Source organism: Anabrus simplex, chromosome 9 (genome assembly GCF_040414725.1).
Source record: "Anabrus simplex isolate iqAnaSimp1 chromosome 9, ASM4041472v1, whole genome shotgun sequence".
Classification (NCBI taxonomy): Eukaryota; Metazoa; Arthropoda; class Insecta; order Orthoptera; family Tettigoniidae; genus Anabrus; species Anabrus simplex.
Window position 1 is genome coordinate 7,081,634 of NC_090273.1, and position 137,120 is coordinate 7,218,753.

General features: G+C 39.0%; 1 protein-coding gene across 1 annotated transcript; it reads left to right on the forward strand.

Annotated features, from left to right (window-relative positions):
• Positions 1 to 1,975: 1,975 nt before the first annotated feature.
• Tbp (TATA binding protein) lies at positions 1,976 to 100,410 on the forward strand. The gene is made up of 6 exons (XM_067153937.2): positions 1,976 to 2,627; positions 18,308 to 18,432; positions 58,788 to 59,031; positions 79,685 to 79,788; positions 96,455 to 96,549; positions 99,956 to 100,410. The coding sequence occupies exons 1-6, from the start codon at positions 2,409 to 2,411 to the stop codon at positions 100,030 to 100,032; spliced, it is 864 nt and encodes a 287-aa protein (XP_067010038.1). The 5' UTR covers positions 1,976 to 2,408; the 3' UTR covers positions 100,033 to 100,410.
• The last annotated feature ends 36,710 nt before the right edge of the window (positions 100,411 to 137,120 follow it).

The following is a 137,120-nucleotide window of genomic DNA, read 5'->3' on the forward strand; positions in this document are numbered from 1 at the left end:
TGATTTAAAAAAATTGTATCAGATGCAGTCAAATGAAACTGTGAAGCCGGTTCATTTTTCTTACATGCAAAAACATCAAACCGTCTAAGTTTAAGAAAATGAATCTGCGGCGCGAGAAATAGATTTTCGCGGCTGAAGTATTAACAGCCCTAGTATATTTAAAAGACCATTCGTATACAGTAATGCACGATTTCTATGCAGATACCACTGCCAAATACATGTTATCGATAAAAAGTTGCTATTTGCTTTACGCCGCACCGACACAAGTAGGTCTTATGGCGACGATGGGATAGGAAAATCCTAGGAATGGGAAGGAAGCGGCCGTGGCCTTAATTAAAGTACAGCTCCAGCATTTTCCTGGTTTGAAAATGAGAAACCACGGAAAACCAGGGATTTTTCACTTGATATGTGTAAAAGCAATTATTATGTTCCATTTGTGACAAATTTTATAGTGATATTTGGGTGATACCTTTGCGCATCATACCCTTCTGTTGCTTCTATGAGTTACTATTTAGTGCCTGTGTTGCGTGATTTTACTAACTTCAGTTGTCCTGAAATAGGACATTCATAGTTATTGAGTGAAGTTATTTGCGAGTGTCCTATTCCTGTATTCTTAAATAACATTGCCACATAAATAAAATAGATCTTTTAAAGATTTGAATGTGAGAACGCGAAACACTTAAACAGAAAAGTGTGTGAAATTATTTATTTTGTACAGTATTTACTACCTACCGTTAACATTATTTTGTACGGTTTTCCGCTGCAGAGGGGTGCGTTCTTCACTGAATTTCTTTATTAAGGTGCAAGGTGTGATTCAAATATGTTTATTGAGTGATTGACTATATATATAAACAGAAATATACAAAACACTTAACGTGTGCTGTAATGAACAATCGTGTTTCAATGCCAGCGAAGCAGCTCTCGGTGGTAAAAATGAGAGCTAGGTCCATATCTCTCATATTGCTGTACCGTATTGGGGAGGCGTATGTTACGCAGTCATAGTAGTGGGCAATGATCACAGAGTACTGTAAGCTCATTATTTTCCCCCAAAAAAGAAGCAGTAGAAGAAGACAGATTCTGTACTATGCTCGTGACTGAGAGCACCTTCTTATTATACTGTATAGGTGCAGATCAAAGAGTGTCAGCGATAATGTCAAATATGTCCTTTATCAACTTGAAAGTTCGGGTGTTTATTTAATATCGATAAAAGGATATTCCGCAAATCAAGGAAATGGCAAAGCTGATCTTGCTGCTAAAGAAGCTAGTAATTCCTCCTCTGAGCCGCTTACGGGAGCTACCCCTCTTCCAGATTATTATTCTCTTATTAAAGATGCCGCTTTTCAATCTTTTCAGGAAATGTAGCAACGCTCTGCACGTACGAAATGTCAATTCTATTACCAGCTACAGCCATATATTCCACAGAAACCTTGGTATCTTAAAGGTTCATATACACGGCGGCATATTACTAACATTATACGTTTACGGTTCAATCATGCTCTCACTCCTCTATATAAATATCGTTTTAATATTACTAATCTCCCTCACTGTATGTGGAAATCCAGAAGGCGATTGTAATCATTTTCTTTTCATGGTACAGTTACACATCCCTTTACCAACAAGTGCTTCTTGTTTATTATTCGAACCTTCTTCCAACTTCTTCAAAGTTATAAACCAGTTCCTTAATGACGTTAATGACTGTAAATTAATTTTGTAAATGATCTTCATTTTTTTCACAACGTTTTCGCACTCCTACGTTCCATTGTCATATGAACACAACATCTGTTCAATTTGGTACATATTTTTCGGTCATAACGTGTGTACAGCATAGTGTTTTTTTTGTGAATAAGTGCTTCGTTATTATTGTGTTTTTAATGTGGAGTCTTCTTATAAAAAACAGTAAAGTTGTACTCCTGATTCGTGACTGGGTAACATTAAGAGGACCCAACCCTCCCCAACCCCATCAACAACAACAACAACACCAGGGAGAAGAAGAAGAAGATTCAGCGATCAGTACAACTTTTAGAATACCCCGAACTCAAGAAATGGTTGAAGATTAGTACAATTTTGTATGGTGATTTTATATGAAGTGTAATGTAGTGCTGTGGGATTGCGATAATGGGGTTAGTGTGAATGTGAAGCAAATACAGTGAAGTGATCGCGATTGTTGTTTTTAAAGTGTCTTCTAGGTGCAGTTGTATCTAAGAAGTTGATAGCTTCATTTTTTCATTTCAAATAGCAGATTTTGAGGACTCAAGGTTTGGTAAACTTAATTTTGTAACACAGGTGATTCTTTATTCTGACAGCATATACATGGCACTGTTTCTGTGATGTTAATGGACTGATTTTTGGAACTTTAAATTATCATTGAATTTATGAACATCGTCGTTCGTTCGTAAAAAACTGACAAAATGGATCAGATGTTACCTAGCCCTGGGTTTAGTATACCCAGTATAGGAACACCACTTCACCAGCCTGAAGAAGACCAACAAATTCTTCCACATGCTCAACAACAGCAGCAGCAAGGCACATCCCTACAGTTGCCAATGCTGGCGACTCCACAAAAGACCATGCCACACTATGCTCCGGGGTTCACAACACCTCAGAGTTTGATGCAACCCCAGACCCCGGTGAGTAGTAATATATTTGGTGGTTTCAGGGGTGGGGGACGGGACGCAATGTTCGCCAGCTGAAACGTAATAAATTATTATTTCTGTTCTATAAAGGGGTATTGTGTAAATTTTAATTTATTTACATTTGGTTTAAAATTGAGTAGGACCTAGTTTTACATTTTATTACTCCCTGAACAAGTCGTAAATTGCTCCTAACCAAACTCTACTCTAACCCCGCCACCAGCAGTACTTTCCAATAAACCAAATTCTAACTAGTCACTAATAGTAATTTTGTCACATGGAAATGTATGATGAACAGCTTAGGAAAGATGTAGGATATAATGGTTCTTTTGGAATTGGCCCAGGATGGGGAGGTGTGGAGAACTGTATCAAACCAGATCTGCCAGGCAGTTCCTTAATGTTCATGGTATCTCCCTACAAATGACATAATTGGGTGTAAAATTTCTATCGGAGACAGTAGGAACTGCCTTGCTGCCAATGGGAATACAGAAAATGAATACATCTTGGAGATTGATATAGTGTACGTTTTAATTTTTTCTTATCAGTAACAATACATCTAGGGGTGGGTTGGTGGGTCTTTGGCAAGCATAAAGGAAGGATATCTCCTCTCAACTATTTCAAGTATTGTTTCACATCAATTTTGCATAATTTTCACCTTCGTAAAGATGTGAACTGCTGTGCTGAGTGGCTCAGAGGGCTGAGGTGCGTTGGCCTTCTGACCCCAACTGGCCAGGTTTGATCCTAGCTCAGTCTGATGGTATTTGAAGGTGTTCAAATACGTTAGCCTCATGTCGGTAGATTTACTGGCATGTGAAAGGCCTGAGGGACTAAATTCCGGCAGCTCGGCGTTTCAGAAAACCGTAAAATTAGTTACTGTGACGTAAATCCAAATATTATTATCATTTTCATATTTTTATTATTATTATTATTATTATTATTATTATTATTAAGATGTGAACTACCTAGTAAAGACGTAACCTTCTGGCCCATTGAGGAAAGAAATGGATAACTATCTCGCCCTACATCGTGGCTAGTATGTCTCATTTTGGCACTGCTACTAGTTTTTGCATTTTCCCCATAACCCCATAACTTATGGTGGTGCTATTTGAGAATCCAATCACCGGCTGGCCAATAGAGTTATTCCTATTATCTGCGTACTTTTTAGCGATAGATTTGAGTACGCTTTTGAGGAGGAAGGAGGGAGCTGTCACGGTTCCGGTAGTACTGCCTACTGAATGGAAATGAAATCTGAATTGAATCGATAATATGATCGATCAATATCAATTTTCTAAACCCTTGTTATCTTAAGCCAACAACTGTGTCACACATTATATAACATTTCTCGATGTGAATCTTATTCCTAGAGTGAATTCTATAGTTTGGCTTTGCTGTGTAAATAACAACAGTACTAGTACGTAAAGTGTACGCCAGATGTCGCAAAGCGATGCATAAGCGATTCATAGTTTGTGTTTCAAAGGTTGCCAGTACAAATCTCGAAGATTGCCAAGGTCGACTGATTCAACACTAGGGTGTAAATCTATCGCTAAAAAGTGTGCAGGCAATACTTAAATATAAGAATTAAAACGACTGTAAATATGCTGGAACTGACCTAAGCCGATCATTGGTCTTACCAAACGAGACCAATGGCTTTATCTAAGTATACTTATGCTGTTGTCCAGAGAGTACTAGAGGCCTAATTACACAATTTGAGTGTGAACATCGTAGATAGGAAGCAGAAAAACATCGGAGACATAAACAATGCCAGGCTGAAAAACAGCCTCCACTCTCTATATGGTGCAACCGATGTGGTCGTATGTTTCATGCCAGGATTAGTCTCCTTAGCCTTCAAACACCTGGACCCCTAAATTCAAGGATTGGAAGAATCACAGAATAAATATGAGTACTTGGATATGAGCATCAGCCGATGATGACCAAATAAAGGCCTGTAGGCCACTTTGAAGCTCTAACCTGGCGGGTTTATATTCCCAGACCGTCTTTGCTTCTTGTGTGATGAATGATCTTGTCACTGTATCGTGGGGGCTTTGTTTGTTATCAACATATAGGCCTAATTCAACTTTTGTTCACTCTCAAACATAGAATGCCCTGCTGAGCGATATTTGGCAGTTCTGTTTACTGAATTCTGTTGTCTCAGCCACACTATGTTGAATTTCTAACCTATCTTATGGGTACACACAATCAGATGAGTAGAATTAGGTATATTGGACATGTACTGAGTTGTGATCCCCATTATAATCAGGTGGCTACAACTATCCAGTCCACCAGTGATCCCTAACCTACTAAGGTTAAAAGTTTCTCTTGAGGACTACTAATTTTAGTTGGCCTAAGTAAGATTGGCATTGTGATAAGCAACAGGTAAGGATGAAGTAGACAAGTTTTTTGAGGGACTGAGTGTAAAAATAGGACTACTTCAGGATGTTGGAAGAGAATTGCAGGGGCAAGACAAATGGAAACAGTGTATTTTATTGAGCAAAAGTGGTAAACAGGTGTTCTTTTTCTTTTTTTTTCTTTTTTTCTTTTTTTTACACGTAGTCTCTACTACGTTCAATACGAGTCCTCCAGCATATAGATTCTTCTAAAAAGTTCATTAGTTGTTTGTGCAATCTTTAAATCATTAGCATAAAGGAGGCATTTGGAATATAGGCTATAATTGATTTGGTTAAATCTTTGATAAATGGCAAAATAATAATGGTCCCAGATTATAACCTTGTGGTACCCTCCTATACCTGTTTGTGTTGTGCCAGTAATCATTCTCACTACTTTCATGTAAGGATAGTTTTATCTAAGAACCCACTTCTTTCTTACAGAATACCAATGGACACAACTGCGAGCTCACTGCATTGTTAGCTTTGCTACACCTTGATTCAAATTTGCTGTTTAACAAAGTTGGTCTAAATACAGAAAGATGTAAAGATAGTTTAATCTAATAACTCTCTTCCTTCGTATGGAATACCAGTGATTGCAACTGCAAACTCACTCCAGTAACTGTCACACCTCACTTACCATACTACGTAGGAGGATCAAATGTCAGGACAGGAATACAAAATTGGCACAGGTGGACCAATTCTAGTATTCTCCCAGAAGGGCAGTATTGTATCAAGATGATATTTTTAGATTATACATTAACTAGTAACTTAGCCTGCAGTAGACAATATTGAGAAATTGCAAGCAGATAGGTAGTAATCCATATATATGATGATCGGTGATTCAGCTAAGTTGTCCACCTCAAATATCTTCTGATCCATTAAATATATAGACATTCTATTTTCAAATCCTGTAAATTGTATTAAAGGGCTCATGAAATACTGTCCTATGCTTCTTGATCACATACGTAATTACCGAGAAACCGGTAGCAACTTTGTGTTTTTAAATGGGACTGTCAAAATTTCATCCAGTAGAACAATTAAAGAGTCAAGCAACAAATTCAGTAATGTGCTTATTTTGCAAATCAGACGAGTACCGTGCTTTCAGAGATATTAAAAGGTTGCAAATGTGTACGCATTAGACAGCAAGAAAGAGATGCGCCACTTGCTTTGATATTGGGCGCATAGTTCTCGTGCTTGACTCGTGACTTGTTGATAAACACACATACCTGGCCATTATCTCGAGGGGGCCGGAGAAAAAAGCAGTATGATGGAGGCCTACAGCATTTCAGAGTTAGAAAGCTTTTGTTTCATTGCCGTTGGATCAGAAAAAGACCAGATAACACAGTAATTTAAGTACTTTCTCATGAGACATAAGTTAGTACACGAGATGAAATCTGTCACTTCAAAATTCAATGAATGACATGGTCTTTGGAAAGAATGGATGCAATTTCAACATAGCCCAGTAGTGCACGTTTCTCGGGTTTACATTGCCATGGTTACTGAATGTGGCTTCATTGGTGAAAAGAACTCACTGGAGGAATTGTCTATTGTCTCGTACTTGCACAAAAAAAGACCGAGAGAATTCCACCCTCCTTTCATAATGCATACCTGCCAACTTTCCTGATTAAGGCGGGAGACTCCGGATTTTCGGCATTTTTTCCCACCTCCTGATTATTCTATTATTTCTTCCGATTTTAGCTTATTTTTTGGTGAACTTCAAACATTTGTTTTCAAATCCTGCCATTCAGCATTGTACGCCAGTGGCCAAAAGTCCTTCGCACATTGGCCACTTTCAAATGAAACTTCGATGTTTACTAATATGAGAGATGTGCGATGTTTATTGAAACCTGTATATCGGACGCATAAATAGATTGTAAATCTCTTGTTCTTGCGTGCTATGTTCGTGTTCGTTCACATCAGTCTATTCGATTCTAGAGACTAGTCGCTAGATTTGGAATCTGTTTTAGTAATGTAATGACAGAATTTCAAGGATAGTGACTGTTGACTTTTCTAGAGATTTTAGGAGTCATCTGGAGACAATCCTGGCGAATTTTAATTTATTCCTTGATAAAAATAACATTGCGCTTCACATAATAGTGTGGGCGTGTGATGCAATATATTAATCTGTGCATTTGCTAAGTAATGGCATCTAAGTGCATGAAATGGTGTATGGCTTTTAGTGCCGGGAGTGTCTGAGGACATGTTCGGCTCGCCAGATGCGGGTCTTTCGATTTGACACCCGTAGGCGATCTGCGCGTCATGATGAGGATGAAATGATGATGAAGACTACACATACATCCAGCCTATGTGCCAGAGAAATTAACCAATGGTGGTTAAAATTCCCGACCCTGCCGGGAATCGAACCTGGGACTCCTGTGACCAAAGGCCAGCACGCTAACCATTTAGCTGTGGAGCCGATCTAAAGTGCATGACTGATCCACACGTGTGGAGCATGAGTTCATAATATTTTCGGAAGGCTTATCAGAGACCGATCATCTCACTCGCATACTTCCTGTGAGGGAATAGAGATATGTAATTTTTAGCCTTGTAGTCTCTTCTAGCAACAGTCCGGTTTTCAGACGATAAGTGTTATTATATATACCATAATACTGTATTGCGCAAGACATGTAGATTAAGCAGTTTTGACCACTTGTATCTCCTGATTTTTCTTGATTTTCATATCAGAATCTCCTGATTTTTGGTTTTGTAAAGTTGGCAGGTGTGATAATGCTGGTGAAATGATACGTGGTACAGGTGGTACTTGTACCGTTGCAAAATACTAACGACACTTGGCTGGATTATTCCTGTGCTCTACGAAATGCCCCTTGTTATCGTCTGTGGATTGTGCACAACTGCCACAAGAACGTCTATTGTTGTTGATTGTCCTGTTGCTCGTTTGTTTTCTGTTTCTCTTATAAGGCATCCGGTTTCCATCAGATAACAATTTTTGACACAATCTCCGAAAGGTAGTTCTTGATGGACGCTGTTGTAACGGATACCTCTCCACGTATAATGTTGCCGCTGGCGTTGCATTTCTTTTACAATCACCATAAATAAGAAGCCTGTCCAATTCTTCCTCGTTGCTGAAGTATACATTTCCCTCCACTTCAGCAGTAGTCTACTCAGAACATAATCATACAAAGGTGGCACATGTGGAATGCAGTCTCTTATGTCCGTAAGCATTTTCCCCACTCCGCTTGGTCCTGTATCCTAGCGGAAATATCTGAAACCACCTTACTGCATATCTTAAGTAATAAGTACTGTACTCTGGCGAACCTGAGAAAATTGAATTAATTTACACTTTAAAATATAAAATGAAACAAAACTCACCCATTTAGTTTCTTGTGAAGATCTCTTCTAATTTTATTTTTACGAGTCTGGTGGACCATCAGACATTTTGACTGTGCACAGTACCATCACAATATGCTACGTATGGAATACATGTTTATCAAGAAAGCGGAAGTCGTGCAGGACGACAGTACACTGGACATCACAGCTTTCTGTCTAATACCCACACATACTAAGTAAGTACTCATGTGATTGCAAACTAGCTCATCACTGTATTTGTCGCTCGATTCTTAATTTTCTATTGGGTGAAATTAGTATAGTCCCATTAAAAAAATGTTGCTACCAGTTTCTCGGTAATTACCTATGTGATCGAGAGGAATAGGACATTATTTTATGAGCGCCATAATAGAGTGTAAGAATTTGAAAACAGAGGGCCGGTTGCAGAAACAGTCTTTAGACGATGTGTACGGTTAACAATGCCTAAGTATGGCTGCCGCATTGCAGAGACGTTATTTTATCACTTAGACATTGCTTAAAACCGATGTTCAACCGGCCATGTTTAAGCACTGTCGAGAGCTTTGTTTAACCTCAAATGAGGGGAGCAAATCACAATCAGAGGTTATGTACCATGAAACATGTAATTTGTATTATCATGTTGAGATGATTCCGGGAAGTAGAAGAGATGAGTCTAGACATCTCTTTAGTTTCTTTTCATTACTAGGTCTTGTCTCTCTAGCTGGACTGCAGTACACGTTTGTGATCACTGGAATGTGCTTCCTCATCAGTGCACCATCAGTACGTGTGAGAAGTGTTTGGGACTGCACCTCTATGCCCTTTACTAGAACTAAATCTATTGCGCTTCCTCCGTTGTGGCAGATGTATGTTTGCATTTTCTGGTCATTCACTAAAGTATTCCAGAACTAAATCTCTTTTTCTGCTTGACCTGTTTGGTTATTTAACTCTGGTATTGTTTAGGTGCAGAGGAATTCAATCTCTGACATAGGCCTACCACCAATTATTGTGTCCTCGTGTCCGGCTCCATGGCTAAATGGTTAGCGTGCTGGTCTTTGGTCACAGGGGTCCCGGGTTCGATTCCCGGCAGGGTCGGGAGTTTTAACCATGATTGGTTAATTTCCCTGGCACGGGGGCTGGGTGTATGTGTTGTCTTCATCACCATTTCATCCTCATCACGACGCGCAGGTCGCCTACATTAGTCTAATCAAAAGACCTGCACCTGGCGAGCCGAACCTGCCCTGGGATCTCCTGGCACTAAAAGCCATATGCCATTTCATTTCATTGTCTCCTCGTTTTTGTCCCTTGTGGCAATAAGCCTGGTACTGAAGTCAGAACTTGTCCAAAAACCCAGGAGCCTTTGAGCATTCTGTGCAATTTGTTTTGACAGCGGTGACTAAAAATGTTCCACTTGCCCTTATCCTTGTTTCGTTAGGTGTGGTTGGCGTAGAACCGCTTTGTGCATGAGCATCATTGTTGCATGAACTATAAGGAGTAACTTGCTTTCTTGTGTATCGTCCATTGTTATACTGATTAACCTATAACAGTCTTATTCTACTGCCTTTATTGACCCACAGTCAATGCAGGAATTAAATTATTTCTCTTAATGCTGTTATGCCATGTTCGTGATGTGCTACACAATTACTAACGGAATATGAAAAATCAGTGGTGCGGTCCCTCGACGAGTGAACCCAGCACTCGCCTCAGTCCTGCATAGCCAAGTGCGCCAATTCAAACGTGCAAAATTTAACGCTTTCTGCAGGTTGCATAAATTAATTTGTACAAGAAATGTTTTGGCTGTTGTTTTATTCGTTTAACCTGTTTGCGCAAAATTTACATAAGATCTGCGATTCCCCGGTTCATGCCCTTCCCTTGTCAGTGATAGAGTGTAGGAGACCTAGAATATTAAGGTTAGACTCTGTTTTTAATGATTTAGTCCAGGAGTGGTTGCTTGGAAAAATAACGAAGGAAGAAAGTGGAATAAGTTTCACATGTGACCCGCCAGCGCAGTATAAGCACCACTACACTAACGGTCAGCAACAAATGCACCGGCCGGTACCACCTTTAAGCCAGTGGGAAAAGGGACAAGGAAAATGAAAGTCAGAAATACTAACCACAAAGGTAGAAACAAACACAAAACATGAACTTACCAATTAATAGGCCCCATAAATCCCAGAGGACATGGAGAAAATTTACTTGTTTCAGCGTTGAATTACTCAAGACTATGAAAGAAAACTCAACTTTCAACCAAATCAAAAGTTTTAATTCAAGAAAGAGGAAAGTTAAACATGAAAAACTGAAATGGTCATCGTCCTATAAAGGAAAACAACAAACAAATTAAGTAGAAATATTGTAATTAATAAATTATGATAAATTTAAAACTAATGACACGGGCCCGTCTTTCTTGACTTATTTAAATAAATGACAAGAAAATAAAATGTTGTAACCTTGGGATCAATCATTAATAAACAACCTTTCAGTGAGCATTTGCAAGAGCATTGAATTCCAGCCCAACAAAATGAACTTCAGGAACTCAAATCTTTTCCAAGTTAAGGAAAACACAGAGGAAAAGCAGAAGATATATTAATATGAGAGATTGAAAAGGATTGGGAAATACTTCACAGGAACAAAAGTTTAAAACCAGGAATAAATTACACAACCAACCCGCGAAAACCAACAGGGCCACACACCCACATCAGAAAAACAGTTATTGCCATGGCAACAAAATACATACACTAGAAACAAGCTAAACAACCAATCACGGAGTAAGACCGCAACAAATGTCAAAAACATGAATAAAACAAATGAAAATCAAACCCACCCAAAGCATTAAATTACCAGAAAAATAAAATATAAGGTGAGTTTAAAAGACAAAATAAATTAAAGCAAACTAGAATTTTGATGCCCATGCGGAACCTCACGTAGTGTTCAAGCCACGTAGGCGAAACCATTAGTTATAAATTACACACTCAAGTATAGCCTATTCATGGGTGAATAATGATAACTATAAAATTAACACATTTCCTTTTACGAACACTGACAATGTCTATTGATTTGCTATACTTCTGTGATAAATTTTACATCCACATCTTCACTCCTTTTAAAATATTATCAAACATTCAATAACCACCGCATAGAGAGAGTAGGTTCTGAAACACAATAATTCACTCAATTTTTCATGAAGTACTTTCCCAGACAAATTTTAGTTTTATGATCACTGAAGTTAAGCTTTATGTTGTTTGAAGGACTTACTTGTATGGATCCAATAGTCAGCAGGAATAGGTCAGATCGTAGTATACTCACAGATGTATTCATCTCCCCGGTCACAATAATAAAAGGGAATAATTCCATATGAGTAGGACGATGCCAACTAGAAAAATCAAGAAATGAAAAAGGGTTTTAAAACCCATGACTCAAGACTCTCATCCTGGGTCTATACTTCAACCAGACACTAGCATTTTGGGAGACCACATCACACGTCCGCACACCATGGTTTCCACAGATGAAGTCCTTTCATATCACGGCCGACCTTAGCTCCCAAACGAAGTTGCCGCGACTGATTGGTCGAAGAGCAGTAGGAGGGGCGACCCGAGTAGATTGGTAAACGCAAGATTGCAGCACACTGCAGAGACCGTAGGAAAAGGCCGGTTCAATTAATAAATGTATGTATGAAGCCTAAAGAAGTTCGCGTTTAGTCCGCAGACAGAAATATAATTAACATGAGATTAGCAATTCCAAGATCACTTATAGTACGGGAGAAACCACATATATTAATAAAGTAAATGAAAAGAATTTCCACGGCAAGATAGCCAGTTCTAAACTGTTTTTGGGAAGGGGCACAAATGCGTTATTCCACAACAGCCTCCCCCCCACCGAAGCTCCCACCATATTCACCAATACAGTCACTCACTTAGGTTAGTGGTCAAGAAACAATCTAAATTTGAAATGATGTCCACATTAGATAATGACCACTAATACTGACTTCGTTTACACATAACTTCAGTGTGCCAAACCAGAGTCATTTCAACGTTATATTCATTTCTTAATTTCATAATAATTGCGGCTTAAATTTTTAAGTTACCAGTCACTTTTAACTCATCATCCACGAAAGAAACATAGGTTAATTCACACTTGTTTTAAAGGAATTCCATTCGTTGAATGTTTAAGACAGATAGTTTTAACTGACTTCATACCCTTTTTGGCGTCATGCCTCTAATTAAGATTTGTTACCTACTACATTTCACCCTTAGAAAGAATATAAAGTTAAATTCTTAATTACAGATCAGAAAATATGTTTTCTTTAGATTACCAAGAAATGCATTATCTCACCTTCTTTGACATCTTAATTGGCCAAACAGGCAACCAAAGGATAAAAGAGAAAACCAAGCACAGAAAAGGGGCAAAAATATAAAAGGAAAGGGAGAGAGACAAGCTCAGTGATATCTTACTAAAAGAATCACAAGATCCACAATAAATCACACATAACTTAAACTCGTAGAAGACGGACTCCAGACTAAATCGTACCATTGGCCGAACAAAAGAAAACGGGAACACTGCACCATACCAGATATGAGAACTTATATCAATAGAATTAAAGTAACAGTAGAACTCAAAATTACAATAACTAATACAGAAATTAAATAAAATATCGCACAGGATTAGTTACAAGATAAGGAAAAGGACATCAAGAACTGATGTAAGGCAGTACCAGTTAGCCAATAGTCGAAAGCAAAGACACACCACGTCGTTAACATATAATCACCAAAAATCCACATTAAACACTAAATAATACGACTTCAAGCAGTACATAACATAAACGTACTCAGTCATGTGCTCAGGACGTTTCATGTGTATGACCTTCAGTCAAATGAAAAATGGTACAGAATTGTACATATTAAGAGAACTCAAATTTCACACCAATAAATTACAGATTAACTAGGCAAGGATCGAAAAAGAATATGTTGCATATCAATAACAGCTTACACGATCCAAACAAGAAAATCAAGGTGTGATAGTTAAAATTCCTTTAAAAAATAATCTATGGAGCAGGACTAAAATCAATGAGCTAACAACTAATGTCTAAACCCATTAATTACAGAACCAAAATCCTTTAATTAATTTCCAATTAATCTGTTTCAACACCACTTATACATTCCATACATAACCTAACTAAACAAGAAATAAGATCAGATATACTTACATCAACAAAATAGGAAAATGACCAAAATCCATGGGTTATGGGGAATAATTACTCAAGACAAGATGAATATTGGTAGCTGCAGTTGGAGACCTCAAGATCTTTCAGATGGTGGGTACGCATATAGTTTGTCATCACAACAGAGCAATTGACATCAAGCCAAATAATTCTAGGATAGAAAACAATAAACTCACGGTATCGTAACAACATTACCAGACTCAGGACTAGAACCATACCTTCTAGCTTTAAAAGGAGATGCCATAGGAAAAACAGGATAGAAAGTGGTTAACAGGAAACTCAGGAGGGTGGACCAATCTGAAGTCACATAACCCACCAATTTCACGTAATTATTAACAGTATACATTCCACAACAGCACATCCAATTAAACAGAGAAAGGCGATAGAATACATCTCAAACCAGATAACCAACGGAATTGGGAGCAATGACTTAACACAGCATAACCCACCGGTTGTCCCACGGGACCTCGGTGTTATTCGGTCTAGAAACAAGTGATATCCTCATCACCCTGTCACTTCACGGCTAAACAGGTACCTCCTATCCCCAGATAAAATATAAGTGGTAGGTAATGTGGGAAGGACGATAGAAAATGCTCAAAGGACCATCAAGAAGGAAGGAACACAACCAAGAGACCCCATAATCAATCGGCTGGGCGACTTCAGTACCGTTTGGGAATCACTAAATAATCCCATACTTATCTAGCAAATCACAGAACGGCAAGATAACAATAGAAGCAGAAACTAAAGGATCCACTGAGGAAAAGGACCAATAGGTTGGCAGGTTAATCTTAAAGGAACTTTACAGCACACACAGTCAAATACATGATGACGTCGGTTCAGCAAGTTATGTAGAGAATGAGAATAGACCAGAGCACACAAGAACCAACAAATTATATATGAGAAGACAAGGTTATTCCCAAAGAGTTGTAGATCCATGCAAATCTACTGGGACGCAGAGGTAAGTTAAAGGCAACACATTGCCCATACCGAAGTGCCATAACCACATCATTAACACAACACAATAACATCAACACAACCATAATGACTACCAAGAAACACGTGTCAGCCCATAAGGGATTAAAGGATTTCTCTATCCTCAACAGCATGCCAAGCAGCCGTCATGCCACCCCAGAATATAACCCCGAAAAGAAACTCACGTTACCATAACAACATTACCAAACACAGGATCAGAACCATACCTTCTAGCTTTAAAAGGAGATGCCCTCCTCAAGTTAAGGATCCTTTTTGAACAACGCAACACCACAATAACGAGTAGATAAGGTAGGAATACACGGAAGCCACAACTCAAATTGAACAACACAATACAAGAATAATTCAAGAATGTAGAGACAAGAAAACAGGTACATAATGTTTTTAGTAGAGCGCAGAACTAATACCACATGAGACCGAAGAATACAACAAGGAATAACCCCGTTAACGTTTACCAGAAGGAATATCAAGATCAAAATCTTAAAAGATAGATAGGGCAATAATTTACGCACCTGAAAATCTACAAGGCAGGTACTACGAGTTATAGATCACTCACCAAACGGATGTTCCACAACCAGGTGACAGGAATAATTTAAAGGAGGGCACCAGAGCAATTGGAAACAGAGAAGCAAGTGCCACCAGTAGTCAGAGAAGGAAAGCAGTAAAGACGTCAAGTCCATGCCCAAGCCAAACAGCCAACCACCTCAACACTGATAGACAGAGCTCAACAATAACCAACAGCCACGCAAAAAAAACTTAACAAATAGAATCTATCACCGAGTACTGCTTAATAACTAGCAGACCCACCCAAATTATGAAAAAAATTTAAAAACATTACACGGTTCTTGCAATGAACACCTAACAGTACCACAGCCAATACAGATGCCAATTACACCACAGAAATAGACTTGAATCACCAGAGATAGAACACTAGAATTAATCAGAAATTGGTATAAGTTACAACACCCTAACAATTTTCACTTACATGAATAATAATGAAACAGAACTAGAATTTACATAAAATTTTCTAAAATTGCTGCAGTGCAAAGGTTATTATAACATGTCAGCCCATAATTCAATTTATGATCAACTTTAGTAATCTTGAATGATCAGGTTTTAATAATTTTAGGACGAACTGAATGTGCATGCAAACCATACCAATCAAGCAATGAGTTGTTAACGGCTAAATAAATAGATACTTACAGCGTTAGTGAAAGGGCACATGCCCACCACAAATGACTAACTCATTTTTAAAGGACAGTGGCCACAGTAAGCAAAGGTAGTAAGCTACTACACAAACATATCAAGATTTACACGAGATATGAATGCTGAAAATTTGGTTCAGAAAATCTTAAGATGTGCCAGTCGAATCTGACACAGTAAGGAAACTGCCACATGGTTTCACACACTACTAAACCACAATGTTCGAACTGAAAAGGATCCCAAGCTCGGGAAACAGAACCCAAAACACCAAGGCTAAAAATACTATACATGGAAACATTCACCAAATCAAATCCATACCCATCAACAATATAAAGATATAATTAAATAAATTTTGCTCATTGAAATGTAGTCCCCATCCACAGACTCAAACCACAGACAGCATGAGTTATCAAGAAGCCCCTAAGAAAGGAAAAGGAATATACATTAACGCTATTTTAACTGGGAAAGATGAACTCACCTAATTCTCTTAGCGATGGGATCACTCACCAGCACCGATACTGGAGACAGAAACTGTATTACAGTACAGGGACCTTTGTTAATGGCCTTATTAATGGGATAAGACTTGACAAAAACTTGATCACCAACTTTCAACCTAGTTGACTTTTTACCCTTGTTATACTTATCCCTTCCCCTCTCGTACGATACAGACAAATTCTTCCTGGCTTCATCCCAAATTTTCTGAACATCATTGGGTTTAGACAGATCGGGAAGAAGATCATCAATACTAAATACGTTGGACATAGTAGAATACAGGGTATAACAGAACATGAGGGACATAGGGGTTTTAACATGTGATTCATGTGAGGCAGAGTTAAACGCATGAGCTAACCAGTGTAGGCAAGAGTCCCACTTGGAATTATTATTATGATGATACGCGATCAGGGCAGACTTCAGGTTCCTATTCATTCTCTCGGCGTAAGATGGGTTTGGATAGAATGGAACGGTTGTAACATGGGAGATGCACAACTCAAACAGATATTTCTTAAACGAATGGCTAGTGAATGTACTGGCATTGTCAGAAACCAGAAACTTCGGAGGACCAAAGGATGCAAAAATAGAATTCAAACAGTTGATAGAAGTTTGAAAAGTAGTAGATCTAGTGGCAATAATCCAGCAAAACCGAGAGAACACATCAATACACACAAAAATATGAGTGTTTCCCGAGGTAGAACTAGGGCGAGGGCCCACAAAATCAATGAATAACCTTCCCATAGGACGAGAGGCTTGTGAAGATGGTAATAAACCAACACGGTTGTTCAGGTTAGGTTTACTAATTGCACAAGATTTAACCGTAGTTCGGACGTCGTCGTCCATCTTTTTCCAAATGAAGAACTGTCTGATTTTCTGTCTTGTTTTGAATGTACGCAAATGACCGCCAATAAGACAACAGTGATAGTATTTAAATATGTCTGGTATGAGTACCTGAGGAACAACAATTTTGAAATTATGGTCACCCCGACCTTTACAACAAAGAACATCCTTAACTGGGGAGTAAGGTTTTACTACAATTCTGTCGATGATTTCTTTCAACTCTGGGTATGATTTCTGATGATCTCCAAAATCATGGTATAACAAAGGCAGATCCGAAAGGATGGCACTAACGCCAACAACATTAGCTTCATTAAGTTTTTCTACACCAGATTTTACATCAGGACCGAAGTCACTATCATACATTCTACTCAAATTTTCAGCGATGATATTCTCTGAACCTCTGATATATTTAACCTGGAAACTAAAAGCTGAAATTCAAAGTGCCCATCTAGTAATTCTGCCAGTTCTTTTGGGTCAATTCAATACCCATGAGAGAGCCTGATTATCAGTTTCAAGGTCGAAATTTACTTCTCAAGGGCAAACAGTACGGCAAGACATTCCAACTCGTAGATAGAGTACTTACTCTCTAGATTGGTGAGGATCCTAGATACATAGGCTACCAGTCTACGACCGTCTTCATACTCTTGTAAGGGCACACCAGCAATAGCTTTTCCAGAGACATCAATTTGCACGATGAAACGCTTATTGAAATCAGATATGGCCAACACAGCAGCATTGAATAGAGCGAGTTTCAGTGTTTCAAAGGCTTCTTGCTGGGGTGGACCCCAGGAGAACTTGACGTCCTTACGTCTCAGATAGTTATTAGGGGGTTGACATTCTCTGATAGGCTGGGTTCTAGTATGATCAGCAGAGGTGCCATCGGACGACACAGCATGCCCAAGAAAGGTCATACTTGCCTCTTAGACAGGCAGGGGATACCGTGGGTGTATTCTTTGTCTGTGTCCTTCACCCATAGGGGGTTGTGTGTTTGGTCTGGTCCGCGAGAGCTATTTTATTTCGCTCAAGTCTGCAGACAAGCCGGTTACGACCCCGCTATCCACTACGTGGGAGTATTACCTCTCCCCCTGGTACGACAGCGTAGTAGGTTCATGGGACAGGTTAAAAACAAGAGGTGCTGTAGTAGGAAAGACCTCAGTGCTAGCTGTGAAAGTGCTTATTTAATTCAGAGAGGCTTGAACACTGAAGTTTGTATGAATATGTTTATATTTATTTATACATTTCTTTCTTTGCAGCAAATGTCTCCAATGGTTGCTCCATCCAGTCAGATCGCCCCTGCGCCTGCGAGCATGGGACCAGCTACCCCAATGACACCAATGACTCCTTCGTCTGCAGACCCTGGCATTGTTCCGCAATTGCAGTATGTATTTATAGGACTGAAATCATGTAGATATGAACACATTTTTATGTTCTTCAGCCAGTAAGATGCAGAATCACTTAGGAGTTAATCAGAGTGGAGCTGGAAGGACGTGGCACCCGAATGTGCCTGAAGTGAGCTAAGCCAGTTAGGAAGAAGAATGGGGGGTTATTCAAGACTGAAAGAGAGTGTGTGTGAAACTTGGCCTTGTACTACCGTTAACCCCTCAGCGCCGACCTCTATACGTGGTATAGACACTCTTTTCTTCCGTAGCCGCCGACCTCTATACGTGGTATAGACCCATACATGGTTTTGCATTTACGGCTATAGCGCGAAGAGTTTTGGAGTTATGGATATGCAAGTTGTTTTGTTTCCTAGAAGACATTTTGAGGTTTATCAGTGTTGTAAATAAGAATTGAAAATCGTTAACATGTAGTTGTCTTTGCAAGGATAATTATTTGTCAAATAAGTCTGAGCACTGATCTCTGCTTTTTTAAAAGTCTGTTTGCTTCATTATTTCCCACGGAATAAAACAAAGAAATGATGATCTGAGAAGTTGGTCTTTCCGCGCGATGTTCTTTGCTCTAATTTTACATTAAGAGAGCGGTTTATTTATTATATTTGTCTTTATTTCTAGGCTTGTAATATTTTCGTAACTCTCCGCGAGCGCTTTGTGTAGGCATCAGTTAGTGCTGCTTTCTGTGATACGATGCGAGAACCAGTTGTTCATGGTATATATCTTGTTTGAAAGACGATGTCTCTATCTTTTATCTGAAATATGTATCGAGTTGGTTTGTTATTCCCTTCATTCAGTTTCGTCCTGCTGCTTTCGGACTCGCTGCAGCTTCATCAGTCCGTGTGACGCGCCGCGCTCAATGGCTAGCACCAGTCGTGGTTTGACTGACAGTAACGTGCTTAAAATATTGTATAATTCAGATGAAAGTTTAGTTGAAAGTAGTATTGACAGTATTAGCAGCAGTGATAATGAAATAGATGATGTGGCTGTGACGGATGCAGTGGTAAATGATGAGAGTGACGATGAGGAAGAACCAGTACTTGGAAATTTCGTGTAGAAGAATATAGATAATTATACAGGTCAAAGGGAAGTTTTCAAGAGTGAATTCTGATTCCTAAATTCTCGAATAATATTCAGACAAGTCACAGGGACAAACATTGAGCAGTTATCTTATCGGGTTCAGCTGATGGAAGGTTTGTTTACAAAATACGCTCGCTCGGGCGGGGAACGAAATATTCAAGGCCGGCGTGCATCAGATAATACAGTTCCAAGGTTGCAGGAAAGACATTTGATCAGGAAATCAGCACCCAAGAGTGAGAAATCCAAACCTCAGAGACGTTGTATTGTGTGTTCAAAACACGGCGAAAAGAAGATGTCGGTGTACTGCTGCCAGGAGTGTGACTTGGCTCTCTGTCTCGAAGAGTGCTTCGAACTCTATCACACGAAACTAAATTACTAAGGAAATGTGAAACAATTATGTAATTATCTGCACGTACATAGTTCTATCATAAAGAATTCCAAATTTCGTGAATATCGGGCTATTCTTATGTATGTAGTAACGTTTTAAGTGAATCAATGTATTTCAGTCGCGCGTAGTTGAAATCTCATCCGGCCGCGGGGTAGGAAGCTCTTTAAATGGCTGCGACGCTGAGGGGTTAAACGAACATAGGCTTGGTGTTATTGCTTCACTTGAACGTTTAACTAAACTTCTTTCTTCATACTCCAGGAGACACTATAAATCTTTAAATATAAAATAAGAGTTTTGTCTGTACATTGCTTAGAATTTGAAAAGAATGGTATTTCTGTATCGGTCATGTCCATAGTAACAAGGAAATGCACTTTTTACTTTTCCGTAATTTCTGTCTGTTTGTGTGTATGTATGTACACACATTACGAGAAAACGGCTGAAGAGAATTTAATGAAAATCAGTATGTGAAGTCCAGGGATGAGCCACTACAATCTAGGCTATAAATCATTTTACTCATGCTGAGTGAAATGGTAGTTCAGGGGAAGGCCGTGAGCTTGCACCCGGGAGATAGTAGGTTCGAATCTCACTATCGGCAGGCCTGAAGATGGTTTTCTGTGGTTTCCCATTTGCACACCAGGCAAATGCTGGGGCTGTACCTTAATTAAGGCCACAGCCTCTTCCTTCCAACTTCTAGGCCTTTCCTATCCCATTGTCGCCATAAGACCTATCTGTGTGGAAAATTCTAAATTCCCATGGATATATATATAAGACCTGATATATAAGACCTATCTGTGTCGGTGCGACGTAAAGCCCCTAGCAAAAAAAAAATTCTCAAATATTTATATTATTGGTGGTCCTATCGATAAATACTACATAACTAAAGTTATATAGAATTAAATTTCCAATAATTTATGTCATACATTGTTACCGTACCGGCTTTGATAACACAGATATTCATGAATTTGTATTTTTGTTGCCAACTCCATATCAACGCCGAGCCACGAGAAAATGGGTTAACAGAATTTAATGCAAGTCACTATATAGAGTAGGGGAATAAGAAAATACAGTCTAAGTTATAAACAGTTTTATTCGCCTCGGATGAAATTATAGTTTATGGGAAGGAGCTTAAAATTTATTTTTTAAATACCTATGTTATTGGTCATATCGAAAAGTACTACATAACAAAAGTTATAGAGAATACAATTTCTGACCATTTATGTTTTATTCAATTTTACCGTACCGACTATGATAAGAGTGGTATTTCAGAGTAGGAAGAAAACTAAATGTACGTGAAGGCCTACAATATTGAAAGCGCATAACATTGATCAACAGTAACATTACATTGACCATTGTTTGTAGTGATGGGAAGCGATTTGCAAACCTGCTACTAAATCACTGCTAATAATAATATAAAGTATTACTCTATTTTATTCTGTATTCAACATTTTTCCATCGTTTACAGCAATTTTTGTTGGTCCCCTCAGATTTCCTATGCTCACGATATACTTGAAGTCCTCATATTTTATGTTTGCTACATTTTATGCTTCCCACCATTTATGCCACATCAGACTCTTTGAAAAGGGGAAAAATAGAAGTAAAATGGCATTCGTAACTGACCTAGAATGCTTCGAGTAATCACGGCGTGATGTCCAAATCAAACTACCATGGTCTAACTCTCAGCATGGAACTCCCTCTTTGCCCCCTGCGGCTAGACATGCACGTGCATTCTTTGAGAAGCTACATCATTGTTTAGTTGTGAAGTTATCAAGAGATTCAGTGTTCTTCTTGCTTGAGTTTATTCCCAGGTTATTGTTTCCTTTTGTCCTTGCAGTTGTTAAAAGTTATTGTTTCGAATTTGTCACATTTAGTTATTGTTATAGGAATAGTGTGTCATATTGTTTATGTTTGTACATATTTGTTCATCGTGCTTTGTTGTTGCTTTATTGTTGATGTTTGCTTTTCTAGCAAATACTGAAGGAAAAGAAGGAAGGAAAGGGAAACTTTCACTGTAGAAGAACAGGTACAAATCTTGGGGAAAATGTTGAATTCGTTTCTTGGAGCACATATTGCACTAGCATACGAGTTGTAGCTTTCTGTATCCCACTCCAGTTCCACTTCCTCAACAGCCGCTCCTCCTACCCCTCCGAACTTCCCCTCCGCAGCCACAAGCAGCAACTTCAGACAAACACGGACAGTGCTCGACGTGCTGCCGAATAGCACACATCAAGTGACAACATCTACAGTAAGTACATGCACACCCCTTCCAACTTCAAAACAAACTTGGCAGACGCAATATTTCTTACACTTCATTTCTATTTACAGATACAAAATATGTCCTACAACACAAAGTGAAGAAAGGAGCTTTCATGCTAACCAAAACACAAAAATATGTTGAAATCAAGTATTATAATACATATTGACATTTGACAAAATCAAATAACATATAAACTAAAGGAAGCACGTGGGTAAAACAACAACTTATTTACATTTATATACCGTATTTTATGGTCAATTCAGTCTTAGCATAAACTATAAGCTTTGTGTATATATCGACGAAGTCCCGCACTAAACACCGGACAACTGCCTGATTTCAACATAATTGTTCATATTACTTCAAGAAACTCTTACCATTATACCACCAGTAGACGAACACGGCTGATCATATAACATAGTCGCATATACAACACGCCACAAGAATTAATCTGTACTTCAAAATGTTTTATTCATCTAGCCATAAGTTTCAATGTGCAACAGTGGACACTTCACAATTCAAGAATATTGTACATTCAACATATATCACCTGTGCACATAATAGTATTGCAAAGTTTTAACTCTCATACCGATTAACGTAGACGAAGATGAGATGAAAAACATTTGCAAATTGATAACGTTTTTATCCATACTATGCAACACCTTTATAATTTATGAAAAACGTATTTTAACGTACATCATTCATGTATATATAGTAATATCAAGTTTTTAATTATTATACCAGTTATTGTAGACGATTATTTAAACTAGAACAATTGTAATGACTATGTTTTCACCCATATCATGTGACATTCTTATTGTGATGTTTTAATTGTATGTTATGATTGTCAGCTGAAGATGACCTTCACAAGGTCAAAACCGGTATTGTAGAACAATAATATATAAATATATGTATTGATTAGGTGGAAGCTTCAAAACTTCATATTTGTAACCTTTAACATGACGGGAAGTGGAGATAACACTAAAGAGCCTGAGGTCAATTCAGACATGATGAAAACAGCAGGTCCGAATGGGATACACGGAATGCTCTCAGTTATTTGGGAACGGCAGTAGCAGATGGAGTGCTGGAAAAGACTACGCCAGTTTATGTACAGCGTCAAGGGTACCAGGTAGACTCGACAGCACGGTGACGTTATGAGCAGTTACTACTTCCACATATTACTTGAGAATGGTTGGACATAGAGGCACCGGATTGATGGCATTGTTATTAAACTCCCATATTGCGTATTTAGCAATGAATAACAAAATATGTGTTTTTGTGTTGTGTTCTCCTTTAATCCTTACACTGCTACGTCCGAGATGATTCATGCGCGGTAGTACATCACGTCCTTGCTGCGCCCGAGATATCTCGTCGGCACCTTCAGCTACATTTATGAAAATAAAATAGGTATTTATGTTGACAATTAGGCTTCAGTGAGAATTGATGGTAGAATGAGTTCTTGGTTCAGGATACTTACAGGGGTTAGACAAGGCTGTAATCTTTCACCTTTGCTGTTTGTAGTTTACATGGATCATCTGCTGAAAGGTATAAAATGGCAGGGAGGGATTCAATTAGGTGGAAATGTAATAAGCATCTGGCCTATGCTGACGACTTGGTCTTAATGGCAGATTGTGCCAAAAGCCTGCAGTGTAATATCTTGGAACTTGAAAATAGGTGCAATGAGTATGGTATGAAAATTAGCCTCTCGAAGACTAAATTGATGTCAGTAGGTAAGAAATTCAACAGAATTGAATGTCAGATTGGTGATACAAAGCTCGAACAGGTCGATAATTTTAAGTATTTAGGTTGTGTGTTCTCCCAGGATGGTAATATAGTAAGTGAGATTGAATCAAGGTGTCGTAAAGCTAATGCAGTGAGCTCACAATTGCGATCAACAGTATTTTGTAAGAAGGAAGTCAGCTTCCAGACGAAACTATCTTTACATCGGTCTGTTTTCAGACCAACTTTGCTTTACGGGAGCGAAAGCTGGGTGGACTCAGGATATCTTATTCATAAGTTAGAAGTAACAGACATGAAAGTAGCAAGAATGATTGCTGGTACAAACAGGTGGGAACAATGGCAGGATGGTACTCGGAATGAGGAGATAAAGGCTAATTTAGGAATGAACTCGATGGATGAAGCTGTACACATAAACCGGCTTCGGTGGTGGGGTCATGTGAGGCAAATGGAGGAGGATAGGTTACCTAGGAGAATAATGGACTCCGTTGTGGAGGGTAAGAGGAGTAGAGGTAGACCAAGACAACGATGGTTAGACTCGGTTTCTAACGATTTAAAGATAAGAGGTGTAGAACTAAATGAGGCCACAACACTAGTTGCAAATCGATGATTGTGGCGACGTTTAGTAAATTCACAGAGGCTTGCAGACTGAACGCTGAAAGGCATAACAGTCTATAATGATAATGTATGTAAGTATGTATGTATGTATGTATGTATGTATGTATGTATGTATGTATGTATGTATGTATGTATGTATGTATGTATGTACTTTTAGAGTTTCCTTTGGTTTTCATACTTGAGTGGCAACAAGTTACATCTTTCAGGAACATAGTGGACCATCAGTCAAAATGCAACTGCATTTTATTTCTATCTGTAGTTAAATGAATTAATGCACTCAGCTCAGAATGCAACCTAGATGGGTAGTCCTGCAATGTACTAATGTCCAGGGCTTTGAAAAATTGCTTCAAGTAGCAGACGCCATGTGCTTTTGGTTTTCAAATTTATGGAAGCTGTGAAAACCATTGAATCAGAAGATAAGTACTCGGGCATCAGTGACTGAATATCGAAAATTTTATATGGTAGTGTATTCTTTTCTCTAATAGAAACTCTGATTTTCTCTGTCTTTAATTTTTGTGCAAAGAATTACAAAATGAAAAGTATTCTGGTATTCTTTTGCCAGTTCTGGTGAAATTTCTTATTATTTTTGACACCGAGCTCGATAGCTGTAATCGCTTTGCGGCCAGTATCCAGTATTCGGGAGATAGTAGGTTCGAACCCCACTGTCGGCAGCCCTGAAAATGGTTTTCCGTGGTTTCCCATTTTCACACCAGGCAAATGCTGGGGCTGTACCTTAATTAAGGCCACGGCCGCTTCCTTCCCACTCCTAGCCCTTCCCTGTCCCATCGTCGCCATAAGGCCTATCTGTGTCGGAGCGACGTAAAGCAACTAGCAAAAAAAAAATTTTTGATAAATTTTCATAAATTTTTAAACATATTGAGCCATTCGCTTGGTCCTGTGGCATCTTTCTCTTTCCTTGCCCCACAGTTGGGCAACAAATTTTCTTGAACCGTCATTTTCTTTTTGCAATCACGTTGGGCGAAAATTCTTCTTGATCCGATCTAGCAATCGGGTGAACGAATAACTTATTTATGGCGAATGGACATCTATGCTCTCCACTATACTAGCTACACACCGGCGTACAAGAAAATCTCCAGCTAGCTTCGCTATACAACTCAGGGATAAAGATTATAAAGTTAAAAAAAAATATTTTTAACGTGAATTCGACTGGGAACCGCAGCTCTTGTTTTCCAGTACACCTGCATATCCGTCTGATCATTAAATGTAATTATAATCAACTTTCAAGTTCAACTATTCATCATCCTCCAAGAAATCAACTTAAAATTAGTCTTCTATAATTTAAATAGCAATAATAATAATAATAATAATAATTTAAGTTCTTAAAATACTAGCTTTATTTATAACCATCTAGTAACTCAGGATGAATTAATAAATTATCTAAACATTCATTTGCATACATCGTAATCTCACTCAGAAAGATAAAGAAAATTTCTTGTTTTGAAGCTTAATTATTATCATATTTAAAAGAAAAATGTTGAAAATGTTGAAGAAAAATATTTTTAAAAATGGTGAATGTCAGACGTTATGAATGTCAGAAATGCTTCTTTAATATTCAAAATCTATTCATTGCTTCAGATTATTCACTTCTTTTCATTAATAACGTACTCAGAATAAGTAATGTTCCACATGCGTAGCTTCCAATGGCTACGTATTATATCAATAAATAAACAAAATGATATATATGCTAATTGCAATTGAATATATTCAAAATATTTTCTGATAAACATGTAGGAATTCTCTAACATAGCCTCGTCACTTTTGTAAATAGGTTATATATTTATCAAGGTCGTATCTTTTTAAAATTCTATCATATTGTCGCGAAATTTCAAGGAATACCATAGGTGACATTTCTTAATTCGCTAATGGCAGTAATTTAAGACTATGAAGACACTATCATCAATGATCTATTGTTTCGACTTAAATCAGTTAAAATACTATGCAATATGGGAAATTCTCCTTGAAAATACCATCATCATACCATAATATCAGTTATTTGGAAGTAATCTTTTGATGATCGTACACCGCTATTACCCTGTAAATTCAGTAATCAAATATCACCACATGTATGTTACGTCAACCCACACTATACGTCACTCCATAATACACGTCGCTATCGTGACAAATATAACTTGAATTGGAATTGCGTTGCAAAAATTACCATTAATTAACCTTAAATAAAAATCTTTCCTCATATTTTGTCTTATATACCATAATTCCACAACAAGTATATCAACAAATACATATCAATCATAACCTTCACATCTCTTACCTCATATTTCCGTCGTGTTCGTTTTCGCCACACATATAAATATCAATTAATCCTTTCTAAGCAACACATAACTCATAAAATTTCATATCTTAACCAAATGACGCTTTATGGGTCACTAATTACCATACATATAAATGATGCACTTTTGTTGTCAAAGAAAGAATATATCAGGCCTATATTTACTTACATTTGGTGATAGGTTGGTGTCGAATCCGTCCTCAATAACCTACAATTCAATCTGTTTCTGTTGCACATTTCAACTATATCAGGCCACATTGTGCATGGTATAATTCTTTGGAAATAAGTCGAAAAATTGTTATCAAAGCTCTTCATTAGCGAACATAATCTTCCCTAAATATGAATGTTATTATATGTAATTGAGGACTACCTAAATCCATCATTAAAAACATTATGAGTTATTTCGCAATGACACTGCACATTGAAATTATCTCTTGAAGATACCTATATCGATCTTTCTTTCATAATAACATAAATATTAACTAACTATACATTAGGATAGATATGAATAAATTTTAAATTAATATCATGGGACTTAGTTTATTCTGCTGCACGCGTTACTGGACTGGGACGAGTGTTATCTCGTTCTTCTGTGGGACATCCATCTCTGGGTTATGGCTGCGTCATGTCCGGGTTGTGGTCACAAGTCTCGGGTTCGCAGGAATAGCCGGCTGGTTTCCGTCAGATGCCAATCCCATCCTCAGCTTAGTTGGCCATTACGATGTTCTCGAATAAATGCATCGTAAACATAATTAAAGATATTATTAGTTTCATAATTCTATTATCTACTGAATTTTCTTGAATCTTATTTATGCTAGGCAAGGTAGACTATAACACCGTAGACGTCAGTATTCCAGATTGAATGACTAAAAAAAAAAATGCTTTAAATATCTCCTTGTTTAACGTGAATATACTTCACATTAGCGTTATCCAATTTCAGTTCTAATTAATCCTTGATAATTTTCGATTCAGTCCTAGTCTACCGTCAGCTATTCTTTTCTTTGTCCTTTTAGATATTGCGCTTAATAATCTTGTTAAGTATACGGAGATTAGCGTTATGTTTCTATATTACTACTCGTTTCTTCAATAATTCAAGAAATCTTCTTTCCAAAACAAGCTCCTTTCCTTGCGTGTTAATTCCCTCATATAACTTCGTCTTGATACTCAATGTAATATTCGATTGTTCTCCTTGCTGGTTTTAACAATTTAAGAGTTCTGCATTTTTCTTAATCACGGCCATTTGGATTCCGATGGTCTATACATTTTTACTTCTCGTTCATGGCCTATTTGATTCCATATGTCTGTACTTTCTCACAACATATTCACGGCCTATTTAATTCCATAAGTCTGTACTTTCTCACAAGATATTCACGGCCAATTTAATTCCATATGTCTGTACTTTATAATTCGTATTTCTCTACTGCAAAACTCTTTACATTTTATCCCTATTTACGGCACAAATGACGATTTTAACACCTCATTTCGACATAATCAGGGCAATGAAATGGTACAATATTTTTAAAAAGTTCAGCATGGAGCGTTCTGATAGTCGCTAAATATGTCAGCAGTGAAAAGGTTAAGGAGCGCTCAGACCTTGGTGAAAATATTGGTCTTCTGCCACACCTGTTCTTCCTTTGAGGGACTATTTCCTCACCAAAATCAGTTTTCTTCTTTACACGGCTTATGGGTGATTCAGATAAACCCAATCTTCGAGAAATCTCCAGATTCAAATACATGTTGGTGGCAATCAGCGCTTTTACTTCCACAATCTTTCGAGGCGTCAGATCACTTTCTCTACCCATTGTTTTTCGTAGCGTATCTAAAAATCTGTCAGTAATTAGAATTATTAGAGGCTACAGATTGTAAATAAACCAGGAAACCAACAATACTAGATGTTAATAATGCTGTTCTCTAGACTGCAGCTGGTACATGTTCCTCTTTGATCAGCACTCACAAGAATGATACTGCACAACAAATGAGCAGTAGTAGCTGTTTTATAATATTCAACCCAGTGAGTCAGTTTACAAAAACAGATCCCAGAAACAAATGAATTGTTAAAATATCAGGTGCGTCTAATAATATGGTGAGGGACCGTAGGCTGTAAAAATGTACTTTCTTTTGTGTGCCCGGATGTTGAGAATCCGTTCTTATAATATTGCAAATTACTGTTGCTTGTCTATAAATGTCGTAAGTGAATGACTTGACTTCAGATTTAAGGGTAAGGGTAACGAATTCAAGTGGTGAAGCAAAGTATTTATCTCATCTGGAAAATAATGCCTTGGAGGGTATTAATAATTTTAGTGTACGAGGGGGGGATCAAATATAAATGGGATTTTATTTTACATTTAAATTCATTTATTGAAAAACACAAGGCAATTACAATTTAGTTTTCCACATAGTTTCCTGCTTTGGAAATGCATTTGTCCCAGCGTATGGGCAGCTTTTCGATGCCTCATTGTAAAAAGGAACAGGGTTGTGTCATAATATATAAGTAATAATAATAATAACGTAAATGTTTCCACCTTTTCAATACAATATATTCACAAAATTACAAAATTATACGGTACTAGTTTCGACCCATCTAGGGGTCATCATCAGCCGTATTGGAGCAAAGATCATTTGTGGCGAAATCCTAAGACAATATTATTTTAAAGAATAACAAGTGAAATGAGATGTTATGGTAATAGTTAATAATACAAGGAATATACATACTAAGAGGTTTTTAACAAAGAATAAAGTATAAATGGGGTGTTGTAAAAATTATAATCATGGAAATCAGTAAGTTCTTGTATTGAAATGAAATATGGCTTAGGAAGAGGGCTTAAGGTGGGGCTGAAGGGTGCGGGAGAAAGTGTAATTGTCTTGGAAAAGTACCTTTGATTAAATTTAGGATTGAGTTTAGGTTGGCTGCATTATTGTTTCTGAGGAAAGTGATAAATAGATCGAAGAGTATGTTGGGTTTCTCTGAGATTTCATTGAGATTGTGACTGGCATTAAAGTATTGGTCTAGGTGTATGTAGTAATTTTCCATTATGTTCAGTAAAGGGCCCTTGTTTGCTAATACGAGGATGTCCATGTCTTGTTCAATATTGGTGAAATTATGGTTATAATCTTGCATGTGTTGGCCGATGGCTGAAAACTTGTTGTATTTTATTGCGTTAGTGTGCTCGTGGTATCTGATAATGAAGTTTCTCCCGGTTTGCCCGATGTAGGTTTTTTTACAGGTGGTACATTTGATCCTATAAACTCCTGATTTTAAAAAACTGCTGGTCTTGTTGATGTGTGAAGTATTGTATAAAACATTCATGTTCTTATTGTTGGTTTTGAAGGCTATTTTAACGCCTTGTTTCTTAAAGATGTTGGTTAACTTGTAGATATCATTGTTGAACGTGAAGGTGGAAAATGTTAGAGGTTTGGTTATTTCTTTTTTGAGGGTAGTTTTTGGGCGATGTTTGTGTTTATTGATTATCCTTTCTATAAAATGATTGCTGAAGCCGTTGAATTTTGCGATTCCGCGGATTGTGTTGAGTTCGTTTTTTAGATCTTTATTGGACATAGGTATGCTGAAGGCTCGGTGAACTAGGCTGTTGTATGTGGCTCGTTTGTGGGACTGGGGGTGCACTGAATCTTGGCGAATGGTGGAGGCTGTTTGAGTGGGTTTTCTGAAAATTTTATAACTGAAAGAATCTGAGTTTCTAGTGATGGTTAAATCTAGAAACTACCCTCAAAAAAGAAATAACCAAACCTCTAACATTTTCCCTTAGCGAGCACCTACACTCTAATATGAATGTATCCCCAAAATTTCATTTGTTTATGTCCAGTAGTTTGGCTCTGTGATGATTAATCGGTCAGTCAGGACATGTTTTCTTCTTCTTCTTCTAAATCTTCTTCTAGAACCGCATAGGATCCCTTTGGTCAGTCCATCGTTCAGGTATCTTTGAAGGGATTGTTCGGGCTTTGCGGTCCCTACTTCAGACGCTGCAATCTTCGTGCGCTTTCCTCGGTTGAAAATATGCGTGTTGTTGGTTTGTTTCGTGTAAGGGTAAAGCAGAGGTTTGTATTCTTGAGTTTTGTATTCAATTTTATCTTATTTATGGTGTCTTCTGTTGTAAGGCCTAATTTCTTCAGATCCTCTCTTCTCTGATCCATTTACATCCCGTTGTGGTATTTTTTGAGACGAGATTGTGTTGTTCTAGTTGTTTCAGAAATCTTGAATCTTGCATCCTCATAATATGTTCAAATAATCCCAGTCTCCCCTTACACATAGTATCTGTAATGGGTTCTAGCTCCTTGTACACGACTTTGTTAGGTATTATCCACCACTGTCCATCTTTCTGGTATTTTTTGCTGATGCAGGTTCTTCCAATCCTCCTTTCAATTTTCTGAAGTTTGTCAGTCTTTGATTGTTTATTCAAGTGAAAAAGGGTTTCTGTTGCATATGTAGCTTCCGGTTTTATAACTGTGTTGTTGTGTTTTGTTTTTGCATTGATCCCATGTTAATTTTTTTGCTTTAGCTAATCTATTTGTTCTTGTTCGGATTGGGATTTTTCATTTAGGTTGTGTGTTATTACTTCTCCAAGATATTTAAATTGAGTCACTATTTTGATTTTATTACCATTTATGGTAACTTCTTTTAGTTGTGTTGGTTTTTGGGGCTTAATTTGTGTTTTTTCAAATTATATTTTGAGGCCAGTTTTATTTGCAATGTTTTGAAGTTCTTATATCTGGGCTTTTGCTTCTTTCATGTCCACTGCTAATAATGCTAAATCGTCGGCGAAACCCAGGCAATTTGTTTTGATTTTTCAGCCAATCCTTATTTTTGGGGGACATTTCCTAAACCATTCCCTCATTACAATTTCTAGATCACAGTTAAATAATAGTGGTGAGAGTCAATCTCCCTGCCGTAGTCCAGTTTTAATTTCAAATGACTCTGATGTTTCACCCCAATACTTCACTTTTGATTTGGTGTTAGTGACAGCCAATTTTATCATGTTTATTCATTTGGGGTGTAGTCCAAGGTGTCTTAAAATTTTAAACAGAGATTCTCTATAGATGCTTTCTTAATATCTACAAATGTTTTCACCATATCTCTGTTTCTTCTCCTGTTATAGTCCATTATCAACTTAAGACTCATGATCTGATCAGGACAGCTCCTCCAGGGTCTGAAACCTCCTTGATATTCTCCTAGTTCTTTCTCAAGTTGTAAACTTATCGTATTAAGGATGATTATTGAAAATATTTTTTATGTTATGCCTAGGAGTGAGATTCCCCTGTAGTTTTTAGGGTCGGTTTAGTCTCCTTTATTGTGCAGTGGGTGAATGAGGGCTGTTGTCCAGTGTTCTGGCAGTTCTTCTTTAATCCAGATAGAGACACATTGATGGAGGGCAACTTTTGTTGATCTTCCTGCATATTTCCAGATTTCCGCAAAGGTCTGATCTTCTCCTGGCGCTATGTAGTTTTTTAATTTCGTTAGTGCTTGGTAGACTTCTTTTATTATGGTGGGAATTGATGTTTTCTGGTGTTGTTTTTATTGGGGTATTGGTGTCCAAATGAAGGAGTTCTGTAGGTTCCTCACTATTTAGAAGCTTAGGCAGAATTTCTGCATTGTCTTTATTGTTATGAGCCAGCTTACCATTTTCATCCTTCATCAGTAGGGTCGGGGGTTCATATTTTTGGAGCTGTTTTCTGAAGTTTTTGTAGTAGTCCTTTGATTGAGTTTTAATTGCAGTGTGTCCTTAAGATGCCGTCTTCTTAAGACTTGGGTAGTTTCTTTTCTCTGTTTTACTACATTTTGATAGGATATTTCTGATTTTTGGGACTGATGTAATAGCCATGCCTGATTTCTTTTCTCCTCTGTTCATCACATTCACTGTTCCACCATTAGTGTTTTTTTACGTGGTTTAATTGGAGCCAGGTCTTCTGCAATTTGTTTAAGGTTGTGTACTAAATCTTTAAAGTTTATCTGTAATTTTTATTTTTTCAGTTGCTTTTTGGTAATTTTTATTGTTGATTAGCTGAGTAGGATCTATTTTTCTTTTAGTTTCAGGGGCTTGCTTTTGTAGTCTCCTCTCGGGAGTTAGCTTAATTTTTTTTATTTTAACTACGTAGTGATCTGAACCTGTGTCTATTCCTCGGGGGACTTTGACGTTATAGATCTCTTTGTGGTGGCATTTGTCCATGCAGATGTGATCCAATTGTCGTTTTTCTTTAGTGTAGTCAGGGTGTTTCCATGTTTTGAGTTTTTGAGGTTTTCTCTTAAAACATGTAGATTTTGAGATTAAATTATGGTTTCTAAACAGGTCAACTAATTTCTCTCCATTTTTATTTGTTTTCTTGTTTGCTGGCCATTTTCCGATGATGTCACGGTATTTTCTTTCTCTGCCTAGTTGAGCGTTGAAGTCGCCTATTAATTTTACATGTTTGTGGATGTTATCTATGGGCTGGTCCAATAGGTCCCAAAATTCTTCTGTTTCCTCATGGTCTTTTGAGGAGTTGTTTTTATCATTAGTGGGAGCATGGGCATTTATTATAGTATAGATTTTATTTACCTTTATGTTGAGCGTTGAGAGTCGTGGAGACTGATTTGAATTCTTGAAAATCCTGTTCCAAATTGTGGGACATTCTTCATCACCCTCTTCCTGGGTATACCTTTATAAATTCTGTGCCCTTGATATTCCAAGGCATCCTGATCAGTGTTACTTATTTCTTGTAATCCCATGATAAGAATTTTGTGTTGGTCCATTATGTCGGTGATCACTTTTAGTTTACTGGTTTGCATGAGTGAGTTTATATTGTGTGTAGAGAAGTTGGTTATCTGCTTTGGTTTGATTTTTGACTTTGTCTTGTTCATGTATGTGGTACTGGGGGTATTTCCATGCCTCCGACTTCACGGTATCTTTTAAGCGGCAGCCCACCGTATCCGAATGCTGTCTTCTCTGAACTCTTGGTTCAGCCGGTGGAGTATTTCTTAAAAGACCTTCCATGGTTGACTGTCAAGGTGTCACCTTTGTGGGACTAGGTCCCGAATTACAACTCTGGATGTGATCCAGTGAGGTGATAATGAGGCCGCTCCTCTGGAGTAGAGTGATAAATAAGTTACAAGATTGTGAGCAACTGCAACGTGACCTCGAAAATGTTGTGAGATGGACAGCAGGCAATGGTATGTTGATAAACGGGGTTAAAAGTCAGGTTGTGAGTTTCACAAGTAGGAAAAGTCCTCTGAGTTTTAATTATTGCGTTGATGGGGTGAAAGTTCCTTTTGGGGATCATTCTAAGTATCTAGGTGTTAATATAAGGAAAGATCTTCATTGGGGTAATCACATAAATGGGATTGTAAATAAAGGGTACAGATCTCTGCACATGGTTATGAGGGTGTTTATTATTATTATTATTATTATTATTATTATTATTATTATTATTATTATTATTATTATTATTATTATTATTATTATTATTGATGTCTTTATTTGTGGCAAAGTTAGGGCTCTTGGCCCTCTCTTACACTTAACCACATTATGCGGCTTAATACTGAATCCAAACTTAATATTCAAACTTAACACAGTGTATATAATATAATAGTAATATAGCTTAATAAACTCTAAAACTAAAAGATTACATCCTAAGTCTAAATTTAGAAAAATAAATTCAATATTAAATACTCTAGGTGGAAATCATAAAATATAACAGTAATTTATGTAAACTTTTGGGAACTATTTACTCCAGACATTCACTCTCACATTCACACATAACTACATGATATAGCCTACGTATTCAAGAGGAAATCTTTAGACTGTCTTTTGAAGGTAATTAATGAGGAACAATTTCTAATTTCAGGGGGTAAAGCATTCCATATTCTAGCGCCCGACACAAGGAAAGAATTACTGAAGGCAGATGTATGATGTGGAGGTATTGCAATTGTTGACCCAGATCGCGTGTCACGGTCATGAAAGGAGGATAGAAAACGGAAATTACTGGAGAGATATTCAGGTATATTTTCAGTCAAGAGTTGATAGATAAGGGTTGATACATGGTGATTCCTCTGCTGCTCTACTTTTAACCAAGAAAGTTGTGCATAAAAAGGGGATACATGCGAGGCAAAATTCCGTGAAAAAATAAATCTAATGCAGGAGTTTAAAGCTCTCTGCAATTTCCTATTTTGTTCACTGGTAGCATCCAGCAACACAACATCACAATAGTTAAAAATTGGAAGTATCAATGTTTGAACCAGTTTTATTTTTAAGTTGAGAGGTAATACGGTCTGGTGAATCTTAAGGGGATGAAGTGATGAGTGAACTTTCCTGCATACGTTAGTGACATGCTCATCCCAGTTTAAAGTTTCATTTATAGTGACTCCAAGGCTTTTTACTGATTTACAGAATGGGATAGCAACGCCATTTAGTTGAATGACTGGAATTTGTAGACTGTGTAGATGGGCAAGCAGTTTTCTCTGGCCTAGTATAATAGCTTGTGTTTTCGTTGGGTTGATGGAGAGAGAATTCTCAGCTGCATAACAGCTGATCTGTTCTAAGTTTCGGTTCATATTTTCAATAGCTGCATTTATGTCATTCACTTTCGTGTGACAGTAAATTTGAAGGTCGTCGGCATAGAGATGGTAGTTGCAGTTTTTCAACTTAGAAGAGATGTCATTCAAATATAAAATAAACAACAGGGGGCCGAGTATAGAACCTTGTGGCACACCATTAACTTTGTACTTCCACTCCGTTCTCTTATCATTCATGACAACACACTGTCGTCGGTTATGGAGGTAGGAAGCGAACAATTTGAGAGCAGCGTGGCTAAAATGGAAGGAATGCAATTTCGCTATTAATATGTCCGTGCTGATAGTGTCAAAAGCACTGCTGAAGTCTAGGAGAATGAGCACGGTCACTTTGCGTTCGTCCATTGCTTTTCTTACGTCATCCGTAACTTTTAGAAGAGCAGTAGATGTACTATGTCCTTTTTTAAATCCAGATTGCAGGTGATCAAGTAACGAATGATGCATCAAATATTGGAGCAGTTGTTCATGCATGAGTTTTTCTAAGACTTTCGAAAGTGAAGAAAGTATACAGACAGGTCGATAGTCAGATGGAGAATTTGCTAGAGATTTTTTTGGTACTGGGAAAATTAAAGCATCCTTCCAAACAGTTGGGAAGTAGCCTTCCAAAAGACATGAGTTACATATGTGGGTTAAAATTGGCAGTACTCACATCTATCAAGGTAACGACGAAGGATATCGGGATGTCGTCCACTCCGATTGCTTGCGATTTGATTGATGTTAGTTTTCTTCTTACATCGTTTTCATTTACGTTACGAAATTTGAACAAAGGCCGTTGTGGTAATGGAGTAGATTGAAGAGAATTTATTGTTGTTTGTATAATATGAGGGTGGGTATTAACTATTTCTCTAGTAAAGTGGGCATTTAATTCATCTGGATTTATGTCATGCGTATTGGAGTTTGTAGTTTGCCTCCCAATACCTACGGATCTGAGTTGTTTCCAGGTACTTTTTGTGTTTAAGTTACTGGCTAATTGTTGGAAGTACGCATATTTTTTGTTTCTGATTATTTGTTTAACTTTATTTCTAAGCACACGGTACTTTTCAAAATCTTTAGTTGATAATGTCTGCTTGTAACATCTGTGTAGTGCATCTCGTTCAGCCATTGCGGACTTAATGTCATTTGTTAACCATGGAGCAGCTTTGCGAGTCACCCTAGCAGTACGTTTAGGTACGTGTTTGTTATACAATCCCAACAATAATGTGTTAAACCTCTTTACTTTTTCGTCATTGTCAGTCAAGTGCAGTATTTCGTCCCACGGGCAGAGATTAGCATCTTGTATCAATTGTTGAGGATTTAAATTTTTCATGTCTCTATAGGTTATCCACTTCGGCTTTGTTTTGGGAACTTTCAAAGAATAAGCTAAATATATGAGATCGTGGTATGAAATACCAGGTACAGAAGTTTGTCCGTGTTTTAGTATTTTCTGAGGATTATTTGTGATAAGTAAATCTATTAGTGTGTGTGAGGATCCGTTAGCCGTGTGCACGTGGTGAGTGGGGTTAAGTGGCAACACTGACATGTTACAAGAGGTAAATATGTTCTGTAAATGATTTGCTTCAACGGAGTCTATTAACAGGTTTGTGTTAAAGTCGCCAAATATGAGTACATGTTCGTAGATAGGTAGGAGTCTTAGTAAATTTTCTTCGAAGTCTGTGAAGTTTCCTGCTTTTGGTGGTTTGTAAACAACTCCAATCAGTACTTTAGTCTTATCAACAGATAGTTCTACAAACATATATTCAGTTAAGGTATCGGTAGATAATGTCGAAGTTTGTATAATCTTCTCCGTTAAATTATTTTTGTAGTATAGTGCTACTCCTCCTCCACGACGCTTCGGTCTATTGTGAAAAACTGCATTAAATCCTTCTATATTTACCGAGTTCAGAGGGACCGGGTCCTTCATCCAACTCTCACTAATTGCTACAACATTTACCATGCTTCCTTCAAAAATAGCTTTCAGCTCAGTGTGATGGGCAATTATAGACTGAGCATTGACATGGGCACACAGTAATGAGCGGGGAAAGGACGAGAATTCTCTCTCCAGGTGACTGCGGGCGGGGTGAGAGGGGGTCAGGGAAAGAGAAGGGTGGGAGGGTTCATTATCAAGGTGAAGGTTGTTTACCCTGCCCAGGGAGAAAGCTACGTTATTACCTGTGTTAGCCATAATCAAAAATAAACAGAGGGCAACTTACCATGGTTTCCTCTTGCCTACGTAAGCCACTTGAATCATTTAAACATTCACTCACACTAAACTTATAATAAAACCACTTATAATTAAATCGTAAATCCATGAGTCATGTACTCTACTAATCACCTAGCCCTGAAATAACAGCATTTAGTTCCGCTGTAGTGGTCACAGTGAATTTGTTTTTGTTTTTGCCTTGAACTACTATTCTTCCTTCCTGGGTCCAAACGTTACGCACTCCGAGCTGGTCTCGGGCTTGATTTAACAGATGTTTTCTAGAAGCAGTCAGTGACTCCGTAACCAATAGTTTGGTGCCTTTGAAGAGCTTCTTAGCGCGCCAGACACGATCGCGAACATGAAACCGGATGAATTTGACTATAATCGGCCTGTTTCCCGAGGTCACGACTTCCGCAGCTGATCTGTGTAGAGGTCCCAATCTATGACAGCGATCGATGTCATCCATCGATAATTCCACTTGTAGGTAAGACTTTACTGTCTCTATCACTTTGGCATAGACATTCTCAGCCGGTTCTTCTTTCACCCCGCGTATGAGTAGACAGTTCCGTCTACTGTATTGTTCGGCTTCGTCAGCCCTGGCTTCGTGCTGGTCAAGACGCTGTTGGACAACTAGAAACTCCTCCTTTACACAAGAAATTTCCGCCGAGATGTACTGGCGAAAGTCTTTGAACTCGGAACAGAGGGAAGACAGATTTTCATCGGCGCGGTCGTTAGTGTTGGCAGCCCTGCTGGCACTGGCTAATGTCAACTGTTCCAAGCGAGCTTGGAACTCATCCATCCGTTTAACAAACTTTATTTCAAAGTCCGACACACGCTTATTTACACTTTTTACGGACATGTTTTTGCTAGAACTAGACGTCAGTTGTCTGGTGTAATTACTGACACACACTCACCGGACCTGTCTGCTAATAATCTTGCTAATTCAGGCTGGTAACACAGAGCTCTCCTACACAACACACACAGCACGCGCCATTTTACTGGGGCATTGGGTTGTAGTAAGGATGTAAAGGAGAGTGCATATAAGTCTCTGGTAAGACCCCAACTAGAGTATGGTTCCATTGTATGGGACCCTCACCAGGATTACCTGATTCAAGAACTGGAAAAAATCCAAAGAAAAGCAGCTTGATTTGTTCTGGGTGATTTCCGACAAAAGAGTAGCGTTACAAAAATGTTGCAATATTTGAGTTGGGAAGAATTGAGAGAAAGAAGAAGAGCTGCTCGACTAAGTGGTATGTTAATTTTAAGATTATTAAAATTTTATTAGTCAACCTATTTCAATACAAATGATATTTTCAAAGTTAGGACTTACATCCTATTAAACTAAGGTCTAAAGGGACATGTTTCGCCCTTTAAAAGGGCATCATCAGCCTTTTTACACTCATGCTAAAGAAAAAAATCAGGATCCTGATTGTCGATATAAGAAAAAAATAAAAATGAGAATAAAAATTAGAATGAATATTATACAATATGTGCAATCATGAGTTCTTAAATGACAATTGACAATATTAAAATATCATTTAAAATGTTTGCGAAGAAATGGGAGTTGGTACGATAATTACATCAACAATCTTAAAATGATCTTATAAAACTGAACAAACTAGGCCCTTAACCTAATAAATAATAAGAAAGTCTAAGGCTAAAGTTGCCGTATCAAGGTTTATAACATGTAAGTGGTATGTTCCGAGCTGTCAGCGTAGAGATGGCATGGAATGACATTAGTAGACGATTAAGTTTGAATGGCGTTTATAAAAGTAGGAAAGATCACAATATGAAGATAAAGTTGGAATTCAAGAGGACAAACTGGGGCAAATATTCATTTATAGGAAGGGGAGTTAGGGATTGGAATAACTTACCAAGGGAGATGTTCAATAAATTTCCAATTTCTTTGAAATCATTTAGGAAAAGGCTAGGAAAGCAACAGATAGGGAATCTGCCACCTGGGCGACTGCCTTAAATGCAGATCAGTATTGATTGATTGATTGATTGATTGATTGACGCCTTGTGCAGCCGCCCCTAACCTGGAGAACAGACGCTGCATAATGGATTCCAGTGGCATTACCTACACTGTGGGGACCATTCACCTGAAGCCGTTGGCCCCATTAGGGAGTCCCAACACTCACCATTGGCAGTTTTAAAGCTGGGTGCCAGACCAGCAAACCCTCCTCCTTTCTTATTCCGGACTTGGGACAGGACAATGGCGGAACATGTTATTTTATATGTATCTCTTACTATATATAAAAATGGATGTATGTGTATGTGTAAATGACACATCTCCTCCTAAACCACTGGAGTAATTTAATCAAATTTTGAACACTTATTATTTGTTATCTGGAGACGAGCACTGTGGGGGTAAGCCACCTGTATCCCCCTTAGGGGTGGGGAGTCCGGGGCATAGGTATAAAAGTAATCGAAAATAGTTTTGACATCCATAGTTTTCGGGGTCACTGAGGTAAATAGTGACACTCCGAATTTTTTATAAGTCCTAGTTCAGCCCCCTTTGTTATGGGTGAGGGGGGAGTGAGTTATAAAAATAATCGAAAATAGTGTCGAATCCACAATTTTTGGGCCCGCTGAGATGAATAGTCACACTCCGAATTTGTTAAAGTCAAAGTTCAGCCCTCTTTGGTGTGGGGGCTAGGGGTGTGTGTGTGAGAGAGATATACAAATAATTGAAAATAGTGCCAAATCCATAGTTTTCAAGGTCACTGAGGTAAATAGTGACATACTGAATTTTTTAAAAGTCCAAGTTCAGTCCTCTTTATTGGGGGGGGGGGGGGCAGGGGGGAGTGAGTTATAAAAATAATTGAAAATAGTGTTGAATGCATCGTTTTCGGGATCGCTGAGATGAATAGTGACACTCTGGAATTTTTTAAAGTCCAAGTTCATCCTCCCTTTGGATGGTGGCGAGGGGGGAAGTGAGATGCAAAAACAATCGAAAATAGTGTCGAATCCATAGTTTTCTGGGTCGCTCATGTGAATAGTAACACTCTGAATTTTTATAAGTTCAGCTCCCTTTGCGGTGGGGGTCGAAGGGGGAGTGAGATAATACAAATATTCGAAAAAAGTGTCGAATCCATAGTTTTCAGGGTCACTGAGATGAATAGTGTCACTCCAGAATTTTTTTTAAAAGTCCAAGTTCATCCCCCCTTTGCATTGGGGGCAAGGGGAATGAGATGTAAAAATAATCGAATATAGCATCATATCCATACTTTTCTTGGTCGCTGAGATGAATAGTAACTTTCTGAAATGTTTAAAGTCAAAGTTCTGCCCCTTCTTGCGTGGGAGGCGAGGGGCGAATGAGATATAAAAATAATCGAGAATAGTGTCGAATCCATAGTTTTTGGGGTCTCTGAGATGAACAGTACCACTCCAGATTCTTTCAAGTCCAAGTTCAGCCAGCTTTTTGGCAGGGGTCGAGAGGGGGGGAGTGACGTATAAAAGTTCAGGCCCCTTTGGCATAGGGGGTAAAGAAAAAAAAAAAAAGAAAAAAAAAAAAAGAGATCCAAATGATGGAGTTATGAATGTATGTGTGGATTTTCCAGCATAGCTGTCAATTAAATTTGGTTCAAGTATTACTTACTATCTGTGAAAAATGTTGTTGGGTCAAGACACCCCTGGAACCCCCAAGGGAGAAGGTGAAATATAAATAGAGCTAAAAACGACCAATATTAGTGTCAAATCCAAAGTTTTGAGGACTACTGGACCGATTTATACCAAACTTGGTACACATATGACTTACTATCAGAAGACTAACTGCATGGGAGTAAGACACCGCTGGCATCTTTATTGGTTGGGAGTGAGGGATGAGAAAAAAGAGTAATAAAAAATAGTGTCAAATCCATAGATTTTGGGCTTGCCGAGATGATAGTGACACTCCGGATTTTTAAAGTCCGAGTGGGTGAGTAAAGGTGAAAAGGAATATTTCCAAAATGACCGAGATAATGAACGTATGTGTGTACGTTTCAGCATAGCTCTCTATCAATATTGATATAAATATAACTTACTATCTGGAAAAAAATATTGTATGGGTACTATCTGGAAAAAAATATTGTGGGGGTGAGAGACCCCTAGCCCCCTAGGGTGGGGGGTAAAATTTAAAAATAATCGAAAACGACCGATATTTTAGTCGAGTGCATAGTTTTTGGGGTCGCTGAAATGAATTGTGACACTCTGGATGCTGGTTAAGTCCTACTTCAGCCACAGTTAGATTGGGGGTTGAGAGCGGGTGAAAATGAATGAAAAAATGACCGAGATTATGGATGTATATGAGTATGTTCCAGAATAGCTCTCAATGAAACTTGGTACACATATGACCATCGGGAGAAGAAAAAAACCTGTGGAGATGAAATATCCCAAGCCACGCGAAGTTTGGGAAATGAGAGGGGCTGACATGTAACAATAATGGAAAATAATCTATATTAATGTCGTGCGACTCCTTGGCTGATTGGTCAGCCTAGCGACCTTCGGTTCAGTAAGTCCTGGGTTTGATCCCCGGTTGGGTAGGGGATTTCAATCACTTCCGATTAATTTTTCTGGCTCGGAGACTGGGTGCTTATGTTTGTCCCAACACGTCTTCATATTCAGACAACATAATATACTACCAATCACGACAAGAACATGCAATAGTGATTAATGATTATGTTCCTCCAGGAAAGGCATCCGGTCGTAAAACAGGGCCAAAGCCACGCGTACAACGCAGTTTGTTGCCTCAGACCCACTTGGTGGGAAAAGTGGTAGAAGAACCTATATTAATGTCGAATCCATTGTTTATGTATCGCTGAGATGAATTGTTACGCTCTGGATACCGTTAAAGTTCAGCCTCCATTCAGACTGGGTGCTGAGATGGGCTTAAAAGTAAATAGTCTAAAATAACCGAGATTTGTGTTGATTCCACTGCTTTTGGGGTCGGAAGGATGATTGGTGGCAGTCCCGGTGTCAGTTGAAATCGTGTACATCGTATCTACAGTGCGACGGGTAAATATATCACTTATATTTTTGACAGGGTCAAATACTTTCCAGACAATTCGAGCTTCCATAACGATAAAGTTCTACTTGAAAATTAAATAAACTAAAACTTGAAATCAAACACATTTCTATAAATCTAAAACTACATAATAGACCATAAAATATCAATCACCATTTCAAAAAGGAATTCTATACAAATTTACTCCACACATAACTAACTGGTAATAAAAATATTAATGGTAAACATTCAAAAAATATCCGGGCAACGCCGGGTACTACAGCTAGTATATATAACTTAGGTAATGAAGCTTATATTCCCAGGCTCAGATTGTAAATTTCATTTTCAGGTACAAATGTTGTAAGAATGACAAAAGGTAGCACATTTCAATGTTGATTATTAAGATGATGAAGGTAGAATATGAACAATGATCAGCAAGATGAACTTTACAGACATTACAAAGTCCATTATTTTGAACCTTAATATAATAATAATTTCACTTCTCTTCCAATATTTTCTCCCTATGTTAATAAATACTAGTGGTTAAGATTAACTTGAGCCTTATTTATGACTTGTTATTATAGTAATAAGATCTGTTAGATGTGTTAGAATCGGGCTGAGTGGCTCAGACGGTTAAGGCGCTGGCCTTCTAACCCCAACTTGGCAGGTTCGATCCTGGCTCAGTCCGGTGGTATTTGAAGGTGCTCAAACACGACAGCCCCGTGTTGGTAGATTTACTGGCACGTAAAAGAACTCCTGCGGGACTAAATTCCGGCACCTCGGCGTCTCCGAAGATCTTAAAAATGTAGTTAGTGGGACGTAAAACAAATAACATTATTATTATTAGATGTGTTAGAGTTAAGATAATAAATTAAGAGGTAATCAGCATTAATGTTTCGAATGGAGACGTCCATTGGGTTGACCGGCAAGTAATATTACTCCACAAATCTATGTCTTCTTCGGATCCAATGTAAAAAAAAAAATCACTTAACCGACAACCCTGAGAAGCTGGACAGGATTTACTTTTATGCTCACCATCCTGGACGCAGGAAGGGCGTAATACCAAAGAAGAAATAAAAGAAAAAACATTTGGGTTAGGGATTGGGTAGGAAGAAGAGATACAAAAGGAATCCATCAAAAAATCTGTAGAGATAACTTGAATGAATGAATGAATGAATGAATGAATGAATGAATACACTTCTCTCCCAGTCACTGATGATCGACTGCGGAGAGCGTGTTAGGTTATTGTAATATAAAACATTACATGTAGTTAGATGTGAACGTACAACAAACAAACAAGGAAACAAAAACAAGAAACAAAAAAACAAATATATTCCACTTCGTTAAAAATTAGGTAATGTTAGTTCATGTTGCATACTCCATACATATTCTACGAGTAAAAGATAGCCCGACCTAACTGATGATTTAAAAGAACACGGATGAAAAGTTTTCAGGGCAATTTCTAGGTAAAAATAGCTGGGGCTTGGTATAGGAGGATAGGTTCTATCTACAATGAGTGAAGATTTCTTTTAAAAGTTAATTTATTCAAACTTATTGGCAAGTTGAAATTTATATCACCTTGGTGCAGTGAATCACCATCTCCTGAATCACCTTCCTGAATGGTTCTCTAGGCAAACTCGTATTCCCAGGACCTCTTGTCACCATGGAATTGGACTTGTACTCCCAAGTCCGTTCACCAGCATGGAGTCGAATCCGTACATCGAACCTGAAGGTGGCGATCTCGATGTGGGGGGTTTAACTTTATATGTCCACAGTCGTACTTTAACATCGATGTGGGCACACAACACGAAGTTTGAAGTATGCCAAAACTTCACTTGACACTTGCAGATAGAAAATGTTGAATGTCACTTTAAAAGTTGAAATGCGGGTAGGATTGATTTAAGAAATAAAAGAATAGAACTCGTTCATGGATATTTGCCACTGAAAATGATGAAACTAAATATCGTTCACTTGTAGTGCACTAAGAGCCTTCGTGGCACGCCGGCCTCTCACTGCTGGGTTCCGTGGTTCAAATCCCGGTCACTGCATGTTAGATTTGTGCTGGACAAAGCGGAGGTGGGACAGGTTTTTCTCCGGGTACTCCGGTTTTCCCTGTCATACATAATTCCAGCAATACTCTCCAGTATCATTTCATTTCATCTGTCATTCATGAATCATTGCCCCAGAGGAGTGTGACAGGCTTCGGCAGCCGGCACAATTCTTGTCCTCGCTGTTAGATGGGGCTTCATTGATTCATTCATTCCATTCTTGACCCAGTCGAATGACTGGAAACAGACAGTAGATTTTCATTTTCATATAGATTATCTATCTCAATTAATCTTGGAGGTCTGCTGGGAGCTGATTAATTGCAAATTCGGTCTCTGCTATTGTGGAGATGATATTGTTTTCATTAGAAATATTCCAGTTGTGTTTAGGTCCTTTGCTTAAAATATTGGCTTTAGTATCATTTTTGTTATTCTAGTAATTTTATATTTCATTTTCCAAGGCTAAAGAAGGTCCAATAAAGCCTAAACATGTACCTTTAATGAGTTTTTACTTAAGGGATCTGGGAAATATGAAAAATTTATATTTTTGGTTTTATATTAAAACAAAGGAGAGTTTCCCATTTAATTTGAGATATAAATCTGTAGTGCAGTAAAATAATTTTTGAAATGAACATTGCAGCTGGTGATTGGACATGGTGCAGCATATGTATGACAGATATAATTTTAAATTTGTCGCTTCTGCAAGAATCACAGTGTACATGCAAGCACGACATAAACAGTCAAGACTGCCCCACACCGAGGAGACGGAGTGTGTGCCCGTTTCAATCACAACAGTCTACCTGCAGCAATGCGTTAAGCATGGAGGTGGGGTGTACCATGCTTTGTTTATACTGGGACACCATTTCTGTGGTCGCGTGTACATGCCTGTTCATACAGATACATGTGTGGAGTGTGGTGACTAACCTGTTTGATTTGCGAGAGAAGAATATAGCAGTTCATTTGTTTGTTTACATGTTTGACTTGGTCCTGTCTTCTGAGATATCACATCAATATGAGAAGAAATACTGGTAAATTGTTTAAAAAACGTAAAAACGTTGGAAAAACGAAGTCTAGATTAATTCCTAGTGCTGAAACGCTCACTTTTTCACGTGAAACCACGAGAGGGACAATCAGTGGAGATCACAGGACAAACAGTTTCTTCTTTGGCAAAGAAACCAGGTGATCTTGATAAGACATACAAAACTGAACTAGGAAAGTGTGACAACATGAATTATCAAACTCTTATCAGAAGTGTTGAAACAAATAGTTTTGTGCAAACAATGTTTTAGGTTTGGAATGACTTGGCCATACGGAGCAAGAATGCACTAGAATGTAATGCTGTTCTTTAAACTCTAATTCCCAAGAGTTAACTTTTTTCAAATTCAGTGCACTTTTTCTCTGAAACAACTGAAGGTAGAAACACCCTCTCATAAACAGCATGACTGTGGACGCTTTAGTGTGGGCTTTTTTCCATATGTTGATTTACAGAAGAAATTATATGTTAAAAAGTGCACAGCATTTATACAAAAAGTTGAGAGTTTCAAAAAAAAAAAATTTCAGAAAATAATAAAGAAACTCAGAAACCATTGTGTTAAAGTCTGCGTAGATATCTAGTTTAAAATGTGTAAAAATATGACACTTCTAAGAGTTAGTAAATTCGTAAAAAGGTGCACAAAAGTTCTTAAATTTAACATTGCTAAGATAAGTGGGTCCGGCTCCCTTTATCATTTGAGTAGCCCATTTGCAAAACCAGCTATGTGCATAAAATTATGAAAATGAGATAATTGTATCCCATGTTGCTTCATAATACTGGCTTCTAATTTAGCTATGTTTCAGATTCCAAAACAAGCTATACTACGTTTAAATTTGAGATAAAAAATGGCAAACAGTAGCAAAGCCTGCTACATGCATGGCATGTACGGATGCAAACCCTGCTAAATTCACAGGTAGAGTTGGGTCTAGTGATGGGACTATCGAATGAAAACTACCGAATTATTCGATAGTTGTCAACTACCGTTACAACCGATTGTTTCCATTTGCATTCGGTTTTTCATTCGGATCGCAAATTCCAATTGTTTCCGCTAGTTAGCGCTGAAATCGCCACCTCTTTCGTCACGGAGTGGTCAGTCATTTATTATAAAAATGGCTGCGGTAGTTTTCAACATATAAGTGTACGCGCCAATTCACTCCGCTTCTGTGTATTTCAAGACGGTAATCAACCAAATCTCTAATGAAAATAAAATGCAATTACCAGTATATAGGCGTACTTATACGAGGGTTTGTGAGTAAATTAATGAGCACTTATTTTGAGCAACACTGATAGCGCAACGGGTAAATCAACGAGTTGCAAACAGTGGAGATGCAGGTTCGAATCTTCCTCTTGGCGACTGTTTTTAACATAGGAATATTGTTTTATCAAGGAGAATTATTACCGTTTTATATTTCGTTAGTGAGTTATGCAGCCGTTTAAAGGAATTATTTATTCCGTACAACTGGTAACCAGTTCATTCCTCATTATGACCGGCGCGCATGCGTCATTAGCAATCTTTTGGTGCTAAACAAGTCATCCAACACGGCTTTATGCCAACTTTCAAGGTATCGTAATCTGTTTACCCTCTAGGGTCGGTTTTCCCCTCGGACTCAGCGAACGAACCCACCTCTACCGCTTCAAGGGCAGTGTCCTGGAGCTTCAGACTCTGGGTCGGGGGATACAACTGGGGAGGATGACCAGTACCTCGCCCAGGCGACCTCACCTGCTATGCTGAACAGGGGCTTTGTGGTAGGATGGGAAGATTGGAAGGGATAGACAAGGAAGTGGGAAGGAAGCGGCCGTGGCCTTAACTTGGGTACCATCCCGGCATTTTCCTGGAGGAGAAGTGGTAAACCACGGAAAACCACTTCGAGGATGGCTGAGGTGGGAATCGAACCCACCTCTACTCAGTTGACCTCCCGAGGCTGAGTGGACCCCGTTCCAGCCCTCGTACCACTCTTCAAATTTCGTGGCAGAGCCGGGAATCGAACCCGGGCCTCCGGGAGTGGCAGCTAATCACACTAACCAGTACACCACACAGGCGGACAACTTTCAAAGTACAAGCTCAAATTTATCATTCCATAGGCAGTCTATTGCCAAATGCTCATCAAGATCCTGAATTTTTGCAGATTTACTTTGTTGGTGAAGATGAAAGAGAAGCACTAATCTGACTCAAAGTTATATAATGATAAATGCAATTTTAATATTGTGCACTTTATCAATAGATAATCATGTTATAGTTTATATAAATACTTCCCATATACGAACCATGAACCTCTAATGATTGAACATTAACCTTACATGAATGGAATTATTTTAAAATTATTATATCCACTATATTTGTTCCTAGGAAAATATGTTGTCTTTTCATTTAGTTTAGTTTGCTGTATTCATATTACTTTAATATGTGGTGTCGTTACAATAAGGACATAACCTTCGTCTGAAATTACCTAGCATTTGTTATGAACAGACGATCTTACATTCATTAACTTGTGGTTAGGGACACAAAAATGCATTTTATATAAAATGAAGCATAATGACCACAATTACTTTAATCGGGACATTTTATCTTATTTTATAGAACAACGTATTTCAGTTTCCAATTACTTCACTCGAACATTGTGTAATGTTGGTTACTAGTCGTAGTGTTTATATTTCCGCTTATATTAACAAAACAAACATCTATACAAATCGGTAGTATAATACAACAATCCACTTTTCGGTAGTTACTAGCAAATGACTTATTACTAGTTACTAGTACCGTACTACCGCAGTACAAAACGTATAGGCTATTACTACCGATTTTAAACCGACTGAAAACTATCGAATGTTTTCATTCGATAGTCAAGCCTCACAATCGGTAGTCTACCGATAGTTTAAAACATTCGATATTCCCATCACTAGTTGGGTCGTCATGAACTAACTAGTTCATTTGAACGACTCTTTTATTTGAACTAGTACGAGTTCGTTCAAATAATTTGAACGGGTCGTTCACGCAAGCATGCAGCATGTTAGAGGACGAAGACCTAAGCAATCACCATCTATTGTAAAATGTACGTACTAGCTGGCGCCTCGTTCATTGAACGAAGTGGTGCGAGAGCTGATTCCACGAAGACAGCACAAATGAACTACCTCGTTCATTTGAACGACAAAATAAGCTTGCACATAAATAGCCAATGGCGTGCCGTGTTAATGATCACATGACAGCATCCTCTCACACTTCTCAACTGACGGCGGCGCTGTGCAATGTAGAGATGGGGAATCTGATTCATTCAAAAGAACCGATTCATCTGAAACGATTCACCAGAATGATTCGTTCATTCGATTACCACGTGACGGAGAGCCGAAAGCGAAACCATGGACTCGGATGAACCATTCCGTTAATAACTGCTACTGCTTTACAAGTTTACAAGTTACGAGAAGAGAAATGTTCAAGGTAACTGGTAGCATTTTAACAAGAGCAATATCCTTTTTTAGAGGTTACAGTCAAAAAAATGCTACACAGCTGTCCGACTAATCCTTTCCAAACTTAAGTAGCTACCATTCTAAATACGACAATCGAATTTGAAATTTATAGTAGATATGAACATTTTTGTGGCCATGTTCCACACTATTAGTTCACAGTAGTTCATGAGAACGAGAACGGGAACCTTGAAGCAAACTTAACCTAACATTTCGCAATGAGCTGGAAGTTGAGTGTATATTACAGTTCCGTGAAGTGTGTGACTTGAAACGACGTGATAATTTCTTATTTAAAAAAATAAAATATTTTTACCTGTAAGGTTAGGTTAGGAGTATTTGACTTGTCAACCGGACTTTTAGTTCAGGTTAAGTAAAAAATAACAGAGTCGTTCTTCACAAGTTGTAATTGATTCAAAAATGGTGGATACCCGATTTGGCGATATGAATCAGAACGAACGAGGAACTAAGGAACGAGTTGCGGCTGTCATCTCTCGATTCAGCTTTCGATTCACAAACGAGCCGATTCATTTCGTTCACTGATTCATGATTCAATCGTTCAGTGCAATGATTCGTTCATTATGAATCACTTGTTCAAAATCTCCCCATCTCTAGTGCATTGGGTACTTGTTTTCTGTTCGTGCTAGGAGCTCCGAAAGACAACAATCAAATTCCAAGTTGACAAAATGTTGTACCGGTACTTGCCTGCTAACTATAAATTAGCTCGTATTTGTTCGAGTCCGGTTTTATGCAAAATACGGTCCACAATACACACAACGGGGTGATAATATCGCTGGTTTACCTCTTAAAACATTACGAAAAAAATAAAAACGTGTTTATAGTCTGGCATTTACGTACTGTAAGCGTTCTATAATACACGACAGTTGTGGGAGTTATACACGGGCGCGGTAAATAAAGACTTTGTCTACACACAAAACAATCAATGTCAACAACATGAGGCACAACGAAATCACACGCACTAGGAGTGGAGTAGCAAAATCATGTTATTGCGTGGTAACCGACAGGAGACTACGGTATTGTATTCAGTACGCATAAGTCATCTTAAGTTGAGTGTATTGGCGTAGAAGAATAATCAACTAAAGTAACATATGTTAAAATTGTTCATACCACATAGAAAACGCTCATAAATTTCAAAGTGCCCAAATACGACAGCCTCTTGTCAGAAGATTTACTGGCACACAAAAGAACTCCTGCGGGATAGAATTTCGGCACCTCGACCTCCATGGAAACCATAACAATAAATGGGGGCCGTAAAACAGTTCAGATATTACTGTTCATAATAAAATAGCTGCTCAACCATTTTTCCTTTTCCTGTGAGACGATTCTTATTCTCGGTTACTATCTGTCCTGCCCCATGTTAATGATGTCTAAAATTAGATGAATGTAGTAGTGGTTAAAATTAGGTGGTGATCGACAGAATACTATAGAAGTTCATAATTTAAGTCATTACTCTCCTTATTACAATGAAAATATTAAGGGAATTCGATTTTACACACCAATAGAGCATATCAAAAGTTAACGGGCTTCTGATAAAACACCTGCATACATCCTACCGTCAGTGGGTAGGGCTTGACACATCCCACTCTGATGAGTGCAGTCTCAAGCATAAAGAAAAACACTGGTTTTATAGAGTAAATAATTGCATAGACTTATATCTAAGGAAAAAACATTGGTTTTATAGAGTAAATAATTGTATAGACTTATATCTCCTGTAATATTAGTTAGTTATTCAGGAACATTCCTTATTAACAGGACGTTTCCACAGGATTCGTCTTCCCCAGCTCTTTAACAGCTAAAAAGGACAATTATCATCTTAGAGAAATGTTTTCCCGTAGATAAAACAGGTAAATCGCTTCTTCTCTCTCAAACAGCTTAGAGAAATGTTTTCCCGTGAATAAAACAGGTAAATCGCTCATAAGGTGCTCACAATAAACGAAGAGCCGCGTGAGCTCTTTCCTCTACCTCGTTCATTTGAATGACTTTGTTCATTGAACGAGGTGCCGCGAGAGATGTTTCCATGCAGACAGCACAAATGAACTACAAATAAGCTTGCACAAGAATGGCCAATGGCGTGTCGTGTTAATGGTCACGTGACAGCACATCACTCACACTTCTCAAATGGGGGAGAGGGAGTTATACAAAATTAGAAGGCTTATATGTCTCTCGTCTGTTAGATACCATTTCTTTACTTAGGCAGACGGGCGGAAGCATTGTGTAGCTGTTTTCTGTTCGTGCTCATAATAAACTAACTCGTTCATTTGAACGAAGTGCCGCGAGGGCTGTTTCTAGGCCTATTTCACGCTATGAACTACCTCTTTATTTGAACTAGTTCATTTGAACGACTCAAGGCTATGAACGGTATCTAATGAACTAGTTCGAGCAAATGAACTAACTGGACCCATCCCTATTCACAGGCCAGTGTTTGTGTTTACACATCGCCCTCTACTATGACTGCGCTAATACGCCTTCTCATTCGCCTGGTCACACATGTAAACAAGTGAACACTGCGTAGTTACCAGTTCAGGCGCTTGGAGCGCTGAGAAGCTGGCATTAGTCTGCTTGTTGAGACACGCTCGGTGATCATTGCTAAGAGTACTGGTGTAATTTGAGCCTGTATTTGCCTTATTTGGTTATTTCTTTGGTCGTGAACCATTTTAATGTTTATGTACATAATATTGTTTACTGTTGTGTGCCTTAATGTAAGATGAAAAGCAGATTGGAAAGTGGGATTTCGTCTCATGAATTTCCTCTCAACGAGCAACGTCATAAATGGCTAAATGTTATTTCAAGAAAGGATTCTTGCCGAATTTCAATTCAAGATAATCGAAACAATATGTTTGCCACGCCGAATAAATCCACACTTTTACGCTACGTAGGAGATATAAACTGCGAGACTGGAATGGTAACATGCTTAGTAAAGGAGTGTCTCTTAGCAGAAGGTCAGTGCCTAAATGGAGCAGAGAGATTGTGATTGTTGGTAGTCCATCGAGCAGCAGATGTTATATGACAAGAAACTCGACACCTTCTTTCAACTGGTTTCCGTGGTTTCCCATTTTCACACCAGGCAAATGCTGGGGCTGTACCTTAATTAAGGCCACGGCCACTTCCTTCCAACTCCTAGGCCTTTTCTATCCCATAGTTGCCATAAGACCTATCTGTGTCGGTGCGACATAAAGCCTCTAGCAAAAAAAAAAGCCTTCTTTCAACAGAAAGACGCTTCATGCCACATTGAGCGAATAAAAACTACTCAAGATGACCGTCATCCAAGCGAAAGTAGAAATCGAATTACAGTAGTTAATAACCTTTTCTGTTTTATAATTTCTGCTGTGACAACAAAATAAAGGTTACAGCAGCATTTTTCTTCTTTAAGAGGCTTTTAGGAACAGAGCTGCGTACCGGTACTTTAACACTCAAAACAATAAAGGAGTCGAAGCTTGTGGTTTTTTTGTGTTGCGCATTGTGAGTGACAATCATAAGACTAATGTTAGCATGATAAAAAGAATGTCTTCTTCAAAATACATTAAACTGATGATCTGCCATCCTGTTGACAGTGAAATGCCTCTTCTTGTTTTCGACAAATGGCACATTCTGAAAAGTAAAAAAAATTCTTTACTCGAAAAATCTATGTTTGATGGTTCCCAGGATATAAATGGTTATTTTATCAAGAAACTGTATCAGGTGCAATCAAATGAAACTGTGAAACCGGTTCATTTACATGCAAAAACATCAAGCCGTCTAAGTTTAAGAAAATGAATGTGCTCCGCGCGAAAGATATTTTTATGACTGAAGTATTAACAGCCCTATAATATTTAAAAGACGATTCGTATACAGATATGCATGATTTTTTAATGCAGGTACCACTGTCAAATACAAGTTATCGATAAAAGAATTGATTCGACATACGTGTCAGTAGCACAAATGTAGCAACATTGCAGCCGGACAAGATGCTTGATTCTTTTGAGAAGACCAGCAGACCAACAGTGCTAATGGACTTGATTTACTCGTATAAAAGAGATTAAAACAGCAGACTGCAGTACGCATCTGATTTTCCACTGTGGATTTTGAAAGTTATTCATGATTTTGCATTGAAAGCACAACCATTTGTGCATAAAAATCCTGTTGCGTCTATGAGTGACTATTTAGTGCCTGTGTTGCGTGAATTTCCTCACTTTTCCTGAAATCGGATATTCATAGTTGAGTGAAGTTATTTGCGAGTGTGCTATTCCTGTATTCTTAAATAACATAGCCACATCAATAACAGAGATCTTTGAAAGATTTAAACGCGAGAACGGGAAACACTTAAACAGAATAGTGTGTGAATATATTTATTTTATACAGTATTTACTACCTACCGTTAACATTATTTTGTACAGTTTTTCCGCTGCGGAAGGGTACGTTCTTCACTGAATTTCTTTATTAAGGTGTAAGGTGCGATTCAAATATGTTTATTGAGTGATTGGCTTTATATTTGAACAGAAATATACAAAACACTTAACGTGTGCTGTTATGAACAATCGTGTTTCAATGCCAGCGAAGCAGCGCTCGGTGGTAGAAATGGGAACTAGGCCCATATCGCTCATATTGCTGTATTGGGAAGGCGAATTAGTGCAGTCATAGTAGAGGGCGATGGTTTACAAAACCTGCTATATATCTATTAACTAACATGGCTGTCCGAGTAGAGTTGCAAAGCTTGCTACTTTTCTTTCCATAAGAACAGTATTGCACTTTGTCAAAGAAAATAATGATAAAATGCTTATTTCTATTGTAGATACAGTAATTAAGTGAGCTGTACTGCATAGTGTAGAGATTCAGCTGTGAAAATCTGCTTGCAGTTGTTTCCCTTGCTTCCCGATTTCCCTGAGTTCATTGTTGTGGATGCATCCTACAAGCTGATGTAATCGTAGCACGTCTAGGAGAAGATGCTCTTGCTGAGGATTGGAAAGCATATTTAGATAACATTCTCTAAAACCATGGATAATGGCATTTCCAATTTCAGGAAGCAAAGAGATTAACAGTCACAAGTGTAACCGTTATCGAGACAATTACGCCTACACATACTAATAACAAATAGAATAATAATAATAATGATGATGTTGATGCGAAAATAATAATAAATATTGACATAAAATGTGAATAAAGAAATAGTAAAATGATGCAGTGGCGGTGAATACACATCAGAGCATGGAAATGTGACGGATAACTTTCAATACGCAAAATTAAATCATATACAAGGGAACACTTACAGGCCTAAAAATGACAACTAAGAAAGGAGAGTGGAAGGTACAGGAACCCTATGAGGTCCATGGGAAGGTATGGCGTTATGGGGGAGAAAAGGTTTACGATCATTACCTCGAAACTCATCATATTAACATAATCAAAACCAATATTACAAGAAACAAGGTCATGGCATAGCAACTGATCCTTAATTCACAAATGAAGAGTGCTTAAAAGACTTTAACAAAATACAGATCCACGACATGGAATCAAGACCTACTTAAGTGACATAGAGAAAAACTTGATTTAACATAGAAAGGTGATGCTACATTACAATGTATAGTTTAAAGAGAAACCAGGTGAAAGAACTGAAATTACGGCAAGGGGAATCTAGGGCAAACCCACACACATTAAAACAAAACTTTAAAAATTATATTAAGCGAGAAAATACCGAAATGCAAAAGGAGTTAAATTAAATCAAACGAAAACAGAAATGGCTATGGAAATGGCACTTACCAAATAAAACAGGAGTTCCCGAGGGAAGCCTTCGAGCGCACGCTCTCGCTTAGGGCGGTCGGATGTAAATGACGCCGATCGCACTCATCATTTTTCCGAAGCCGGCAGAAGACCGGAAATGGCGCGATCACAATTAACAATTTCCACTAGATTTTTGTTTCGTTTGCCAATACAATTGCATGGCCATATATGGTCATTTCCTGGCCTACTGACGCGAGAGAAATTACATCAGCTTTTTTAACAGCGGTAACCACGCGTGCGGTATAGGATGCTTCAAAATAAAGCACCTTACAAAATTTTACGTATCTGTGTCGGTGCGACGTAAAGCAACTAGCAAAAAAAAAAAAAAATATATATATATATATTTTTACGTCAGATTACATTTGTGACATACAGAATTACATAAAATTTATATACAAAAAGAATCACTTCATAACACTTTTGCATCTTGCAATGTTCATACTGTTCAATATATCTTGATGTTTCCTTATTTAAAATAAAATTACAAACATGTTCCAATTACATAAAAAATATTCCAGCAGAGTCCAGAGTTCTAATTTCTTCATTTCTCACAATACAAAATATTACAAACAAAAATGAAATCCTTCAGACACGTTAAATAAAAAAGTTTAAAATTATATTTCCCATAGTTGTAGTTCTCCGTCCCACCACATATTACAACAAGAAACAAAAGTAATAAATCTCTCCTAGTTGAAAGAGAACCCTTCTACAATTCTGACATTGGTGAAGCAAAAAGTTTTGCGGGAAAGAGAAGAATTTTAAGATTGCTCACATCTCTGATATCCGAAGGGGTGTTGTGAAATCGGCTAAGATCAAGGATATTAAGAGAGTTCTTGTTCTTCACTTTGGGAAAGCATGAGGCAGTAATCTAGATTTGGAATTCTACGTCGATGTTTTGCAGAACAGGACCCTGATACTCAAAGTTTGAATGAAGATGCAGATGATGATCATGGTGATGACACTTTGGACTTTGAACTAATGGAAGCTGAAGAAACAGACATAGCCTAAACCCTTTATTCAGTTGTACCTTGGTAGTATATCAACACACACAGAACTATTCTAAACTGTGTATGTCCTTTACTCAGTATGTTCTTCCATCACGTGTGTATGCACTGTAATGTGCTACTGCCATAACCTCTCCATCGACGTTCTACGAGTTTCTGCAAACTTCGTCGCATGTACATCTCCACATACTCTACAATTTTATGTTTCTACAGGACTATATGCTATTATTATTATCTGCACTGGTTATCAATACTTCTTCCTATCATCGGAATTACCTTACTTTTTGCTCACCTGTCGTTACCCTCCGACATTTCTCGACACACTGACTGCTGTCTTTCTGTCTGCCTCGCACCTACTACGTCATCTGCCACGTCACATGATCTTTCTCGAATGAACTGGTCTTCTCTTCCGGGCGTGTATATATTGGACTGCTTGGCCCGTCTTGGGGAGACTGGCATCATCTTCTGTAAATATAGAGAGAGAGAGAGAGAGAGAGAGAGAGAGTGAGAGTGAGTGAGTGAGTGAGTGTGTGTGTGTGTGTGTGTGTGTGTGTGTGTGTGTGTGTGTGTGTGTGTGTGTGTGTGTGTGTGTGTGTGTGTGTGTGTGTGTGTGTGTGTGTGTGTGTGTGTGTGTGTGTGTGTGTGTGTGTGTGTGTGTGTGTGTGTGTGTGTGTGTGTGTGTGTGTGTGTGTGTGTGTGTGTGTGTGTGTGTGTGTGTGTGTGTGTGTGTGTGTGTGTGTGTGTGTGTGTGTGTGTGTGTGTGTGTGTGTGTGTGTGTGTGTGTGTGTGTGTGTGTGTGTGTGTGTGTGTGTGTGTGTGTGTGTGTGTGGCTACGGACCTCGCACGGCTTGTCGTGTGCTGCGCTATTTTCTTCCCTACCAGCTGATGGAGTTATTCTGAAAGGACTTTGGTGAGCTAAACATATCATTTACTGAACTTGTTTTGGAAACTTTAAACTTGGCCTGTTCGGTATTTTGAGTGATGGCATGCTATGAAAACTTTCAAGACCTTGGTTCGAGTCTAACTCCTTGCCACCTTCAAACTGATTAAGATTAATTGATTTTTAGTGCCGAATACTTGGTGATGTGGACTGAGCCTAAACATCGTCAAACAGAACTTTCTCAACCTTAGATGATTCTGGAAAAACATCTATTGGCAGATCAAACATTCTCCAGCATTACGCAGTCAGAGTTTCCTTTCTTTTCATCCTCACTTATCCTTATTGTACTGATCCTCCTTTTTACCCTACCCTTTTCTCTTTTATTAGGTGTATATGCTTTTTATATTAGGGCACCCTGGAGGCGTATTCGGTTTTTTTAGTGTGGCCAAATATTTCTTGATCTTCATGGTAAAAGTGTACTTGTTCCGTCCAAATTTGATTAGATAATAATTTTAATATTGTCATTTGAGGCGATTGTGTGTGCGACACCTCTCTTTAAAAATAAAAAAATAAAAAAAAAAAAAATAATAATAATAATAATTATTGAGAAAACTGGTTTTGTGATCTAGTTCCATTATATGGTTGAGACTCACGCTGACACAGTGTTCTATGTAACTATTTTTGTAATTTTGTCAAAACTTATCTGTGGGTTAGTCCCCTTTCGAAAACTTTTCCTCTAAATGGGGACCCGAGCTATTTTGCCTTTGTAAATCAATGTCTGGGATTTTGGATTTTTGCTCGGACTATATCTTCTTGGTTAACAAGGTGTATATTGTGATAAACTTTTTTCATCAATTTTATTGACAAAAAAAAAAAAAAAGAGTTGTTCTTTCAAAGGAAATATATCATCTGTATAACTTTGGAAAAACTGTTAAAGCACGGACCTTGCATGGCAATTCCTTTTTAATCTCATATATATATATTGGTCAATTTAATTCTGTAGGGTTTAGCTTAATTATCCCTTTGCTACTATTCCTAAAATGTCCAGGGTGTATTTGAGGATCTATTTTCTCCAAAAATGTTAGTGTCCTGTATTCTCGTTAAAGCTGCTGTTCCAATACACTTGGTCATCTAAAAATTTTTTTGAAAGGTGGTGTTCTTTTTTGATGTTTGGTACCTACCATGGTAAACCTCTCCTACTATCCCCCCCCCGCGTACTGCTTCCGCTCACTCTGCTCCTTTCTTGTTTGATGTGACCGACTCCTCGGTGCAGTGTTGCCTATGCACAGACATCGTTTGGTAGTTTTTTCTTACAACCGGGATGGAAAGATTAGTTTTGGAGAAAGCTCTCAAGATATCTTAACTATATTGCACAATACGTCACAGCACGTACTCACTACTCAATTCCATGCACCAAAAGTGTGTGATTAAATTCCACCAGTTCAATAATTGTAGCTGATTTTGCAAACTAAGGCCCAATTAAATATGGCTGCCACTGGAGTTGCAAAACCTGATATATGCAAATGAAATATATTAATAACTTATTTTCTACTCATTACATATTTTAGAACTTTGGTACACATACTACAATCACATATACCTATAGTTCATAAAAACAGTCAGCCCTCTACCACATTTCTGTTTAGTTTTATTACTTTTTCCTGACTTCTCACAAATTGCTTATCATGCACATAGCTGGTTTTGCAGATGGACTACTCATTTAATGTACTGACCAAGGTCGACTAATTATATATTTTCTTTAGTGTGTGGCATCTCATGATGACTGCAATTATTTCTAGAACATCTAACTGTTTGTCCAGTTGTGTGGCTAACTGGTTAGCATGTGGATCTTTAGTTCAAGAGGTCCTGGGTTTGCTTACTGGCCATGTCGGATATTTTAACCTTTGTCCGTTAATTCCTCTGGGTGGGTCTTCAACATTATAGGGCCTTATCCTCATCCTCACAGACCTGTTCTATAGGGCATATGCTATTATTATTAGTTCGACAGAACGAAAATGATAAGTGTAAAGTTGTATGCTGTTTCTTTTAGGAACATTGTGTCAACTGTCAATCTTGGTTGCAAGCTCGATTTGAAGAAGATAGCTCTACATGCGCGTAATGCCGAGTACAATCCTAAGCGGTTTGCTGCAGTCATCATGAGGATACGGGAGCCTCGGACAACGGCTCTCATTTTCAGTTCCGGAAAAATGGTTTGCACTGGAGCAAAGAGCGAAGAGGACTCGCGTCTTGCTGCTAGAAAGTATGCTCGGATTATACAGAAATTAGGTTTTGCGGTGAGTGTTATCTATATCACAATAAGGTTTTTGTAATCCCAGTGTTTGCGTAATGAAGCGTTAAAAAAGAAAAAAAGTTGTGTGTTAGTGGTATAGACCCCGACATCTCTTCATTTATATAACTCAACATGTGCCTGTATTTAGATTCCCCAGACTCTTAAAACTAATGCAAGAAAAATCCTGAAAAGGAGATGTTTCATTAATAGCAGGTATGTCCTAGTATTTCTTAATCGTGCATTAGTTTTGACAGTCTGGGGAACTTAAAAGCCAAATCTGAAAAGAAAAGGCTTTAATTTTAACAAAAAAAAATTATTTATGGCCCGGAAACAGTTTCTTGGTTTACGCTGCCTAAACCTTTAAAGATGTCCACAAAGTATTTGCATAAGAATTGTACAGCAGAAAATGTTCTACAGAGAAGGCTGCGGGACTACACACCTCTCCTTAAAAGGTCACCCACAATAACAGTGTTTATATTTGTTTACGCAAGGAACCCTGCATTCGGTTCAGTGAAGTTATTTCCGAAGCTCGGCTTAAAGATAACCTCCAACTATATGTATAACAATTATTTAGTAAAAAATTGTACGAAAAAGTTTGCGGGACTACATGTGTATTAAGAAGCCCTCAACTAAATAGCTATATTTTTCCACATCTGGGAACCAGATTAGTTTGTGCATTTCTGGTTTAAAATAATGATGGGGTTGAATCATTATTATTTCCAGCCAAGGTTTATTCAAATCCGTTTCACTGCAGTTGTTAAAACTGTTACACCTTTTGTTTTTGTACATGACCGGAAGGACACAGCTCCTGGGATTTGCAAAGCTGTGGGTAAATAAAATCTCAAGTTAGCAGTGGAGAAAACTAAGAGAATACAAAGTTTGCTTACAATTCAGTTACTGTGTTATCAGTGGATCCCAAGTCCGTTCAGCACTCCATGTTGTCCGATGATCTTTGGTGACACATTTCACCCATATTTTGCCCAAGAGAGATCTGGTTTACATTGGCATCTGATAGAATAAAACTGTCATGCACTAGATGGTATCAGATCAGAATGCCTGCACAAGGTAGCTGAGAGCATATGATGATGATGGTAATGATGATGATGATCATCATCATCAATGTCCCGCTCCAGTCGCCCGGGTGTGGTTAACAAGCGTCTTCCACTCCTTTCTGTACTTCCACTTTTCCTGATCCATTACTTCTGCCACATCCAATCGCGCTTCTATAATGTCCTTCCAAATCTGATCCATCCACCTTCTTCTCGGTTCTTCCAATTGGTCTCTTTCCCTTAAATTCTCTTTCCAATTCCATTCTTGCTACCCGTTCCTTTCCCAATTTTTTTACATATCTGAACCATACCCCCCCTGTGGGTGGGGGCGGTAGAATAACACCCATGGTATCCTCTGCCTGTCGTAAGAGGCGACTAAAAGGGGCCCCAGGGGCTTTGAACTTTGGAGCGTGGGTTGGCGACCACGGGGCCCTCAGCTGAGTCCTGGCATTGCTTCCACTTACTTGTGCCAGGCTCCTCACTTTCATCTATCCTATCCGATCTCTCTCGGTCAACTCTTGTTCTTTTCCGACCCCGACGCTATTAGGTTTGCGAGGGCTAGGGAGTCTTTCATTTTCACGCCCTTCGTGGCCCTTGTCTACTTTTGGCCGATATCCTCATTTTTCGAAGTGTCGGACCCCTTCCGTATTTTCCCTCTGATTAGTGTTATATAGAGGATGGTTGCCTAGTTGTACTTCCTCTTAAAACAATAATTACCATCACCACCTCTGAACCATATCAGTCTTGCTTTCTGTATGTTCCGTGGTAACGACTCTATATTTCACTCTTCTCCGATTTTAATATTTTGGATTCTATCTCTTCTTGTCGTTTTAACCGATGTTCTTAAAAATTTCATTTCTACTGCTTGGATCTTACTATCTTGTCTCTTATTAGTGACCAGTGTTTCTAGTCCGTATGTTACAATTGGTATGAAATACTATTTATATAATGTTCATTTTGTTCTCTTGGGCACTTTCTCATCCCATGAAAGCTCTCTGACTTGATGATAAGATGTATCTTTACTTAAACTGTTATTAATTTCAGGTTGATTTCATTACTTCCATTAATAATGTTACCCAGATATGTGAACTGTTCTACATTCTCTAACCGTTCTCTATGTTTACTTGTCTTCTTTTTTCTCTTTTCCACAGTGCATGACTACAGTTTTCTTTTTACTAATTACCATTCCAAACACCTTCAGATTTTCATTCCCAATGTCCAGTCTCCTTTGTACTTCCTTTTCTCCCTTTCCTCCAAATCACCACATCATCTGCAAATACCAAAGCATTCGCTTCATTACTATTGATACTTTGTTTCACACGTTTTATGATTTCATCTATCAATATAATAAACAATGATGGCAACAACGCACTTCCCTGCTTGAGACCTTTTTTTGCTAGTTGTTTTACATCGCACTGACACAGATTGGTCTTATGGCGATGATGGGATATGAAAGGGCTAGGAGTGCGAAGGAAGCGGCTGTGGCCTTAATTAAGGTACAGCCCCAGCATTTGCCTGGTGTGAAAATGGGAAACCATGGAAAACCATCTTCAGGGCTGCCGTCAGTGGGGTTCGAACCTACTATTTCCCGAATACTGGATATGGCCGCACTTAAGCGACTGCGGCTATCAAGCTCGGTAAAGAGACCTTTTTTTGTATAAAATGTTTCTGAGTCACCACTCCCCACTTGTACACTGCTTTTACTCTCATGATACATCATTTTTATCGTGCTAATTAATGATTTTGGTACATTCCTTTTCCGTAGGCATTCCCATACATGTTTTCTCTTAACTTTATCATAAGCTTTTTCCAAATCCAAAAATACAAAGATTATTTCCAAGATTATTTCCTTGTTCGTTTCCAGATGTTTTTCCATTATCGTTCGCGCTGTAAATATCAAGTCTATTGTTGATCTATTCGGTCTAAAGCAATATTATTCTTCCTCTAACTGTGTTTCTCTTATATCCCTCAGTCTTTTGTCTGTGACTTTCTCCATTATTTTTAGCCCATGTGATAATAGGGTTGCCGGCTCCGTGGTGTAGGGGTTGCGTGCCTGCCTCTTACCCAGAGGCCCGGGGTTCGATTCCCAGCCAGGTCAGGGATTTTTACGTGGACCTGAGGACTGGTTCAAGGTCCACTCAGCCTACGTGATTAGAATTGAGGAACTATCTGACGGTGAGATAGCGACCCCGGTATAGAAAGCCAAGAATAACGGCTGAGAGGATTCGCCGTGCTGACCACACGGCACTTCATAATCTGCAGGCCTTCGGGTTGAGCAGCAGTCGCTTGGTAGGCCAAGGCCCTTGAAGGGCTGTAGTGCCATGGGGTTTGGTTTGGATAATAGAGTTATACCTCTATAATTTTCACATTTCTTCCTATTTCCTTTTTTGAATTATGGTACAATGATTCCTTGTTGCCAATCTTTAGGTATCCTTTCATCCTACCAAACGGCATTGAGGGCTCGGTATAGCCACTGTAGTCCACTGCTTCCTGCTGCCTTAATCATTCCAGCATTGAATTAGTCTTTTCCACTTGCTTTACCTTTGGTCATTGCTTTCACTACCCTTTCACGTTCCAACCATGTTATCGGGTTCTCTTTTTCTCCATCTATTATTTCCATTTTCTTATCTCCTTCTTGCTCCGAGCAGTCATACTCATTACAAAGATTTTCAAAATACAGTGGAACCTCGATTCTCCATTTTTGGAGGGAGCCGGGGGGGGGGGGGAAGTACAACATGGGAAAAGCAAAAAATCTGGGAATGAATGAACCATCAATAATTTGGTTAAACGTCATAAAAAAGAAATATGTATACTTATAATCTTACAAACACCCCTATACCAATCAAAACTACTGCCCCAGTGCACCTTCCGCATACCAACCGACCGCTGCTCGGTCCAAAGGCCTGCAGATTACGAGGTGATGCATGCTCAGTGTGACGAATCCTCTCGGCCGTTATTCCTGGCTCCATTAAATAGCGCCTCAGTTAAAGGCAATCATAGAATGAGTGAACCCGGAACCAGCCCTCATATCCAGGTAAAAATGCCTGACCTGGCTGGGAATAGAACCTGGGTCCTCCGGGTGAGAGGCAGGCAATTTCGACCGCGGGGCCGGCTTCTATCATTAATTACCGGTCCATCCATCCATTATCTAAAGGCTAAGCCTTGTCGCTGCAGCCACATCCCACGGTCTTCAGCAGTCCTTTTCATCGTGACATAGGAAGCAAACCCCAGCTGAGTGATTATGTTCCTAAGGTATGAGAGACGTGGTCTTCCTCTCGACTTCTTCCCTAGGACCTTTCCTTCGAAGACATTCTGTAGGAAGGTGTCATGTCGTAGGACGTGTCCAAGAAATTTAGCTTTCCTCTGCTCTGTTGAATAAATTAAGGTCCGTTTCTCATTAATGTCATTCAAGATTTGGATGTTCGTCTTTTTTTTTCACTCCAACTCATCCCTGTCAGTCTTCTCCAGAACCACATTTCCGCAGCTTCTAGTATTGATTGTGCTTGTTTTCCCAAAGTCCAGGTCTCACAACCGTAAGTTAGCACACTCCAAACAAAGGTTTTAACAAATTTCTTCCTGGTTTCAATTCCTATGTGCTTAATTAACAATAGATTTTCCCTGCTTTGAAACGCTCATTTTGCCATAGCAATTCTTCTCTTGACTTCTGTCAGGCACTGGTTATCATTGGTAATAACCCTACCCAGATAACAAAATTCTTTAACCTGATCTATTTTTTTCACAGCCTAATTTTTGTTGTCAATTCAGTCTTCTTTTGAACGACCATCATTTTAGTTTTCTTTGTGTTTATTTTTAGTCTGAACTCCTCTTAATGTGTTGTTTAGTATACCGACCATTCTAGTAATTTTGTGCTCTGAATTACCAGTACGCGAGTTTAAATTCTCGAAACTTTACATTCAGTTTTACTGGGGAAACTGCGTCAATATCCTCTGAAAACTTCTTTCGGTTCAGCTTCTTTGATCAGTCAAACTGTTCGAAAAACCTAATAACACCAAGCCAAACAACACTCCATCACAAGTAGTTTTTAATTCTCTAATCTAATAAAATAAAGCAAATTAGATACAAAATCACCCAACACGATGGCGAAATCCCTTTTTCTCTAAATCTTCCATTGTAATTTGGTCACCGGTATACTGTTTGTAGTCAGTTTATGGAAATTTTGTACTGCGTAAATTAGGCCTACATCGACTTTTAAAGGTTATGTTGAACTCGACAATATTGTTTTGAATGTAAGTATCGATTCTCAAGTTCTCGAATGCATTTTATTTAATTCTGTCCGTCACTAATCACGATCAAATTGGAAAGAGAAAAAGTATCATTAAAACTTCCAAATTTACAGTTATTCGCGACCTTGAGCTCAGCTGGAAAGTGCGCTCACTGTACACGTTGGTACGAGTGCAAAATTATGCAAAGTTTTTACATGTAACGCGTGCACATAAAATGACTGCAATTTTTATAACATTTTAACACAAAAAGCATGAAATTCCCAGTCTTACATTAGGACCAAAACTGTAATAGGCAATCCCAAAACCTCCCATGGCTTTATGCATGTAAGGTGCAACATAGGTTTTGGTTACATGTAATTAATCTTATATTAAAACTGTATTGAAGATGATATATAAAAATTATAAAAATCTTTTATTTATAACCACCTATTCAGTACATTACAATACAGTCATTGTATTATAATATAATCATGAAGTGTTTAATGGGACATAGCGAACATCATCAGCCATTAATGCAACAAAAACAAGGTCAGGGACCTGAGCGTAAAATATAGAGAATGTTTTCATCATATTAAAAAATGAACCATGTCGTAAATAAAGAGTGATAATCAACAATTGGCCAATGACCTTCGATGTTAGGCCCCTTAAAACAACAAGCAACAACAAGCATAATCAACAATCAATACAATAAAAACATTAGACTTGAGATTGTGGCAATATATCATCGTTGCCGGGACGAAACCTCCTATGTGTTAATATTTTTGGAGATATACTGACCCGCGGCACATGCGTTATGAAGAGCGAGAATGCCTTGACTACTGTCACACAATATTGCACCTTAGATGACAGAACCTTACCGGCCAAAGTTCTAAGCTAAAATATTTCACATAGGAGGTTTTGTCCTGGCAACGACGATATGCAAGTTGAAAGCAAAATTCGTTGTGGATTACATTAACGGTGGCAATCTGTGGAATTAAAAACAATTATGAGGCCGCTGGAACATGACCATGGATATTGTGACACAACTATACGTCAATGTGTGAAGCGTGGATTAATATTGTGGGGATGAGGTTCCTTTGAATTCATAAATAAGGGTTAAAATAGAGTTCATTGACTTGTCTCGAGTCCAAGTTGAACTAGTCAAAGGCACACGACATTGAACAAACTAAATTTGATGTATAACTTGAACTTCAGCAGAAGCAGAATTCGTAAGAGAGATGCAATCTTGCTGTCAGAAAAATGCCAGTTAAGCTAGTTAATATATACACGCTAGCAAATAAAACTAGAAGTTTATATAATAAACTCATTAAAGAGTAGCGATGGAACTTGAATGTGGGGAGAGTTTTAGCGATCCTTATAAGACAGAGAGCAAAATAGAGTTTGAATCTGAAAAGGAAGAAAAAAGGGGGAATGAACTTACGTTGAAACCGGAAGAAGAAAATGAAAAGAAAAATTCTCATCCATCTTATACGTTTTTTTGCTCTTCCTTATCCATTTCTTTCTTCACCTTAATCCTTTTTCATTTCTTTTTTTATTTTGTCAATCAATCAATCACTACTGATCTGCAGGTGGCAGATTCCCTATCTGTTGTTTTCCTAGCCTTTTCTTAAATGATTGCAAAGAATTGGAAATTTATTGAACATCTCCCTTGGTAAGTTATTACAATCCCTAACTCCCCTTCCTATAAACGAATATTTACCCAATTCGTCCTCTTGAATTCCAACTTTATCTTCATATTGTGATCTTTCCTACTTTTAAAGACACCACTCAAAGTTATTCGTCTATTGATGTCCTCCCTCGCCACCTCTCCACTGACAGCTCGGAACATACCAGTTATTTGCAGAACAAAGTTTTTATTGCAATCCACCTGTTCAATACATTATAATGTTGTCACATTTAAAATATTGTCTATTAATGATGATATTGTCTATTAATGATGATATTTTAAATGTGACAACATTATAATGTATTGAACAGGTGGATTACAATAAAAACTTTGTTATTGCAAATAACAGATTTCATTACGGATTAAAACATGAGCTTAGTCACTTACATACCCCTTAGTAGAGCAGCTCCTCTCCTTTCTCCTTTGCAACATTTTTGTAACGCTACTCTTTTGTCGGAAATCGCCCGGAACAAATCGAGCTGCTTTTCTTTGGATTTTTTCCAGTTTTTGAATCAAGTAATCCTGGTGAGGGTCCCATACACTGGAACCATACTCTAGTTGGGGTCCCACCAGAGACAAATATGCTCTCTCCTTTACATCCGTACTACAACCCCTAAATACCCCCATAACCAGGAGTAGAAAAAAGTAGAAATAATTCAGTAGCCAGCACCTTTTTATCAGGAGCCAGCACATTTTTTGCAAATAAACATTACAAAAACCACAGGTTAGACTAGGATTAAGCTATGTATTGTTTTTGAAGTGTGTCCCTAAGTAGTCTAGTCTATTAATTCATATAAGAATGGAATAGAAACAGTTTATATTTTAAGAAATACTAACCCAAATAGTCACCAGTCGCCTTCAAGGTCAGCATCTTTTGAAATTATACTACATGTGCCTGTTTGATATCCCACCAAAATACCAACGATCAATACATTTTGTTGCATCAAAGTCCTTTATAGATGGTCCATTCAAGTTCTTCACAGCAAGCTTGGTTCACAGTTTGTGTTTAATTATATTCATTGTACTGAACCCTCGCTCACATGATGAGGTCGATACAGGAATTGTTGCCACTATACTGAGGAGCTTTCCTAAAATCGGAAATCGTCCTTTCATAGTCCGCGATTTTTCAAGTAGATCACTCAGTGGAAGATCTTTCCCGACTATTTTGAACTCGTACCACTCGCTCAGTATGTCTTCTACGTTGTTCTCCTCTATTTGAAGGTGTTTTGAAAAATGAGTGGCAAGAAGCTGTATTTCACTGTTGCCATAATTTTCCAATTGTTTTCCTGAAGGCCAGGAATATGTGTCAGAAACACCAGTGGCACTTTGAATATCTTCATTTTGAAAAAAATGTGTCTTTCAGAAAGTTAATCCCACTTGCCAAAATATGTTCCTTGTCTGTCGTGAAATTCTTATCCAACATACCTGATAACTGTATTCCATTGAAAACTCCTGAAAGTGTTGTAGCAGAAACAAATTTTTCTTCCATTGGGCCCTTGGTGTTCTGAAGTTGCTGCAATGAATTAATTGCATTATTTACATGCACTCTTATCTGACTTAAAATCAGATCATGCCTCTGAAATACAAGTGAAAGTCTTTTGAATATACTCAGATAATCATACAAGAAGTGAGTTGTGATGACAAACTTGAAGTCCTTGATCTTCTTTAGAAGACCTTTAGCTGTGATTCCTTCTTCACCTTTCCTTTCAGAAATATTCTCTAAATGCACCACTAGGCATTCCCAGTCTTTGACAACTGCATGCAAAGCATTTAATTTGCTTGCTACCCATCTAACTTGGTGTAGGTACTGCAATTTAGATATTTCGCACTCCAGTAACTGCAAAATTTTCTTCAGTTCGCGAAGTCATTTCGGCGAATGTCGATAAAACTTGTATAGTTTCCTGAGTATAGAATCAATTTCATCAATGATTTTAAGTTTCACATTTTTCAGTGAGTGAAGAACGGTGACTTGGAGTTGATGTGCAACACAATGAATGTTTACCAAGTTCTCAAGTTTTTCAGATATTTTTGTTACCAAACCATTACGAACACCAATCATACATGGTGCTCCATCAGTTCCTATGCCGATTAGTTTTGTACCTGTGAAGAGTTCTCCAAGCCCTAACTGAAGCAATTCTGTTTCCAGAGCTTCCATATAGCCATCACTTGTTGCATCCTTCAATGACACAATAGAAAGAAATGTCTCCTTCACCTTATTTTCTTTTAAAAAACGTACGTAAAGTATGAGCTCCTCATCATCAGATTTATCTGTTGATCCATCGAGTAAGATACTGACATATGAACTTTCCTTAATTTCACATACCAAATCTTCACGAAGATCTGAGGCAATGTATGAAATAAATTCTCTGCATTGTTTATCATTCACATACTTCTCAGAATCAGTAACATTCAACTTGCTCAACAATGCAACCAAACTTTCAAAATCAGTGTAGGGCCTGTTATTTTTTGCAATATGGTAAGATGCCATGAACAAAGCGTTCATATGCTGTAACATATTAGCATCCATTTTCTTTACACACTTAGCTGAAGGTGCACATTGGGGATTTTTCTAGAAACTTTCAGCCTCCTGACACTTCAAGTGAGGATAGGATTTTTCTTGTTTTTTAAAAGTTTCCAGTTTAAATGGTCCTGAAAATCCGGATACAACTTTAGAATTTTGGTCGGCAATACTAGGAAATTTGAGTTCACTACGAGACAAGGAATCCGGCAGGGCTGCAGTCTTAGCCCTCTTCTTTTCATCGTATACCTCGACCATATTATGAAGCTGTGTCATGAGAAAATCAAGAAATTGACGGTCGGAAATTATCTCATGCGACCAGTACGATTTTCTGACCTGGCATTTGCTGATGACCTGATTGTTGTTGCCTCCAGCGAACAAAACCTGCAGCACAACATCAATGTATGGGTGGAAGAGCTTAAGGAAAAAGTTATGGAGGTGAATGTGGACAAGACAAAGACTATGGTTATCAGCAGGAATGAGGAGAGACACTGTATCATGGTCGATAGTAAACCATTAGAACAAGTCACCAAGTTCAAGTATCTTGGCTCAATCATCAGCTCAGATGGGAAGATGGAGGAAGAAATAACAGAAAGAATAGGAACAGCAGGGCGCTTGTTTAATGCCATCCGAACAAACTTCCTCAACAAGAAGGAGATCTCAAAGGGCACAAAATTAGCCGTTTACAAATCCACCTTTATTCCCACATTGACCTATGGCTGCGAATCCTGGGTGCTAACAGAAAGAACCAAGAGCAGAATCCAGGCGACAGAGATGAGGTACCTCCGGAAAGTAGAGGACAAAACCAGGAGAGACAGGATCAGGAATACAGCCATCCGGAAAGTATTGAATATGAAGCCACTGGAGAAAACCATCCAAGAATATCAATTGAGATGGTTTGGCCATGTCCACCGAATGTCGACAGACCGCTTGCCGAGGTTAATGAGGGAGGTGAGAGTGGAAGGAAGGAAGGCTCGAGGAAGACCACGGAAGACATGGGAGGAGGGGATTAGAGAAGCACTGCAGGAGAGGGGACTCTCGGTACGAGAGGCCGTTGCCATTACCGGAGATAGGAGTAGATGGAGATCTCTCGTATCCTCGACACCTCATGGTACAAGAGGACCGGATTAAGTAAGTAAGTAAGTAATACTAGGAAATTTACTGCACAATTCACACTTCGCAATTCCTTCTTCATAGCGCAGCCACGGTAGTAATTCAAGCCACGATTGCTGAAATTTCCGTTTGCCTGACTGAAATTTCGACGTATTTTTAATGTTTGACTTATCATTGTGTTGAACACCACAAATTTCACTCTGGTCATTGTCGTCCTGAACACTACAATTGGCACTTCCATCAAGTGTTTTCTCACATTAACTCGCTTCTGTATCACTTTGTGTTACATTTACGAAGAAATCTGAAAGAGTACACTGTTTTTTACTCGCATCAGTGAATTTGTGCGGCTTTGTTCGTTTCATTTTGCCAATTTTCTGAAGTATAACACAGAAACGTAAAACACGTAATAGACTACAATAAATCACCAGAGTTAAATGGCTTACGAGCTTGCGGGCTTCGATGTCTGATGCAACGCTGCCAATTTTCCACCGCCGCACAGGAATGAAAACAACCGTATTATTTTCTAAAGTGCAAACCGTTCAATACAAATATGCTGTAATTAAATTAAAAGTGAAAATAATGTTCAGTGAAAATACAAGAATTGATAAATCGTCATTCTGTATGTTTTAAATGCAAATAATGAATTCCACGGGAATTTATCAGCACTGCTTTGGGGGCAATAGTTTAGGAACGGCTAGGTTGGCTATTCTAGTCACTTTTGTTCTAGCGCCTGACATTCTCAAATAATGAAAGGTTTCTGTGGTTTCCCATTTTCACACCAGGCAAATGCTGGGGCTGTACCTTAATTAAGGCCACGGCCGCTTCCTTCCAACTCCTAGGCCTTTCCTATCCCATCATCGCCATAAGACCTATCTGTGTCCGTGTGACGTAAAGCCCCTAGCAAAAAAAAAAAAAAATAATAAAAAAAATAATGAAAGGTGAGCGGAACTAGTGACGACACGATGCGTTCGGCTCTATTAGCCGAGTAACAACGAATATAGCCGAGACGGCGCCTGATTGTCAGTCGCTAGACGGAAGTCGGCTAGTCACGGGAACGAAGGCGGTAATGTGATGTTCGTGGAATTATTCAACGTAGTAGTTCTCTGCATTTCTCGATATGTCCACATGAAAAGCTACTTGTTTGACGGGTTACAACGATGTCTCTCATGATCGCGAGGCATCTCTCGCGCAGAACTGAACTGAAACGTCAAGTTCCAAAGTACGAAGCGCCAATTACAGAATTCCAAGACTGCCAAAAGCAGTGAAAATGTTTATTGCAGATATTAGAATATATGAGCTACAGTAAACACGAGAAACACCATGTTACAACTTTTTACTTTACAAAGTGGTGGGGATGTACACGTAAAGGAACTCCGGATTTCAAAAAATAATTTTTCAAAACCGAATTTCAAAATTCAGGCGCCAGATAAAAAATTTCAGGCGCCATGGCGACTGGGCGCCCGGTATTTTTCGACCCCTGCTCATAACCATGTGCAGAGATCTGTACCCTTTATTTACAATCATATTTATGTGATTTCCCCAATGAAGATCTTTCCTTATATTAATACCTAGGTATTTACAATGATCCCCAAAAGGAACTTTCACCCCGTCAACACAGTAATTAAAACTGAGAGGACTTTTCCTATTTGTGAAACTCACAACCTGACTTTTATCCCTGTTTATCATCATACCATTGCCTGCTGCCCATCTCACTACATTATCGAGGTCATTTTGCAGTTGCTCACAATCTTGTAACTTATTTATTACTCTGTACAGAATAACATCATCTGCAAAAAGCCTTACCTCTGATTCCACTTCTTTACACATATCATTGATATATATAAGAAAACATAAAGGTCCAATAATACTGCCTTGAGGAATTCCCCTCTTAATTATTACAGGGACAGATAAAGCTTCACCTACACTAGGAGTTCTATTTTCTAGAAACAGGGCCACCCATTCAGTCACTTTTTTGTCAAGTCCAATTGCACTCATTTTTGCCAGTAGTCTCCCATGATCTACCCTATCAAATGCCTTAGGCAGGTCAATCGCGAAACAGTCTAATTGACCCCCTGAATCCAGGATATCTGCTATATCTTACTGGAATCCTACAAGTTGGGTTTCAGTGGAATAACCTTTCCTAAACCCAAACTGCCTTCTATCAAACCACTTATTAATTTTGCAAACATGTCTTATATAATCAGAAAGAATGCTTTCCCAAAGCTTAAATGCAATGCATGTCAAACTGACTGGCCTCTAATTTTCAGCTTTAAGTCTATCACACTTTCCTTTATATACAGGGGCTACTATAGCAACTCTCCATTCATTTGGTATAGCTCCTTCAACCAAACAATAATCAAATAAGTATTTCAGATATGGTACTATATCCCAATCCATTGCCTTTAGTATATCTCCAGAAATCTTATCAATTCCAGCTGCTTTTCTAGTTTTCAACTTGTGTATTTTACTGTAAATGTCATTGGCATCATAGGAAAATTGTAATACTTATTTAGTATTACTCACCTCCCCTATCTGGACATTATCCTTGTAACCAACAATCTTTACATACTGCTGACTGAATACTTCTGCCTTTTGAAGATTCTCACATACACATTCCCCTTGTTCATTAATGATTTCTGGAATGTCCTTCTTTGAACCTGTTTCTGCCTTAAAATACCTATACATACCCTTCCATTTTTCACTAAAATTTGTATGACCACCAATTATGCTTGCCATCATGTTATCCTTAGCTGACTTCTTTGCTAGATTCAATTTCCTAGTAAGTTCCTTCAATTTTTCCTTACTTCCACAACCATTTCTAACTCTATTTCATTCCAACCTGCACCTCCTTCTTAATCTCTTTACTTCTCTGTTATAATATAGTGGATCTTTACCATTCCTTACCACCTTTAAAGGTGCAAACCTATTTTCACATTCCTCAACAATTGCTTTAAACCCATCCCAGAGTCTGTTTACATTTTTTTTAACGTTTTCCACCGCTCATAGTTACTTATTAAAAACTCCCTCATGCCTGTTTTATCAGCCATATGGTACTGCCTAATAGTCTTAATTTTATTATCTTCCTTTCTTTCACATTTATTTTTAATTACCACAAAAACTGCTTTGTGATCACTAATACCATCTATTACTTCGGTTTCTCTATAGAGCTCATCTGGTTTTACCAGCACCACATCCAGAATATTCTTCCCTCTAGTTGGTTCCATCACTTTCTGAATCAGGTGCCCTTCCCATATTAACTTATTTGCCATTTGTTGGTCATGCTTCCTGTCGTTCGCATTACCTTCCCAATTGGCATTTGGTAAATTGAGATCACCCGCTACAATCACGTTCCTTTCCTTGATCGTTTCCCACATAGCTGATTATCGTATCAAATAATTCTGAATCAGCATCTATGCTACCATTTCCTGGCCTGTACACTCCAAAGACATCAAGTTGCCTATTATCTTTAGAGATGAGCCTTACCCCTAGAATTTTGTGTTTGTCATCTTTAACGTTTTTGTAGCTTACAAATTCTTCTTTCACGAGAATGATTACTCCCCCTCCTACCATTCCTATCCTATCTCTACGATACACCCTCCACTTCCGTGAGAACATTTCTGTATCCATTATATCATTTCTCAGCCATGATTCAACTCCTATTACAATATCTGGTAAGTATATATCTATTAAATTACTTAATTCTATTCCTTTCTTTACAATACTTCTACAATTGAGCACTAACATTTTTACGTCATCCTTACTTGTTTTCCAGTTCCCTTAACACCGCTCCCTAGGCCACCCTGATTCGCTGAATGTACCTCCCTATAATCCTAAACAAATTTCCTAACTTATATGTACCTTTGCGGTTTAAGTGAAGGCCATCTGAGCGCAGATCCCTATCTCCTACCCACCCATTAGGATCTAGAAATCCCACTCCCAGTTTCCCACATACCCTCTCCATAGTCACATTTAAATCCCCAATCACCTTCCAGTCAGTATCCCTCCTACACAGTATTCCACTGATAACAATCTCTGCTTCGTTAAACTTCACCCGCGCTGCATTTACCAGGTCCCACACATTCCCAAATATGTTGGTACTTATACCTGCTTGTCTTACGTTGTTAGTACCAACGTGAAACACTGCCACCTTCTAGTTTCCCCTCCTCCTTCTCTTCTACTTTCCTCAACATCTGCCTTAACCTAATTCCTGAATAACACTCTACCCTGGTACCCTTTCCTCCTCCACACTTTTCCGACATGTCTGATGGAATCCCCCATGACCAGAGCCTCAACCCTACCCACCTCATTTGATCCGCTCCCCTCCTGGTCAGTCCTATCTTTCCTGATAGCTGCAGAAGCTACTTCCTCCTCCCTTTTCTCCATCCCATGACCCTTTTTCACCTGTCTTTTCCTGTCCACTAATCCACATTTCCCTTTCCTACCTCTTCCCTTACTCTTACTTCCACACTTCTTGGCAACAGTTTCCTGTTCCTCATCTTGCCTCGGTTGTTCTACCTGCAGTGACTCGTACCGATTTCTCACCGACACCTGTCCGGAATTCTGATCCTGAATGGAGCCCTTAGCCTGCATTCTCCTTCCCCTTAAAACATTACACCACCTGTCTTCCACAATTCCCCCCTTTTCTTCGCATCCCTCCATTACACCTACTGTATCCTGTACATTGTTTGAGGGAGGCCTACTTTCCTTCCTGTCCTCTGAGAGAATCCTAATTATCTCCCTCAAACTCTCCAACTCCTCCTTCATACTCCTTAATGCCTGGCTACACCCACAGTTCCTACACTCGCACTCCTTAGCCATTCTTTACTAATAATGAAAGGAAAAAGGAAAAATAAGATACCTTTTTCTGTGCAAAATAAGAATGGAAGGAAAGAAATATTGTCTAGGTTAGTTCACAATGATGTCACGACAATAATTCAATTAATATAGGCTACTACTACACTACAATACTACTTAATTGTACAATTTTTTATTCCTACAACACGCTAACAGGATGAAAATTGCTGGTAATTACTTGAAACAGAGAATAATACACAATTCTTAACTGCAGTTATGTCTACCCTAATTACAACAACAGAATTCTAGTCAGGGAGTTACTACAGATACCACAGAAACGGTACTGTACTACACAAATATTTCACAGTAATAGAATAAACACACTATTTTCTAATAAGATACTATAATACAATACAATAATTTTAAACTACGTTCAGTCGTATTTGTAACCCCCACTTTTCAGAAGGGAGCACATAATACAAGATACATATAAAACAAGTAATGATTTAATAATCCAAAATAACAAACCTGAAAGAATAACGTCAGCTGATGATACACTCGGAAAAACATTTTAAATTTCAACAACGCATGGCGACGCAGGATAACCAACATGACAACTAGAGAAAGGATGTATGGGAAGCAGGCCGGGAAACCCTACAGTGGACGAGATCTTTTTTTTTTTTTTTTTTTTTTGCTAGGGGCTTTACGTCGCACCGACACAGATAGGTCTTATGGCGACGAGGACGAGATCTTACGTGACGTTGTAGGGAAAGAAACGCGAGAACATTAACCCTTTTGTCTGACTTTACTGAACATATAGAATTTATACAAGGTATAAAGAACACAAAGTAAAAGGATAACATCATCAATTAAAAATTTAAATCGAACCACGAGGTTCCTATCAGTGTTTTTCAGAAAAGTGAATATTTACACAAAATTACAATTACATGTAAATAAGTGAGCATAATTTCGTTGTTGAAATTTACAATGAACATTTAAAGGGGAATATGACATAATTACAAACATTATACAAGGCAAGTTGAAAAATGGTACAAGGAAAGGAAACAACGGAAATTAAATTTAGCGCAGAGGCCTATAGAGGGGCAGTCCTCTCCTAATACACATCAGTGAGAGACGCATAGCTCAACAGATGTGCACTAAATTGATGCGGAATTACTGGAGGCAACTTGGAAGAAAAAATTAAAGTTTACATTTACACAAAAGGTTAATGAAAGGAATTGCCTCCAAAACAAAGGATATGCCTAGCTGACAAAACCAAGGCATTACAAAATCAAAATGGTGAAAACCAGGGTCTAAGGTAAACTCCGAACAAATGAATTTACATTTTAATTTAACACTTGAGAAAAGAACATATGCTTACCCCGGGATGGCTGGAGCCGGTGAGCGGACCACCTAACCAGGTGCGTCCGATCGTTAAGACGTATGAAAACCAAAGATGCTGAACAGAGCCCTGCTCCTGCTAAGGAGCCAAAAGGCCGGAAATTGGGAAATACTCAAACAGCCAATCAGGGAAGCTACCTATGATTCGACCCGAAGTTTCACCAATACAAATTAATGTTATTTTCACAAATGGCATTGCAGCACCATATATGGTAATGTGGGAAATTTATTCTAGAGGTTTCGATTGCGAAACTCGGCGATTTCGTGATCGAAGCCTCCACGTGACAACTACAGGGTGATACAAAAATGGTTTACCAACATATTACTGGAGATCTCCAATATCAATGTGTTCCAACACTCATAATGATTATTAAATATCAACAGTTCACAGTCTTTCCTGTAAGTCCTGAAATTTCACAAAAATTAAATCACATAGAAATTTACATAAATTTACACCAACAACAACAACAACAACAACAACAACAACAAAATTTCAGTTGACTTCTCGTGACAAATCCAGAATTAAATGTTTCCACCGATTCTATCAACTCACTACCGGCGACAGTATTCTAATTACAACAGGTTATTACCAAGCACAAAGAGATAAGAAAATTACCATTAAAGTTCGAAATTCGCAAAACTACTCATAATTATAGAATAGGCACTCTAATTTCTAATAAGTTACTATACTACACTACAATAATGTTTAAACTACATTCAGACGTATCCTAGGTTATTACTAAGCACAAATAGAAATGAAAATTCCAATTAGGCCCAAATTAGATATTTGCAAGATCTACCGGTCGGTACTCAAAGATTACTGACAAAGTTAAACATTTAGACAGATTAATATTAGTACTACTTTATCCTACTATGCTGTAATAGAAATGAAACCTGCTGTTTGCAAAAAAATACACACCAATATAACAGGCAAGATACTATCTAATATACCGTATCTACACTACAATTCTCAACTGAAATGTGGTTATGTGATTATTACAGATGGTGGATTACTATTATTTTCCCTACTCCGTGGGACGGAGAATAAAAATGTCCGTAAATGCTGAAAAATATGAGGTTGTTTACATTAATTTCTCCAAAGTATTTCTGTATAAACTATGCCAGGGACTTGAATTGGCATTATTGCAATGTAGAAACTTATTAGCTTACCGCTCATAAATACTGAAATATCGAGGTTGTGAAATATAAATTACGGATACTTTAACTGCCTACTCAGAATTACAAATGATCGGAATACAAGAATCAGCTGATTTTTATTTATATTTTCTTGATACACTACACCCTTTGTTTTTTTGCTACTGGCGTTACGTCGCACCGACACAGATGGGTCTTATGGCGACGATGGGACAGGAAAGGGCTAGGAGTGGGAAGGAAGCGGCCGTGGCCTTAATTAAGGTACAGTCCCAGCACTTGCCTGGTGTGAAAATGGGAAACCACGGAAAACCATCTTCAGGGCTGCCGACAGTGGGGTTCGAACCCACTATCTCCCGAATACTGGATACTGGTAACCCTTGTTCACGAGTGTAGCCAACAATATTTGAATACGAAGAGCGACAATAACAATTACCACTGTTAACTATTTCACCAGTGAAATATTGTATATTCTGCTGAAATTCTTGCTTTAAACAAAATTTACAACAGTAACGCGTTATTTAAAGAAGTTATTACCTTCGTGATAGGTGGGACCGTTGAATTGCTCTTTGAAATACCCTGTCAAATGCCTGCACTAATAGACTATAACCACTGCCGAAGTTACAACTCTTTTCAATATCCCATCTTTGTAACAATTTTATCAACGAACCTATTGATATTTTAATAATACTATTAAAAAGAAAGAGTTATTTCTTCTTTCACTCAGTCCTAAATTACAGGTTGTAATCTAGCGAACGCCTACGGAACTATCAGTGTTAAAACTGTAAATAAATACCACTAATCAGATCAAAAATTCCCTCCATGGGAATTTATAATTTCTATTTGAAATACCACTAATCGCAGATTACCACAAACAAACACTGAACACAATTATTTGTGGAGCTAAATATCTCTCTCTCTCTCTCTAACACAGAGCTCTTGGAACACTTTGATTTTGTTTTCCCCGCATACCTCAATTGCTGCTTCCATAAATGTCTGTCTTAAATTGTCCCACTCTTCTCCATTTTCTATTTACGTGTTAGGCAATTTCCTTTTTATCCAATCTTGGAATGCCATTCTATTATCTTCGTCCCCCAATTCCCAAATACCTATCTTTGGTTTCTTCTTCAGTTCAATTTTAGGGATTTTTACTTGTTTTAATTCCACAATTTATAATCTATGATCACCTTCCATACTTTCACTAGGGATTATCTTTGTATTCATGACTATTTTCCCCATTCTCGGTCTGTTGTTATAAAATTGATGAGTGTTCCATACTGTCCATCCCAACTATATCGGCTGATCTCATGGCTATTCCTCTTCATGAACCAAGTGTTCTTTATTATCAGGTTATTTCTGATACAAAAGTCCAACAGTATCTCTCCATCTTCATTTCTATCGCCATACCCATGTGGGCCCAGAACATTCTCATATCCCATTGTATCAGTTCCCACATGAGCGTTCAGATCTCCCGTTATCATAATCCCATCTCCAACAATGTGTTTCCAGTTCATTGAGGAACTCTTTTTTTTCTTCCACACTACATCTTGTCTGTGGAGCATACACCTGTCCTATCTTCAGTAGTTCCTTGTTTACATGTGTGTACATTATTATAATTCACTCAATTTCAGTGCTATTGGTTCAACATTCTGATTCACTATAAATCCCACTCCAATTCTTTTCTCTTTACTGTTACCCATCCAGTACAAGGTGTAGCCCTTTCTTAGTTTCTTCATTCCTTTCCCTTTCCATTTTACTTCACTTAATCCCAGGACGTTGAGTTTTTGTCTCTCCATTAGGTCAGTCAATTCATTTCCCTTCCCATTCATTCTTAAAATATGTATTGTTCCAAATCTGGTTTTTGTTCTCTGATCTAACACTTGCACGAACATCAGCATTACCATCGTACTGTGCAACTGTAGCCAGAGACTTGTCCATTTCATTTCCACTTGTCCATTCCATTTCCACTTTTAAACTTCCATCCGAGGCTTGTATTATAGTTGAAAGCAAGTACACATTTACTCATCTGCTGACGTGCTAAGCCTAACGCATCTGAGGATTTTCTTTCGGGGTTTACTCCCTTATCCTTTGAAGATCCCTCTTCTCCACAAGGCAGTGGTTTCCTCTTCTAATCTTCCCCAGAGAGGATGGGTTGCCTCATCTACCATCTTCACCATTCCAAAGATCTCCTCCTCTGCCTAAGATGCTGTTGAGGACTTCACCGGTAATCCTGGGCAGTTGTTGGGTTCAACGTTAGACCTCATGAGACTGGGTCCCTGCCTGAACTTAGCTCTCCTTCACACCGGCCTACTGATGTGGAGGATATCCACCCCGCAACGTGGATGTGCCAGACAAGAATTACTCAAGTGGAGGTTTAGGGAAGGTGACCCTATCTCCCTTGAGACGTGTTAATGGTTGTATAAGATGCCACAACCAATGATGATGGTGGTTATTATTCAGCTTTATTTTTTTGTCTCTCCTCTTTCCCTCTATTTATCCTTTTTTCATCCTATCCCACACCTGTCAAGGTGAATGAAGCTGGGAAATAGAATGAGAAGAACTGAGATTGATGTCAGTGCAGTGTATGAAGCTGTGATTATGTTTGTCCTTGTCTCCTCTCCCCACTCCTATTCATGTTCTTGCTTTTCTTTGATTTACTTTGCTAGTTTCTTTTTGAAATAGCAGAACTAATTACACAGCTTTCCACACATTTCTTACAGGCAAAGTTCCTGGATTTTAAAATTCAAAACATGGTCGGAAGCTGTGACGTAAAATTTCCCATCAGGCTAGAAGGTTTGGTGTTGACACACGGACAGTTCAGCAGGTAAGTTATGTGAAAGTGCGTTATAAATGCTCAGTATGAAAGTTAATGATAGGAGCATTCACATGACCTGTGTTGGGAATTCTTTTTTGTGAGTCACAGCTATTTGCATGTTCTCCTGCAACTTGAGTGGAGCACGTAAGTTTCCAAATACAAAATTAATCAGACACACACATGAATTTTCTCTGCACACCTAAATACAATCTTTTATTTACAGGTCAGACAATATTCCATTTAACAGTACGCTATTAACTTCAAACACAGTAGAATTGGAGGCAACCCCTTCCCCATTTGAGTGCATTTAACAACTATCTAAGGAGCATTATATGTCATATAAAGAAGAATAGGCTGCCAGCATAACTACTATTTATATTTTATAGTCAAGACAAGAGACTACATCTCGAATTTACACTTTAATACTATGTACAAACCCCAATTCTTTATCTTTGTACAACAGAACAAACATTTTATATTTGAATAAATTTTAACAAAATTTAGGGTACTATGCTTTCGCAGCACATCCTTGAACTTCAAACAGATATTTGTACAAGACATTTTATTTGAAGGTTACAGTTACCTCAGTAGTCAACGTAGAGGTAAGTGGGAGCAGTGCCAGCACTTTGCTAAAGGGCCCCGTGGTTGCCAACTCACTTTCTCAAATTAAGAGCCCCTGGGACTCCTTTTAGTCACCTCTTACGATAGGCAGGGATACAGAATGAGGAACTACCGTATTTGAAGAAAGCCGTGGATATCTATTCTAACAATGCACCACACATGTTGCACTGTGCTGTCCTGTTCAGGCGACGTGTACTTACAATATACGGTGGAACCTCTATTCTCCATTTTTGGGGGTGTGGGAATGTACAATACGGGAAAATGGAAAATCCGGGAACGAATTAAAACCATCAACAGTTTGCCTAAGCATTACATAAATGAAATATATATGATTACAGTAGAACATTGATTATACGTTCCCGGAAACTACGTTTCCCCGTATTATTCGTCAAATTACGTGGTCCCGAGAGCATCCTAATTAAATCACGTTGTAAAAATCCAGTATTATCTGTTCCTCGAAGAAACAATTTCCCAGATCAACTATCCAGAAATTTCAGTTTCATCAACGCTAAATCCTCGATCACGCGTTTTTCAAAAAACTATATCTCATGAAAGGACGGCTACGGCATACTTACGTATCTTGGTGTTAACGTCTCGTTATTGCGGTACCGATAATTTGAGGAAGTACTGTACTAGAAAAACGATCGGCGGCGAACTTGCATAAGGGACCAACTTAGCATCGCATTCCGGTGGTATTGTTTAGAGAAATCGTGGAAATCATAAAGCAGAGTGTCCACAACAATTGGAAGGAGACAGCACATTTCTTCGACAGCTCTACTTGAACACGAAACGAATTTCGTCAAATGTTCGTGCTTGCAAAACTTCTAAATTATGTCCAGGGTTAGATGTTTATTTTTTTTACTTTTTTCGAGTGCATCGCCGAACAGGTTTTTGGCATTTCCCTCAGGGCACTGTATAGTCACTGGGCATTCAGGCTGGAATTGACACTGCTCCTCCTTAAGTAACACAAATTTACAGTAGTATTTTAATATTATCCTACACGATTATGTTATCGAGACCAGAACAGATGTTGCACCTTACTTACAGAAAGCCATGGGAGGTTTTGAGATTGCCTATTACTGTTTTTGTCCTAATATAAGACTGGGAATTTCACGTTTTTGTGTTAAAATGTTGTGAAAACCGCAGTCGTTTGATTTGCGCACGTTACATTTAAAGCTTTGTATCATTTCACACTCGCACCGACTTGTACAGCGAGCGTGCTTTCCAGCTGAGCTCAAGGTCGCGAATAATCATAATTTAGGAAGTGTTAATGATATTTTTTCTCTTTCCAATTTGATTATGATTAGTGACAGGCAGAATTTAATTTTATGTATTTGAGAACTTGAAGATCGATACTTACATTCGAAACCATATTCTCAAGTTCAACGTAACCTTGAAAAGCCGTTGTAGGCCTAATTTATGCAGTACAAGATTTCCACAAACTGACTACGAACAGCATACCGGTGACCAAATTACAATGGAAGATAAATAAAGAGGATTTCGCCATCATGTTGGGCGCTAATGTATCTAATGTACTTTATTTTATTAGATCAGAGATAGTGGCGTAGGGACGTGGCGCCCCCATCGCCCAGTGGGAAACCACTGCAATCAGCCACCCGAGTACCGGCGGGAGAACCGAAGCATGGGGTATGGAGGAAATGCCATCCCGAGTCGAACATCAGGCTCTCTCCAAGGCTTACAACCTTGGAAGTAACTTGGTCGATGTTAAACTACACTGACCCCAAACTACAAGTTTTCAACTGCAAAGCATGGAGGAAAACTCAACAGGAAATTGTACCCCAGGTGGTAACCAATCCACCGTCGCCTTGAGGGACGCAAGCAGGCCTTCGGATTCTGGGGAGCCTGCACCTACATGCAAGGCGGTATCGGAGACTCCTAGGAACAAAATCAGCCACAAACAACGAAATTTTTTTGCTACCTTCAATGCCAACTCCCTCTTGAAAGTTGGTAAACTCAAACATCTTACGGATGTCCTCTCCCATCATGAAATCCTAATTACAGCAATTCAAGAGTCAAGGTTTACTGATGAACATGCGTTTGAATCACAAGGTTATAGAATCTTCAAAGGGAAAACTGGCAAACGTGTGATGAAAACTGTTCCACACCTCGGCACAGGATTTATTGTCAGCAGGAAAATTATTGATTCAGTCACCGATTTCAGCTCTACTAACAGCAGGGTCTCGATACTTAGCTTTTGGAGTATGAACAACGTACACACGCTTGTGAACGTACATGCACCAATTAACCAGGCAAACAAGAAAGACCCAGAAGGAACAGACAAATTCTGGGAGGACCTGGAAGATGTTATATCAAAAATTCCTGACAAACACACAATCATTTTGCTTGGAGACTTCAATGCCCAGATTGGCAAAGAAAGGAAATTCCAAAATATCGTTGGAAACTATCCAGCCCACAGACGAACCAAACGAAATGGGGAAAGGCTTATAGAGCTTTGTAAGGCATTCAATCTTGTTCTTAAGTCAACAGCCTTCAAACATCTACCAAGAAAACAAAAGACATGGATATCACCAAATCCTCACTTGGGAGAATTTCAAATAGATCATGTTGCCATTGCACGAAAAGCAACACAAGAGATCGAAAATGTTAAAGTCCTGAGAAGTGCTAACCTTGACTCAGACCACTATCTATCCAAGATCAAAATTAAGCTTCATCCAAGAAACACCAAAAGAGTTAAGATAAAGAAAACTAGCAAATTTGATACAGAAAAGCTGAAAACCAGCGAAAAATTCACTCAGAAACTTCAGTCTTTGGACACAGAAAATTGGGAACAACTGAAAAATGCCATTGTTGAAACGGCTGAGGACACAGTATTGCTAAAGAAACCAAAGAAGCATCCGTGGTGGACTCAAGAATGTGATGAAGCCATAACACAAAGACAAATCGCTTGGCAAAGATGGAATTCCCTGAAAAATCCAGAAAGATATGAAGACTTTCTGGAGGCTAGGAAACATGCAGCGAAAGTGATCCGCCAAGTAAAGCGCGCATTTGACAAAAACCAACTGACACAGATCGAGCAGGACTTCAATAAGAATAATACTAGGGATTTCTATAGAACCTTCAAACACAACCTCACCAAGTACACCCCACCAAGTCTACACTTCCGAGATCAAAATGGAGAAGTTGCCTACAACGACAAGGATAACTGCCAAATCTTGGCTAAATATTTTGAATCTCTTCTTAACTGCGAAGAACCAGAATCAGAATTCACCTTTGAAGAATCCAGACATCCCAACCCAGACTCTTCTTCCCCCACAAAAGAGGAAATCAAACAGATAATTACATCATTAAAGAACAACAAAGCACCTGGAGAAGATGCGATAATTGCTGAACTCTGGAAGGCTGCAGGTGAAAAGGCGATCGATAAACTAACTGAGATCATTCGCGAGATCTGGGAAACAGAGAAGATCCCAAATGATTGGACAGCAGCCCTGATTCATCCCCTACATAAGAAAGGTGACAAAACAGATGTAAACAACTATCGCGACATCTCCCTTCTCGCAGTAACATACAAAATTCTCTCCAAAGCCCTTCAAACTCGGGCAGAAGAGCAACTTGATTCACAGTTGGGTGAATACCAAGGAGGCTTTAGAAAAGGACGATCTTGTGCAGAGCAGATCATGAACCTTAAGTCTGTCCTGTCGTACCTAAAATCCAGGAATAAGAATTTTGTAGTTACTTTTGTTGACTTCCAAAAAGCCTACGACTCCATAGACCGACACACACTCCTCCGCCTTCTGAAGGAAATGGGCTTAGACAACAAAACGAGAGCTATCATTCAACAGACCTTAACCAGCACTACGTCCAGGGTGAAATTCAGGGGAGAAATTTCGAACGTCTTTGAAATCAAGACTGGTGTTAGGCAAGGGGATGGACTATCACCGCTTCTCTTCAACTGTGCTCTGGAGAAAATCATTAGGGAATGGCGCAAGGAGATGTGCAAGGAAGAGGTTGAGAATGGCCTTAGAATAGGATATAAGAAAGATGATCTTATCATAGACTGCCTAGCTTTTGCAGATGACCTAGCGATCTTTTCTGATTCCCTAGATACTGCTGAAAAACAAATTAACCAACTGAGAATCCAAGCAGCAAAAGCTGGCCTCCAAATCTCTTTCCAAAAAACAGAGTTTATAACCAACATCAAGCCAGCCCCCAGAGAGCTCATTGTGGAACAGGGAAAAATCAAACAGGTGGAAAAGTTTAAGTACTTAGGCGAGTGGATAGTACCTAACAACTCTGAGAAAGAAGCAATCATGTGCAGAATCAACAAGATGGAGGTGGCATATCAGCTGTCTAGGAATGTCTACAACAAAAGATCAGTGTCCATCAACGCCAAGCTTAGGCATTATTGTTCGGTTGTACGCCCGGAAGCACTGTACGCAGCAGAATGCCTTGCAATGAACAGAAAAGGTCTGATGGAGAAGCTAGAAGCTAAAGAAAGAAAAATCCTGAGAAAGATTCTTGGACCAATAAAAGAAAATGGTGAGTACAGGAGACGACACAACAGCGATCTGTACCAGCATATGGAGAGGATAACGGACACGATTCGGAAAAGGAGGATTAATTTTTATGGCCATATAGCACGCATGAGCACACAGAGACAAACCAATAGGATCTTTTCCTACTTTCTTAACAAGAAAACCAAGGGACCCTGGTTTATCGAAGTTGAAAAAGACCTTCAAGAAATAGGAATCACACTCGAAGACATCCAGAAACGTGTTCCTCTCCAGAAAAAGCTCCAAGGATACAAGAGGTTCCAAGAAAGGCCAAAGTTGAAAACAGGCAAGAAGTGGACTGATGAATGGAAGGAGGCTCACAGAACGAGAATGCGTGAGTACTGGGGAAGAATTAAAGCTCAAGGATGCAAACGGTTGAAATAACTTGGTCCACAGCAGGCCGAAACGAAGAAAGAAAGAAAGAAGAAGAAGATCAGAGATAGATAATTGTTTTGCTTGCCGTTATGGGTACTGTACTAGAATTTTCAAAGAGTTTGGCTCTGGCTAATCAAAGTTGCTGACCTGAAAGAAGTTCTCAGAGGAAACTGACGAAGTGTCTCCGGTAAAACTGACTGTAAAGTTTCGAGATTTTTAAATCGCGTACCGGTAATTAATGTTTGAAGCCGGCCCCACAGTCTAACTTGCTTGCCTCTCACCCGGCCCGGAGGGCCCGGGTTCGATTTCCGGCCAGGTCTGGCATTTTTACCTTGATATGAGGGCTGGTTCCAGGTTCACTCATTCTACGATTACCTTTAATTGATAGCTTTTGAATGGTGAGATAGCGGCCCCAGTCTAGAGAGGCCGGAATTATGGCCAAGAGGATTCGTCAAACTGACTATGCGTCACCTCGTAATCTGCAGGCCTTCGGACCGAGGGCAGTCGCTTGGTAGGCGGAAGCTCCATTGGGGCTGTAGTTTGGTTTAGTTTAAGGGTGTTTGTAAGATTATAAGTATAAATATTTCATTTTTGTGATGTTTAGCCAAATTGTTGATGGTTCATTCATTCCCGGATTTTCCGCTTTCCCGTGTTGTACGTTTCTTTTTCTGTGGTCCCTCCAAAAACTGAGAATCGAGGTTCCACTGTACAGTCTTATAAACACACCTAAACCAAAACCAACTACAGCCCCGAAGGGCGTTGGCCTACCAGCTGATCACTTCTCAGTCCGAAGGCCTGTAGATTATGAGATTATCCATGGTCAGTGTGACGAATCCTGGCTCTCTAGATCGGGGCCGCCATTTCACCATTAGATAGCTCCTCAATTAACTGCAATCACATTGGCTGAGTGGACCAAGAACCAGCCATAATATCCAGGTAAAAATGCCTGATGTGGCTGGAAATTGAACTCGGAGCCTCCGGGTGAGGGGCAGGCAAGCTATGCTGCAGGGTCGGCTTCAGACATTAATTGCACGAGTTAAAAATCTCTATACATTACATTCAGTTTTACTGGGGAAACTTCGTCAGTTTAGTTTCCCGTGGAAACTTCTTCCAGGTCAGCAACTTTAACTCTTATACGGTCAGCGAGCCGATCTATCGGCTCGACTGGCATTGCTTAAAACACTCAGCGTGCCGATCTATCGGCTTTGTGTTCGGATGGCTGTATAAGTACCTTAATGGACTCCCAGATGTCGGGAAAAGACATCAATAGTAGCTTTTGGATTTAGTTTACACTTTTCTCGAGAGATAGAGACACTAAGCTCACCTGTTTGGAACAAATGAAGTTATCAATCCGCGTATGTTCACCGCATGGCAAGTTGAAGTGTGCTGCTTGCGAGTACAGTCTCATTTAAGCTTCGAAATACGTGTTTTCCTTCGTTTTATTGTTACCATTTTAATAATAGATTATTGTTTATTATATTTTGTTTATATTCTACAAATATCAATGTTCTCAAGTGAATTTTAGTTTAACATTTCGTGTTATTAGATTTTCGTGCCACGAGTAGGCCTAATTTTTTTACATGGCTGGGCCAAGTTCTAGGATAATAATTCCGATGTTTTAGATTATTTAGATGCTTTAGACGATGACAGTGACTTTATAGCCGATATTGATTCGTATTTCAGTCCTACTCATTGGCTGAATGATCAGCGTTGAGGCCTTCGGTTCAGAGGGCCCGGGTTTGATTCGCAGCCAGGTCGGGAATTTTAATTGCCATTGATTAATTCTTCTGACCCGGGGCCTGGGTGTTTGTGTTTGTCCCAACACTTTCTTCTTCATATTCAGACAACACACTACACTACGAACTACCACGGAAACACGCGATAGTGATTACCTCCCCCCATGTAGGGTTGGCGCCAGCAAGGGCATCCGGCCATAAAACACGAGCCAAATCCACATGTGCGACACAGTTAGCAACCACGACCCCACAGGTGTGGGAAAAGCTGTAGATAAAGAAGAAGAGTGATTCGGGTTTTACAGGTACTGATGATAGGAGAATGTTTTCCAAAACACAAATGCTGACTCCGGAAGGTACGTGTACAGTTCTTTACGTCAGGTGCTATAACTCATGAGTAAATAAGAATACAAAAAACAAAATTTTATCATGTTATACAGAATTAAATGCTCTTATTTTCAGAATGACTGAACAACAATATCACTGAAGAGCATATTACTTTTTTAGTATTTGAAAACCGATTTTTATTTTTTGTAATACACTGACTGACAGAGCAAATGCAACACCAAGAAGGAGTGGTTCGAAAGGGATGAACGTTGGGGAAAAAACAGAGACGGCACGGACGAATAATTGATGTTTATTTCAAACTGATATGCAGGTTACACAATGCGCACGGCATCGACTCAGTAGGATGTAGGACCACCGCGAGCGGCGATGCACGCAGAAACACGTCGAGGTACAGAGTAAATAAGAGTGCGGATGGTGTCCTGAGGGATGGTTCTCCATTCTCTGTCAACCATTTGCCACAGTTGGTCGTCCGTACGAGGCTGGGGCAGAGTTTGCAAACGATGTCCAATGAGATCCCACACGTGTTCGATTGGTGAGAGATCCGGAGAGTACGCTGGCCACGGAAGCATCTGTACACCTCGTAGAGCCTGTTGGGAGATGCGAGCAGTGTTTGAGCGGGCATTATCCTGCTGAAACAGAGCATTGGGCAGCCCCTGAAGGTACGGGAGTGCCACCGGCCGCAGCACATGCTGCACGTAGCGGTGGGCATTTAACGTGCCTTGAATACACACTAGAGGTGACGTGGAATCATACGCAATAGCGCCCCAAACCATGATGCCGCGTTGTCTAGCGGTAGGGCGCTCCACAGTTACTGCCGGATTTGACCTTTCTCCACGCCGACGCCACACTCGTCTGCGGTGACTATCACGGACAGAACAGAAGCGTGACTCATCGGAGAACACGACGTTCCGCCATTCCCTCATCCAAGTCGCTCTAGCCCGGCACCATGCCAGGCGTGCACGTCTATGCTGTGGAGTCAATGGTAGTCTTCTGAGCGGACGCCGGGAGTGCAGGCCTCCTTCAACCAATCGACGGGAAATTGTTCTGGTCGATATTGGAACAGCCAGGGTGTCTTGCACATGCTGAAGAATGGCGGTTGACGTGGCGTGCAGGGCTGCCACCGCTTGGCGGCGGATGCGCCGATCCTCGCGTGCTGACGTCACTCGGGCTGCGCCTGGACCCCTCGCACGTGCCACATGTCCCTGCGCCAACCATCTTCGCCACAGGCGCTGCACCGTGGACACATCCCTATGGGTATCGGCTGCGATTTGACGAAGCGACCAACCTGCCCTCCTCAGCCCGATCACCATACCCCTCGTAAAGTCGTCTGTCTGCTGGAAATGCCTCCGTTGACGGCGGCCTGGCATTCTTAGCTATACACGTGTCCTGTGGCACACGACAACACGTTCTACAATGACTGTCGGCTGAGAAATCACGGTACGAAGTGGGCCATTCGCCAACGCCGTGTCCCATTTATCGTTCGCTACGTGCGCAGCACAGCGGCGCATTTCACATCATGAACATACCTCAGTGACGTCAGTCTACCCGGCAATTGGCATAAAGTTCTGACCACTCCTTCTTGGTGTTGCATTTGCTCTGTCAGTCAGTGTATATTTTCAAATTTCAAAATTTATTTTGTAGTAAAATATGCCATGAAGAATTTTGGGATATTTTTTTCCTAAACCGATATTAAATAGTGTACTACTGTGATTTTTTTCAATTTTGTAACTGGGGATTTCTTTATATGGCAATTTTTTACATTTTAACATGCATAATCATGAAAAATGGCCTGAGTGTTTTGGGCTTGACTGGTGAAAATAGCCTGAGAGCAAAAGGGTTAATCGGCTGATTACATTGAAAAATCTAATAATGCCAAGCCAAACAACAATCGACCATAATTAGTTTTCAATCCTCTATTCCACTTTAAAGCACATTAGATACAAAAGCACCCAACATGATGGTAAATTCGCTCTTTTTTTTTTTTTTTTTTTGAAACCTTCCAACTTTGAATAAGTATTGATTTTCAAAAGTTCTTAAAAGCATTATATTAAATTCCACAAGTCACAAGCAAATTGGAAAGAGCAAAATATCATCAGCACTCCAGAAATTTCCTTTATTCGTGACCTTGAGTTCAACTGGAAACTGCACAAGCCAGTACGAGTGGGAAACGATACAAACTTTTAAAATATTACGCAGCGCATATAGGCCTAAAATGACAGCGGGTTTTATAAAGACATTCATCATCATCATCATTTCCCTTTGTCCAGCTGTAGCCGGGTAGGGGTAAATATGGTTCCTCTCCACTTTCTTCGGTCTTTCCACCACTCCTCCAACACTGTGTCCCAGTCCAGGTTTCTTTCTATAATGCTGCGTTGGATGGTATCCTTCCATCTCAATCATGGTCGTCCACGGCCTCTCCTTCCTTGGATTTGCATTTCCATCACCTTTTTTTGGCATTCTTTCGTCGCTCATTCGCTTCATGTGCCCAAACCATCTTAGTCGGCTCTTCTCTATTCTATCATTCATTTTTTCCACTCTCAATTTCTTCCTGGATTTTCTCATTCCTTATTTTGTCTCTTCTACTCTTCTGTATCATACTCCTCAAGAACTTCATTTCGGCTGCCTGTATTCGACTCTCATCCTTCCTTTGTCATTGTCCAAGCTTCTGCTCCGTAAGTTGTTATGGGTACGTAATACATCTTGTACATAGTATCCTTTGCTTCCGTGTGCACATCTTTGTCCCATAACATGTTTCTTACACTATGATAGAAACAACTTCCAGCTTGAATCCTTTTACTAATCTCAGCATCCAGTCGAGCATTCTCCATTAATTCACTCCCCAGGTATTTAAACGTTTCCACTACTTCCAGGGGCTTGTCTGCAAGTCTAATCTGACCTTTCCCCATCTTTCTCCCCTCTAGTCATAACAAGAGTTTTACTCTTTTCTACACTTATTTTCAATCCACATTCTTCAATCTTCCCATTCACCACATTCAACTGTTCTTGAACCTTCCTGTCGTCTTCTTCCCAAATCACAATATCATCTGCAAATAACATCATGTTCATTTCTCTTCCTCCATATGCTGCTTTTGCTGTTCTCATGATGTCATCCATTACTATTGTAAACAGGATTGGTGATAGAACACTTCCCTGTCTCAGCCCACTAGTTATTTTGAACCAACTTGTCCTGCCAAATTGTGTTTGCATGCAACTACAACATTCCTTATACAATGCCATGATCATTTTTATTACTCCCTGTCCAATTCCTTTTTGCACCAGACTGTCCCAAACTTTCGTCCTGGGGACACTGTCATATGCCTTTTCAATATCAGTGAATGTCATCACCATATCATTCCCGTACTCCCAATGCTTTTCCATTAGTTGTCTCATAATGAAAATGGGCTCTATTGTTGACCTTCCACTTCTGAAACCAAACTGATTTTCCTGTATCTGATTCTCAACCCTCAACCTTATTCTACTTTCCAGTATCCTTTCAGTTATCTTAGCAACATGGGATATTAGAGTAATTCCCCTGTAGTTCTTCAAAACTTTCTTATCACCTTTCTTGAAAATTGGGATGATTATTCCTTTTTGCCAATCCGCAGGGACCTCCTTATTCTCCCAGACATTCCTGAGAACCTGATATGTCCACTGCAGGCCTACAGCTCCAGCTGCCTTTATCATCTCCACTGAAATTTCATCTATTCCAGCAGTTTTTCCACTCTTCATCTTTCTTACTGCCATTTCAATTTCATTCATTGTAATTTCTTTATCCATTTCTTCACCAACTAATTGCCTTTCCTGGTCATCCATTGAATGACTGTCATCCGTTCTTATGTTCAGCAGCTTCTGAAAATACTCTCTCCATCTATTTCTTATTTCTTCTGGCTTTGTTAAAATTATGCCGTCCTCATCCTTCACAAATCTGGTGTTTACTGGATCTCTCTTTTTGTTTCTTAAGATACCATACAGTAATTTCTTGCTGCCCTGCGTATCATCTCTCAATTTCTGTGTGAATAAGGTCCAGCTTTTCCTCTTTTCTTCCTCCACTACTTTCTTGGCCAAATTCTTTGCCTCCACATATTTTCTTCTACTTTCTTCAGTCTTAGATGTTTTCCATGCTTTCCATGCCATTTTCTTTTCCTTCACTTTAATCTTTACCGTATCATTCCACCAGTGTGTTTCTTTGTCTTTCACATTTCCTGATGTTCTACCACACACCTTTTCTGCACATCCAACCAGTGCTTCCTTAAATCTTTTCCATTCCTCTTCAACATTCCCCACCTCTGTCCTGGGTACCAAGGGTATTATTTCCCTTTGAAATTCTTCTTGTATGCTTTTCTCCTTCAACTTCCATACTTTAATTCTTTTCTCTCTTCTTAATTGGGGTTTTTCAATCTTTCTAACTTTCAGTTTTCCTATCACAACTCTATGATCTCCACCAAAGGCTTCTTCAGGCATGGCTGTTACATCTACAAGGTTCTTCCGGTGTTCTTTTTCTATGATTATATAATCAATCAGGGTCTTTGTTCGTCTGTCTCCCCAACCATACCTTGTAATCTTCTGACTGTTCTTCTTCCTAAACCAGGTGTTTCCAACAATCATTTGATTCCTCATCCAAAAATCCACCAACAACTCGCCTTCTGGATTTACATTTCCATATCCAAAGGGCCCTACAACATCTTCATTTCCTTGTCTTTCCATTCCAACTTGTGCATTTAGATCTCCCATCAATATTACTTCCTTATCTTCTATCTGTCTCTCCACTTCCTCTAAGAAGTCCTCTAGATGTTCATCTATGCAACCAGTTTTTGGGGCATACAACTGAAATAGATCTTTCACACCATTTTCAAACTGGAGTCTCATCATCATCATCCTATCGCTGATGTACTTTGTATATTCCACATATTCTTGGCTTTCTCTTCTAAGTATGATGGACACTCCATTTTTTGCTTCAGGTCCTCCGCTGTAATACAGCCTGTATCCTTCTCTCAGAGGGATCTCCCCTGTACCCCTCTTCTTGGTCTCGCACAGTCCAAGTATGGCTATATCTTTTTCTATCATGAAGTCAACCTGTTCTTCTGTCTTTCCTGTCAGTGTCAGTACATTTACTGTTGCAATTTTGATGTAGTTGAGTGCTGGTTGCCCATTTTTCACAGTTCCCCCAGCACCTGAAGAGCTGCGCATCGCTTTTAGCAGGGGACGGCCTAACCTTTTCCGAGGCACCATATCTGCTTTGTCCATATAGGCTATTGTTACGATGGGCTCGCCACACCCAAAGGCATTTTATATCTACTGCCAGGTTCAAAATTAGGCCGCCCCTAACATGGAGACAGACGTCTTTCGTAGCCGCTCCTCTGGAGTACAGACGCTATGGGTATGCCCCTTCCGCCATATCCGCCGTACCAAAGTCCACCTTCTCCGCCATAGATGCCGTTGAGGTTATAACACAAAAACTTAAACGTTAAGTTCCCCGTCTTACAGTGGGATCAAAACAGTAACAGGCAATCCCAAGACCTCTCATGGCTTTATTAATGTAAGGTCCAACGTCTGTTCTGGTCTTGAGAACATAATCGTATGTGTTCGTATTAAAATACTAGATTCGTGTTAAGAAGGAGCAATTTAGATTCTTGTATGAAAGCCCAGTGACTATATAGGTCATGAGCGAAGTGCTGAAAACCTGTTCGGCCATACAATCGAATAAGGTAAAAAATAAACAGCTAATCCTGCACATAATGTAGATGTTTTACAAGTACGAATCTTTGATGAAACTCGTTCACTCTTCAAGTACAGCTGTCTCTTTCCAATTGTGGCCACTCTCTGCTTTATGATTTCTGAGGATTCTCTAAACAATACCAACCGAATGCTAAGCTTATGTAAGTTCACTGCCTATCATTTTTTGGGTGATTACAATGATGGACTTAAACGCCAAAATCCATATGTATTCCGTAGCCAGCCTTTCGTGAGTTACTGTTTCTTGAAAGATGGTTGATCAAGGATTTAGCATCAATGGGACTGAAGTTTCTGGACGATTGATCCAGGAAATAGTTTCTTCGAGGAATGGCTCACGCGGGATTTTTACAACTAGATTTGATTGAAGTGTGGAGCCGAATGAGGGTTGAGTATTTGGTGGAATAAGGTTTATGGATTCTCCTACACGATTATGTTATGTTAGAGAATGAGCTTGTGTGGAATAAGGGTCTACGTGTGCACTTGCCTACCGCCAGGCATACTGAAGCTCTCCAACCATTTCAAGCTCATAACTCAAAACACGCCGAGTGTGACATAGACCCTGCATGCTTTACTTAGGATGCTTGCGGGACCATGTGATTTGAACGAATAATCCGGGAAAACGTAGTTTCCGGAAACGGATAATAGAGGTGAATGCTCATATATTTTTTACTGGAAAATTAATTTACAGCGCATGACACTCATTGGACCAGTCACCTACAGTGACCAACTGTAACTGTCTGGTGCATTCAATGTATGGTATGTTCTTTATGTAGTACAATGACAGCTGATATTTCCCAATACACAGTATTTGCTACGTCAGTTGTTTATTGGGATAGTAAGTTTGTCGCATGCAAAGCGTATTGTCAGCATGCAGCCTATATTTTTTCCCTTCATATTTGATGTACATGATTGAACAAGTCTACATATTGCATCAGTATTGTAGTACAGAGCTGGATCAAATATAAACCAAAATTTTCACCTAGTAACTGATGTTACAAGTAATAAAGTTCATTCTGGTTCCGTATTGATTTCAAATATCTAAGATGAAATTCTAAAAGAATTCAATTATATTAGGGCCATTTATAAAATGGTCTGTTTAAAAGTTTCATAGTTGTTTACAATACCTTGGACATGTTTTGACCTAGCTTACAGGTCATCTTCAGCAAAATAACAAAGAAGAAAGACATACAAACAAAAACAGTGATACATAAAAATCCAAGATAAAATACAGTCAACTAATGCAATGGAAGTTTACGTTAAAATGTACATAACTTCAATGCTTTAATATCTCTCAGCTGAATCTATCATCATCATCATCATCATCTTCATTTCCCGTTTCCAGCTTCCCGGGTCGGGTTGTGAATTAAGGACCTCCATCGCTGCCGGTCTCTCCACCACTCTTCTCCTTTTTTAAGTACATCATCTGATTTTCCTCCCCTCTTCTCTATGCACTCCCACACTGAATCTGTCCACCTCTTTCGGGGTCTCCCTCGTGGTCTCTTTCCTGTTAACTTCTCTGAAAAAGCTTTTTTTTTTTTTTTTTTTTTTTTTTTTTTTAGCACTCTCTCTTCTCCCATTCTCATCATATGCCCTTACCACTTTCGCTTTGCTGTTTCTATCCTGTCTTGAAGTTTCAAGATTCCTGTCCTTTTCCTTATCTCTTCATTTCTAATTATATCCTTTCTGGGCTTGTCCTCAATACCTCTTAGGAATTCCATCTCCGCTGCCTGTATTCTACTCTCCTCTCTTTTGTTGTACTCCACGATCCAGCTGCATAGGTTAGTATGGGTTCATAATAAATTGAATATAATACTTTCTTACATTTCTTCGTGACATCTTGGTTCCACAAAATACCCCTTACACTCTGGTAGAAGCTGTTTGCTTGTTGTATTCTTTTCCCTTTTTCCTTGGTTATCTTTCCATCTCCTGTGATCACACTTCCCAAGTACTTGAAACTTTTAACCACTCCCAGAATTTTAACCATTCATTTTCTTCCTTTCTTCCTTCCTTCCCCTTATCATCACTATTGTTTTACTTTTCTCTGTGCTTACTTTCATCCCAAATTTTTCTCTCTCTTGATTCCATACATCTACTTATTTTTGCACTTCCGTTTCATTCTCACCCCAAATCACTGTATAATCAACATGGCTTTTGTTGCCTGTCTTCCCAATCTCTGTTTAATGTTCTTATGAATTTCATCCATGATAGTACACTTCCGTGTCTGAGACCAGTTTCAACTTTAAACCATTTTGTTTTTCCTATACAAGTCTTCACACTACTAACACAATGTAGCTTCCACTCTGTTAACTTGTTTTTTCCTTAATTCGTCCCATACCAACTGTCTGGGCACACTGTCGTAAGCTTTGTCAATGTCAATAAATGTTATCACTATGTTTTATCCAAACTCCCATCTTTTCTCCATCATATGTCTTAATGTGAAGATCAGGTCAAACATTGATCTATCTTTCCTAAAACCATACTGTTCTTCTTCCATTTCTCCTTCTAGCTTCCTCCTCAGTCTTCCTTCTAATACTCTCTCAAATATCTTAGCTACATGGGCAATAAGGGTGATCCCTTTGTAGCTATTACATTTCTTTTTATCACCTTTTTAAAATATTGGGATAATTAAACCCTTTCCCCACTCTTCTGCGATCTCTTTCTTCCTCCAGATTATTCTAAATAATCTATACAGCCACTGTAGCCCTATTGGTCCTGCTGCTTTTATCATTTTCGTAGTTACCTCATCCACTCCTGCTGCTTTACTGTTCTTCATCTTTTGTATGGCTTCCTCTATTTCTAACATCGATATCTCCTTTTCTTGTTCTTTTTATTACCCCATTGTTTCTTCTTGCTCCTTCTCATCTACCAGTTCATTGTATTTAATATTTAGCAATTCTGTGAAGTATTCTTCCCATCTTTTTAGTATGTTGTCTCTTTGTGTCTTCACCAAACCATACAAAATCTTTTTACTTCCCTTTATATCCTCCTGTAAAGTTTCTATGAATCTTTCCCAGCTCTTCCGTTTCTCTTCTTGTCCTATTTTCTTATATACCTTTTTGGCTTCTTTATATTTCTGCCAATTCTCTGTACTATTGCTGCCCGATCCACTTCCTCCAAGCTGTTTATTTCTCATTAACTGCTTCCTTTACCGTGCTGTTCCAACAAGGAGTCTCCTAAAATGTAAAATTAAAATTCTACTTTATATTTTATCCACCCTCATATATCTGTTTAGCAAATCTGCCTCTTAACCGTGAATTTTACTTGTTAATTTGTGTGTCAACTACCCAGGCTGTGTTCCATGTATTAACATGCATCTTTCTTCTCCTGCAGTTATGAACCTGAACTCTTTCCTGGTTTAATTTATCGAATGGTGAAACCTAGGATCGTTCTCCTGATTTTTGTATCTGGAAAAGTGGTGTTAACAGGTGAGTTTGTACTGTAGAGTTTCTAGGGTGTGCGTTGTGTAAATACCTAGTGGACAAGGAAAAGGGCATGAGACTTAACTAAGTTCTTAAGAGTAGGTGCAGAGAAAGGTATTCGCAGTGCAAAATAATGGATGATACTTTAAAATTTCAAGTTTATTCAACTTGTAGATAGCATGAATAATTCCTTTATTACTGTATAATCTCGAATACTACCCAGCACCGAATAAGACCCGCACTTTTATTTTGAAATAACAAAATTAAAAAAAAAAAAAAAAAAAAGTGAGGTCAAAATTATTTACAATCTTTACTAACACACATCAAATGATTAGAAAATAAAAATAAACATTTCCAGAAGGATATCCAATGAGTTCATTCATCATCATCATCATCATCATCAGTATCAACTTCGGAACTTTCATCACCATCACCTTCCCACAAAATATCATCATCGCTGACATCCATAGCATTAGAAATGCTGTTTCCTGAAGCTCTTCCGTATGAGGTCTCCAGGGATACGATTCCATGCCGTCAAAATCCACGAACACAGCAGCTGAACTTCCAGGCCCTGAATGCGACCAGTTGGCGTCAGTGTGTGATTATCAGCCACCATCCATTCTGTATAGAGCTGTTTCAAGGCTGCCTTAAATAGACGGTTCACGCAGACATCCAGCGGCTGTAGCATAGACGTCATCCCACCCGGAATGACTGCTAGGTTGGTTTTCCCATCCTTGATATGTTTCTTTACAGCATCTGTTGTGTGGCCGCGGTAACTGTCGAGAACAAGCAAGCTCTTTTGTCCCAATAATGCACCAGGGCGACGTTGCCAGGCACACTTTACCCAGTCTTCCACAAGTGAATTGTCTATCCAGCCGGAGTTCTGAGATCTGACGATAACACCAGTGGGTAGATTTTTAGGAAGTGTCTTTCGCTTGAGAACAATGTACGGTGGCAATTTGGTTCCGTCGGCGAGAATACACAACATTACCTTACACCGTTGTTTTTCATTACCACCTGTTCTAATGGTAACACTTTTCGCACCCTTAACATTCACAGTCCTGTCCACCGGCATTTCAGAGTGGACTGGCGTCTGATCTGCATTGCCAATTTGGGAAAGCAAATATGCATTTTCCTTCCGCAGCCAAATTATGTGACGCTGAAACGACAATAACTTCTCATTGTAGGCACCAGGAAGATGCTGTAAAATTGAGGTACGCCTTCGTACGGTCAACCCATTTCTTTTATAAAAATTACAAACCCATCCTCGGCTTGCCTTAAACCCTTCCTATGAAAGTTCCTTTGCGATCTCTAATGCCTTTACCTGACACATTTTGGTTGATACACCTTATCCCAATTCCCGCCTGTCTGTCACATACTTATAAAGTTTTTTCAATTTATGGAAACTGTACACTCAGTCCATGAAAAGCTCTACAATCACCACTACATATTAATAGCACATTTTTCTTCTTTCTCCAATTGCGAATACACGACTCGTCAATATCGTATTTCCTACCGGCGGCATGATTTCCAATAATTTGGGCTTCCCGAACTACTTTCCGTTCTCACTCACAGTAAAAGATCGCAAACGCTTTGTGGAATTCATGTTGATACTCCGAGAACATGTGTGAGACTGACGACAAGTGCGGAATTAGCATGTACTGAGAGCAGAGAGAGCATTGTTGCCAAGCCGCGCCGGCTGTGATGCCCGATTTATGCGCATTCGGAACGATAAATTTCCCAAAATTTTAAATAAAACCTGCACCCAATTTTGGAAGCGATATTTTCGAAAAAACAGTGTGGGTGGTATTCGAGATTATACAGTATTTTGAATTTGAAAATAGAAAATAAAATTTAAATATCTTCCGTTGAATTTAATGTTGCCTGATTCCAGCAATATCATGAATTTTCAGTGAAAGTTTGTAATAAATGAAACTTAAAATTAATAATTCCTTTCATCAAGTTCATAAAGTTTGTCTTGTTAAATGACGCAAAATATTATGTAAAATAAATATAACTTCACTATGAGAATGAATAATCGTATAGTCTTTTTATAAAGTTAACACTTCAGAATGCAAAAGAACGTAAAGTTAATCTTCTTGCAAAGTCTAATATTGTGTTCTATTTTACAATTACTGTTCAACACTTGGAAATATTACATGAATTATGTGACTTCTAATCGACAATGATAGTTTGTTAAAAAGGAAGAAATCACTGTTTTTAAAGTTCAATCATTGAGAAAAAGTTGATTCTGTTGTAAGATTGTTGGTAAAGGCACTTATATCACCTGAATAGTCTTGAAACTGGAAAATGCAGTTCAGCGAACAGCATTTGGAACTCCTTTCGAACCGATGTCGTGATGTCCACCATAGTGCCACATACCATCTCCAGCTGTACCACGTTAAGTCCCACGTTGTACCACCTTAAGTTCCACGTTGACTTGAACATCAGGTTGATACGGTGAAAAAGGCACTCTGTCAGGTTTCTGGTGTCACTAATGAGTTTCGCGAACACGAGGAAATTCAGCTGACTGTATGGGTTACGAGTGTCAAATTGGCACGATTTTACTAAGTGCAAAATGCTTCCGTCGTCTTCGGTCTTGAGCCACTTCGAACCAGCATGTTACAGCCAACAGCTTTATGTCGTCGAGCCATCTCTTCTGGGGTCTTCCAATGACTCTCTTGTGTTCCCATGGTCTCCAGTGAACAATCCTAGAGGTCCACCTGTTGTAGTCTTGTCGAGCTACATGTTCTACCCATTGCCATTTTAGTCTTGCTACTCTCTCTAGGATGTCTGTTACATTCGTTTTTCTCCTGATGTCCTCTGAATGGATCTTATCCCTAAGGCTGATCCCTAGCATCTGTCGCTCCATGGCTCGTTGTATTCGCTGAAGCTTGCGAGCACTTTCCTTCGTCACAGTCATCGTTTCCAGACCGTAAGTAGTAACTGGCAGCACGCACGTATTATAAACCTTGGTCTTCAATTCTTTTGAATTCAATTTGTCTTTCACGAATTAGCTGATGAATGTGTTAAATGTGGATAAAACATGTCCTATTTTACTAAGTTTTTATTAACTTAAAATGATTAAAATAACTTTTGTAATGTGTAGTTGGAACGCTTACATAAGTGACAACACAGGCTTAACATGAAATTTGTTTCTTGGATATAAAACAAGTTGAAGGTTCTCAGTAGGAATATTACACTATCAAACAAGGAACAAAAATATACACCATTAGACTATAAAAAGCACTCTGAAGAACTTCTGTAGTGAAGTCATCACAGTTTATCACTACATTACGGATGCCAGGATTTTCTGCACTATTGTGGTACAACAGGTTTATATAATGTTTCAGAATAGATTCCTTTAAATGTGAATTATTTTTTACTGGATCTTTCTTTAATTCTGTCGCAGGTGCCAAAGTGAGACAAGAAATTTATGAAGCATTTGATAATATTTATCCCATTCTGAAGAGCTTCAAGAAGCAATGATGTATGTTCGTCATGTATTTATGGTTACACGTCGACCAGAACCTCGGGCCTGAGAGGTTAAGATAATTTTGATGTGTATTCATTGTGTATTTATGGTTTACCATCGACCAGAACCTCAGATCGAAGAGGTTAAGATAAGTTTGAAGACTGAAGGCTGTGAGTGTGCGTGGTATGTTTATATTCTTAGCATTCCTGAGATGTAATTGTTTAATTACTTACAAAAAAAAAGTGAACCCCATAACAAGTGGTTTCCAAGAACATTAATGATTAAGAATTATACATTGTAAATATGATATGAGACAAAGAATGCAAATGTAAAGATTATGTTCCTGTGTGTATATTTTGAGCTGTGAAGAAAAACGATAATGTCTCTTGTTATCCTGTGTGTGTTATTTGACGCTAGTTTCCTCAACAGCTCTAGGTTTTTAAATTAAGTTTCATAACTGGCTTTAATTTGAATGTACAGGTGTGAAAATCACATCACTAGCAACTTTTCATGATACTTAATTAGTAACTTCAAGGTTATAAACGTTTTGATCCGTTACTTTGCAAATTGAAGTGGGAATATGAAGAAATAGTGAAATGTCTGGACACACTCCAAACGTGTGTATGGCATCGTCTGTTCTGAAAGAAATTAATGTGAATAGACTGACACAGGCACGTTGCAGAGGTTTGCTAGGTACCCAAGTGTAATTTGTAATTTCAGCTCTGGTTTTTAGGTTTCATACATTTTCTACAGCTGGATAATGGAAAATGATAATGACGACATTACATTGTCTACTTTCTTTTATCATATTTCCTCAGCAAAAAGTCGAATTGTCTTAAAAGTGATTCTTCATTATGTTAAATTTTAGAACCTTTCAATAATATTGTAGATCTTTTCTCAGCCTGTAGTCACTAGTTGCTGCAAAGATATGAGTATCCACACTAAATACTGAAGTAAAATGCAGAAGATATCATGAAAGTAGGACACTGTGCATTACTTTCAAGAAATGAGTTGCTAAACCTAGTTTCGTCGTGTAAACTAGCCTTTACGTCACTGCCATAAATTTAATTTCCAGAACCATTTCTATATAGAATTTTAGTGTCTAATCCACATAAAGAGAATAGGCCTCTGTCTCACCAGTTAAGAGACAAGCTTCATAAAAATCAAGTTAAGTTTGTGATTGTTTCAATTTAAATGTTATGCTACACATTTCAATATAGTAAGATATGTTAGTTGTGTAACGTTTGTTACTTTGCTACCATACTGCTTTACTGTATCAGCCATAAATACTATCACAGACAATTTTGTGAATAAGTGAAATATGGTTTGAGATTATTCGATGTTACAGACACGTACATTATTCACAGTTTACACCAGTCAGTCTATTAGCAGCACACAGGTTTGTAGCCTCTTTGGTCATCCATCGCAGAACAGATAGTATCAGTCCGGAAATCCGCCACTGTTCTCACCAAGCGAAGGGTGCCTTTTCTTGCAGACCATTCATTCCCTCTAGCACTGACCACAGTTTGAAGTGCAGAGGGTTAAGTACAGGGCTACCATTAGGCCATTCAGTAGTGGAGATGAAGTCTGGTACGGTGGCCTCCAACTACTGTTGAGTCAACCTTGCATTATGAGCTGGTGCAGAATCTTGCTGAAAGGTCCAGGTCTCGTTGTTCAACATGGTGTGACTTATGGTCTTCACCACGAGAGGTCCAGAACAGTTTCTACAAACACTCTGGCACTCGTTTTTCACAAATATGAAGCCTAGTGGAGCCGTCATAATTCACCCCCCTCTCAAATGCCAAAACATGACTGAGGAGGGGTAGTGACTACTCTGAACCTTAGAAACTTTCACAAGCTTCCTGAGAACTTGCTACATATACACTGTCATTCTGGTGGTTAAAGCTCTCTTAGATCTTCTCGTCAGTAAATAGAATTCTCCAACTCCCCTTTGTTGCTTTACACTCCAGGAGGGTGCTTTAATTTCAATTTCCTGTGCTACTTCAGCTGCAGTGCCCATAAGCTCTAATTCCAAGGTCGTTAGAAAGTATCCTTGATATTGACTGTGGTGAAATATTGAGCTTCCGTGCCATTATCTTCTACTTCCGGATGGGATTTCACTGGCACTGCTTTAACTGCCTCCACTGTTCTCCCGCTGTGAGAATGAGCACCCCTCGTGTGATCTCTTACACTGCTTTCTCAGATAATCGCAGGATCGTCTGGTAGACCCTCTTGCTGATTTTCAGCTAAAATAATAATAATGTAATAGGCTTTACGTCCCTTAACTGCTTTTACAGTTTTCAGACATGCCAAGGTTTCAGAATTTTGTCCTGCAGGAGATTTATTTTACATGCCAGTAAATATACTGACATGGCACTGACATATTTGAGCTCCTTCAAATATCACTGGATTGACCAGGATCGAAGTTGCCAACTCAGCACCCTAACTTTCTGAGCCTCTCAGCCCAGGTGATTTTCAACTGTTACTGGCTTTGGAAAATTTCAGTTGGTGAGTTTCCAACCCCTGCTCTGTTTTCATATTCACCCCATTCCATGCTAAAGCGACGAAGGTCCACTCTTCCACTGTTGAACAGACACTGGTCAGGACTAACCTTCAGTGCACGGGTTGCTTGCTACCTGGTCCTAGCCAAAAAATTGTGACAGTATTTACGGCTAGACTAGATACTAGAACAAAAAAAAAATTAATAACTGTAGAATTTTCGACAAGGTTTAAAATTCTGCAGTTAAAATAAAAAGAAATCCCATGCATTATGAACAATGTTGATAGTGCATCAGAATGAGTATTTCATAATTTAAAGACACACAACTTATTTCAGGAATAAGCTTTCAGTAAACTAACAAATCAGAGCCAAAAGTACTATCGTATTTAATTTCTAATATAGTTTTGGATTAAATATCCTCAAAAAGGAGTTTTCAAAACTCACCACATCTGAGACCTTTGGAGAAGAAATATAGAGAGCAAACAAGCATGGAAGGAAGAAGACTGGATGTAAAAGAGAAAGAGGCATAGATAAAAATGGGCAGGGGCTGATCGAGTGAATGTTGTGCCAAACCCCTCCCTTACGGATAGCATATGACGAAAATGAAACAAACGTAACGGGAGAATGAGGTGCGGACCACGATTAGGGAAGGCAGAAAACGGCCCTGAGCTCAAGATGGGCCTCGTTATTAACCAACGAGGACGATTATAGAACACTACTATAAATGAAACGTAGAATAAACATAAGGACAAGGTTTATTAGTAAATTAATAATAGAATCCAAACATGGAAAAAAGAAGCCAATCGCATAACAGAGAAAAGAAAAAACAAGACATAAACATAACAGAGAAAAGAAAAAACAAGACATAAACATACCTTCACAAGCGTTTCTGCCGAGGTCGTGGGGTGAGCTCAACATAAATAATTATAACACACACCAAATATTTCGTTATCAGCTCACTGATACAGTAATGACCTCATTACCATTAATATTTCAATTAAATTTGCCGTGCGCACGGTAGTACAGCCAATATATATTTTTTTATTTTTTTTAAACTTCAGATTAAATTATTCACAGCGCATATCTTTCCATTCTCCATTCGCACGACAATAATAGAAGCCTCCTACTACAAAAACATTTTAACCCACGTCACCACAGAGATCAACATAAGACGCAAGGAGTAAAGGAATGAACCACCCAAAGGCGCTGAGTACAGCATCTTTGGTCCAGCAAAATAAAACAGGCATGCGCAGAGATACGAAAAATAAGAATACCAACATGGCCGACCGGCGGTTAGGCCGAGCTCCAACCAACACATGGCCAAGTAAATGACAAATCAGTACCAAGATAAGGAAATGAGGTACCCAAACAAAATCGAAATGAAACCGAAATAAAACATGAATGAACCGATCGATAGCCCATCTTTTACTTGCTTCAGACACCAGCATTCACTCATAACATTCACATGAGGTACAAATACACGCCACATGACTCACCTTAACACAGTTCCAGATCTCGCATATTGAACTAATAACGTGCACTATGGGAGCACAATATAAGATTATACGTATTTTGTATAATCGGGCAAAACAGGCAGGATCGTGCACCAAATCACATTAAGCTTGAGTTTCGTACGACTTCAAATTAAACTTTGTCGACACGAAAGTCGTTACTTCGAAGGCGGCCAGGTACAAACAAAACAAATGCACCCGAACAAGTGCACCAAAAACGTGATGGATTCGAGACCAAATTCCCAAATTAGCAGTAATCATAATATTAACCTCTCACAGTCACACACACCATTTACACGAACCGAATTAGAAGATGCACATCGACCGGCCCATCAGGGATCGTAAAAAGGTAATGCAAACGTAGTAATAATAAAGAGACAATAGAAAGCACATACCTGTTAAATCAAGACATTAATTATGGCATGAATGGTGGTAAACCCACGTTTAAATAAGGTAAAAATCCACCTAAAGCAAAGGAAGGCGATTACACATCGTCTAGCCTCCATTGTTAAAAAAAATCACGAGTGAGGAAGGCAAAGATATGCGTCAAAAGATGAAAACAGTAGTCTAGTACGGCAAAAGATCGTCAATACACACCACGCAGAGTGCTGCGCTCTGTGGCCTATCAAGGGATATACTCAGGTTTTTCCTCGAACTGAGGTCAACAAAACTTGTATGAGTAGTAAACATAACATATGAGAAACATGCAAAAGGAGCATGGTTCACCATCCAGCAGCCCCACGTTTAAAATGTGTCTTATCTTGGTGATCAAGCAAGTAGACACGTTTTAAACGAGATTTCTCTTAAAATAAATGCGCGCATTTATTACAACTAAGACCTTAAAATTAAATTATGTCTATATACAAGCACAACATAAATGATTTTAACCATATGTTTCAACAACATTTAAATAAGTCAGTTCGTTACATATTGACGTGTGTATTTTCTCACAAAGGGTTACGCTGAATCAATCAGTCTATGCCTTATTGCATTAAACGATCCACTTCATTCATAAATTCGAGACCGGGCTTGAAAGAGGAATGGTACAAACAGGTGAACCTCTCCCGTTATGCCAAGGTTTTGAAATTTATTCGGTTCATTTTCATCGAAAAATACCAGCATCCATTCTAACCATTTCATTTTGCGTCGTTATCCCTGAAACAGGAAGGACTTTAGAATGCAAATAATGGTATGACAGTTCACTCAAATATACGATGCTACCAAACTACAAGGCAAAAGCATCAAACATTACTGGCCCGTTGACGATAGGGCTTCAACAAACTCACGTGAGCTTTTGATACCCTCTTATCGGCTAAATCCATTAACTCCACTGTAACTGGTCCCAGGAATCTTACGATTTTTTTGGGGCTAGACCATTTCAGACACAATTTACCAGTAATTTGGTCAGCAGCAGAGCTTATTGGAAACATCTTCACCACGACCAAGTCTCCAATTTCAAGAGTGACTCTTTTTCTCCCTTGGTCGAATCTTTTAGCCACTCGGTTCCGGGCTCTGACTAACTGGTCCAAAGCTTCTTTCCATTTCTCCTCCACGCTCCTGTTTCTGGATGCCTCCGACAGATAGTTTATGTCCCATTTCAATTGGAGCGGGTCAGTAAGATTTCTCCCTAGAAACAGAACAGCTGGGGAATTGCGATGAGACTCATGAAGTGCATTATTAAAAGCTAAAACAAAGAAAGACAGGTTATTGTCCCAGCTACGCTGGTCCGCGCTGTGAAAGGCTGACAGACAGGCTTTCAAATTTCTATGGAAACGTTCGACATGGGAAGGCTTGGGGTAGTGGGGACTCAGAAAAACGTGTTTAACACCCCATCCGAAACACAAATGCCGAAATTGGCGACATCTGAAAGTAGAACCATTGTCAGACACTAGGACTTTCGGGGGACCATGAACACCAAATACATGTCGGGTTAAAAGCTGAACAGCGTTGCTCGAATTCATTTTACGCACGGGGAACAACCATACGAACTTGGAAAAGGCGTCGACGACGGACAGAATTCCGACGTTGCCATTCTTAGATTTTGTGAGAGGACCAAAATAATCGATAAACAGTTTTTCCCCCGGATATGTCGCAACATCGGCAGAGTGGAAACCGGTTAGGGATGATTGAGCAGGTTTAGACCGCTGACACACATCGCAGCTCCTTACATACTCAAGTACGTCCTTTTTGAGGTTGGGCCAAAAGAAATCACGAGAAACGCGGTGCAAGGTTTTGTACTGGCCAAGGTGAGCGCCTAGGTAGGAATCGTGGTAATAATGCAACATCATGGGCCTTAATTTAACCGGGACATAAACCTTGTCCTTTCCTTTTTTGCAATTACGATGAACCAACAAACCCCTTTTGACACAGAACAACTTGTCTCGCACAGACCCATCAGCGATTTCTTTTAACAATTCCTGACACTCATAATCATCCTTCTGATGCTCGGAGATGTCCGTGAAGGACCAGGGATAATTCTGCAAGATATTGATACTCTCAATACTATCAGTTTGACAATGGTCTTCCTCTAGTTCGGCTTCACTCTCCATTTCCCCGTCAAACATTCGCGTCAGACAATCGGCCACGACATTTTCCTTACCACGTACATGCACAATTGTAAATTTATAGGCCGACAGCCGGAGAATCCATCTAGCCGTGCGACCGAGCCGCTTGACATTCGCGCTCATCCACGACAGGGCTTGGTTGTCCGTATGGACGAAGAAATGACGGTGTTCCAAGTATGAGCGGAATTTTTCAACACCTAATACAACAGCCAGGCATTCCTTCTCGTAAATCGAGTACTTCAATTCAGCTCCACGTAACAGTTTGCTAAAGTATGCAATGGGGACTAGCTTCCCATCCTCATCAGACTGATTAAGCACGGCAGAAATGGCGATTTCACTAGAGTCGCACTGCAGAACAAAGTCTCGTGAAAAGTCGGGACTGTGGAGGACCGGGGCTTCACAAAGAGCTTTCTTCAGTAGCTCAAAGGCACGGGTTTGATCTTGCTCCCATACGAAACGACAATTTTTCCTTTTCAAAAAATTAAGGGGGGCCGAAATGTGAGAAAAATCCTTGATGAAACGGCTGTAGAAACCGACCATACCGAGAAATCTCCTGACGCCACGGACATTTTTGGGCTGAGGAAACTCCCTAATACATTTAACTCTGTCAGGGTTAACAGCGATTCCAGAATCGGAGATGATATGACCCAGAAAGTTCAAACGTTTGGAGCAAAGGGACACCTTTTTGGGGTTGATTGTAAATCCGTGCTTTCGCAAGCGAGTCAGAACTTCACGCAGATGAGCCAGGTGCTCGTCGAAAGTGGCAGAGTAAATGAGAAGATCGTCCAGAAAATTAAACACGTAGGAAAATTTTAAATCGCCGAAGATCGTATCCATCACCCGGCTGAGCGCTTGGCCACCAATAGAGATGCCCATCGGGACTTTATTGAACTCAAATAAGCCAAAAGGGGTGGCAAAGGCAGTGCAGGGGCGGCTTTTGGGGTCCAAGGGGATTTGGAAGTAAGCAGAATTGAAGTCGAAAACAGTGAAATATTTGGCCCCATGGAAATGTTGAAACGCACTCTCGATAGTGGGCAACGGGAAGCTGTCGAAGACGACGTTCTTATTTATTTTTCGATAGTCGATCACCAATCTAGATTTACCGTCCTTTTTGGGGACTAGGAAGGCGGGGCTACTATAGGGCGACTTGGAGGGGGAGATGACCTTCTTCTCCAACAGGTCGTTCACACATTCACGCATGGCGCGTAACTTAGGGGGCGAGCAACTGAACGGAGGAGATCTTACAGGGGTATTTTCTTTCAGTTCAATGGTGTAGGAGAAATCTTTAGCACACCCTAGCTCGACACTTAGAACATCACAATACTCTTCCAACAGCGCATTTAACATAAGATTTTGATTGTCAGAAAGGTCACATGAGGCATTAGGAAGTTGGCATTGAGTTAGGGTACACACAGAGGCACGTTGGAATGGGGCTTCAAAGGGGTAGCTAACGCCCGATTTAAAACGGAAGGCAAAGGTTCGAGTGATAAAGTCAAGAGACAGGCCAGTAGCTAGCATGAAATCAGTTCCAAGAATCATCGGTACCGACAGGTCGGGAACGACATTGAAAGTCCAATCCCAGGACAAACCATGAATTTTAATGTGACATATGACTCGACCCACCGGACATACCTCACGACCGTCAGCAGACATGAACTTTCCTAAGCTTTCACAACCTTGCAGATACGCTAAATTGACAGAAGACACCAAGGATTGATTGACAAACGAAACACACGAACCGGTGTCCAACAGAGCATAAAATATGCGCGATCCTATAAGAATTTTGGCCCAGGGTGTAGACGAAGGAAGGCCCCAGATCCTCTTATTCACACCATCATCAGGCGCCAACGACGGGCCACCACGCCGGCGCGCCTCTAGTTTCCCTGCTGGGAGTTGCACCGAGGGCATACGCGCAGTGTAACACCAGCAAGACCACACTTAGAGCATTTAGCGGGACACCTTGACCAACAATTTTTAGAAACGTGCCCCATTTTCCCACAATTCCAACAATTTCTCACTGTGGGCACACTTGCACTGGGTGGGTTGGAAGGTTGGATAAAATTTACACAACGCTGAGGGGCAGATGCAAAGTCGGCTCTACGATTGGGGGTACTAAAAGGGGGGGATGCAGAAGGTGCAGTAGCGAAGGAGACGGATTTGGCGGGCGCACGACAAGCAACATCGGGGAAAGAACAATCAGATGGGGTAGGAGGTGGGCGATACAGTTTATTTTGATTTACAGCAGACTCAAACTCGCGACCAAGGTTTATGATGTCCTCTACACACTCGACCTCAGACCGCTTGATATGCAATTTATAATCAGGGGCTAAATTCCGGTAAAACTGATCGAAAACCTCGGACTCAGGTACCTTCACGCACATCCGATTAAACAAGGTGAGAATTCCAGTAGCATAATCATCAATGCTTTCCCCTATCCCTTGCGTTCTTCTAAAAGTTTCCTGCCTCAAACAATAGTCCATGTCGGACAATCCAAAGCGCTGTTTTATTCGAGCAGCAAACTCCTCCCACGACTGGATGTTACTTTTAATTAATCGGAACCATCGCAACGCCGGGCCTTCCAGCATTCCAGGAATAACAGGGATAAACAAGTCAAGGGGTATTGAGCTACACTGAGCGATATCTTCCACCCGTTCCAAAAACTCGACTACACTGAAGCCGTTCCCTTCCCCCGAGAAGTTTAATTTCCACTTACGTACAACCTCGAACACAGGGTTAACATTAACCTTATAATCGCTAGTGAATCTGGAATTTGGAGAAAAAGGGTCAACACGATTTTCGCCGAGGGCGCGATTACCATATGCAATGGGATGCCTATCATCAGTACATCTATCACTGTTACTACCAGAAGCAGGCATTTCATTAATTCTACCACTACGATCTCTCTTATCATTCTCAAGATTAGACATATCTGCCGCGAATACCTCGCTATCTTTACTCAACTCTAAATCTTTGGGGTTTTCCATGATGCAGATTATTTCTCAGAGATATTAAACAACACACACATATAATGACAAACAAACACAGAAGGTTAGAATTAAATTATATATATATATATATATATATATATATTGGCTTCATGAACTTAAGGCATGGGAATTTGCACTAGACTAATATGTACATAATCTCCATCTCCAGCTCTATCTCGTCTGAATTTCCTTCTTTTCAGAAGAGATACCCTAATCGAGTACGCCTCTGCTACCATTTGTGCCAAACCCCTCCCTTACGGATAGCATATGACGAAAATGAAACAAACGTAACGGGAGAATGAGGTGCGGACCGCGATTAGGGAAGGCAGAAAACGGCCCTGAGCTCAAGATGGGCCTCGTTATTAACCAACGAGGACGATTATAGAACACTACTATAAATGAAACGTAGAATAAACATAAGGACAAGGTTTATTAGTAAATTAATAATAGAATCCAAACATGGAAAAAAGAAGCCAATCGCATAACAGAGAAAAGAAAAAACAAGACATAAACATACCTTCACAAGCGTTTCTGCCGAGGTCGTGGGGTGAGCTCAACATAAATAATTATAACACACACCAAATATTTCGTTATCAGCTCACTGATACAGTAATGACCTCATTACCATTAATATTTCAATTAAATTTGCCGTGCGCACGGTAGTACAGCCAATATATATTTTTTTATTTTTTTAAACTTCAGATTAAATTATTCACAGCGCATATCTTTCCATTCTCCATTCGCACGACAATAATAGAAGCCTCCTACTACAAAAACATTTTAACCCACGTCACCACAGAGATCAACATAAGACGCAAGGAGTAAAGGAATGAACCACCCAAAGGCGCTGAGTACAGCATCTTTGGTCCAGCAAAATAAAACAGGCATGCGCAGAGATACGAAAAATAAGAATACCAACATGGCCGACCGGCGGTTAGGCCGAGCTCCAACCAACACATGGCCAAGTAAATGACAAATCAGTACCAAGATAAGGAAATGAGGTACCCAAACAAAATCGAAATGAAACCGAAATAAAACATGAATGAACCGATCGATAGCCCATCTTTTACTTGCTTCAGACACCAGCATTCACTCATAACATTCACATGAGGTACAAATACACGCCACATGACTCACCTTAACACAGTTCCAGATCTCGCATATTGAACTAATAACGTGCACTATGGGAGCACAATATAAGATTATACGTATTTTGTATAATCGGGCAAAACAGGCAGGATCGTGCACCAAATCACATTAAGCTTGAGTTTCGTACGACTTCAAATTAAACTTTGTCGACACGAAAGTCGTTACTTCGAAGGCGGCCAGGTACAAACAAAACAAATGCACCCGAACAAGTGCACCAAAAACGTGATGGATTCGAGACCAAATTCCCAAATTAGCAGTAATCATAATATTAACCTCTCACAGTCACACACACCATTTACACGAACCGAATTAGAAGATGCACATCGACCGGCCCATCAGGGATCGTAAAAAGGTAATGCAAACGTAGTAATAATAAAGAGACAATAGAAAGCACATACCTGTTAAATCAAGACATTAATTATGGCATGAATGGTGGTAAACCCACGTTTAAATAAGGTAAAAATCCACCTAAAGCAAAGGAAGGCGATTACACATCGTCTAGCCTCCATTGTTAAAAAAAATCACGAGTGAGGAAGGCAAAGATATGCGTCAAAAGATGAAAACAGTAGTCTAGTACGGCAAAAGATCGTCAATACACACCACGCAGAGTGCTGCGCTCTGTGGCCTATCAAGGGATATACTCAGGTTTTTCCTCGAACTGAGGTCAACAAAACTTGTATGAGTAGTAAACATAACATATGAGAAACATGCAAAAGGAGCATGGTTCAATGTGCAGAATTTATGTTGAGAAACTTTTTTTTTTACCCTGGCTCTTCTTCTGTGAATGCTGTCAATCACACATTTCCAATCTTCATAGATTAATTTACATCTTCTTGAGTGTCTTCAGACATAGGCTAGATCGGAGCAACAGACATACTCAATTCCAGCTTGCAGCGCTCAGCTTTCTTGTCTTGCATGCACAGAGTATTACCATTTGACCTTAAAAGCTACAAGGCACCTTTTTTTCATCTTCTAGTAAGTACCATTTCTGTCTGTTTCTGGTAGAGAGCTGTGTTTGTGATGTTAAGCATGCCCAGTGCCCATTCACACAATGTGGCTGTCTTGTAGTAGGTGTGTCTCGCCTTGTCCAGGTCCTCTCCCTGCACCATTTTGTCTAAGTTTCTTCTCCTTTTCACTTCTCCTTATCCACCTTGTTGTAGGTCTCCCTCTTGCTCGAACTTCATCTCTGTCATGTCATCTGTTTTGGTATACTTTTCTCATCCAACCTCTACATGTCCAAACCATCCTAGTTTATTCCTATCAATTCTCTCATTTAAGTTTTCTGTTCTGACTTCCTTCTAACATCTTTGTTTCTCACTGTGTCTTTCCTATCATATTTTTTACATACAGGTAAACCCCGCTATACGCGGAATCGTTATCCGCGTTTTCGCATATACGCGATTTTGGTTTTAGTCTAGTGCTGCCATCTGTTAAGAATACTGTACGTGGAAGCTGTAATGCCTTAAGGCCGGTACAGACATGCAGTCTTAACTCTAACCTACACTATATTGCGCGCCAAGGTTAAACGAGGCAAGCAAATCTCTACGCGGATCTTCTGTCGTGTTTGTCGAGAGGTGAATCGTCAGTTCCTGTCAGTAGAGCTGTGAAGTTGTACTTGACAGGTGTATTTTAAACACCGGTTAAAAGGAGGTCATATTCGTTAGAAACAAAGTTAGGAATTTTGGATCGCTATGAGAAAGGTGAGCGTATTATTGACATTCATTGTGCTTTGGGACTTAATGAATCCACTGTGAGAACTAATCGTGACAATGCCGAATCAATTCGAAAAAACTGCTCAATCTTTTGCTAACTTAAGTGTGACTAGAATGGCCAAATCTCGCTCGGAAGCGATGGAAAGAATGGATCGGATTGAGCATCACAACCAACAACACATGCCTTTCTCCGGAGCTGCTATTCATCTAAAGCCAGGAGCTTGTATGCAGAGTTAATTTTATTGTTGTGTTACATTTTAAAGTGTATAAAGTTTGCATTAAAATGTGTTTCAGAAACATCCTAACCCTATATTTTACGCAAATTCGGTATGCGCGGCAATTCCGCGGCACGTAACTATCGCGTGTAACGAGGTTTACCTGTATTTCATTTTTCTGGCTTGAACTCTACTCTCCTCCCTAATTGTCACTGTCCAGGTGTCAGCTGCAGAGGTCAGTATGGGAGCATAATACATTTTGTGCATTATCTGTTTACAGTTGCTTATTCCAGACAAGGTTTTTGTACACACTGGTAGAATGCAGTACCTTGTCTTGCTGATTTCCATGTCCAGCCTTGTATTCTGCATTAATTCAGTCCTTAGGTATTTGAAACTGTCCACAATATCAAGGTTTTCACCACCAATTTACACAATGCCTTTCCCTCGTCTTTCTCGTCTTGATATCACTGTAATATTGCTTTGCCCTGCGCTGATTTTCATACCATGCTTTTGAATTTTCTCATTCAGTGCATCAAGTTGTTCATTCCTCAGACAATATCGTCTGCTTCCTTTCTCTCCTTTAACTTTAGAAACAAGAGGGACGACAGCGCACTCCCCTGTCTTAGTCCAGTTTCATTTCAAAACCATTCCTTCTTTCCAGCCAGAGTCTGTACATAGCTGGCACCAATTCTACAATTTGCATACCTTTCTCTTTTTGACTGTCTCCCTGGAAACACCACTGTATGCCTTTGTTAAATCTATGAATGTCATGACCAGATCATTTCCATATTCCCATTTCTTTTCCATTAATTGCCTCATGCTGAACATGATCTTCCACTTCTAAAGCCATACTATTTTCTCCTGCATCATCTTTCTAACTTTCTTCTCATTCTCCTATCTGATATCCTTTCCAGTATTTTTGTCACTTGTGGTAAGGGTGTGATTCCTCAATAGTTATCACTAGGGCTTGGATGTTTAAGACCTAAAAATAGCCCAAATAAGCAAGCAAATATGACCTCAAAAATGAGGAAATATGACCTCAAAAGTGACGAAATATGACGTAAAAATGACAAAATATGACCCGAAAATGATTAATCAAAATATGGGCGTTTTAAAATAAATTATAAATCAGAACGGTAATTCCTCTGATACATATTTGTTAACTAAATTCTTTATTCTTCTTTTAATATTAGTTTTCTGAATATACATGTGCAGCACTTATTCACAGTCTATTATCCTTGATTCACTTATCAAACTTTTGTGAACTAAGTTCGTTAAGATTATCAGATCACACAATATTGTAAACGTCCATGTTTGCACCCTGCATTGGTGGTTTGAAATACGAGAAAACTAGAAATCAATCTACTTAAAAAATATATTTTGTAACGTTTAAGCCTGAAAAACTGTTCAGGAATTCATTAAGATCCAGAAACAAACCTCAAAAATCATCAGAAGTGAGAAACACAAATATTATCACAGAAGCTTGGCAGAAATTGAACTGGAATTCACAAAAAATAACACACAAAACTTTTACAGAAATTTGTGAGAAGAAATATCAAATCAGGCACGTAGCCTTTGTTTCACATGTCCGGATGGAACTCTAGAAACAAATAACCAAGAAAATTGCAAACTGTTAGCAAACCATTTTCACAAACTTTTAAACTGTGAATCTCCTGCAGAACAACTCACCTTTGAAATACCCTCACCAAGTCCAGATTCAGAACCACTTACAGTACATTAGAAGAAATCAAACAAATTATCAATGAACTAAAAAATACCAAATGGTATAATTGCCGAAATGTGGAAAATTGGTGGCAAAGGTCTTGCCTCGAAACTTCATGCTATTCTCAGTGATATCTGGATCATGGAAAAGATTCCTGAGAACTGGTAATGTGCACTAATTCACCCACTGCACAAAAAGGTGATAAAACTGACATCAACAACAATAGAGGTATCACCTTGGTATCAGTTACTTACAACATTTTCTCCATTGTTCTACTGAGAAGACTTGAAAGACAAACAGATCACCTCATTGGAGAATACCAGAAAGAGCAGATCATGCACAGAACAAATTCTCAATCTCAAATCTCTCTTACAAATACGCAAAACTAGACAAACAGTGATCATCTTCTTAGACTCCAGAAAAGCATATGACTCCATAGACCGACAGACACTTTTCAAAGTACTCAAAGAATTTGTGGTAGACGGAGAATTGATCGGACAAACATTAACTGACACTACTTCCAAAGTTCAATTCTTAGGAGATGTCAACACTGGAGTTAGACAAGGAGATGGACTGTCACCTCTCTTCAATCTTGTTCTAGAAAAAGAAATCAGAACCTGGGAAAAAGAAGTTAAAGGAATAACTCTTGGTAGACAACTGGAAAACAGTTACTTGGAAATGTAGTAAACAGTTTGCCCATGCCGATGACTAGGTCTTAACGGCAGATTACGCTGAAGGCCCGCAGCCTAATATCTTGGAACTTGAAAATAGGTGCAATGAGTGTGTGGATGTCCAATCCTTGTCTCTCTTTCCTATGGGGTTAGGTATGAAATGAGAATAATAATCGCAGCAATTTTTTTCGACCGGATGCTCTTCCGGTTGTCAACCTTATCAGAGGAGTTAATGAGATGAAATGAATGACGTGATATACGATAGTGGGAAGGGAGAGGGTGAAAGCCGGTGACGGTACATAGCCTACTCCTCTTGAATAGCACCAAGGGGTCTGCTCAAGACTTAATGTTCCCATCTGCACCATCAGCAGCATAATATGCACTCGCTCCACATGAACCCTGCTGAGAGGCTTGGAATTGAATCCAGGTTTTTGGCATGCAATCTAGTGATTAAAACCACCACCTCTTGTACCCTGACTGCCAACATTCTGATGGTGAAATAGGACTCGAACCAGCTAACCGTGGTGTCAGACCATTTACTTAACGATCGTGGCCATCAGGCGTGCTGAAAATTGGTGCACCGAGTATGATATAAGCCTCTCCCCTGTTGATACTGAATGTAGTGTTGCGTTCGATTCAGTGTTGCTAACCATACAGTTTAAGGACCCTACTTGCTCATATGACATTTTAACAGTTACTGTCAATCCTGCAGGTTGGCACTATGTAGTCCAGATTTTTTTGTGACTTGCGAGACGGTATTGCCACTGCTGTATTACGAAAAATCGCTAATGATACATTTGCACATATGTATTTAATAACGTAGTTGATGTTAAATGACAAACACAACATTTTATTAATACCGCCTTATTTAGTCCAATTCGTATGTATAGAATTCAGTTAGGGTGTATAAGAAGCAAGAACTCCTCCGAAAAGGAAAGCAATGTTACTTCCTCTTTAAAGATCAATTTGGTTGAAATGGAAGGAAATTTCGTTATCATAACCTAACCTTGTCTTGTCACGACTTTTGTTTAGTTTGCGGACTTAGCCTTTGTGTGTTCTTATTGACTTACGACATATGTACATGTAATATATTTGCTTGTGTGTATTATTACAGCATGTTTCACTTCGCTGGGGAGCTGAATTATTTACGCTAGGCAAACACCGAAGAATACGGTTATAGTAATGTGTATATCAAAATAAAGGCAGAAATATATAACATTTAATTGAGTGAGGTTATTTATTTCCTTTATTCCTCATTAAGCTAGAAAATCAACTTAATTATGAATATCTTGATTGTTCATTTACTTGGGTAAGGGAACCTCCATTCTTGTTACTTACATTGAGGTTAGTTTGTTGATGGTTATGTCTCGTGATTTCAATATGTAACTAGTCAAGTTGGCAGCAGTGATGAGCCATAGGGTGGCGATATTTGCTTTTTAGTGTAAAGGCTTATGTGCAGAGTACTATGTCTGTGGATAACTAAGAGTAGGGAATGCAAGGCTGGAATAGGTAGATAATCTCAGGTATTTGGGATATGTATTCTCCCTGGATGGTAGCATAGTAAGCGAGAGTGAATCAAAGTGCAGTGCATTCGCAGTTGCGATCATCAGTATTCTGTAAGAAGGAAGTAGACTCTAGGGCAAAGTTTGTTTACATCAGTCTGTTTTCAGACCATCCTTGTCTTACGGAAGTGACACTTGGTGGACTCGGGATATCTTATTCATAAGTTGTTAGAAGTAATAGACATGAAAGTAGCAAGAATGATTGCTGGTACAAACAGGTGGGGAAAATGGCAGGATGGTACTCGGAATGAGGAGATAAAAGCTAAGTTAGGAATGAACTCGACTGATGGAGCCATACACATAAATCAGCTTTGCTGTTGGGGTCATTTGAGGGGAATGGAGGAGGATGGGTTAGTTACGAGGTTAATGGACTCTAGTCATGTGGGGTAAGACAAGTAGAGGGAGACCAAGATGACGATGGTTAGACTTGGTTTCTAATGACTTAAAGATAAGAGGTATAGAACTAAATGTGGCCACAGAACTAGCTACAAATAGAAGATTGTGGCAGCGTTTAGTAAATTCACAGTGGCTTAGAGACTGAACGCTGAAAGGCATAACATTCTATAATGAAGCACAAAGGCTATTTTTTAAGTAAGGTCCATTTGTCAGTAGAAACAAAAGTAATAATGATATTGCCAAAAAGTTTTTTTTATTATGTCCTCTCTACACATTAAGCTATTTTTCTACATAGTTACCATGTTTGTTTTAAACATTTATCATAGCGTTCCACCAGTTTTTGTATCCCCTCATCGTAGAACTCTGCTAGCTGTGACTGAAGCCAATCTTCAGCTGCAGTTTTCACTTGTTTGTCAGCATCAAACTTGCGAGGAACCGCTTCAGATAATGGAACAGATGATAATCCCTCAGCACAAGGTCGAGGCTGTATGGGGGTTGGTCTATTTGCTCCCATCCAAAAGATCGAATTAACTCTTCAATTTGAGCAGCAGAATGAGATTGTGCATTGTGTAGCAACAAAACTCCAGATGATAATAGGCCACGTCGTTTATTCTGTAGAGCACGTGGAAGCTTTTTCAACGAGCGTATCCGTATAACATTACGGAAATAAGACCCGGCCAACCAGAACGCACTCGGAATGTATGGCTGCTGATGGCCTCTGCCTTTTGCGAAATTGCTGCCATCTGGTAAGATTTGTAGCAAATATGACAATTGATTAACAATTGTTTTTGTATAAATGGAGGGAAAAATTGTTGTTTGAATTGCGTCAACACGTGGTGAATAAGTTCATGTGCAAATGTTTGATAGATTTTCAAGTTCTTTGAAATCTAAGAAAAGACCATGTAAACAACAGATAAAGAATCTGCCAATTGGGCTACAGCACTAAATGCAGATCAATAATCATTTAATTGAAAAATCCTCATTCTTTTTGTTAAGCAAGCTTGAAAATTCTAACAAATTGTACAAAATTAGTTACTTGTGTCAGGCTCCTCACTTTCATCTACCCCATCCGATCTTTCTTGGTCAACTCTTGTTCTTTTCTGACTCCTATGGTATTACATATGGAGGTCTAGGAAGTGTTTTATTTTCATACCCTTTGTGTTCCTTGTCTTTCTTTGCCGATACCTTCATTTTTTGAAGTGTCGGATCCCTTCCATCATCTTCTCTCTAATTAGTGTTGCCTAGTTGTACTCTCCGCCACTTATTATGTAATTGTAAATGTAGGCTAATAAAAGCATTGATATGAATTCCTCAAAGTATAGACAGTCCTAAATGAAGATGACTGACTTCATAGAATACTTCATGATTTGTCAATTATATTATAATAAGTAAAAATAACATCCCTAATCCTCATTCTTTCTGCTAACAAAACTACAGGTTATGTAATTTTGAATGGGGACTAATAAAGGTACTGCCTCGGATTTCTGAGTAACTTATCCTGAAATTATTCATAGTATCGTATTGTATTATTTCGTATGCGAGTTTTAAATATTACTTTGATGAATTTAATTCTTCTGTTTTAGGTTAGTGGACAAATTTATATCGTGCAGATGACATAAGTAGGCTGGATTCGAACATAGATCCCTCATGAGCTGATCAACATAATCAAACTAGTCGTCACCATCACCAAAGTGAGAGGATTATGGGAATAAAAGCGGCCACAGACACTGTGAGAATGTGTTGTGATTGGCCAGGTCGTATTATTGTAGTGTTATACCGGGACACTTGTCTTTTTCAGGGTTGCAGTACGCAGCTGAGTATATTGTTGTACCTTGTGGCATAAAGTCAACTAACAGGACACCATGTCTGTCCCAAAAGACAGTGGCCATAATTTTCACGTGTTGACATTGCCTGTTTGGCTTTCACTTTGACTGGAGATGACATGTCACATTTCTATAGATTTCAAATGTGAAACCCATGTTTCGTCCCCTGTGACTTTGATCTCCTTCCTCACTGTGTCGGAGGTCAAAGCACAGGGCATTCTGGTGGTTTTGTGTTCATCAGCAAACAATCTGTGAACGCATCGCCCACACAGTTTTCTGAACTTCCAAGGTTTCAGAAACAATTTTATATACCACTGACCATGAAACTTGTGGAAATTGCCGTGACAAATTGGAAATCGAAAACTCCCGTCTTCATGGATTTTTCATCCACTTTGCACTCCAAATCATCTGAGATTAGAGAAGTTTGGCCTGATCACGGTTCAGCACGGATGTTGTTTCGCCCGTCTCCATTTATGCACCTTGCCGTCACTCATTGCATTTGATCCGTACACCTCACACATCTGGCGATGAATGCACATTCCTTGCTGTAAAAGAATCAAATCGCAGACCTTATTTCACACTCAGCGGGACGCTCAGTTATCTGAAACTTTTCAACTGCCCAAACCAAACCGTACGCAATGATGTTACGACTGCAACTGGTGTCGACTCGTGCCCAAGGCAGGCTGGTAAGGCAGTGCTTGTCCAGATTTCAACGGGTGCACCAACTTTACAAAGCTACAGCCTATCGAATCTTAGTTAAAAATAACCCTCGTTCGTGTGAAATTAACCCAGCAGAGGTCGTGTGGTTGGTGGCACATAAATGGTCGCGACCGAGGGTTTCTCTCACCCAATAATTTTTATGTTTTTGTGATAAGTAGTTTACTTAAATGAATCTGTTAACGATATGGAAGTGTTTACGGACATGCCTCATCACGTAATATGAACTAAAATAGTCCACCAATTATTTACAGTGTTAGTTTCCAGCAAAATATTCTAGTCTGAGAATTGTGATGTCATTCTGATACAAAAGTGGTCACGTCATGAGCATTTCGCTCACTTGTTCAGTTACGTTAGTGGTCTCTTCAAAACCAATACTAAAATCGGTTTTGTTTAGTGTTTATATTGCTGTTTATCCTTTCTTTTGTTTTATAATTATCTTGAAGTGGACTTTTAATGTATTTATTTAAAAAATGTAAATAATACAGAAATAGAATATAAAGCAATACAATTTTTTTAATAAAATAATGCACTGAACAAGTGATAAACACAAATAACCCATAACAATTATAGATAAGTTCTGATACAAACATTACACATTTTAGTTTCTTCTCTTTCTGACCAGAACTGTTCATCACAGTCGTTCTCTTTCCGAGCGGAACAGTTCCTTCATCATCATGTTCAATGCCACGGTTGCTGCAAACTTGTAGGGTGTGTTCCTTACCATTTGGACGGTTACAAGTCTTACACTTTGTGACAGTATATCGACTTTTCTTTTTTGGGCACGAATAACACTTTTGCCTTCCAATAGTGCCATCTGCTCCATGAGTAGCTGCTTCCTCTACCGGCTCACCTATCCTCTTCTGTCCATATGGGGTTTACAGAGCTCAGTGCTGAGAGGTAAGCTCTTCTTGGGCCTATATCACCTGAGTTGAACCTCAGTTTCAAATAGCTGTTCAAGGCTCCAATGTCTGACAGGGTGAAAAATAGCCTGAGTGGCCGTCTATTTGTTTTTCTTGCAGGCTTTTTAACCCATCTACAACATCAACACCACCTTTTGTTACGTTGTAGAAGTTGATGACCTCCGGCTTCTTTTCGTCTGTAGTCTTGTCAATGAACTCACCACTGTGCATCGTCGAAAGCATAAGAACATTCCTAGACGGTCGCTTCTTACAAACATAAGATACCAGTAGCATGTCCTGTCTATGCCCAAACATTGTGCTATATAAAGGCCATTTGCTGTCAAGAAAGACAGAAGGTATCTCTGCCTTATTTTTCCTGAGAGTTCCAACTAGAGTTAACCCTTTTTGTTTCAAGTCTTCAGCGAGAGGCACTGATGTGAAGTAATTGTCAGTTGTGATGTTCCTTCCTTCCAGTATGTTCAATCAGTTGGACCAAACGTTTAATGATTACAGCAGCAGAGTTCTCCTTTTGGTAAGGGCCAATCGGTTGTTATCCAACATACACTTTCATGTTGTAAGTGTAGAACATCCGAGCATCGGCTAAAGAGAACACTTTCAGACCATATTTATCCGGCTTATTTGGCATGAATTGTCGAAACACACACTTTCCCCGGAATGATTCTAGCATCTCTTCAACAGTTAGGTATTCATGAGGTGTGTAATATTCCTGGCATCGAGCTACAAATTCACCAAACACTTCACAGATTGGGGTCCAGAAATCCTCTGCATTTGTATACGAACCTTTCAAAATTCTACTCTAGTAATGAAGACCAAAAAGAGCCAAGATTTCTTCCTTATCAGTGTCCTTGGCATCTCTTTCACGTTCGTATTCCCTCCTTATCTGTGCTATTTTAATATTTGTCATCGAGACTATGTCGTATAATGTTTCAGAGGGAAAGAATAAATTCCAGGACTCAAACAGTGATCTGACAAACTTGGCATTTCCTTTCACGTTTGGTAACTTACGAATAAGGTTGATGTGTCTCGCCTTTGTCGTGCTGGATGCACAATGGATGTCCCACACCGTGCAGTTGTCCTTTCCAATATAACGAGGTACTGGTACACGCTGCTCCTCTTCCAGCTCTTTTCCTGATACCTCTGAATCAGTATTATGATCACTGTTTTCCACGTGGTTGCTCTCACCCTCACTTTCACTGTCATAAGGATCAGCAAATTGTGCCAAATCATTTTCACCAATCCCTCCCCTATGGCACTACAGCCCTGGAAGGGCCTTGGCCTACCAAACGACTGCTGCTCAGTTCGAAGGCCTACATATTACGAGGTGTCGTGTGGTCAGCACAGCAAATCCTCTCGGCCGTTATTCTTGGCTCTCGACACCGGGATTTTCACCAATACCAACCGTATTTCTTACTTGCTTTAGTTCCTGTTCCACTTCGTCCATCCATTGCAGGATTCACTGTTCTTGTGGATTAGCCATTGAATAACTTCACAATGTTCACAACTCGGTAAATCACTAATGAAAGAACACCCTAACAAATAAAACAATACACGAGAGATGCATTGTCATGTTATAATAATACAGTAACACTAGTGATCGCGTGCTGAGCAAATCCCTCACCGAGCGCACTGCATACTAAGAACAAAAATAACTCTTCTCTAGTGAATGGCTGACTCATACTGAACATCCTGTATGGAAGATAAGGGATTGGCCGAGGGGAGGGGAGCTGTGCGCACATTCATTGGGCAATGACAGAACTTCATTTCGAGGAGTGAGGGATTCACTCACCACGCGACCACTGCCGGGTTAACAGTACTCTTTATCTTCTTCTTCTTTTATGACCACATAGGATCACTTTAGTCAGTCCGTCGTTCAGGTCTCTTTGAAGGGATTGTTCGGGCTTTGCGGTCCTCCCAGTACTTCTTCAGACGCTCCGATCTTCGTGCCCTTTCCTCAGTTGAAAATATGCGTGTTGCTGGTTTGTTTTGTGTAAGGGTAAAGCGGAGGTTTGTATTCTTGAGTTTTGTATTCAATTTTATCTTATTTTTGGTGTCTTCTGTTGTAAGGCCTATTTCCTTTAGATCCTCTCTTACTTCTCTGATCCATTTAGATCCTGCTGTGGTATTTTTTGAGACGAGATTGTGTTGTACTAGTTGTTTCAGAAGTCTTTATCTATATATATAAAAAAAGAGTTTTGTCTGTACATTGCTCAAAATTTAAAAAGAATGGTATTTCTGTATCAATCATGTCCACAGTAACAAGAAAATGCAGTTTTTACTTTTCTGTAATGTCTGTCTGTCTGACTGTCTGTCTGTCTGTCTGTATGTATGTACACGCATCACGAGGAAACGGCTGAAGAGAATTTAATAAAAATCGTATGTAAAGTCAGGGGGCAAGCCGCTACAATCTAGGCTATAAATCATTTTATTCATGCTGAGTGAAATGGTAGTTTAGGGGAAGGCCTAAACTTCAATTCTCAAATATTTATATTATTAGTGGTCATATCGATAAATACTACATAACTAAAGTTATATAGAATTAAATTTCTGATCATTTACATCTTAAGCATTTTTACCATACCGGCTATGATAACACAGATATTCATGAATTTGGATTTTTGTTGCTAAGACCATATCAACGCCGAGCCCCGACAAAATGGGTAAACAGAATTTATTCAAAATCAGTATATAGAGTCGGGGAATAAGAAACTACAGTTTAAGCATTAACAATGTTATTCACCCTGGGTGAAATGGTAGTTTAGGGGAAGGCACCTAAAATTTAATTTTTAAATACCTATGTTCTTCATCCTATGGAAAAGTACTACATAACAGAAGTTATAGAGAATACAAATTCCGATCATTTATGTTTTATTCAGTTTTACCGTACCGACTATGATAAGAGTGGTATTTCAGAACCGGAAGAGAATAATGTGAAGGCCTACAATATCGAAAGTGCGTGACATTGATCAACAATAACATTACACTGGCCATTGTTTGTTGTAATGTTCTTTGCCTCTTATGCTGACATTCAACTCCGATAGATGGGATTACTGCTGCATACCGAGTATAACAGCCTAACTGAATATAATAGCTGAGGAGTTAGATAACTTTCTTCTTTAGCATGCTATTCCTCTGGTTCATACATTTTCTGATACTGCTGGTACGTAACACACTGGTTCACCATAGTATGCCAGCTATTCGATACCTACTCTGACGCGCTGTTTTGAATGAGCAGTGTGCGCACTTAAGTCAGAGGATCAGTTAGTAGTAGTAGGAGTAGTAGTATGAATTGGTCTAGAATTACAATTTAGGCCTTTTCCAAATTGAAGTACCACAATTCACTAAATAACTCAAAATTCAACCCTGAAATGAGCCGTTTCTTAAGAAAGGCTTCTTCCTCTTCACTTTTATTAAATCTACATTAATTTTATTCCAAATTAGCAGCGAAGATGTGGTTTCTTCTCTGGCTTGGAGGAAAAATTGCCTCCTTGTCAGATAGTTCTTTCCCCCGCCAGTGTAGTGAATTGAGATTTTCCGACTCATCGGGTACTCCCAGGAAACAGATAAGTAAACGGGCATAGTTTTTGCCCCGGGACTATCCACTATTCGAATCCCCCCGCTGAAAAAAAGACGACGATTGTTCACGGATCACGGATGTCTGCGTTTTGGTCATTCCAGCTCTGTAGCTTTGGACTGTTAGTTCGGCAGCATAGTACTGTTCGTTAAAAGTGAGAAAATGTGTGGTTTTTCATTTGATCAATTATTTCATATGCAAGCATTGCTTTGAATCGCGCCATTCCTACTGACGTCATTGTAATGACCCATGTTCATTTCAGTTGGGAAAACCACTAAGAGAGTCTTTCTGAGAATCTATAAAGGCAGGCAGAGAGTGAGTGTCTGCTATTATAATGAAAACTCCCCAACCTGATTGTGACTGACGGTAGGCAAGCTGGCCTACCATTACAATGAAAATTCTCTAACCCAGTCTTCATATGAGGAAAGACGTTGGTGACTTCCCCGTCGTGTTTCTAGGACAACGTTAGGAGCTATGCAACTTAATACAATCTTGCTCACAACGTGTACACTACCTAACCTAGAATTCCTTATAAAATTTAGAATTCCATAGCGAAGCACGGGTACATCAGCTAGCGTTACATAAAACAAAGCATCTAAACCAAACAATCTGTATAACCGCTATTCTTGTAAACCAACAAACTGTACCTGCAAAATGTGTTGTTCATGCCGTATTTCGTGGCATAAATTGCGTACCTGATATGAAGGACTGAGAACAAACATATCATCGATATTATTTATACGTTGTCGGGCCGAGTGCCTCAGAGAGATTAGGTGTTGGCCTTCTGACCCCAACTTGGCAGGTTTGATCCTAGCTCAGTCCGGTGGTATTTAAAGGTGCTCAAATACGTAGTAAATAAATAAATAGTAGATTTACTGGCACGTAAAAGAACTCCTGCAGGACTAAAATCTTGCACCTCGGTGCCTCTGAAAACCGCAAACGTAGTTGGTGGGATGTAAAGCCAATAACATTATTATCATCATTTATGCCACCAAACACGGCCTTAAGTCGTGACAACTATAGGTCAAGAGTTTTAAGACATGGGTAACCTTAGCATGCGCTGCTACAATGCATGTTGTGTGTAGATTATGTAATACCACATCAATATTGGATGCACACTAGAACTGGGCAACCTAGTCACTTGTTGACACATATTTACAGAATGAATAAGGCCTGCATGATGCAGGTCAATGATCTTGAGATCTCTCACCACATCTTACGAGACTACCCATCACTATAATTTAGTGAAGCAATGGTTAAGTAGAACGTCGTGTTTCTTCCCCAAAGCCATCTTTACCTCTTACTTGATCAAATTATTGGTCTCCAGAAGAAAATTAACACCTAAAGTTGAACGTCCTGTTTCATTGTACTGCGTGAGTTGGCTATTTAGCTGTGAGATGGTGAATTCAAACCCCACTATTGGCAGTCCTGAAGATGGATTTCTCTTGTTTCCCATTTTCACAAGAGGCACCTTATTTAAGGTCACGATTGGTTGCTTTGTTCTGAGTTCTAGCCCTGTCCTATCCCAATGTCGCGACATGCAAATAAGTGAAATCGCATGTTGATTCCCATAGAGAACGTGAAATATTTGTCCCGAATGAGTAAATGTATAATACCGATATAGTTAGTCCGTTATTGGACATTATAAATTTTCCAGCTAACTCATTCCTGGTTGCCAGCATTTTGCCCCAGTGTGCTAAGTTGGGCTCATCAGTTGGTACATAGCACACCTACCAAGACGCATGGCTAGGGCATACCGTGGAGGCCACTGTGTAAGCTACTTGGAGCCACCGGCAGTGCCAATGCACTATGAGAGACTTTATCTCATTTTAAAAAATTGATGCCTGCCTGGTCATCAGGTGATATTGATGTTGATTTCCATAGGGAACCTGAAATATTTGTCCCGAATGAGTGCATTGGCACTGCTGGTGACTCCAAGTAGCCTATGCAGTGGCCTCCCTGGTATGCACTAGCCATGTATCTTGTTAGGTGTGCTATTTACCAACTGATGAGCCCAACTTAACACACTGGGGCAAAACGCTGGCAACCAGGAATGAGTTAGCTGGAAAAATTATAGTGTCCAATAACGGATCAACTATATTGGTAATACAAACAAATAGAAAAAAATGTTTTGAAGTCTCCTCCAAAGTCGAATAAGATACAGTAATCTGAAGTCCTTTAGAACTCTGCCAGGAGTTAATTAACAACTATTGAGTTCCTGAAGACTCGTTTCTTTATTTTACACAATTCTATTCTTTGGGAAAGATAATCCACTCTTCTGCAATGAAAACATCTGGATGTGTGGCTGTTGCCAGATTCAGCAAATGTCCTATCATCACTTCTCCATAAGGTACTTCACCTACCTCTCTCAGTAGAGTTGAGCAGGATACACATTTGACAACTAAATCAGTTGAGAACTTTTGTAGCATAATTCTTTTTATTAATGAAAATAGATTGTTAACTCAGGACCGCCCAAACTACGGACCGGGGCAAATGCTTCCGTACATTTTGAGTTAGTTTCTAGTGCTTATTATAAATGATTTCAATATAACCTACTACCATGGCTCCAGTGAGATTCGAAAGTGAATAAGACAATGCAAATGTTATTGCCTCAAAATATAAGAACCAGATAGTGTTTAAGGAATAACAGAGCGTTTTTGTATAGCCTTGTAGTGGAGGGTAGCAAGTGTCAAGGATATCTCTAGCACACCTGTCATTCCTTGCACTGCTATCTTTCTCTCTCTTGGCGGTTTTACACAAGTGGTAGTGTTACAGAAGGTGCAAATGCTTTTGATAAATTGCATAGTTGATTGTGAGTGCAGGCAATATGGCTAATACACTAAAAGCATCAGCTAAAACCTCTTTTGCCATTTTAAGATTTTGTAAATGTGTTACCTAAGTTTTAAATCATTTTGGTAAACTGTACTTGTGGCCTGCACCCATTGTTCAGGTCAATCACTTGGGCGGCCCTAAAGATGGTTTTCCGTGGTTTCCCATTTTCGTGCTGGGAAAATGCTGGGTCTCTGCCTTAATTAAGGGGAAGGTACAAACAAGTGTCAAATCAATAATGTAGAATGATGGGAATATTATTGTGATGCTCTCTAGTCCTAGTAGATGGCAGAGTAAACTTTGTGGCTGAGTTGTCGCCAGCCAACATCATACAGTCAGTCTAGCAGACACTGTACCACTCATCCACAGAGAACTGCCGTGGCCATCAGTAATAAAACTATGACATAGATAGAAAAGATTTCTACGGAACATAGAATAATGTCCGAAATGATTCTTGGGCGACTCGGAACATGTTGATCAACTTTATTGCACAAGTAGCCTCAAATCTTATCACAATGAAATGTTGCAATATATATTCCAAAATGTCCGACATGCTTCAAAATAAATGTGTGAAATTTGTCATTCTAGGAATAACAAAAAAGACATTCCAAGAAACATGGGGTCTATAACTATGGATTACTATGGCTCTTCTTAATTAGTGGAAAAAGCAAAACAAACACAAACCAATTTCATCTAGCACAATTCTCACATGGAGTGACCAGGGTTTGAACCACCGAAGCAGTGGTGAGAGGCTGTCTGCCCAGAGGGGACTTGATGTTTAATTTTAAGAAATACTAGCGCATAGGTGCCTTGCAGTTTGTGGCCCAGTATTGTGTTCATGCAGCTGTATTGCTGAGTTCCAGACCTCCTAGTACTTTGGACATCACGCAGAGAGCCACACAATGTGAAAAAAGGTATGTTGTCTAATTATCATAAAGACTTCTGGTTTTTGCCATTCATCTTTTAATTTTCTCTTCTATTTATCATATGTTTATAGAATACTCTCATGTTTTCAGTTCAGTTCTCCTTTAATATTATCATAGCCACATATTTGTGAAAAGAAATGAAATAGAATAAAACCTAGTTTCAAAAACAGACAAAATATGACGTGTAGTAAAATAAAATTGAGTGTTATTTCTCTTGCTTTCTTAATTGAAAAAGAAAAAAGAAAAGTGTATGTAACTGTAAAATGCTAACTACTTATTCTTAAGAAAGGACTAAAGAAGCTACAAACACACCCTGCAAAATAGAAGAGGTACCGTACTGGCTGATGGTTTACTGCCTTGAACTATCCATAGCTTTTCAAATGGCAAGTTATGCTCAACGTATTTTTCCTTTAGAAACAAAAACGTAGAGAACAAATTTTACATAGCACTTTATTTTCTAGACTCAAGTTGAATACTCCCACACTCATTACTTGTGCACTAAAAATATTATATTCAATACATTATTAGCAGAAAGGTGCAGACCTATCCCATCCACCATAAAATGAAGTCTCAGGCCCAGGTGAAATGACATATTCTGCTACTGACCTTTTACTGGGGGGAAAAATGATCTCCTACAACCTTTCTTTCCGCTTGCACGTACGTCTGTGCTATTTGCTCTCAATGGAAGACCACCTTCCAACTTGCCTGGTTGATGGAATCATCACATCGTGTTATTGCTCTCGGTGATGCCAGAAGCATCTTTGTTCTTCTTGAGAGTCTTGCGAGATGTGTCTCTTCGGCAAGACATCGAGCTCTGGTTTCTGCCCCAACTTTCAGGCTATAACGTAACATTACCTGCACACTGGAAAATGAAATAAGTAGCCCTCTACACAAACACTAGAACTGACAAGAGTTTAAGACAGTTTATTTCCTTCTTGTATTCGACGAGGGCAAGTCACAGCTATGGGCTCGCTGATGAATGCATAGTACGTGAGGGTTGTAATATTAAATTCTTACTTTTGTTACAACAATTACCAAATTCTCGATTATTGAATTACCTGTATTATGAAATTTATAATACTTAAATAGAATGAAAGGATGGAACAGAATCATTTATAAGTCTGGCTAATTCTAAAATTAATTGGTCTAATTGGGACATTGAGTTTATGGATTTTGGGTGCAGCTCTGGTTGTGGGTAGTCTGGGATTGATTATGACTAAATGAGGTCGTTCTTGATTATTTAGTAGAAAAGTAGAGTTATTTAGCAGAGTTTTAAGGTTTCTTTGAATTTTGGTGTTAGGGTCTTTTTGTTAGAAGAAAAGCATTATCTTTAAAGAAAGGTTCTGTTTAAAAAAAAATGTAATCCTCCTCGTTCATTATTATGGTAACATTGCCCTTGTTAGCCTTCATAATGATCAGTTATTGTCCGTGATTTTGTGCTTCAGATTCGTTAAGTGAGTGTGGGAGGTTAATAATAATGTTATTGTTTATTACGTCCCACTAACTGATTTTTGACGGTTTTCGGAGATGCCAAGGTGCCGGAACTTTGTCCCGCAGGAGTTCTTCTACGTGCTAGTAAATCTACTGACACGAGGCTGCCGTATTTGAGCACCTTCAAATACCATCAGATTGAGCCAGGATCGAACCTGCCAAGTTGGGGTCAGAGGGCCAGCGCCTCAACCGTCTGAGCCACTCAGCCCGGCTGTGGGAGGTTTGATTAGAATCTGAATGTCTTGTGTCTTTAAATACACTTTTAAGTTTTTCTTTATGTCGAATCTTACTTGTTCTTGTTTTTCAATGGGTAGAATGTAGATCTATTTCTGCTAGATTATTAATTGTCTCTTTTTGGTTGGCTGAAGGCCAGTTATACTTCGGACATTTACTGAGTATTGCCTGTTCTGTTAGTTAAATTGAACATAAAAGGTTGTTAAGTTTACGATGCCAAGGGGTTTACTTCCACCTAATCAATACCAAATTGTTTTACAAACAAATGTATTATAGACATATTTGTACAAAGCACGTGACAGTTCGGTCATCATGTGCATTTAAACTTAACCTAGAACCAAAATGGAAAAGCACATAATGTGATGTTATACATACATTGTTGGCCAACTGTAAACATGGCAACATATTCAAAACATATCAGAGAACATGTTGGTGAAACATCAGCGGTTGATATGGCTAATACAATAGTGGCATGTGTACATTCAAAGAGACACGTTCTAGCGCGTTGTTTGTAGGACTCTCTAACATATCTGAGATCAGATTTGTTACATTTTGGTATCATATTCAATAAATTAAATTTGCATGAAGTGAGATTGAATCAGAAATAGTTCAGTCTTTTGAACCAGATGTTATGTTTTGTCCGGTGTTGTCAATCCTGGGTTCAGCTAAATTGTTATAAACCAACGAATAGGTTATAATGTCATATATTATCGTTTATAATTTGTAAATATGAGAACAGTGGGAATTTCCATTCGATGCCAAGTTCTGTGAATCAGATGGGAATGTAAAGCCAAAAGGCAAGAGATCTGGTGCAGGTCTAACGTGGTAGCGGTGAAACTGCGTCTATCTGTGAATATGGAAATATGTATTAGTGGAGAAAATGTGTAGAGGTGTAAAATAAGAAGGATCAAGCACGTGTGGATCTTCTCAGTATCACCTTGGAGTCCTGATGTGTGCTTAGAGCCATGTGTGGTGTGCGGTTAGTGGGGATGGGTGGGAAGGGTGGGGTCTGAATTGTGAGGGTTAGAGAATATTAAAGGGGTAATGTACTGTACCATTATGTTACATTCGAGGCGATCATACGCACAAAATAGTGGCGGACAAAATGGCGCGTGCCATTTTCATGCAGCACAAACACATATGAAGTATCACTGAGTTAGAAGGCGGAGAGTCATAAAAGACCATCGAAAAGGAGTTTCAAGATGGAACAATTATTGTTTTGAAAAATAATTGAAATAAATTAATTCTTCAAAAGCTGGTTCTATTCCTGTGATTATAAAATTAATTCTTATTACCTTGGGAACACTTTAAAAAAAATAATCCACTTGGAACCAAGAAGAGGTTGTTATTCAGCGAACAGGAAGAGAACTGTGAAGTAAAAATATAAATATTTATGAAGGACTCGGACTTACGTAGCTAAAAACTAAGTCAAGTCGTGGAGAAATGAGTATCTTTCAATTCAAAAATATTTGAGAGAAGGAACATACGAGTCGCTGCGAGAAAACGAGAAAGGGCGAATTCCGGTACTATAAGTGACTGATTATAGTCAAGATTATCTGAAATAATAACTAGAAGCAGCAGTTGTCCTGAAGAAAAAGATATATTAAATAAGAATAAGCTGCGTTTGAATACATATAAAGGTGCAGTTTCGAGATATAAGAGAAAACACTAACATTTATTCATATCTGTTAGAAGGCTTCAGATGAAGAAATCTATTATTTATTCCGCCCATATAATATCGTTTTCTTTTTTCATGGACACCTGCAATATGATGAGAGCCGCCTAAACTGATGGGAGGAAGATTGCCCAGGCCACCATAACGAGGACGAATACTGCCATGCCGAGAAACCAGCCGTGACTTGTCCGGAGGTGGAATCTGACTACATAGAGATGGCATAGCACGCAAGCAGAAGCCAGCAGCTGCCGGAGACGAGACGAGATATGATATAAGCTTCCTATATTAAAATATTAGTAGTATTTGTTGAAGTAAATTGATAGCAGTGGAATATTAATTCATCATCATCATAATCATCATCATCATCATCATCATCATCATCATTTCCCTTTATCCAGCTGTAGCCGGGTAGGGGCAAATATGGTTCCTCTCCACTTTCTTTGGTCTTTCCACCACTCCTCCTCCAACACTGTGTCCCAGTCCAGGTTTCTTTCTATAATGCTGCGTTGGATGGCATCCTTCCATCTCAATCGTGGTCGTCCACGGCCTCTCCTTTCTTGGATTTGCATTTCCATCACCTTTTTTGGCATTCTTTCGTCGCTCATTCGCTTTATGTGCCCAAACCATCTTAGTCGGCTCTTCTCTGTTCTGTCATTCATTTTTTCCACTCCAATTTCTTCCCGGATTTTCTCATTCCTTATTTTGTCTCTTCTACTCTTCTGTATCATACTCCTCAAGAATTTCATTTCGGCCGCCTGTATTATAAATGAATTATATGCGCCAAATTGTGAATGATAGTGGTAGATCCTAAGCATTTAACCGCGAGTGAGTGCCAATTTAAGTAATAGATATACTCAAACATGAAATGATAGGGTTATGTCAACATATGTGATGTGTATATCGATTTCAACGTACCAATCTACACGGATAGTTTAGTTAGCTATGAACTGGGCGATATTGAGAGGAATACATGAATTGCAGAGTATAGTCTAGTTTTTGGGGAAACCAAATCGACAGACATGGCCGTAATTACTTTATTAATACGAAGAAATGGATCATACTGGGAGTATGTGTCTGTTATGAAGAATATATCGTCGAGGGAGTATCGAACCATAACAAAGATGATATCTAAATGAAGCGAAATGAGATTATATATATATATATTCAGAAGGATCAATACGAAGAGATGGATGTGAAATATGTGGTAATGAGAGTATTGAGATGTAATGTTTGTTTCGTCATAAGGTTATATGAAGGAAGTTGTTGTTACAGATTCATATGATAGATATTGGTAATGCATTATAAATAAAATGAAGGTTATAAGGTTGGGTCATGTTGAGATGAATATAGAGCAACAGCCCAGCTGATTTAATGTCGATTTGTGACATAACGTAACAGATTATGTATAGTTATTGAGTTTCAGATACTTATTGGTGTAGATGTAGGGACATTAAGAATTATCGTCCTACAGAGAGTATATGTCTACCAAATAAACAGTAGATTGAAGAATGAAATTACATTGAATTATTGGCACAGCGGTAAATGAAACGAGATGATTAATCATTAATGGTAGGACATATATAAATGATTGGCACAATTTCTCAGTTAATATTGATAGATTATTTTATGAAAAGCACTGATTGACTATATATATGATTTCCACTGTCATGAACGAGTTGATATAGCAATGTCTAGTCAATATTTCTAATTATAATGATATTTTAGAGTGTGGCAACAGTTAATGGCCACAATAAGGAAACTTGTTGAATATCTTGAATCTCGTAAGTTACATACGAAGCCCCAAATATGAATAATCATCCATATCCCAATAAAAATAAAGTAAATGACCTTGTAAAAAATAGCCCCATGACCAATTATCAATTTTATTAAGCAATTTGGAACATTGAATGTTATTATTCATGTTATCGACATGGTTGAACTTTAGCTTTTCGTTGCTTGAACTGCATTATAAGTTAGGAAGGGAAATAGTGAATTTAATTAATTCAATGAAGTGTTTATAAACAAATAGTGTATGTATGAATACAGAAGAGCCCATTTCAGCTATGTTAACAGCATGAATCAATGAAGATAAGATGATTAATTATCAAATATCCATTTTCTTTTCTCTACAAGGATTATTTCAATTTTATTTTCTTTTACCCAAAGTTAGCATGCTAATAAATTAGTGTAAGAATTATTTCTGAGTCTTTATTTTGAAATATAGGTTTAGATATGTAGCTGTAAGATGATATAATTGTAGATGTCAGGAATTATTGGTGATATATGACGAATGATGAAGTCCACCGGCAGAGTTTGGGGGTTGAATAATATTTTAGTGGACATGCCTTTACTCTTCAACGGAACCTGCGATATATTATATTTTAATGACAAGGTTAATGTAATCGAAACCGACTTTCAACCTATTAGGTCGTGTTACGTACATTTAGTACGTGTTGAAGAGATGTTAAGTACAGAACAAAAATGGCCAACCAGACACCAGTGGGATCCGAACCCACAACCTCCCGATTTTGCGTCGGTTTCTCTACCAATTGAGCTATGGTGGCCTAGGCCATCTTTGTTCTGTTGGAAAGGATCTGAGCTACAGGTCTGGTACTACTACCATCACACTGTAGAGTGCGTGTAAGTTGCCCGTTGAGATCCTTTCCAACAGAACAAAGATGGCCTAGGCCACCATAGCTCAATTGGTAGAGCAACCAACGCGAAATCGGGAGGTTGTGGGTTCGGATCCCACTGGTGTCTGCTTGGCCATTTTTGTTCTGTACTTAACATCTCTTCAACACGTACTAAATGTACATAACACGACCTAATAGGTTGAAAGTCGGTTTCGATTACAATGCGGTCGTGAAAATTCAATATTCACAAGGTTAACGTCTTAACCTGAGGAGTTACCGGGAATTTTATACGAATGCCTACTTGGACCTTGGGCATGGTATAGTACTCAAATAATGTATTGGGTTTTTCAGTTTCTAGTTAAGTGTAAGAGAGGACCATGAGTCCTAACTTCACCACTGCTAAAGCCAAATAATTTCATTGATGTTTGTGTCTGGGTTAATAAACTGTTCCATGTTCATGAAGAAGCCTTCAGTGATGTTCAGCATGGGGCCTTTCTGTAAGGTTTCTTGGATGGTGTTGTATGTTGTTGAAATTATGGTTATGATCAACCATATGTTGTGTCATGGCTGAGAATCTGTGGTGTTTTGTTGCATTAACATGCTCATTGTATCTGGTGATGACATTTTTTCCTGTTTGTCCAATGTAATTAGCCTTGCAGTTATTGCATTCCATTTTTCGTATTTGTTGGTCGGTTTTATGGTGCTAGCGTTGTGGGAAGTGTGGGCATTGCTCTTGTTCATTCTGAAGGCTATTTTTATTTTATGTTTCTTGAATGTGTTCATCATGTGGTGGGTATTGTTATGGTTGTATGTGAAGGTGGCACATTTTTTGTTATCCTTAGAATCTTTAATTAGGTTTGTTTTGGGTGTGTTTTTTGACTTTGTCTATCATGTTGTTGATGAAGTTGTTACTGAATCCATTCTGAGTTGCTAAGGTTTTGATGGTTTTTAGTTCTTTTTTAGATTATCTTCTGTTAAAGGAATTTTGAAGGCTCTGAATAACATACTGTAGTAAGCTGATGTTTTTTTTCAGTTTTCAGGTGTGTGGAATCGTGTCTTATAGTATTGGTGGTTTGGGTAGGTTTCCTGTATATCTTGTACTCCAACTTGCTGTCATTTCTGGTGATTGTTAGGTCTAGATAATTGAGATAGTAATTAACCTCCGTTTCTACTGTGAATTTGATGTTGGGGTCTAATTTGTTAAGTTCAGAAAGTATCAGTTCGCTGTCAGTGTATCGTGTGTCGGTGATGGCAAAGACATCATCTACGTATCTCGTCCAGTAATGCACATTATTGATGTTGTTGATGATGTTGTGTTCAAGGTGGTCAAGGCATATTTCAGGTAATATGCCAGAAACAAGGGAGCCTATAGGTAAGCCTTTTTGAGTGTAAATATTGTCATTAAATGTGAAGTAATTATTGTACAGGATAAATTGTAGTAAGTTGATGAACTCATCAGTTTTGGTAATGCTGCGTTTGATGTTTGCTTTAAGGTTCTGCTGTATCAGTGTTATGATCCTATTGGTAGGTATACTTGGTAACATGTTTGTGATGTCAAATGATACAAAGTTGTGGTAAGGTCTAATTTCTATTGATTTAGTGTGGTTGCAAAGTTCAAATGTATTTCTGATGGATTTGTTGGCTTGGAAGGTGTAATGTTCTTTTTTAAACCAGAAATTATATGAATCCCACCTTGAAGCAGCTCATCACCTATCAACCCTCTATTGGGACAATTTCCTTTAAATTAGATATCAGAACATTACTTACTTACTTACTTACTCCTTGGCGCTTCATCCCTTGTAGGGCCTTGGCCTCCTGGACAATCTCCGTCTACTCTTCTCTGTTGACTGCTCTGGTTCTCCATCTTCTAACTCCCATCCGTCTCAAATCCTCCTCCACGCTGTCCAACCATCTGATCCTCTCTCTTCCCCTCATACGACATCCTTCTGGTTTCCCATCAAAGACTTTCTTTACTGTCCTGTTCTCTGTCATTCTTTCTACATGTCCAACCATCACAGTCTACTACTCTTTATTTCTGCTACTATATCTGGTTTATTATACAGTTCTCTGATTTCCTTATTGTCGCCGGTGGTGAGTTGATAGAATCGGTGGAAACATTTAATTCTGGATTTGTCACGAAGAAGTCAATTGAATATATTTTTTTGTTGGTGTAAATTCATGTAAATTTTTAAGTGTTTTAATTTTTGTGAAATTTTAAGACTTACAGGAAAGACTGTGAACTGTTGATATATCTTTATGAGTATTGGAAGACTTTGATATTGGAGAACTCCAGTAATATGTTTGTAACCCATTTTTTGTATCACCCTGTAGTTGCCACGTGGAGGCTTTGGTCACAAAATCGCCGAGTTTTGCAATCGAAACCTCTAGAATAAATTTCCCACATTACCATATATGGTGCTGTAATGCTATTGGGGAAAATGACACTAAATTGTATTGGTGAAACTTCGGGTCAAAACATAGGTAGTTTCCTTGATTGGCTGTTTGAGTATTTTCCAATTTCCAGCCTTTTGGCTCCTTAGCAGGAGCAAGGCTCTGTTCAGAGTTCAGCGTCTTTGGTTTTCGTACGTCTTAACAAACGGATGCACCTTCTTAGGTGGTCCGCTCACCGGCTCCAGCCATCCCGGGGTAAGCATGTTTTCTTTTCTCAAGTGTTAAATTAAAATGTAAATTCATTTGTTCGGAGTTTACCTTAGACCCTGGTTTTCACCGTTTTGATTTTGTAATGCCTTAAGTTCATCAGCTAGGCATATCCTTTGTTTTGGAGGCAATTCCTTTTTATTAACCTTTTGTGTAAATGTAAACTGTAATTTTTTTTCTTCCGAGTTGCCTTCAGTAATTCCGCGTCAATTTAGTGCACACCTGTTTAGCTATGTGTCCCTCACTGATGTGTATTAGGAGAGGTCTGCCCCTCTATAGGCCTCTGCGCTAAATTTAATTTCCGTTGTTTCCTTTCCTTGTAACATTTTTCAACTTGCCTTGTATAATGTTTGTAATTATGTCATATTCCCCTTTAAATTTTCATTGTAAATTTCAACATTAAAATTATGCTCACTTATTTACATGTAATTGTAATTTTGTGTAAATATTCACTTTTCTGAATAAACTCTGATAGGAACCTCGTGGTTCGATTTAATTTTTTAATTGATGATGTTATCCTCTTACTTTGTGTTCTTTATACCTTGTTTAAATTCTATATGTTGAGTAGTCAGACAAAAGGGTTAATGTTCTCGCGTTTCTTTCCCTACAATGTCATGTAAGATCTCGTCCTC

Bases quoted from the DNA above. Each gene is read 5' to 3' on its own strand.
- Tbp (XM_067153937.2), top strand. From the start codon at position 2,409: ATGGATCAGATGTTACCTAGCCCTGGGTTTAGTATACCCAGTATAGGA. The intron at 18,433-58,787 runs GTATGTATTTAT...TGTTTCTTTTAG, and splicing joins GGCATTGTTCCGCAATTGCA to GAACATTGTGTCAACTGTCA. The intron at 79,789-96,454 runs GTAAGTTATGTG...CTTCTCCTGCAG, and splicing joins ACACACGGACAGTTCAGCAG to TTATGAACCTGAACTCTTTC.